Genomic DNA, 135593 nt, shown 5'->3' with positions numbered 1-135593 from the left:
CCCACTCAGGCTTCCTCAGAGTAGCCACCTCTCTCCCCCAGCTCTGTGGTCAGTACACCGCCAGGCCAGGCCAGGCGTGCAGAGGGCCTGCCCAGAGGTGGGCAATGGTGGCTAGACAGGCTCTCCACTGCGCACACTGTGCTGACGCGTGGTTCCCATGGCAACTGGGCAGGGGTGCGGGAGCACTGCCCACACCCTGGGCCCTGTGCTGCTTTAGACAGCTCTCCGAGGACTAAGGCTTGGGACTCCCTAGGCTGCCCGCTCCATTGGGGGAGCCCACTCTTCCTTACCCTTCGTCAGACCCACCTGTTTCCCAAGAGCACTGAACTGGCCCTAAGGAGAACAGAGCTGGGGCACGCAGAGGGCCCAGTAAATCTGCACGGGGTGTCTGAGAGGGGCTGCGCTGGGGGAAGGGCCCCCCAGTACCCTTACTGCTCTTGGAGGAGGATGGAAGCGCTCACAGACCCCACAAGGTGCGAGTAAACTCTCTGGGCCAACCAGGGGCAAGGCAGTGCGGAGGGCCACTGCGCACGCGCACACACGTTCTCGCCTTTGAGCAGTTGGGCAGACATCAGGTGACAAATGTCTTTACTCTCCCTGGATTTTAAAATAAACCAGACTCCTCAGCAACTCTTGCTTCCAGAATCAAAAATAAGTGTCTCTCGGGCCAAAGGTGGGGCTGGAATGCCAGCGGGGGCACTACACACCAGTAGCTTTCACTGGGCGGGAGGTAGCGACCAGTGGAGTTCACTCACAGGTGTGTGCACACACACACCCCTGCCCAGGGAAGACCCCTGAAGCCAGAGACTCTCACTTTGGCCCAGGACCCGTCCTGGGGTCTGGGGGGTGGGGTCCCACCTGGCTCGGGACACCCAGGCTGCCAGCTTACAGCTGCACCTGTCAGGGCAGCTGTCACTGCTGCATCCCAGTATCCCCAGGAGCTGGCTCCAAGGCTATCTTTAGTGCTGCACTCAGACCCTGGCTGGCCCCAGGAACCCTCCCCAGGGGCTCTGCTGGCCCTTCCGGCCTTCCCCTTGTCAGGGCCTTTTGAGCACAGGCCCCACATGTCATCCCCTCCGTGTGACACCGCCGCTTCTGCAGCCCAGTCAGGGTCCGTCCCTCCAGGTGTCAGCCAGACCTGGCCCGTCTGAGAACATTGGAGTCCCTGTGTGACGAGCGGCCAGGCTCAGGCCTCCCACATCAGTCACGTGTCCCCGCCTCTGGGGACCTCTAGGCAGAGCCCCACGGGAGCCCTGGAACCTCCAGGTGGACCACACCTCCCAGGTTGCTCAAGGTGCCTGTTGTCCCAAACTCACGTGGTATCGGCAAACGGTGATGGGCCCTGTGATCACATGTGGCAGCACTTCAGGGCGCCATGCGACTGAGGTGTGTGCCCCTGGGGGCACGACCCCTGCTAGGCAGCACTCACAAGTGCCCCCAGCCCCCCGCCCATGATCACAGCTGCACAGGCTCTCTGCGCCCCCTCCCTGCACACCGAGGGCTGCAGCCGCTGCCTCCCACCCAGGACCAGGGCATCTGGCCCCTGACAGTGTAGTGACTTCTGGCTAACAAGCTCCCGGGCCAGACGCTGCCTATGCGGCCATGGCATGTGGCAGGAAGAGCAGGTCGGTCGCCGGCCACAGCCCAGCCCGTCTGGCCCTCCATGCCCTCCTGTGTGCCGGGCAAGGAGCTCCCGCCCGGCGAGCATGGAGTGAGAAGGATGGCCCCAGCACCAAGGCTGGGGGGCCTGGGACTTCTCTGCATCACGACAGGGAGGCGAGAGCACAGGACATACTTAGGGGACACCTGGGGACTGGCTACCAGGGCCACTTACAGCAACTTTGTGCAAGCCTGAAAAAGATGCCTTCTGGCTCCTGCTGGCCCCCAGGCCTTCATGCCACATGCAGGTGGCCCTAGAGATGTACAGAATCCAGGAGAACAAGGGCTCCTGAGTGGGGGCAGGCGGGAAATACCCAAGAAGCTACAGGCCCAGCTGGGCAGGGCAGGATGGGGCCATCTGAGTCACTGCTGACCATCAAAACTCACTGTGCAGTTGTCCAGTCCCCTGGGTGCCCTGAGCCTGTCCTTGTAGGGAGTGGCAGGCAGAGTCCGAGCTGTCCTGGGGGACCGGGCAGGAGCTTAAGACGGCAACCTGGACGGGGGCGGAGGGCACAGGCCATCCAGTCAGTCAGACCCAGCATGGTGAGTGTGCAGCGGGCAGCCAGCTGAGGTGGGGTGTGTGTGTGCACGTGTGCCTTCACGCGCGAGACTGATGAGTGTGTGCACGTGTCATAGGGGCTAGGGATGGGGGAGACCTAGGCTCCATAGCTGCCCTGGGGACAGGATGAGGCTGGAAGACAGAGGGTCCTGGCCTTCGCCCCACCAGGAAACCCAGGGGAAGCCCCCTGCCTGCTGGCCATCTGCACAGTCCATTTGCTCTTTGGACACACGGAGGCCCAGCTGGCTCCCGACTGGACTGCAGACCCAGCAGGGTGAAGTTCAAGATGGACCATGGGTGCTGTGTGGTAGGGCGTCCTTGGCTCCTTCACCTGCAGCTGCCCTAGCTGGCGACCCAGATCCAAGTGCCACAGTCCACCCATCCTCTATATTGTCTCCCAAAACACCTGGGCGCCCCCAGGGAGACCCCCAGCCGGTCTGGGGGACCCTCAGCCTTGGCATTCTCGCCTCAGGCCAGCAGGAAGACCAAGAAGAAAGAAGGGGGGGCCCTCCGGGCCCAGAGGGCCTCATCCAATGTCTTTTCCAACTTCGAGCAGACCCAGATCCAGGAGTTTAAGGAGGTGAGAGATCTTCCACCCAGAAGCTCCTCCCGGGGGTCCCCTGGGAATCACATGCAGGTGACCCAGAGCCCCCGCAAGTGCCTCACTCCTGAGCCAGTGAGAGGGGCCGCCATCCTCATGCGGCTCAGCCAGGCCATGACACTGGGCTTCTTGCAGGCCTTCACGCTGATGGACCAGAACCGCGACGGCTTCATCGACAAGGAGGACCTGAAGGACACCTACGCCTCCCTGGGTCGGTGCTGGGATGGGGGTGGGGGATGAGGCTCAGCACAGCCATCGCCCTCAGTCCCACCTGCCGCCCCACAGACTGTGGGGGAGGGCGGTCCCGGGGAGAAGCCCCCCTCTGTGTTGGTCAGGGCCAGCAGAGTCCTCACCAGAGTGGGTGGCAGGGCCCAAGCACGGGAGAGGAGGCTGGCCCTGGGCCCAGGGACGGACGCCACCGCCGGGGAGGCCCAGGGACACAGTGTAAGCCCGAGGCAGGTCCTGTCCCCAGCCCACTGCAGCCTGGCTCCCGCCCTCCCCAGCTCCCATCTGGGGACATGCTTGTCTCAGCCTGTGGCTGTTTTGTCCTTGAAGCTGGGGAGGACAGGCTGGTTTCTACCTGGGGGGGGGGTTGGGCCCCCCTCACACCCAGGTAAACAGATCAAAGATCTTCCCTGTCCTCAGCCGTCCACCTCCCCATGGCTCAGGGTTTGGGGTCCTGTGACATACACAACCTGCGCCCCACTGCACCTGGGCCAGGCATTCCCCCATTTGCTCACCTCCCCCCCTCCAGTCCCCGTCTTTGTTCTGGGGTCACATGGAGAATGACGGAGTGGGCAGCTGCTGGTGGGGACGGTGGATGCATCAACAAGGATACAGAGTGGGGAGCCCCTGCCCAGTGACCCCGTGTATACAACAGGCAAAATCAACGTCAAGGACGATGAGCTGGACGCCATGCTCAAGGAGGCCTCGGGGCCCATCAACTTCACCATGTTCCTGAACATGTTCGGGGAGAAGCTGAGCGGTGAGCCCGCAGCCGCTGCCAGCGCAGCGCTTCCCAGCACTTAGAAATCCAGACGTCTCACATGAAAGTCCAGATTTCCAGATCTCTCTTTTTTTTTCAGGCGAGGCAACCCTTGGTTGACCTCATAGATTGCAAGGTCCTTGTCAGCTTACAATACCTTATTTTTTTATTTTATTTTTGAACACCTACAGCACCTGGTCTTCCTAGGTGATCTCCCATCCAAGTACTAAGCAGGCCCAACCCTGCTCAGCTGCCGAGATCAGACGGGATCAGGCATGTTCAGGGGGGCAGGGCCATAGATTCCAGATCTCTTGAAAAGCCCTCAGGCTCACATCTGTGGCCCCCACATCTCACGCACCACCCCCCGGCATGAGAGCTTGGCACTGAGCCCCAGCCCCACCTCCTGTCTGCCTGCTGGTGGTGGCCTCTGTCCCCACTGCCTGAGCGTGCCCAGCTCTGGGGCCCACGAATGGCCCCGGCAGAAACTACAGGCCCCCAGGTGCTCATGGCCTCTGTGCATAGGTACGGACACCGAGGAGACCATCCTAAACGCCTTCAAGATGCTGGACCCCGATGGCAAAGGCAGTGTCAACAAGGACTAGTGAGTGTGGGCACAGGCACCTGCCCCCTCTGCAGGTCTGAGGGACACTAGCCCACCGCCCCCCAGCTTCCCCAAGACCCTGAGTCTCTCAGGGCAGCTAAGGGCAGAGCCCGGCCTGCTCACTCAGACCATCGCTGGGTCAGCAGGCGACCTGGGCCCAGGACTGGGAATGGGCATATGCCAGGCACTTGGCTCTGGTGCCCCTCAGTCTCCGCCCACCCGGGAGGGGACAGGAGAGGCTCCTGGTGCCCAAGACTAAGTGAGCCCACCCTCCGGGAGTCCCTACCCCATGGAGGAGCCTCAGTGTGAACTGGCCTGGGTCACGGGCCGCCAGGGGCCTCCGTCTAGCTGGCCTAGTATGGAGTCCTTCTGCCCAGCAGCCTAATTCAGCTCCTCCCTATTTGTCCTCAGCATCAAGCGGCTGCTGATGTCCCAGGCCGACAAGATGACCGCCGAAGAGGTTTGGCCCCTCGGTCCCCCCACTCCTCCCCCAGGGCCCTCTGCGAAACCCAAGCATGGCCCTCAGGACTCCAGGGCTCCGCGGGGGGTGCGCCCTGGCCCCCCCAGAGGCTGTGTGTAGTATCCGAGTGGCCCAGCCCCAGCCTGCCCCTCACTCTGCAGTGTCCCTTGCCCCTGGCGTCCTCAAGCGCAGAAACAAAACTGAAGCCAGTTGGAGTTCAGTGCCTGTAATTTGCCCTCAGGCTACAGCCCTTGGGGCTGCTTTTGCTCTTCCTGTGGTGCCTGGGCCTGACCCCCAGCAAACCGTGCTCGCAGGTTGACCAGATGCTCCAGTTTGCCACCATCGATGCTGCAGGCAACCTGGACTACAAGGCGCTGAGCTATGTGCTCACCCACGGGGAGGAGAAGGACTGAGGGCCGCCTCCCACGCCCACCTGGGCCGTGGCCACATCAATAAACTTGAACCCGCAATCTGCCTGCGAGTGTCTGCGGGGGAGGGGAAGGGGCTCCCCACACGGTCCTAGCACCCAGGCGGGGGGTGAGCTTGCCCAGTGACCATGGCTGGGAGAGGCTCTGGGGTGGAACCCCCAAGGAAGGCCCTGCACACATCTGTCCACTCCCGACCCAGACATGCTGAGGCCCTCAGGACTCCCTGCCCATCCAGCTCCCCATCAGCCCCTGCCCCTCAAGCCTGGCCAGCCCCACCCCCATATACTGCCCCTGCACCAGCCACTCGTGGTCTGGCCTGGACACCGGACCACCCTGCCTGGTCAGTGGCAGCTTATCCACACAGCAGCCACGGCCACCGGGAGTGCCCTGGGCCATCCTATTGGGTGTGCCAGGCCCCCTGAGGCCCTGTGGCATCTGTGGGACAACAACCGCGGGCACAGCAAGGTGGCCAGAGCCTGCCCCTCCTCACATCCCCGCTCCCTCAGCCTCCGGCCATCGGCAGGGCCCCTGTGCCGCCCCCACAGGAGTGGCTCGAGGAGGTGGCTGCCCCTGAGCTTCCTGCAGCATGGCTGAGGATATGGGGGCCCGCGGGCCTCAGGGACGATCTGCCAGGAGAGGCGCACAGTCTGCCTCTGGGCACTGGTCCTGGATGGAGCGGCCGGCACGGGCCTCGGCCTGCAGGCGCCGGTAGGGGGTGTGGAAGGACAGCACCAGGCAGCAGCTGAAGACGGTGCTCAGGCCAGCCATCAGCAGCATGGGCACTGGGGAGATGCGGCCAGCTCTACCCAAGGCTCGCCCTCGTGGGGCCTGGCATGGCCGTGGAGCCAGCAGAGCCCCAGCTGACCCCCCAAGATGACGCAGGGGGACCTGGAACCGATCTTGTCTCAGACCCCACCCGGCCCTGAGGGCGTGTCTGTAGCTCTGGTCACCTGCAGCTCCCAGAGGCTCCCCTCCCCTCCATCTGTCTCCACCTCCCGGGCCCCTTTCGCTTCCCGATTTCATTTCAATGTTGAGCTCGGGATCCTGCCTGTCGCTCTCTGACCCCAGCCCACCCTGCCCACCGAGGAGACTGACAAGGGCCCAAGGAGGGGAGGCTCCCCAGGCGCCCTAACCCCCTCGCCTGAGCCTCAGGGGCTCAGGGGGCTGGGCACTCACCCTTCCAGTCCAGCGGGTCCTGGCCTTCCCGACAAGTGGAGAAGGACGGCTCCGCACGACGCACAGCCAGGGCGGTCAGCAGCACCATGATGAGAGCGCCCTGGGCCTGCCTGGACAGTGCAGGCTCTCAGCCCCGCCCGGCCACGGCTGGCCATCCAGGGCAGCTGTCAGTCCCAGGCCTCAGTCCCAGGACACTGCGGCTCTGGTCAGCACCGCCCGGAGCGCACATGGCCAGAGCCAGAGGGCGTGGGCCCTGGCCTGGGCAGGTGGGTCACCACTACAGCCTGGGGTGGGCGGGGGCGGGGCTGGACACTCACCCCATCACGAAGACCAGGCCCGCGGCCGCGGCCTCGCCCACCGGGAAGGTGCACTCGACTACCAGCTCCGTGGCAATGGGCGCCACCGAGAAGCCGAAGAACCCGAGCAGCGAGCAGATGGCAGCCAGTGCAATGGTCTGTCCCCGCAGCTGGGACACCTGGGCAGTGAGTGTAGGGGACAGCTGTCAGGCAACCCACAGCCCCGCCCTAGTGCCACCAGGCCCGCTGAGCCCAGGTCCGCCCCAGAGACAGGGCCTGGAGGGCCTGATGTCTCCTCTGCTGGGCTCGGTGCCGAGGCAGCCAGGCCCACCCGTGCAGCGAGGACTTGGCTCTAGGGGACTCACCAGAGCGAAGGCCACACAGACCACAGAGGCCAGACAGAAGCCGACCTTGACGGCTTCCGTGAAACGCTTCGTCCGGTCCACATACAGGCCAAGCACCAGCGCCCCCAGGACCCCAAACACGATGAACAGAGCCCCACAGAGGCCCGCAAATTCCTGCAGAAGAGGCCAGGGTGCGGGGTCATCGGGTGCTGTGCCCCAGGGACCTAGGAGGCGGTGTTGGAGGTACTCTGTCACCAGGGAGCGCACAGCGCAGTCACGAGCACTAAGCCTCAGACAGGACCACTCTGCACCGCTGGCTGTGTGTAGGGGTAGGGGTGGCCTACACCCCCTGGAGCTGCCTCTCCTGTGTCACCAGCTCCGAGAAATCAACAATTGCTAAAGGGAAGGGCCCCTAAGTGCCTCGTGCCCTTGAAGGACACGCCAGGCCCAAACCCCACCCCTGGGCTGATGCCACACAGCAGAGGGCAGAGCCAGGCCTCCTCTGCATTTCCAAATGTCAGAGGATAACCCTTCCCCGGACACTGCAGGGCGGGGCCGTCCTGGGTGCAGCTGGGAAAGACCGTGGAAAGCACCTCACGAAGCCCCGGTGTCCCTTGGGCATGCAGCCACCATGCTGCCTGCAGACCGCGTTTGGCCTGACACTCCTCACACACGGCATCACAACAGCACACATAGCAGGAGGCCCCCCTCCCCAGGTGTGGAAACCCAGGACTTGGGGTGCTTGTGGGCCACTCCACAGCCTGCGGGGTGACAGGATCCCGGGCCTTGTCCTTGCTCGGCCGGGACAGGGCCCACACTCACGTCGGAGTAGCCGTTCACACAGAGGACCTGCTCCAGGAGCGCAGAGAAACTGGAAAAGATGCCGACACCACCCCCGAAGCACACGGCCAGGATGACGTAGGCCTTGTTCCTGGCGAGCTGCGGGAGAAGGCCTGCTCAGCCCAGCAGCTGCGGCAGGGTGCCAGAGGCCGCCCAGCGCCTGGCCTAGCCCTCCCAGCCCAGGTCCCACAAAACCAACCAGCTTCAGCCCGTCCAGGAACGTCTCCGAGGTGGAGCAGGCGGCCCCAGCCGAGGGCGGGGTGGGGGGCACGCTCTCCCAGAGGCACATGCTGGCCAGCAGGCAGGCAAGGCCGGCAGGGATGATGTAGATGCCCATCTGGGGAGAGAGTGTGCATGCGTGTGTGTGCGTGCACATGCAGGCCCTCGCAGACACATGCACACGGACGGGCCCCTCATGCTTGCTCGGGCTTCAGCCGTCACGCTGCCCCCTTTGCTGGCCACCCCCACCCGCCATCCCCAGGGGACGTGGGTGAGCCTGGGTCATGCCAGGTCCGGCTGCTCTGCTTCGTCTGGAACCCCAGCTTTCAAAATATCACCCAAGGATGACTCCACAGTGACGGCCTTTGCCCGACCCTCAGCCATAGCTCCAGACTCACCCGCCCAACTGCCACTGGACGCCCTCTTCCCACCTCCGTGAATGACCCCGATGGGCACCCCTGGCACAGCTGCAAGCCCCCCGTGCCCTACTGCACCACAAGCCCTGCACCTGAGCCTGCCCCCTGCCTACCTGAGCAAGCCCTGGCTCCCTGCTGGACATGCCTGCCGCGCCCAGAACGAATCGCTCCCCCTCGTAGACACCCCCAGGCTTTTCCTCACGCCGACGCCAACCACCCAGCACCCGGGCGGACCCTTCCCTCCACCCTCCCCTTGCTCAGCTGACACAGGGGCCCTGGGCTGCAGCCCCCACCCCTCAATCTTGCTCCCACCTCAGGACCTTCCTCTGCTTGTCCCTCATCACCGTCCACAGCCCTCCCCAGATGCCCTCTTGCTCCGGCCAGCCTCCCATCTCTCCGGGGGCCTCGTCCCACCACGGAAACCGCCTGCCATCCTGGTCCCTAGAACCCAACGCTGAGGAGGTGCCTGGTACTTGCACACTCGGAGAAATCCTGTGTGCACCCATGTGGCCACACTCACACAGATAGGTGTGGACACACTCGTGCATGCTTGAGCATGCACATACCACATGTGTGCATAAACATGCTACATACGTGCACGCACCCTGCACAAACACCAAACACACATGCGCAGGTGTGCCCCACGAATCTCCTCACCATCAAGGCGATGTCGTCCTCCTTCTTCACCAGGGCAGGCGACAGCACATTGGCCGCCAGGACACCCAGGGGGTTTGCTGGATAGATGGACAGACACGCATCAGCTCGGCCATGGCCAGGCCTGCTCCCCGGCCCACAGGTGGAACCCTCCGCCCTCCGGGAGCTGGGATGCCAAGGTGGCTGACCAGAGGAGACCGTCGGCCCCCACCCCCCGCAGCTCACACATGGTGCCGATCATGTTGGCCGTGGCTCGCTGGTGCTCAGGAAACCACAGGGCAGCCAGCTTGGCTGGAGAGAAGATGATCAGGGGCTGGGCCAGGGCACAGAGGCTCTGCCCACCCATGAGGAAGGCAAATGGGTCCTGGATGCCGACGACCATGCAAGGCAGGGCACGGAGCACGCTCCCGGCAAAGTTCAGCCATGCACCCAGGACGGTCTGTGGGACAAGGTCAGGAAGCTGCTGGCCAGCCTGGACGCCCGCCTAGCTCTGCCACCTCCCCTCCCACCGGCCTCATGGCTCTGCCTGGGCACCGCCCCCGGTCTGCGGAGGAGGCAACGCTCGGGAACCCTGCCCTGCCCTGCCCCAGAGCGGGCCCGGTGTGGGGTCTAGCTCACCGCCCAGCGGAGCCCGACGGAGTCCAGAACCCAGATGGCCACCACGCCGGACGGGATGGACACCACGAGGTAGACCAGCGAGAGCCAGTTGATCTGCTCCGTGGAGAGGAGGAAGTGCTGGGCGATCGTGTCGGCCACGGGCGCGAAGCTGAGCCACAGCTGAGGGACACACCTGGCGTCAGCCCAGGACGAGGACTGCGGGCCCGGCCGCCACCTCCGTCCTGGGCTCAGCCGGCTGGTGTGAGAAAGAGAAACTGCCCAGCGGTCCCGCGGTGGCCAGGCCTTCGCCCGACACCCCTGACGGATGCTGCCGGGCCGGGGGCCAGATGCCTGCCTGGCTGTGGACCAGCCTCCTCCTCGCAAGCACGGTCCCGGGGGCCAATGGAGGCCAGCAGCCCGGCCAGGTTGAGCCTCAGAGATGAGGCCCGAGCTGTCGGCACGGGAGACCTCTGTGCCGCGTGCTGGGGGGCGGGTGGCATGAGGTGGCACTGGCAGGGAAGGGGGTCACTGAGCGAGCTGGTGGCCCCGGCTTCTAGCCGCATGGACGGGCCAGGCAGAGGGGCGCGTTTGCAGACACAGCGTCTGTGGTGGACGCCTAGGTGGACACGGGCAAGAGGACAATTGGCCGAGAGCCATGAGGGGACAGTGGGAGTGACATAGAAAAGAGGCGTGATAACTAAATATTAAATCGAGCTGTTTTCAGAGCCTGCTCCACACTGCCCGACACGGGGACCTGGCCGATCGACACACGGCCCGACCACGGGGATGATGGGAGGGCTCCTGCTGAGCATCCTAGCACCTTGTTCCCCGTGGCCACACCTGGCGAGGAAACTGGTTTAAGCTGAATTCCTGTGACACTCGGTCCCTCTCTGTCTCCGGAAGGTGACCGCGACTCCTTCTCTAACGAACTCCCCCCGTCTCTAACTCTGGCGCACAGTCAAGGACCCTCACTGACTCTCGGCGCAGGACCTGAGTCCCCACTTGGGGGGTTCACCCTGTCCTGCATCAGAGGGGTGCTTTGAGGGGCAGAAGAGGGCCCAAAGGCACCGCAAGCCTGTCCACAGACTCAGTGATTGAGTCCCTGGTGGAAACACCTGGACCATGTGCCAGCCCTGCCCCAGGCCAGCCTGACCCCTGCAGGAGACCCCGGTGTATGGGACACAAGACCCCCGAAGCAGGAGCCGTCTCCCAGCTGCAGGCACCATCGCGTGCTGGAACTCAGCTCCCAGACCTCCTCCAGCAAACAGTGTGAGTGGTGGGTCAGTGGGAAGGCTTCCTGGAGGAAGCGAGAAACAACTGGGCCTCGAAGGGCAGGCAGGTGCAGAGGAGGGCCCACCAAGGCTTACTCTGGAGGGAGCCAGGAGGTGGGCCCGGCAGGACCAAACCCAGGGTGTCAGCGGTCAGGATCGCTCCCAGCGTGAAGCGCCCAAGACTGCAGGCCCCTGCTCCAGGCCACGGCCTCCAGTGGAGGTCAGAGACCCAGGCTTCCTGCCTCAGAGTTCCGACCGCAAGCCCTCAGAGGACAGTGAGTTCACCCACAGCCACTGGCTCTTCCCTACTCAGAGGGCAGAGCAGGGCAAGTCTCCCAGACTCAGAATGAGCCCCACGCAGCCCCGCTGCTCCACCAGTGGGTCCGGCAGACAGGCAGCCTGGTGCCTGTTTTCCATACCTGAGTGGAGCCCACCCCTCGCCAGCCTCTCCCTGTCCTTGTTCCTCCCCAGGGCCTGTGGCCAGCAGAGCAGACGCAGGTCTAAACCACGCAAGGCAACGTGGGGGCGACAACTCGCGCCCACTGCATAAGAACCCTCTTTGACCTGCCCCAGCCTCACCACATGAAGCTCTTGCCAGACCGCGGGGCTCTGTCTGGGCCACTCAGGGGCCATCCCAGACCTCACCCCAGACCTGCTCCTCACAGAACCTGGAAGCTCTTGCCACCAGCCGCAGACAGAGTCAGCGAGGGGCTAAGTGGGCTTGGCCAGGGTAAGCGTGACGGTCAGTGCTCACTGTGGTGACCAGGGCAGGGATGGTGGCAATTCTCGCTGGGACTGTTTGCTCCGTGATGACTCGTGTGTAAAGGGGCGTGTGCAGGACAGTGCCTCAGTGTCCAGGGAACTTCTCCAGGCCACTTGGCATGCCCATCCATTCTCGGACTCATCGAGGCGGCTCCAGGGGCTGAGGGAGACCCTGCTCTGCACCCTCAGACCACTGCACCCAAAGCCAGGACTGGGATGTCTGGACACCAGGACCTGGGGGCCGAGCCGCAGCCACGAGTCCCACATAGAATGGGGCTTCTGGAGTCAGGGCTGCCTGCCGCCAAGCAGGGCCGGGCGTCCACACTCGGCCTGTGGGGGGGCAGGGGCGGGGAGGAAAAGGCATGCACGGAATGATGTCCCAGAGGACGTCCCCAGGGCCTGCACTTCCTGACCAGCTGGCCCAACCTGTGGGGCCTGTTGCAGCTTTGCATCACGTGATTACAGAGATTGCAGCCCCGGAGGCTGCCCTGCCAGGCCTGGGCTCTTGAGTCAGCACACAGGCTCTGCAGGCAGAGGAGAAGCACCAGGGAAGAGGCACGTGGTGGCCCGGTGAAGCCCTGTGGCACAGCACTGCAGCCTGACCCCGGAGCAGGTGGCCAGGTGAGGGCCAGGTGTGGGAAGAGTGGCTGTAAGCCCCTGAGGAAGTTCAAAACAGGCCCCCCAAGAACGTGCTGCTCTGGCGTGTGTTATTTTGAGCTGAAGGCAACGGAGACCCTGCAGGCTCACAAGAAACTCCTACTTCCCTCTTAGAGAATTTAAATTGAGGCCTTGCCCCGTAACACGAGTCATCACCGGAAATAACCTCCCGACAAGGTGGGGTGGGCTTCCAGCTACTGGGAAGTCGCTATTCCAGCAGGTTCCCTTAGAGGCCCAGGTGCCCTGCCCCGCCCTAGGCGCAGGGTGCCATCCACATCTCCGTCCCTCGGTCTGACTCTCCTGGGTGTGGGCTGGGTGTGTATATATGTAATTAAATTCGGCTATTTTATCTTGCTAATCTCTCATGTCGACTTGACCATCAGACCAGTGGGAAGAACCAAGAAGGGTCAGAGAAACTCTCCCCTAGACCTCTCAAGTACGTATTGGTGCTTGGCCGAGGGAAGTAGGGGTGGCCCACCTGAGGCTGCGGAGTGGAGCAGGGTCCACTCGCAGAGCCTACCTGCATGTGACAGGCTGGGAAAAGGGCAGAGCAGCGGGCAGCTCCCGGGCAAGTCTGGGGAAGAAGCAGGTTTGGGGGACTGGGCCCACATAACTGGCAGACCAGGCTCTCACTGGCTGACCCCTAATTTCCGGGCTGTGATGATGAACGCGGCTGAGTCCCTGCCAGCAGTGGGGACAGCTCTAGGGCAGGCAGCGGGGGCACTGCGGACCCCAGCTGGGGAGCAAGGAGGGGCGGGGCCGGGCAGGGCAGGGCGGCCCCCTGGAGGGACCGCAGAATAGAATGAGAAACCCAGGCAGGCAAAGGGCGCAGCCCTGCTCGGCCTGCGGGCTGGGGCTGGGGCTGGAGAGGGAGGACGCGGGCACCAGGTTCCTCAGAGGGAGGGGGACCACTGGAGGGCGCTTTCTAAACTGTCCACAGTGACTCCTCCTACCCCGTCCTGTCTCAGGGAAGGGAGCCTTCCAGACCAGCACAGGTCACAGGACCTGGCTCTGCGCGGCGAGGGAACACTAGCCCCGTTTCTCCGCGTGCAGCCTCAGCCAGGAGGAAGGACTCCCAGATCCGAGTCTCCGCACGTGCTGAGGTCGTCGACTCCCCCCTCTCCCCCGCCTTGCGGTCCTACTGTCCCTTCCTGTCCAGCAGACTCGAGCCCCGGAGCAGGCACGCGCCCTGGGCGCACCTGGGCACCGCAGGGGGCGGGTCCGGGACTCGGAGCTGGGTTCCGGCCCGGCCCCGGCACTCCGCTCCACCCGCGGAGCCCCGAACTCGAGGTGCCCGGCCCTTACCGTGGCGTTGGAGCAGCTCAGCAGGCTCAGCACCAGCAGGAAGACCCAGCGGCGCGCGTAGGCGCGGTGGCCCCGCAGCGCGCCCGGGACCGGGGCGCCCGGGCTGTCCCCCGCCGTGCCCTCCATCGACCTGCTGCTCCCCGGCCGCCGGCTTAGGGAGCGGCGCGCGGGCGGGGTCCGCCCTCGGAAGTGCTAAGCTGCCTCAACACGAGGGTCAGAGGTGGAGAGGAGCGAAAACAAGGCCTAGCATCCTGTCCACTTATGTCCACCCCAAGAACGTCACACACGACCTCAGGAGGCAGCAGGGAGGGGAAGTGTCCAGGTGGATTGCTGGGTGGGGAGGAAGCTGGAGAGGAGGCCACCGGCCCGCAGAGTCTAATGACTGTTCTAGATTCGACGGGCAGAGGCGGCGCAGGCACAGGAGGAAGAGGGAGGCCGGGCCAGGCTGTGCCTTGGCCCCGGGAAAGGGCAGTGCCGGGCGCGCGGGGCGGGGCGCGCGGGGCGGGGCGCGGGGTCAGTCCCCGCCCCGAGGGACGGGTTGTTACGGCACCACCAGGTAGGAAAGGGACCCGTTGTGAAGTTAGACCCCACCCCATCGGCGGGAAGGGAAGTGTCTGCCACAAAAACCGGGCCAGCGCAGCCTCGTGTGAGCCAAGCCGCGTCACGGCCTCTGTGCGGCCCCTGCGGTGGACACGCCCACGCGGGTGGCTGCAGGAGAGGGCGCTGCGAAGTCACTGCCCAGCAGAGGGTCCAAATTGCCTGAAAGGACTGTGGAAGAGTCACCTTCGCTACCTCCGAGCCCCAATTCCTGACATCCTCATAAGTCACGGGAACAGACAGGCCGCCAGCCTGGAAGAGGAGGCTGGGGTCAGTTTTCTAAGAGCCTCGAATCCAGAACAGTCATTAGACTCTGCTCGGCAGGAAGCAGGAACCAGCGCGTGTGGCAGAGTCTAATGACTGTTCTAGATTCGAGGGACAGAGGCGGCGCAGGCACAGGAGGAAAAGGGAGGCCAGGCCAGGCTGTGCCTTGGCCCCGGGAAAGGGCAGTGCCCAGCGCTGAGCCTGGGGCCAGGCAGTGGGCAGGCGGCCTCCCCACCCCAGGTGCTGTTTCCAGTTGAGGAAGCAGCTGAGGCAGAGGAAGAGACACAGGTTTCTGCCGGTTTGAGGAGGCGAGACCTGTGGGCTGGGAGGCAGAGAGGAGGGGTGTCAGCTTGTCTCTCTTCCCCAGGCACCTCTGCGGGCCGGTGGCCTCCTCTCCAGCTTCCTCCCCACCCAGCAATCCACCTGGACACTTCCCCTCCCTGCTGCCTCCTGAGGTCGTGTGTGACGTCCTTGGGGTGGACATAAGTGGACAGGATGCTAGGCCTTGTTTTCGCTCCTCTCCACCTCTGACCCTCGTGCTGAGGCAGCTTAGCAAGGTTACAGGATGTGAGGCAACACGCGACAATCGATGGCATGTCTGTCCACCAACAACAGGCACGCAGAAACACAGATGTGCGACCCTGCACATGCGATACCGTCGTGTGGCGCTAAGTACACGCACACCAGTGAGCACAGGTGAAGCTTGCGAGAAGCAGAAACAGGCCCATGGGCTGCGTCAGCGTTGGTGTCGTGGCTGTGAGTCCTCCACATGTGCTTGGCAGGATGTTATCACGGGGCGAATGGGCAAGCCGCACAAGGAATCTATTATTTCTCACAACTGCATTTGAATCTATATCTCAAAATCAGAAGTTTAGTTTTTAAAGCTCACATGATCTGAAAAGCCCATTCACCTGGCAACAATGACCTTTTCCACGCTCACATGCAGGTGTTGAATCCAGGTGTGATACCATCCAGGGAAGTATCACACCAAGCCCGGAACCCACCAGAACCCGCCGGAACCCTGCCAGCCCAGCACGTCTGAAGACGTCTTTGAGAGCTCTCCTAATGAAAGACACCCGCAGCTTGCTTTTCAAAATTACCTCTAGAGACTTGTTTAGGGTCCCATTCGACACACAAAATTATGACGAAATCTGTCTTTCCATTTCTTCATCTCCCCTTTACTTAACCAAACATGTACTCCTACAGGCATCCCAAGCCAACATTAAATAGGGCTTTTCCAGGCTAATGCGTCTTCCCTAAACAGTATCCTGCTCCGAGGGAAGCGCCTGGACCTAAGGCAACACTTGCTTCGCCGTGGATGACGTGAGGGAGGAAGCCTCACCTCATATGGGGAGGTGGTCTCAGCCCCGTACAGTCCCCTGGTTTTTCCTTAGTTTTGATCTGCTCCTCTCAAGCGGATATCAGGAGCCGGGTCTGTCCACACCCGAGTGCCCACACCCGAAGCTGGCACATGTGGTGGCTGAGCACAGAAGCACGTGCGGCGGGTGACCGTTCCGCCTGTGCTCCTCCAGGCACTCCCTCTGCCCTGTCTGCACATTTTCCACTGGGTGCCCCCCCATGTCCTGGCCCAGAGCCTTCGGACCTGGTTCCAGAGGTACACTTGCCCCCGTGTCCACACGCGTGACTGGCGCTGCTGCCACTGCTGCCCTCCAGGCCGCCGAAGGCCCACGCGCCCTGCACAGCCTGGGCAAGGTGCTGAGTCGGCCATCCGAGTCCGGGCTCCCACGCTCCTCAGAAACGGTGCTGTGACTCTGTCCTCACCTGAACAGGGGCAATCAGGGAACCTTCCACTGACAGCCACTGACCACCCGCACTGGGACGTGAGCCCACGTCCATGGCGAGCGATGCTGCTCAAGGAGGCCTCACTCGACTGGCCCCTAGCAGAGAGAAGCCCTTGGGGCCGCCGCTCCTCTGCCCCCCTCTGTCATCATCTGGGGAAGGCCAGCGCCAGGGTCACACATACCCAGAGCTGTGGCCACACATGGCTGGGCCCCAGATTGCTGAGAACTCCAAAGTCCCATCCCATCCCTACTGCTCAGACCTAGTCAGCCTGTTAAAGACGTAGGAAGAGCCGATTGTTCCACGTGTGTGTGTGGTGGGGAGGTGGGCATGGTGTGATGTCGTGTCCAGTCTGTGACAGTGAGGGAGACAGGGAGAGGGTGGCGGAGACCCAGCATTGTGCATGTCCTGCTGTTCTCCTGTTTTGTGTCTGCGTCTGGTACGAGATGGGCACCTCGTGTGTCCAGGGTGTGTCGTGTATGGCCATCTGGCTTTTTGTAGGTGTGGTGTGAGATGGGTCTCTGGCTTCTGTGTATATATATTGGTGAAATGGTCATCTAATTTTTCCCTCTGAATGTGAAAGAATGGGCATCTAATTCTCTGGCGTGTCGCGTGTGGTGTCCACTCTGGCGTGTCGTGTATGAAGGGCGTCCACTTCGTGTGTTTCTGTTGTGAAATGTGTGTGTGTCAAGTCAGAAACTGGGAAGGGTCTGGGAAGGGTCTCGATTTTGCTCTCCTTGCAAACTAGCAGGGGTGCCTACCGCCACCTCCTGCACAGCACACGCAGGGCACACGGGCCCTGGGCCAGAGGCAAAGAGCATGTCACTCGCAGGCACAGTGGCGCCTTGAACTGTTCCCTCCAGCTCCAGTCTCCACGGGCATGCAGATGCCATCTGCACATGCAGAAGAACGACCCTGAAATCAGGACTCTGGGGACCACTTCGTCTTGCCCTACAGGGAGAAACCTTCCCTCTACACTGGGGTTCTTTTCTGGGGAGAGGGCAGGTCCCCCCTTCTCCTGTCTGCCCCGCGATTTCTCACACAAACGCTCTGAACTTGGCTGCCGACGACCTCACTCTGAGGACCTGGACTTGCGGCAACAGAAACACAAGGTATTTACGGAGAACTGCTTCCCGATAGAGTCTATTCTTTAAAAGTATTTTGAGATGGGTGTCTAATGATTTGTGGTCGACTTGGCACGGTGAATCTTTTAGCATGGAGTTCTGAGGTAGAAAGTAAGTATCGTGTGTGACATGTGTTTCTACTTGTGTAAAGTGCGAGGGTATCTAACTTTTTTCCTCCATATAGTTGAAATTACTACTTCATTTTTCTATTGTGTGGCATGAAATTTTGTGTATGATATGAGATAGGTACCAAATTTTTCTGTCATATATTGGAAATGGGTGTCTTTTGTGAGTGTGTACAGTGAGCAGTATCCATTTATGTGTGTGTGCTGTAAGTTGAATATCTAATATTTTGTATATTGCATGAAATAGATATCTCATTGTTTTCATATGTATGGTGGAAGAGGGTATCTAATTTTTCACTTGTGCTTTTGAGATAAATACGTTTTCTGTACGGTGTGAAATATTTATGTATACCTGTGTGTGTATTTATGTTAGTTATCTAATTTTATATTTTACCCATAGGGATAAACGTGTAGTACTTTCATTTTTTATCAGTTCTAAATGTTTTGTAGTTTCTTTGTAATTGCCTTTTTAAAATAACAGCTTTGTTGAGATACAATATTCATATCATACGATTCACCCACTTAATGTGTACAATTCAATAGATTTGAATATATTTACAAACATGTGCAAACTTCTCTATGATCAATTCTGAAATATTGCAGCACCCCCCCCAAAAAAACCTTGTATCCATTGCCCAATCCCAGGTCAAAAAGATTTATGCTTCTGTTTTCTTGAGAATTTAATAGCTGGAGCTTTTATATTTAGGCCTTTGATCCATTTGAGTTAATTTTTGTATATATCGTATGGTAAGAGTCCAATCTCATTCTTCTAAATGTGAACATTCAGTTTTCCCAGCACTATTTGTTGAAAAGGCTTCTTTCTCCATTGAATTGTCTTAGCACCTTTCTTGAAAATCAGTTGATCATAAATATGAGAGTTTATTTCTGGACTTTCAACTCTAATTCATTGATCTATATGTCTGTCCGTATGCCAGTACCACACTATCTTGATTATTGTAGCTTTGTAGTAATTTCTAAAATCGGGAAATGGGAGTCCTCCAACTTTGTTCTTCTTTATCAAGATTGTCTTGGCTATTCTGGGTGCCTTGAATGTCCATATGAATTTTAAGATCAGCATGGCAATTTCTGCAGAGAAACCAACTGGGTTTCAATACGGATTCTGTTTAATTTATTGATCAAATTTGGGAATATTATTAATATCAACAATATTGTCTGCGATCCGTGAATATGGATGTCTTTCCATTTATTTCGGTCTTCTTTAATGTAGTTTTTAGAATCAAAGTATCGCACTCTTTGGTTACAGATATTTGCAAGGTGGCTGGCTCCCTCTGTGTCCCTTCCGTTCCCATCCACCCTACTGTAACTGACTCCGGATTCTCACTGCCTCCCCATGCTTATTCCCCACATGAAACCACGTTTAGATTCCCCTATGTTGTTGTTCCCCCCACACACAGTGTGGGCCCCACCAGGGCAGGATGTCAGGGTCACTGCTTACAGCTCCAGGGCTGCGCTTGCCCAAAGGTGGACACTCGGACGAGTTGTGGGGTCAGCCTTGCTGCCCATTGTCCGCGAGCCCCGAGGCAGGCCCCTGACTAGTGCACGGCGGGCACTTGGTGCTAGCTCCCAGCAAGGACAGCATGTAAGCACGCCGCCTGTGGCAGAGGAAATCCTCGTCCAGGAGCACAGCTCAGCGTGAGCTGCGTGCAGGGTCCGGGGTCCGGGGTCCACAGGCCTCCAGGCGGCTGGCGCAGCGCCCGGCCCCGGGCCCCGCCCCGCCCCTCCTGGCCCCGCCCCTCCCGGCTTTGCCTCCCCCAAGGCCCCGCCTCCAGAAGGCCCATTCTCTGGCCTGGCCTCCTCGACTCCTTGTAGGTCACACGCACCCAACCGGGTCCTTCAGCAGAGCCCGGACTCGACGCTCCTTCTGTCCATGTCCCTTTCTGTCTCCACCCACACTCTCTGACCACATCCCGTCCCAGGCCCCGCCCCTAGAGCCCTCCTCTCTCCAGACGCCCGGGCAGGGGTCCTGGCCGAATGCGCCTGCGCCCTCCGACTACGCCCCGCCCCCAACTACGAGGCCCCGCCCCCGCCCGGCTGCGGGGTGGGAGCCGGGCCGCGCAACGCGCATGCTCCAAGTGCGGCGCCCCCGACTCGGCGCTCGGCTCCGCTCGGGCATTTCCGCCTCTTTGTTTTAAACTCCGGACGGGTTTTTTCTCCTGCTCTTGAGGGGGACCCAGAGGGAGCGGCGCCCCCTCCCCCTTCCGGCGCTGCCCCCGCGTGCGCCCCGCTCGTCCGCAGCCGAGACGGCAGGTCAGTGAGTCCGCCCCCCGCCCGTCCTGGCCCGCGGCGCCCGCTCCTCAGGCCGCGGCCTCGGCGCGTCTCCGGGCCCGGGAGGCTCCGAAGCCCGGCCCGTGCCCCTGCGCCCCTCGTCCCCCAGGGCCGCGGAGCCCCGCCACCGCTCAGTGGGCCCTAGGGAGGCCAGGACCCTGGGACGGACCACAGGGGAGGACCGGACCTCCGAACTGGTCACCGGGGAGGGCCGGACCCAGCAATGGGTCACCGAGGAGGGACCAGGGAGTACCGGATCCCAGGACGAGCCACCGGGCAGGGCCCGACCCCGGCACCCGCCAGCAGGCAGAGACCAGAAAGCGCTGGACCCTGAGACAGGGCACTGAGGAGCGTCCAACGCTAGGAAGGGTCATCGAGTAGGGTCCAAAACTAGTACAGGTCACCAAGGAGGGTTGAGACCCCAAGACTGGTCAGACCCTGAGTCCTGTCACTGGGGCGGGTCAGACCTCAGGACGGGCCAGGACCCTGGGATGGCTCAACTGGGAAGGCTGGACCCTGGGACTGTGCCATGAGACAGGGCACGCTCCATGGCCCAGGCTTCAGGGATGACCAGGACCCCCGTGTAAGTCCCTTCAGAGGGTGGCAGTGTTGGGGCAGGACTGTGAGGGAGGGTAGGCTCTCGGAAGGCCGGGATCCTGGTAAGAGCTGGAACTTGGAGACAGGTCTTCAGGGACACCAGGACTCCTGAAAAAGGGGCAGAGAAGTGCCCAGGCCACAAGAGTGGACTGTGAGGAGTGCTGGGACCCAAGCTAGGCCCCCAAAGTTGGGTATCTGGGGCAGGATCCAGAGGGGCCCAGAATCTCCCCAGCCCACTTCACTGGACCCCTCCCCCACCACTATGAAGGCTTTGGGACACCAGGGATCCTGGTCACCTGGCCCACAGGTGCATCCCCCCTTCCAAGAGGCTCCTGGTTACCCTAACGTGAGCACCAGGGCCAGCCTCACAGACCTTCCTGCCTGCAGCAGATGCCACGAGGCTGGGACCTGGAGGCAGACGTGAAGCAGGGTTGGGGATTCAAGGGGACTCCTCGTCCACACTGGCTCCTAGGCCAGCACTGTGTCTACTCCCAGTCCCGGAAAGCTGTCCCCTACTCTGTTCTCCATTTGGTCCCGTGGTCAGTGTCTGGCACCTTCAACTGCTTCTCCCCATCTGGTGGTGTCACCAAACAAGCCCCATTCTCAAAGTTGTGTAGGTGTACCCTCCATCCTAAGTCTGGAGGTGTTTTCAGTGTCGGAGAGGTTCTAGGTGGGGTGGGGTTCAGGCCGGAAGTGTGGGCCTGGTGCAGGAAAGTTGGAACAGGTGAGGGTGCATGTCAGGTGAGTGACTCAGGCCCCTTCTCCACTCCAGGACAGGAAAACGCTAAAGGACCTTGGGATGAGGCCTTTGCTTCTCTGAAACCTTTACCTCAGACTTGCATCTAGAACTTGCCTGCGTTTTTCTGTAATTCCGAATTGGTTATGAAAATGTGAGGTGTGTCGTGTGCTGCTCCGTGGCTGGGCCGGGTTCCAGGGGTGCCCAGTGAGGTGCTGCTGGAGGAGTACGAGAGGGTGCAGGGCCCCCAGAACGGGCTGCCTGGCTCGAGGTCAGCAAGGCGCGAACGTGCGTGCAGAAACGAGCAAATGAAAGGCAGGAACACTTTTAGAATTGGTGTCAGGCTTGCAAACTTCTCCAGAAGTTGGGCAGTAGGCTGAGGTATAAATCTAAAACTCTGAGCTGTGTGGACTCCCAAGAGAGATACTTGAACTAGTCAGTTCAGTGTTTCATTTCGTGCGGCAACCTCTCGGTTACTTAGGAGAAAGCACCGTAGGATTTCAGTTTAATGTATCGTAGGACCAAATCTTAACCAAATGGAGTCCCCAAGTAGTCGTCCCTTTATGTGCCAAATGTAACCACACTTCTCACTCAGTGCTGCTTCTGACTCTTTTTAAACATGCACTTTACTTTTTTTAAAATGTAATCTGCTTTGTGAAGTTTTGGGAAGGACTTGTAAAACTGGCCATTCAGTTTGGTTAAACTCCTTAGAGTCTAATTTTTGGATTTTTAAAGGCGTGAGCGTGCTGGATAGTTGTATTATATATTGCTGTCCAACAAATCAGCCCAAAATTTAGTGCCTTAAGCATGAGTTGTTACCCCCCAGTTTCTGTGGGTCAGGCGTCTGGGCACGGCTAGTCCAGGTCCTCTGCTCAGGGTCTCACGGGCTGCAGGCAGGCTGCCATGGGGCCTGAGTCTTGTGCGAAGGCTCCACTGCCAGGCCAGCTTCCAGGCTCACACGTGAGGTGTCAGTCCCTTTGCACGCGGGACCCTTCTACGTGGGGCTCTCCACAGGGCAGCTCAGAGGTAGCCAGACGGCCAGTCTTCATGACCTCATCTTGGCAGTGACATTCATCCCTTTTGCCATATTCTGTTTGTTAGAACCAGGCCCAGCCCACACTTGAGGGGGAGCAACTGCATAGGGCGTGTGTACTGGGAGGGGGTGAGGGTCACTGGGGCTGTCTTAATGGCTTCAGTAATGAGGGCCTGTACCTGAAAAGTACCTGTAGGTGGATTAACAGAACTGTGTACAGAGTAGAGGATTAAGTTTGAGGCTGCAGTAGTTCAGTTGTCCTTTTAGTTGTATAGGTACCTCCGATGTCACCACGGTGACTGAAACTATTATGCTACTTGGAGCTTACACGGGAGGGAAGATAAATTGCAAGTAGGAAAGATTTTTAGGAATTAACCTACAGCCCCTGCAAATTAAATCTCAGGAGTAGGTGTCAGTAATGTAGAATTCTTTGATAGCTGCCAATGATTTTGCTCCAGAAATTATACACTGACCTTTGTAAGAAGTTTTTTAAAGGTCTGAGGTCCAGAACTGTTTGGGATATCTGATCCTTGTAAAGAAGTTATGCTCCCAGAACCTGTGTGCCCCCCGTGTGCCTGGGCTCCGATGCCGTGCCTCTTTTTGGCATTCTGGGCCAGAGTCCGTAGCACAGGGCTGTGAAGGGCACCCACTAAAGGAGGTCTCCCTGAAGGACTTGTCCCAGGAGCCCCACCCAAGGGAGGCTTCCCTTCCTGCTGCCTGGCTCTCTCTGGACCCGCCCAGGTTCCGCCCTGCTAGCAGGAGGCAGGGCCCTTTGCTGTGCTTGGGATTACCTGTTAAGGCTTTTGGGTTAGATTAGAAAGCGAGGTTTGTTTTGGTCTGTACTGCTGCTCTTTATTAAATGGCAGGGTTTGTTATTTCACTTGGAACTTTGGTTGATGGCGGAATCGAACTTGAAGTTGAGAATGTACTTTTCTCTTACTATTGAAATATGCTGAGGTTTGAGAATAGTTTCTTATTACCCTTCTGATATCTGCTGTTACTGTTGCGAAAACGGCGCATGATTGGTTGTGCTTCAAATAATGGAACTGTTCTTTAGTCCACAAGCTGAGGCCTTTGAAAGTAACAAGGCTGTGCTTTCTGCTCTGTCAAGTTTCTCCCTGCGGAACTGAATTATATGAAGGACAAAACGACACAGCACTGATGGGGCGCTTAGCACATGCCGAGAGGGCCAAGGGGTGCGCCTTGCTGAGATGCCTTTTCAGACTGTCCATTGAATTAAGCAGAATTTCATTGATGAGAACTACAACACACTAGAAACTATAGTTCTTAAAAACTGTTAGGGCGATTGGTTTTTTGAAGAAAACTTCTAATATAGAGGTGAATTGAGAGAGTGGAGGTTAATTGGATGTTTTTGCAAATATATCAATATTTGTTGGACTTCGCTACATTAACAGTAGATTCCAGATGTTTAGAAAGAAATATGCGAACAATAGAGAGCTGTCAGCCGACCTTGAAGCCCCCTGCTAACCTGGGGTCCTGTGGTGGTCTTGTCAGCTGCTACATCTTCTGATTCTCAGTGGGGCCTGGCTGGAAGACTTACTGAAATCTTCATGGATGCCTTTCCTGGCCCTGTTCTGAAGGCGTTGTGCATGCCGAGGAAGCACGGGCGAGGGCACGGGGTTGGGCATGGAGGGTGGGCGTGGGGCGGGCACGTGGCGGGCAAGGCACAGATGCAGGTACGGCTGGGAAGTGAGGGGAAGAGGAGGGCTAACCTTCCTCTTTTTTTATTTCGCATGATTTCCATATACTTTTTTACCCAAGTTTCATTTGCGGGAGAAAAGAATGGTGGAGAAAAGCTGACAGAATTTTCCAGTGGGCACCCTGACTCCCTCCCCCAGGCCAGTGAGTTTGACCACACTTGCTTCATCTCTTTCCTTCATGCATATTCATTGTCGTCGAATCACCTGAAAGTGTCTGCAGACAGCCAGCCGCAGTCCTTGGGCCACTCAGCACGCAGGTCCTAGGAGTAGCGTGGTCTCCACACAATGGCAGCATCATTGTCACACCTGGGAGTGGGCACTTATTTCACATATTAGCTAAATCCTGTCCATTTTCAAACCTGCCCAGTTGTCTCAAGAATGTCTTCCACTTACCAGACTAAGGCGGGTTCTTGGCGTGACATAGCGGGTCATGCCCCCTTCGTGTCTTTTCATTTTGGGCTCCCCACTTCCCCCCTGGCGTTGGCTTTTCGAGACCCCTCGTCTGCATGTTCTGCTCCTTCACGCACTGCATCGTCTACCTGTGCGTGTTCCCCGGGTATGCCTTTGCCTGAAGGGAGCAAGGGAGAGGCTGGGTCAGGTGCAGGGTTTGGCGGACCGCTTCACAGGAGCTGTTGAGTGTTTCATGTCGTGCCGTTTAGGGACGTGCCATCGAGCTTCGGCATTACTTGGGTCGGTGCTGCTGGCCACACCTCTGGAGCTGCGGGCTCCAGGGCCCTGTGGGCTGGACCGAGTCCCAGGGCGCGCAGACCGTCAGGGAGCCCAGGAGTCATGCCCTTGTCTTGGAGGGTCACCCTGTCTCCTGTACGCGGGCCAGTTGTTGGGTCCTCTGCGCCATTTCTGATGCGGTGGTGTCTGCAGGCCACTTCGTTTTCCCAGGCACACGGTGAGACCCACTCCTGCTGCCTTGGGTGCTTTTAGCGGACCTTATTAAAGAGTCGTGGGTAGGCAGTGTTTGAAATTGTTAATGGAAATATGACTTTTGCTGTCAAGTAAAGTGACTGCCCTTCTCACCATAGAGATGGGAACAGCTAGAGGCAGTTCATTTCCCTGGCCTTCCATTAAAGGCAGCCTGGTGAAGAAAATGGGTAGAAATCAGAAGAGGGGTGTGTTCGTCAGCACAGGTGCTTTAACAAAATGTCAGAGCTGGCTCCTTTAAACAGCAGGCATTCATTTCACACTCATTGGAGGCTGAAGTCCAAGATCAAGACGCGGGTCGGTTTGGTTCCTGGTGAGGACCAGCTTCCTGGCCTGCAGACCACATGGCTGCCTTCTCGCTGTGTGCTCCACCCAGACAAATCTAAACCTAACTGCCTCCCAAAGGCCTGATGTAGAGATGGGAAGTAGTGCTTCAACTCAACACATGAATTTGGGGGGCCAAATTCAGCCTGTACTACTGGGCTCCGGCATCTGGCACTTGTTGACTAGCCTGTCTCTCATCTCCAGGATTAGGAGAGGGGTTGCCTAACAAAAGCGTTGCCAGCGTTGGTGGCCGCGCTGTTTTCTGTGCTTGGGAAACTGACTCTTTCTTAGGCTAGTGGCTGCCATTTTTCTAAATACTATTGTATTCATGTTTTATTGCTACTTAACAAATTGCCACAAACTTGGTAGCTTAAAAGGACGTGCACTCAGTCCCAGTTCCGGGGTCAGAAGGCCAGCACAGTGCGGCTAGCTCCTCCGTTCAGGGTCTCAGAGGCTGAAATGGCCTGTCTGCCGGGCTGTGGCTCTTGTCTGGACTCCAGTCCTCTTCCGAGCGTGGGGACTGCTCTCGGCTCTTAGAAGCTCCTCAGTTCTTTGCCCCTGGGGCTGTGGGCATCTGACATAGCATGTTGCTCTGTCACCAACTAGAAGAAACTCTGCTTTGAAAGACCATGTGATTTGGTTAGGCCACCAGTGACTTGCTCGCCTTGTTAAGGTCTGTTGATTCGGGATCTTAATGAGATCCTCAAAAGCCCCTTTGGAGCAGTAGCTAGGTGCACAAGGGTGGAGGTGTGGTACACCGGGGCCCCGAGTTGTGGGGCCCTCTGCCGTATCCCCATGACTCCAGGCCCCAGGGTCTCGTCCCACTGCAGCATCAGCTTGGTCCAGCTTCTCAGCCCCTTAGTGACCATCTGGTCACTGTGTTCATTGAGGTGCAGCTCCTGGGCACCTGTGAACCTGGAGAGATAGGTCGCCTTTCTAGCTCCTGAGCATAGCAGGACAGGCGGGGGACAGCAGAGGCCAGCAATCCTGATCAAAATGGGGAAGAGGAGGGAGCAAGGAGTCACCGGTCCAATGTGGTTCTGAAACCCATGCTTTTCAGGCTCCAGTGAGCCTGCTGACTGTGCTTCCACGTAAGTCAGCCTTTCTCGTGGAGGCGCATGTCTGCAGGGGCCCCGACCAGCGGGGTCACGAGGTCCAACAGCCCCTTTGGTGGCATGTTTTTCATGCTTCTCTAAAGGTTGAATCCGAGTCGAAAACCAGTGTGATTATTTAAATGCGGTCTGTTACCTGGCTTAGTTCTAATTACGCCTCCCCTTTTCCGTACATCGCCTGACGTTACGGTCTCACGTTCCAAGTTCTCAGGGATGGCATCTGAGCCTCTGCCCTCCTCGTCTCCCCACCCCGCCTCCGTGCTCTGCCTTGATGTGCTTTCTTCAGCACGCTGGCCACTCTTGGCTGATGCGTTTGTCATGTCTCCTCACAGCTGGACCGGGAGCTCCGTGAACACATGTGAGCACGCGTGGCACATGAAAGGTGCCCAGTAGGCATTTCTGAATGAGTGAGCACATTTCCTGAGAGCTCTGAAAGCGCCGTGGCTCCCACTTATACTTAGCTCATAGTTTGAGGGGACACAGAATTCTACGTTGAAGTCATTTTTTCCTCAGAACTTTGAACGGATTGCTTCTTAGACCTGTAGAATTCAGTTGCGCTAACGAGAATTCTGCCTGATGCTGTCTGATTTCCGTCCCGGCGTGGGGACCTCCTTGCAGAACCGTCAGGACCCTTTCTTGCGCCCCTGGCGTGCTGAGCCTGGTTAGACAGGGCCGTTCCCCGCGCTGCTCAGCACCGGGCTTCCATGCCGTGGAGGTTCGCGCCTATGCCTCCGGGTTCCGGAGTGTCGCCTGCAGACAGTGGAGAGAGGTGCGGTGAGCCCGCGTGCTCCCGCCCGGCGTCCACTCCGCGTGGTAAGGTGTTGTCTCAGTCGTGTGCTTTTTCCGACCCCTGTTAGTGGGATGTTGGGTCTTTTCTCATCTTTGGGCACATTCTCTCAACTCTGTCATTCAGCCCGAGCGTTGAAGTCGTACGGTTGCCAGCGCGTGGCTGACGCAGGGCGGGGAGAGGCAGTGACCGAGTGAATTCTGAGTTCCGGGAGACGGCGTGGTGACGCAGTGCGCGCGCGTGCGTGCGAACGTGTGTGCGTCCATGGGCGCGTGCGTGTGTCTATGGGTGTACATGGGTGCGTGCGGACGTGCGCGCGTGCGTATGTGCGTACCTGTGTGCGTGCATGCGTGCGTGCGTCGCTGGGTCGCGGACATTCAAGGACAGGCGTGAGGCAGGCGACGCGGCCCTCCAGCGCGTGCAGGTGTCGGGGCGCGGGCACAGCGGGCGCGGGGTCCAGGACGGCGCCCTGGCGGCCGGCGGGCTCCTGGGTGGGGCGAGGCAGGTGCCCCTGGCCTCCGGCTCTGAGCCTCCGGAGGGTTCCGGGCAGCGGCATGGGGAGCTGGGCGGGTGGGAGGGCACGGTCGCCCCGATTCCTGACGGAGACACCAGCCGCTTGAGCCGCGTCCAAGGCGAGGAAGGAGGAGCGGCGGTGGCTTTCACCCAGACCGAGCCCTGCGGTGCGACCCCCGCGGGACGAGGCGGTGGCCGTCTGGCGGGCTGTGGTGTGACGTGGAGGTGGACAGCACTGCGTCTCACTCACATGGCCGTGCAGATCCTTAGTTGAAGCCGTGAAAATTGGGAGTGAGCTCGGCAGTGGAGCTGGCCGTCGTCAGTCTGGGCCCTGTCGGCGAGTGGGCTCGCTCGTTCACCCAGCGCGTGCCCGGGTCGCACTGCGTGCCCCTCGGGCACCCAGCGACAGCAGAGGGATACTCTGGGTGTGAGGCCAAGCTGGGAGACCCTGAGCAGGGACGGGGAGGTGAGGCCCAGGCACCAAGCCTCCTAGTGCTGCGCTCTGGGTCCCCCGGCAGCGTGCTGAGGGTGGGGTGACCGGAGTAGGGGCTTTGCTGGGGCGTCAGGTCCTAGTGAGGGGGAGGGGGAGGGAGAGGGAGGACTCTCGCTGTTTTTGGAGTCATGAGCCTTCTTTAGGATTTAACCTGAAAGCATTTTTATGTAGTTCGTTATCGTTATTTTTAATAGCTTTCATAGTAACGTGTAGCCGCATGAAAGTAAATTTGAAGTTTTTTTTCTTATTGCCATCTTGACCTGACTTCAGTGTCCCAGCCAGGAGCATTCATGACACAGTCCTGTTATTTCGATGAGGTAGTGACTAGTGCTTGCTGTTTGGCCTGTGCAGAGCCTGGCGGCCGTTGTGCTTCCAGGCAGGCTTCATGGATGGACCTTTGGGCCGGCCTCGTATCTTTTGGGTCCCACTGTGTGCCAGGCGCCACTATAGGTGATAGGGTTCCACTGGTGGGCAGGACAGGACAGAGTGGCCAGCAGGCGTGGGAGCAGGTTAGCAGGTGCTGTGGTCCCGGAGGCTGTACGGTCAGGCAGGCCGCAGAGCAAAAGCCCCGGTGACTAGCTGGAGAAAAGCAGGCTCTTCCTGCTCACTGCCATGTGCGAGCTGCCGTGGGTGCCGCCCACAGAGGTCGCCCAGCCTTGCTCTTCGAGTCGCCGGGGGGAGAGAAGCCAAGCAGAACCCGCAGGCAGCGGCCCCTTTCAGCACCCCCCAGGGAGGGTTGACTCCGGACCCTGGACGTGCACAGTCATCACAGACTGGTTTGCGAAAGGCCTTTGGGCCTGGGGTGCAGTCCAGCAGCTTGGTGGTTTCTGTGTGGGAATCGGTAGCACTAGGTGTGCCAGAGTACCTGGGAGAAGGCAGGGATACCTCTAGCTGACGTGACAGTGTCTACTTCAGGGAGGGATCTCTGCCAGACACGATGTCCAGCGACGAGGATGCAGTCTGGCCCCTATTAGGGGGGTGGGCGGGCAGGGCACAGCACATGAAGATGGTGATGGGGGGGTGGACAGGAGAGCGACCAGCTTCAGACCTGGGGTTTGGGCGGCCTGTCCAGGAGGCTCAGGGTCTCTGATGGCTGCCCAGGAGCCATCCCATTGCCCTGAAGATAGAAGGCAGGGTGACAGGAATAGCACGCACACAGCTGAGAGGCAGGCGAGGCTGGAGCTGATGGGGGTGGGCCCTGGTGTGGAGGCGGCTCTTCAGGAGTCACTGTCCGCCACTCTCAAGGGTCGCACTGAGGAAGGACATGTCTGATTTGCTTTCCTCGATGTTGCTCGGATGTTCCATTGGGAGTGAATTAGTGGTGAGAGAGGGTGCGGGGAGGCCTGTCCTGGGCCGATTTGCTCTTCAGAGAGGAGCCATGACATTGTCTGGGGCATGGCCGTGGGCACAGAATTCTGGCCAACAGCACGTGGTGTTATGGGGAAGAAGGGATAGAGTTGGGGCAAGGATGGTGGCGGAGGAGAGAGGGAGGGGAGAATGACCCCTGGGGGCAGCGGGAGCTGGGATGAGGCGGGGGTCGGTGAGCAGGTTGATAGTCTCATAAGCTGTCATACAACCACATGTGACCACCGTGGTGGGAATTGACTGCAGAGCATCTGTCAGTACAAAGACATGTCTGCAAATGTTCATAGCCTTATTCTTGACAGCCCCAAAGGAAAGAACCCGGATGTCCGTCTCCTGGTGAGTGGGCAGTACAGTTACAGTGGACGCCACTCAGAATAAAAAGAATGAGGTGTCCACACGTGACAACGTGGGCAAATCCCAAAACAGCAACACTGAGTGACGGGAGCCAGGTGGGGCGAGCACATGCCATGTGACCCCATCCACACAGTGTCCAGGGCACTTCCTGCTGGTGCCAGGGCAGATTGGGTCCTCATCTCACTCATGGTGGTCATTTCCTGGGTTAATACCAATGCTTACTAAGCGGTCCCCTTTAAATATGTGCATTTATTATTTGCCACATATCCCCCAGTAAGGCTGTTTCATAAAGGTTATCGAGGTACTATGAACGATTTTGCACCAGTAAATTTAATGAACTATTTTCTAGGAAAGTGCAACTTTGCAAAACTAATTTGAAAATAAGTAGAAAAGTTGGTGAACAAAAGAAAGATAACTGCTAAGTGTGGGTTTGCTTTCCACTGTGGGCTCCCCAGGCAATGGTTGAGCAGGACTTAGGCTGCTGGGGGGCTGTCCCCAAGGAGGGCACTTCTAGAAGGGGCCTGCTGGTCACAGAGGTGGCCTGTGTACTGCGTCTCTGAGTAAGGACGTAACACAGACAGCAGTGGCCATGATCTCAGACCCCGAACTGCGGAGCCAGTTGTGTCTGCTGACGTGGAAGAGCCAATGTCGCCCAGTAGTGGTAGCAAGCGTGTGGTGGTGCATCGTGCAGACTGAGGACCGCGTGTTAGTAAGAATGCAGTCTGGAGGCGTATGTCAAAGTCCTTAGCGTACACCCAGGGGACACGGCACCACACTATGAACAGGACTAGCTTTGGTGGGGTTTGTTTCTCGGATCACCTTTTACTTTCCAAACCGTGTTGAACATGCGTGTTCTTTTCTGCTGCAGGACAGACCCAGAGTGAACGTAGAGGACAGTGGTGGATGGGGTGGGCCCTTCGGGGTGGAGGGCTGCCCCCCAAGCAGTGTGTGGCAGTCGGAAGGTAGGGGAGTCCCAGACAGCAGAGGGCCTGCATCGAGGAGGGTGAGGAGGCTGGTGTGGGTGGTCCAAGGGGAGTGGACACGGGCAGGGCCTCTTCACGCAGGCACAAATGCCTGAGGCCCGGTTGTGCCCAAAAGATGTGATGGAGCGTCACTTGTGCCCTTGGGAAGACTCCAACCGCACAGATTGCTGTCAGGGCCTGTGTCTGTGAGCTGCTCTGTCCCCTCCAGGAGTCAGATCTGGGGGCTCAGCAGGGGCAGGGGAGACAAGTGGCCTTGGGGATCAGTGATGTTGATAACATCCTCCTCACTAGGGTCTTGTCAAGGGCAGTTTTTTGGAGTAGGGGGATGGAAGGTGGGAGGGAGGAGGGTGAAAGAGTTATGAGGGTCCTGTGAAGGAGCTGCTGGTGCTCCCTCTGCACTCAGAAGAGGGACGTGTGGAAGGTTCTAGAACGCGAAGGGCTTGCTGGAAGGGTCAGAGCCCTCAGGAAGCAGGAGGATGTTCGGGCAGACCAGAGGTGGGGGTGTGAAAGCTGGTGCTGTGTGAGTGCAGGGCTCACGGGGGAGCGGATGGCTGGGCAAGACAGAAGGCCACCGAGCAGTGTCAGTGTAGGGGGGCCCTCCAAGGAGACCGCTGCATCACTCTCTATGGCCATGGCAAAGCAAAGGGTCAGGCGTGGGCTGGTTAGGGCGGGCTCCATAGAAGGTCCCCAGGGCCACGACTTGGGCTAGCCAGCTGACGGCTGGGCTTCGGTCACCCAGAGCATCCAAGTGCAGTGCCAGGAGTGGAGGGGCGAGGACAGGGACTCGGTCGGCGTGGGGCTTGCCACATAGCATCCGGGGGTGCAAGTGGTGTCAGGCCTGTTACAGTCATGGCAAGGGGACGTGGCAGCATAAGCAAAGGCATATGGGGCAAGGCTGGAAGCCGGATGCAGCTTCTGGAGCCCTCTGAATTCACAGCCGTGGCTGCTGGCACGTGATGCTGTCATCTGGACAGCTGTGAGAGGCCCAGCGCCCAGCACATGCCACGGGGGCAGCTTGCCACAGAACCACACTGCACATTGTTTGCGCACGTCGGCACGGCGAGCCACGTCTAGCGTTCAGGAAGGTTTTCAGTCCACGTGTCGACAAAGTTAGTTTTTATTTATATGTATACATAGCTATGTGGAGTGAAAAATATCCTGGGCTGTTTGGTGACCAACATGCAGCATGCTGGTCTGTGGCATTTAACCCCTTCAGTCAGCTTTGGTCAGTGGTGTTGGGACAGACATGGGTCTGACACAGCAGTGTTTTCATTGTGGACACCAGGCAACCACCTGAAACCCTCTCTACTTCAGGCCCCATCGCATGTCTTCGTAGTTTATTTTAATGAGAACAGCATCTTGTCCAGTTCAGTTCGATCATCTTTCTGCCTCAGGCTGCAAAAGATGTAGGACTGAGTGAGGCATTTTATCAAGACGGACCAAGTTCTGTTTGTGATCTTTGTTTTCCCATTTAAAAATTTAATTTAAAGTAATTTAAAGCAAATTAGGAAATTGTGATAAATTAAGAGTTAGTGAGAGGGTGTCGAACTCAAGTTGGAGAAAGACACCCTCCACCCCCGCAAAGGCCTAGTGGAGGGCAGGACCCGCTCTGTCCTCTCACTTTGGTGGCACTGGCTGTTTGCATGTGGGCTCCTGTGGATAAAGCTGCCTGGAACATCAGGCATGGACATTTGCGTTAGGGTCTGTTAAATAGAGACTTTCCACTGGGGTAAAGACATTTCTTTCAATTCTTAATCTGTTATGCTATGTTGTTAAAAAGCAAGAATGGATAATGAATTTTATAAAATTATTTCTCTGCTTTTGCAGGAAGACTTTATTGTTTTTGTCCTTTTATCTTTTGTCACAAATTGTATGTATTTCCTATATTAACTCCTTGTTCTCCAGGGATAAATCTAGTTTGAAAAGCACAGTCCTATTTCATACATGCTAGGAGTGCTTGCGATTTCCCTCCTAGTTCGGGTCTGGTGTGTGTGTGTGTTACGTGAGCCTCGTAAGGCGAGTTGGAAGACGCTGTGTTTCTGCTCTGAGAAACTCGGATTCCTCCTGGGACGGTCGGGGAAGCCGCCCTTGGGACGCAAGGCCCATGTTCGCTGGGACGACTCGGTCAGCTCCCTTCACGGTTACAGAACTTTCCAGGTTTTCTGTTTCTACTTTCTCAGTTCTGATGAGTTATTTTTCTAGGAATTTATCAATTTCATGTAAATTTCCACCTTATCGCTCACCTGTCCCCATCTCAGTCAGATGCCCATGGGCCACCCTGTCCCTCGCCCTGCTCTTGCAGTGTTTGCCCCGTCGACGTGCATGCCTTACCTGTTTACTGCATTTGGTGTTTACTGCCTGCGTCCTCCATTAGCGTGCAGGCCCTCGGCACCTGTCCCAGGGCAGGAGTGGGTGACTGGCTCAGTAGGGGAGGCCCCTCAGTCCCTCCATCCATCCATCCTTCTCTCTCTCTCTCTCTCTTTTTTTTCTTTTTTCTTTTCTTTTTCTTTTTATTTTTCTTTTTTTTTTTACAAAAGTTAATTGAGCTTTAAAGATGAGTTAATAAAGAGCAGAAATGACATAGACTGGATGTAGATGGACACCGCTTGTTCGTTGGGCTCATGGTTCCTAAGCTGTATTGAGCTGCTGCTGCTAACCCACAGGCGCTTCACATGGCATTGGGGACCCCGACTTCAGTGCTGGTCCTGCCAAGGCCTCATGCTGCCCGACTCGCCACCGCCTTCTGCTGCCTCCACTCACTCTCTCCCCTCACCTGCACTCACCCCTCTCCTGTGTTCACCTGGCTCCTACCCAGTGAGCCCCCGAGGCCTCAGGGGCCCCCTCCCTTGTCCCGACGTAAACAGTGTGCTTGTTGGTGGGTCTGCTGACCATTCCCCGTGAACTCCACGTCCCCCGCTAGAACGCACAACCCAACTAGGAGCCTGTGTGGAGGGGCGAGTGGCCCAGGACAGCACTCTGCACAGAAGTTAACTGTCCCCCGCCCCTCCCTGAGGCCCCCACCCCGCGCCAGCTCACCCTAAAACGCATCACCACCCCTTCCTGCCTTCTCGGGCCCTCTCCATGCCTCACCTCTGACCCCACCCGCCCCTGGGCTCGGTGACACCAGGCTGCTGCAGAGGCCCGCCTGCGTCTCCCTGGTCCGTCCTGGCTCTTCACTGCCGTGTATTCTTGTTTTTCTTTTGGTTGTTTTAAGCAGGTAAACGAACAGCCGTGTCGACCGAGCGAGGCCACAGCTGCTGGTGTGGGAACACAGGCCCCGGGCAGCACACTGGGTGGCGCCCCGTCTTGTGCCTGCACAGGCTTCAGAATGTAGTGGAGGGTCCCAGGCTGCCATGTAAGGTGAGTGCAGCGCAAAGTCTGATTTTTATTTTCTTCCGGTGCATGCGAATTGGTCGAAGTTGCCGTGTAGCCACAGGAGCACTCAGCTCCTTGCAGCTCCTTTCGGATGTGATTTCTGCGAGCTCCATGGTAGATTACAGCACAATTATGTATATAAATTCACATTTTCTCTTAATTAATAGTTTTGATTGTTCTGCCGTTGGCTTCATGGGACTCACCTAAAAATTCTAGTAAGAACTTAATTACGGGACTCTGTGTCACACGTCAGTGACATGAAATGACAGGTGCCATTTCTGTGCTAGAAAATGGAAAAAGAGCAGGGGACAAAAGGAAGGCGCAGACGTGAAGGCCCGGAGCATAGTGCGAAGCGGCTGGCCGGGAGCAATAGGACCGGAGCGGGAGCCTGAGCGCCCCATGCGGGGGCGGAAGGAGGGGACCGAAGGCATCTAGAGGTGAGAGTGGCCCTCCAGTCCCGCCTGCCGGGGGCTGGGCCGCCAGGGGGGTCGGCCCTTAGTAAAGGGCCAGGATTTGATGTCACCGAGACAGGTGGTGCGGAGGGTGCCTCGGCCTGGCTGGCAGAGCAGTTCATGGAGGGCACAGGCCTGGCAGCTTCACATCACCTTCCCCGCTCTGGTCCAGTGTCCAGTGCTGTGACCGTGGGCCTTTGCATGTCCTGAACGCAGCTCCTCGTGTGCCTGAGGACAGGAGGGTGGCCGACGGGGGCGCCCAGCGCGCATGTCCCAGCGTGGCCAGAGCAGCAGCCCGGTCCAGGGGAGCAGGCCGGTCTCGTCTCCAGACGGTGGTCAGTGGCCAGAAGGCCTGTTTTCCAGGCCGATCCGGGCTGGCCCTCAGCTGGGCACTGCGTTCAGGCACCTGTCCATCTTCCCTGGCCTTTTGGGACTGGGACTGGGACTGTTACAGAGGCTTGTTGGTGTTTCCCGGAAGTGCCCGCTCAGCAGGAGTCCCGTCATGGGTGCTGTGTCATCAAGAGTCATGCCTGTCATCCCTCTGGTCCCTGAATGGGTATCACCCGGTCACTCAGCAGGTGGCGTCTTGTGGGCCCCCTCCACCCTGCGCCCCACTGTGCCTCACGGGCTGCTTTGAGGCCATGAGCCGTCCTGCCCACGACACTTTCTGAGGGAACCATCCCTGCAGTCATTGTCACGGGGTGACTTTTCACTGCCTTCCACATTTGTCAGCTCACATGCCACAAGGAAGCATGTCCCTTGCCTATTTCTTCATCTGTTCCAGTGTGGGCTCACGGACTTCTGTGTGACTCTGTAGATGATAATCTGATTGGTTTTGTTTGCCTGGTGATAGTTGCTGCTTATCTTGATGGTCCATCTGGGCCCAGTGTGTGACATACTGTGCCCATTGTGGGCCAGGGGAGCGCTTGAGCTGGTGTCGGGTCCCCTATGCTTTTGAGCCCATTCTCAGGTCAGCCACGTGTCTAAGCCCCCTGGTTCTTCAGTGGGCTCGGGCTGCAAGGAGCCCTTCCAGGAGAGCCGGGAACGTAGGTGTGAGTCCACACTCACCAGTATGCACACTTGTCTGTGCACCATCTCCATACACACTTACCGTGAACCTCGGTTCCGCAAAGGAAATGCAGACTCTGCTCCCGTTAAGGAGAGGTGGACCCTGATCCCGGCGAAGGGGACCCAGGTGCAGAAGCTGATACCTGCAGAGGGCCCAGAGGCCTCGTCTTGCCAGTGTGATTGAGGAGTTTGTTTCCGGCTCCGTGTGCGGTGGCAGTTTGGTATTTGGTGGGAGAACGTCGTGGCTGAGTGTCACTGTTTGGTAAGAACATTTGCATGGCGCTGAGCATGTCCTCGTGTTTCCGATGGCAGATGTGTGAACTGAAGACCCCAGCACAGTCCTCAGCAGGGCCAGTGAGTGGACACCGCTCCTTGGCCTTGGGGGCACTCACAGGAGAATGTCTCCATGGGCACCGGCCCGCTTTCTGCTTGGCTTGGGCATGTTCTTGGGGTTTGTCCTCGCAGGCGTGCTCTGCCCTCCTTTCTCGTTCCCTGTGGCCGGGCTGCTCTTTCTTCCTTGAGCCACTTCCCAGGAGGTCAGAGGTACCTGGCTGGGGCTTTGCCAGGGCTTGGGGGAGACAACGTGCAAGTCCTCATAGGCTCACAGCTCGCATGGCTTTGCCACGCAAGGCCGTGTCCTGTGGAGTTTCAGTAGCAGGACCAGTCAGCATACGGGAGCTGCTATTGGAATATTCCACTGAGTTCCACGTTATATCTACCGAAACACGGCTAGGAGCAGCAGGTCCTGTCCTGCAGACGCGCCTGGGTGCTGGGGCGGCCACAGGTTCTTTTCCTGTGGGGACAAGGAAGGGGGTGGAGGAGAGATCGGGGCGAGCACCCAGAAGTGTCTTGCACATTGTCCTTTCTCCGAAAATCTTCGGGTGTTCGTGCTGGTTTAGAGGCACACAGTGTTAGAGGGAATTTAGTCTGGCGACTTGCCGACACATTAGTTCATTCTAATGGCCGGTTGGCTCTCGTGGGATTGCATGTGGGCGACGATCAGCTCTAGATTGCCCGTGCCCTCTGGGTCCTGGCCTGGCCCCCACGCCATGCTGCCCGGTGATGGGCCCAGCACATTCTCCTGGGACTTCGTCCAAATGGAAATGTCCGGAGTCCTCTGGGCTGTTTGCTTTCTTTCTCTTTTTTAAAAAGCGTTGATCGGTGTCTTCGGCCGGCAGTCTGAGCCACATGCACTGCGGCCACTGGGCAGAGCTGGCTCTGCTCGCACAGCCGTGTAACCCGCTGCTCTCGGTGACGTCAGTGACTTTTCAGGCCCTTGATGCTGATGGCCGCAGTGTCTGTCCTGGTGTCCCCATGGGGAACTCTGGGTTTGCTTGCTGTGGAAGCAACCCTTCGGCGGGTGCTCACAGAGCCCTGCTTTGTGTGAGGCATTTACGTCGCACAGATGTCCTGCTGCTGTGGCAAATCACAAGTCAGGCGGCCACTGCACACGAGTGTGCTGGCGGTTCTAAAGGTTAGGAGTCCAGAACGGGTCTCCTGGGGTCAAGTCCACGTGTCGCAGGGCTGACTCCCTCCAGAGCCTCCAGGGAGAACCTGTTCTAGTCTTTTCCAGCTTCTGGGGTGCCTGCATCCTTGGTTTGTGGCCCTGCCATCATGCCGGCAGCGCGGCGTGTCCCCATCTCTCTGAGTGACCCTCTGGCCTCCTCCTTAGAAGGACCCTATGATGACCATCCCCCGTCTCAAGGGCCTTTTGTCACGTGAGGTAGCATGCAGGTTTTGGGTAGGACAAGGACACCTTTGGGGCTGTTTTTCCTCCTGGAACAACACTGTGTTAGGCTCAGGAGGTGTGGTGGCAGCCCTGCGCTCATGCGGCCTGCGGTCCGGCAGGAGAGACGTTAAGGCTGCGGCAGCTCCGGAAAGGGACCGCGGGACAGACAGCTCCAGTCCCGAGGCAGAAACTGCGTGCCAGCACTTCGGTGCACAGGCGTTTGGACTTGCTGTGTTGTATGCTTCACCAGTGTCCTGTGGATAAGTGACAGGGGTAACAGAGGGCCTCAGGTGCTCCCAGTGCTGCCCAGGGGGGCAGAGCTTCTGTGCGCCCCCAGTCTGGCCAAGGGCTGCTGCGCCCGGGCGGCGGGCTGGCTGGAGCCTGGCACAGGGAGCGGGGGCTAAAGGTCAGGAGTCCAGAACGGGTCTCCTGGGGTCAAGGAGACTGCACCCGCCGGTCCGCAGCCCGCTGTTTGCCGTTTCACACGGTCCCTGTGAACACGTCTGGGTGTCACGGTGAACTGGCCGTGGAACCTGCTTGCGTTCACTTTGGGCACGCCTGGCGGTGGCTCCTCTGACAGCCGCTTCCCAACCTTGGCCCTGTCAGAGTGCCACCTGGTGGGTCTCACGTCTCGAGACCGTTCCGCTTCTTCACGTGGAAGGACATTGAGCTTGCCCAGCGCTGCCCTCACTGGTGTCCCTCAGGCAACCTCACATGGGACAGGGGCCGCACCCCAGTCAGGGCTTCAGGCCACCGACCCCGGCCTCTGCCCGCCACATCCCAGAAGCCCTTGCTTGTGCCGCCTGCTGGCTGGCCTCTGCTGAGCCCTGGGCAAGAGGAGGTCGGGGGCTTGGGACAGAGCGGGTCGGTGCTGGGCGACATGGGGCAGCGGCCGAGCGTCTGCAGGGTGCTCCTTGCCGCCGACCGGCCGATTACTGCCCCGGGGTGTTTGGCGGCACAGTCCCGGTCCCCCAGGAGGTCAGCGAGGTTGTCACATCGTCACCGTGTCTCACAGATGGGAAGTTTTTGCGGCCTGGGCCCTCTGCATGCTGAGTCTCCTTCCGGAGGGACCTGCTGTAACTTGACTGGCGTTGGGCCTGCGCCTTTGGTGAAATGTACCGGAGTATTGCAGATGGTAATTAACGTGCATTTTTCTCTTGCAGAAGCCAAAGATGTTGACCAGAAAGATTAAACTCTGGGACATAAACGCCCACATCACCTGCCGCCTGTGCAGCGGGTACCTCATTGACGCGACCACGGTGACCGAGTGTCTGCATACGTGTATGTGCGGGATGTTCTAGAACGTGGCCTTCAGCAGTTACTAGCCGTGTGTTCTTTGATACTTCAGCTCTTTTTGACCAAAAGCTTTTACGCTCAGGCACAAAGCAGTACACAGAAGCAGAAATAAAACGGAAAATAGAGCAGAAAAAATATTTCATGTTAAAAATTCTGTGGGTCATTTTAACAGAGATACCATGTAAGGAAGCTAAATACAGGAAAAATCCAGTTTTTTCCATAGAACAGCTAAACTAGTAACTGTGGTATGACATGATGTTTCTAGTGGGCAGAAATGCTTATTTTTAAAATTTCCAGATGAATTTTTTCAACTTCTTAAACAAGAGTCTGGTGACTGACACTCACACGCAGCTGATAAGCCCATGTTCGATTTTCGGTGGCTTTTTAGCTGGCGCTGAACTGGAGTTTCCTTTATTAAGTTCCGTCTCACCTGGGACGCGGGTAGCATGGTTTACCTGGGAACTGGGGAATCCAGCGGTCGAAAAGCACTTTCCAGAGGCAGGACCTTTAAAATGGAATGAATGCCTGTAGCACAGTGACTTGATTCTGTGTTTTTCACTTAAGGAAATATTTGCCAATTTTGGTAGAATTTTTATTTTAAAGTTCATTGTATTTTTAGATATCAGTGGGCATAATTTGTTATTTTCACTGAGTTTTTTCCAGTGTTGATTTACAAAGGAAATCTTGGGATCTTCTAGGCTGACAAACATTTTAGCTGCTGGCCCGTGTGGCGAGAATGCGTGGACTGACTGCGCGCTCTGCCGCTGTCTCAGCCCGGGCCGCGGGGCCGCCTCCCCCTCACTGTCCGCTCTTCTCTCTGGGCCCCCAGTGCACCGAGTGGGGCAGTGGGGCGAGCAGCGCGCAGTCCACACTGTTGGGCGCTCTTCACAGCGCCTCAGGATGCGGTGCCCGCCGTGGCCCTAGGCGGGCTGAGCCGCGGCCGTCGGCATCTTGATTCTGAGCTGGCTTTCTGATGCCGCTGTGCTTTGCACACAGTCTGCCGGAGCTGCCTGGTCAAGTACCTGGAGGAGAACAACACCTGCCCTACGTGCAGGATCGTCATCCACCAGAGCCACCCGCTGCAGTACATCGGGTAAGTGGGCCGCCCGGCAGCCCTGTGCGTCAGTGACCGCACAGCGGGGCAGCAGGCAGGGCTGCCGGGGCCCTGAGTGTCGCTCGGGAAGCATCGTGTGAGACGCCTCGGGCCGGCTGGGAAGTACTAGCTCTGTGCCCAGTTGGCTGCAGTTCACACTGAAGTGCAGTGGCCTTCGGATCGCCCCTCTGCCGGCCCGCCGCCTCCGTGCGTCTTGAGGAGACGGGACCCTAAGGAGTCAGCGTCGCTTCCAAGGAGGCAGGAGGTGCTTGCTTGTGGCCCTTGGGCCAAGGTTTAAACGCCTTCTGGGTTTGGGGGCCCCCAGGGCCCCATGAGAGCGGCCTGGTGGGACTGACACGGGTTTCGACGGGAGAGGCTCACCCCACAGCCGGGCGGCGTGGCGCGTGTGCAGGCTCAGCTGAAGCCCCCAACAGAAGCTCCGGCAGGCCAGCGCGCTCTGCGTGGCCACCACCGACCCACAGCGCGGCCGGAGCCTGCCCATTTTCCAGCCTCCTACCGGGGACTGGCGTGCCGCCCTGTGCCTTGCCCTGGCCCAGCGTGTTCCCAAGGTCGCTGTTAGTGGAGTGGTGGCCCCACCACTGACAGCGCTCTGTGAGGGGTGTCCTCGCGGGGTGTCACTGCGGCCCCAGGCACTGTCACGGCACTGTCATGGGCGTCTACCCTGGCCGTTCCCACGCGCTCTGGGGCACCTGGGTGCTGCGTCGCTGCCCTGCGGGGCACTGCAGGTATCGCACTTTGCCATGTGGTGGTTCTGGGGGGCCACCTTGGCCCTTCTCCCGGGTCGTGGGTGAGCACGGGTGTCTTCCTGTGTTTCCCAGCTGCGTGAGGTGGCTGTTCACCTCTGCGTCAGTGTCCTATTGGGTTCTCTGTTCTGGGCGTCTGCTTTGCAGAAGCGCTGTACGTGTCCTGGGACCCAATTATCAGCAACATGCGTGCACACGTGTCCTGCCTTGGGGTGTGGCTTTTCAGAGCTAGGGGTCTTCCTCTCCTGACGGAACTGAGGGCAGGTGGCGGTAGGGGCTTCGTGCAGGCAGCGAGCCGTGGACACTTGCTGCTGCGTTTGGAGTGCAGGGCCCGGCTCTCCATGGCGGGGGTTGCCAGAGACCCAGCCTCGTGCGCCGACCACTAAGAGGGTCTGCGGCTCGGGTTAGGGGCAGCCTTGCCTCTTCTTTGTGCAGTGACCGTGTGGTGACCAGGGCCAGGGGTGGCGTGGTGGGCTCAGGCCGAAGCCCGCCTGGGGCTCTCGCTGGGACCCCGCTCTTCACTCCCCGCGTCCGCGCTCGGCCTCAAGCAGTGCTGCCCGGTTTCTCTGAGTGTCCCGATGCTCACGAGGCCTTACTGCCTGCCCTACTTCTGCCACCCCCAGAGCACGAGGCGGCCCAAGGAAGGGCCTCCAGCTGCAGGCTGGGCAAGGGCCCTGCGGCGTCCGGTGGAGCACGCCCAAGCTCGCGTGTCCGGGCCTCACCTTCCAGGCCAGGGCTGTCGTCCTGCTGGAGGCCACACGTGAGTGGGGGTGGGCGGGGGTGGTAGACTGGTGGCATGGAGCAGAAACGCGGACGGTGCAGAGAGAAGGCATCATGTTGGGGGCTGCAGCACCGAGAGCCTGCCTGTGCCCCGCTGTTCTGTCTGCACCTGCCTTCCCTGAGGTCCCCTGTCCCCCGCACTCTGGGCAAGGCCGGTCACATGGGACCCAGCTGTCAAACTCTGGCAGCAGTTCAGCCCGATATCCCCTCTTTGGGGTCCAGACGAGGTTGGGGTTGAGCGTCAAAACCAGCCAATCGCTGCCATGGACGTAGTGAGGGTATCATGGGCGTTACCCTGACGTACACGGTCATGGTCCGGAAAGTCTGGGAACCTGCTTTTGTCTGGCGCCACAGGCTGAGCTGTCCCTGGGACTTTCAAGGCTGCTGTCCACCAGAACGTAAAAAGTCCAGCTGGCCGCCAGAAGGATCTCACTGTGTTGTTGTTTGAAATTTCGTAAGTGGCTAGAACATAAATGATGCGTTAATTCAGGTCACGTGAAACTTTTGCTCCCAAACACATTTTTTAAGTGCAAATTAGAAGTAAAATTCAACCAGAATTCCAAATTTGTGATTGTGAAGTTGGTGGAAAATGTGCAAGAATGACAGATCGACGTTTCTGGCTGACCCTGCCCGTTCTGTTCTTTTTGCCAGTCATGACAGAACCATGCAGGACATTGTTTACAAGCTGGTCCCAGGCCTCCAAGAAGGTAAGTGTCAGATGTCGCTCGAGTCGTGGTCTGCAGCGTGGCCTCGGCGCCTCTCCCTGGGTGGCCCTGGTCTCTTCTTTGAGAGAATCACTGTCTCTTGTCCTTGCTCTGAACTCACTGGATTTCATTTGCTGGTCTCATCCGTTGTCTGGCACTCCTCTATTTCGTCATTCAGGGAGCACTGGTCACGTGTGTCGTGCGTGCCGGCCCATGTGTGGGGCGGTGGGAGCACAGCCGGGAACGGGTGCCTGTGAAGTTTACCTGTATTTAAAAAGAAATGTCTTTTTAAATACCTTTATTTAAAAAGAAATAGCACACACATCCTGAAAGCCTTTCCTTCTAAAACTTTGTAGTTCTGGACACTGCCGCTGCCTCTCGGGGGCGGGGGGTGAGAACGAGGCGCCGGCTCAGTTCCGGCCAGTGTGCGTGGTGGGAATTGGCGTGGGCTGTGTTCACCTTGTTGCATTGCAGAAGGCCAATGCTGCGTGCCGCTGACGCACGTGGCTCTCAGTGCTGCGCTCAGGGCTCGAACGCCCGCTCGTTGGAGCCCCTGACCGTGTGTGGAGCCCACTGCCGTGGCCAGCGGTGCTCCCTGAGCGGAGAGCACAGACGTGGCCATCTTTCTCTAGGCGCTTAGTCCTGGGAAAGGCAAAGGGCGCATTAGAGGAAAATACACCCTGAAGAACCACTGTGGTATGTTTTACACGTGCAAAAGTCTCCAGGGTCAGAGCCACATAAAAAAACCCAAATTCGTTCAGAGCTGCAGCCGCTCAAGACTCAGAGTCTGTCATTCTCTCATCAGCCACAGCTTTTCAGCTCTGTGATCACGTCTGCGATTTCCTTCATGTTATGTTCGGGAACAGGATTTTAGTATAATTCATTGCCTACTTAAGATTAAAGATTATGTGTTAATTTTTAATAGCGGAAATGAGAAAACAGAGAGAATTCTACCACAAATTAGGCATGGAAGTGCCTGGAGACATCAAGGGGGAGACTTGTTCTGCAAAGCAACACTTGGACCCCCATCGGAACGGTGAGTGAGCCAAGACGTGGGGGTCACTTTATCAGGCCTTTTCTTAAAGAGCCCCCTCCCTTCAGGCACTTTACAGTTTACATAACAAGAGCTTGGAAGTGGGTGTGTGGGAAGAAGGACCTTGTGATCCGGTTGTCTCCCTCACTTCCGGTGCAGGTGGGAGCGTGAGACAGGGCTGACAGAGGCGGGGTGTAGACAGGGCCCATGTGGTGCTGGAGGGGAGGCATGGGAGTCCCCAGAGGTCCCTGGAGCGGGGTGCACAGTGGGGTGTCGTGGGGCATGGCTCCCTAAGACCGTTCATTTCGGTTTTGCTGGCCAAGTAGCCTTTTGCCCTTGACGCATGGTTAGCAGTGCTTTACAGTCTGCATGTGTCACAGCAAACTGTTCCAGTGCGTGGTGCCACGGCGTTTCTGTGGTGGACCACGACCTCCCGAACAGCGTAGACGGCCCTGTGCATCTCGCAGTCTGAGGAGGCAGAGGCTCTGTGGCATCACAGGGCCCCTGGTAGGCGGTTAGGGACGTGTTTGGGACCCCGAGTTCCTGTCCCAGTCATCCCCCGAGATGGAGGCTTAAGCTCCACAGTGCGTGGGAGCTGCCCGGTGGCACGGGGGACTGAGGGGGCCGGAGCTCCTGTGTGCCTTTTACCCATCCCGTCACCTTCGTCCTGTGAGCCTCAACTCACACCGCAGACCATGTGGCGAGCCCCACTTCCAGGGGGCTCCCTGACTGAGGACACTGAGTCTCAGCAGACACTGTCAGCCACCTCCTCTGACTCTTACGTGTGTGCTTCATGGTGCACACTTCCTATAGGGACTTTTCACAGCTCTTCAAGTGTACCGTAGGGTCAGAAGTAACGGTGTAGTGTTTCGGATCCCATAATACCACGTCTTCCGTTCTTGCTACAAGGTGAAACCAAAGCGGATGACAGTTCGAACAAAGAGGCAGCAGAAGAGAAGCAGGAGGACGACAACGATTACCACAGAAGTGACGAGCAGGTCGGTGACCGCAGCGTGTGTCCCAAAACTGTGACCAAGCGGAAACGCACTAGATATTTCTACTTGGGGTGCGTTCCTGCTTAGCAGAGGGACAGGCAGGAGGGAAAGGGAGTCTGCACACTGGCGTGTCCTGCCAGCGCCTGCCTTCGTTTGTTTAATTGCCAAAGTAACATGTACTCGCTGCAAAACATAAATACACAGAAATCAAGGTTCACTCTCCGTACACTCAGGGCCTCTTCAGTCTCCAGGTCGCCGCTGAGTAATTCGGTGCCAGGTGTTTTTGGTGTACGTGCAAATGTTACGTAAAATGGAGTTCAGTAGTGTAGTAAATGACAATTTCAAATGTAATGCTGAGGGATCCATTCACGCTGTGCACTGCATTATTAGACTAAAAAGAACTGCATGGTCACAGAGATGCTGTAAGAGAATTTGACAGAGTCCCACATCTGTGTCTGCCATACTTTTTAATACAGCATCTTACCTTGAAAACCGTGACTCACAGTCACCATACTTTGTGATGAGACAGAACCGTTCTTATTAATACCAGAAATGAGGAAATGTCCCTTATTAGCTGTCACTTAGCATGACTTGGAGGTCCATCATACAACAGCGGACAAAAGACACGAGACGTGTGAGGCAAACGCGGCATGTCCTTGGACCGTTGTCTGACATGTGGTATGTGACGGTCACCGGGGACTGTGAGGTGAACTGCTTCCCACTGGGGAGAGAGGCTGAACATCTGACAGTATGTGTGGCTGTGGCGCTGTATTCAGTGGCCTGATGAGAAGTGCGTGAGGACTAAACGAAGACTCTAAACCTTAGGGAGGATGCAAGAGGGAAGTTGGGATGACTGGGTGCAGAGGGTAACGTCAAGATACTGGTGCTCCCCAAATTAATCTCGGGTTGCGGTTTTAACCATTTATTATCAAATTTAAGCAGCTGCTTCTGAAGCTCACCTGGGAGAGGAAAGGCTCAAGAATAACCACAGAGTCTACGGCCACGCCACCCTGAACGTGCCCGATCCCATCTGATCTCGGAAGCTAAGCAGGGTCGGGCCTGGTCAGTACTCGGATGGGAGACCACCTAGGAAGACCAGGTGCTGCAGGCGTAAAAAATAAAAAATAAAGGAATATAAGCTGCCACGGTCCTTGTAATCTGTGAGGTCAACCAAGGGTTGCTTCGCTTGAAAGAAAATAAATAACCACAAAGACAAGGGGTGTCGGCCACACTAGAATGTGAGTGTGATATGCATACACATACTTGGTCACATATGCACGTGCTACACAGTCTGATCTGTGTCTGTATACTTAATACGTGAAACATGCAGTTGCAGACATGTATGCATGTATTTCTTAAAGACGATTAAAATCGTGTGGTTTGGGTACAAGAACAGAATAACAGAATCTTAATTTTCCAGTCGATATACTTCTGTTGGATTAAAAAGATGACTGTGAGCACTGCGGCAGCACACACACGTCCTTGGACGTGCAGGCTGTGGTCCTCTGTGCTTGGGGTCAGTGGAGGAGGAACGCAGTAGCAGGTGAAGGGCCCCCTCTGGCCCATGGCCCGCTCGCGTCTTGGCTCGTAATTGGCTGGGTGGCAGCATCACCTGTTGGTGGCCACAGGGCTCCACACCTGCTGCCTGCTCCCTCCATGGTGGCCGTGTCCCCGCAGCCCTGGGAGGCCTTGCTGCAAGCCCTGTCACACCTGTCCCCAGCCCCTCACACCTGCGGGTCCCTGACTCCATCTCCCTTGCAGACGGCCACCTGCCTCTGTCCCCCAGACCCTCGGGCCAGGAGGGGTGGATGCTTGGGGTGAGTTTCCTGGGCGGGCAGGCGGGACAGGTGCAGCTGCTCTGTGTGACGGACGGGCTGTGTCCCTGTGCAAAGCTAAGCGAGGGGCACGGAGCACTGCCCTGGTGGCTCGGTCCCCACGCCGCCTGGAGGAGCGCGTACTCGTGCACCAGCGGCACCACCTCCGCCTCGCCTGTCTCGGGGAACCGTGTGTTGGTGCCTGTGTGCCCCGCGGGGGGGCTCTGACCTCTGACCTCAGGCGGATCTGGGTTCCTGTCCCGCCCCCACTGTCGGGCTCTCGGTGTCTGTTGGCATCGTCCGTGATAAACTGCATGGACGTTTTTCTGTTGGTAAACCATCCTTACACTCGTTCCCAGGATAAACCGAATTTGACCGCGGATTTTAAAATGTATTTATGGTTCGCTAGTGTTTGTGTAGGATTGTGTATATATGTTCAAACTGGAATTAGCTGTATTTTTTTTTTCTCTATGTGTATCTTTGTAGTTGTGGTTTTGAGGTTATACAAGTTTCATAGCTGGTGATAGTCCCTCTTCCGTTTTTAATTCCCTAGGGACGTTTGTATAAGATTGAGATTGTCAGTTTTATTGACCTGAGTTGACTATTCATATAGTTTCCAACTATACTACTTGGTTCTAAGTATCTTAAATTTTTCATTACGATTTCTTTTTCAACCCGCGGGTTATATTTAAAAGTATGTGTTGAAAATTCTAACCATCAGCTACAGTAATCAAGACACTGTTATAGGTCTTAGGTAGACTGTAAGTCAATAGAATGGATTCTAGAGTCCGGAAAGAAACTCTCAGGTTTATGGTCATTTGGTTTTCAGCAAATGTGCCCAGGCTCTGGCCTGGGGAGAAGATGGTGTTTTTAACAAGTGATGCCGGCACAGTTAGAGAGCCACAAGCAAAAAGATTAATTTATGCCCTTGCCGTATTCAGAATAGAAGAGCTGAAACTTTCGGACTTTCACAAGGAAACGGGAGAAAGCTTCAGCACCTCGGGTTAGGCCTAGAGTTCTCAGCTGCGACGGGAAGAACACAGCTCGTAAAAGTGACGAATTGACTTCAGATTAGAAACCGCCGCTCGGCGAAGACACCATTAAGGCGATAAAAAGATAGGCCACAGACTGGGGAAAGGATTTGCAAATCATATTTCTGATAAAGGACTTGGATCTAGAATGTATAACTCTCGTAACTCGGTAAGGAGATAGTCCAATTAAGAAATGAGCAAAAGGTGTCGGACGTTTCACCAAAGCAGACATACAGACGGTTCGCGAGCACCTGCGATGTCTAGCACCATTCGTCAGCAGGCGAACGTGAATGAGAACCCTGACGAGGTGCCACGTACCCCCACTGGGGTGGCTGTTAGCACAGAGACTGCCAACAGCGAGTGCTGGCGGGACGTGGAGGAACGGGAGCCTCCTGCATGGCAGGTGGAGCGTGAGATGGCGCAGCCGCTGTGGACAGCAGTCCGGCGGCTTCTTAAACCAGCTAAACGCAGATGAGCTGTCCGACCCGGCAGTCCCGCCCCTAGGTGTGTGTGGAAGCACACCCCCCAAAGATTCGTCCATGAGTGTTCACAGCGACGTGTGTAGTGGCTGGCCTGGGCACAACACACATATCCACAGGCTGACCACAGTAGGCGGAATGCAGTCCCCCTTGCAGAGGGGGACCGGCCAGTCATGAGAGGATGGGCCGCTGACACGTGCCACCATGCAGGTGAATCTCAAAGCATTTCACAAGTGAAAGAAGCCAGGGGCAAGAGACCACATGCTGTAGATCCCACTTATCTAAAATGTCCAGGAAACGGTCTGCCTGAAGAGACAGCAGAGTACCGGCTGCCTGGGGAGGGCGTGGGCGCAGGGGCCGATGGCACACGGGGCCGAGTCCTGACGAGCTGATGGAAATGCGCTAACACTGGATTATGGTAGTGTGTGTACAACTGTGAATTTAAAAATTATTGAATCATATATATAAATACATGTAAGTTAGACCTCAGTGAAGCTGTTAAAAGTTAAAAACGTGCTTTTCAGTTAGTGTATACGTTCACATAGACCAAAGACTAACGTTATATAAAAGACTTAAATTTAGTAGTTTCACTAGTAGTTTCACTGTCCATCGCCGTCACTGTCCCCAGTGTTCCCCCATGTAGATCACCACTCCATGACACTTCTGTGTTTCCGCAAACCTGAACATAACGTATGTGTTTTCTCATTCCCCGTGCTCCTTCCGTACATAAAAGGCATGCGTGGCTGTGCCCCCTACTCATGGTCACATAGCCACGGTGTCTGTACCGGGGCACAGGCCTCCCTGTCCCTTTGCCAGGTCAGGGACCTGTGCCTCATTTACTCTGCCAGCAGCTCAGTGGGCACGAGGGCCTTTCCGGCCAGTGCCGCGGGCAAACTGGCATGCGTGGAGCCTCCGCCTTGGGCCCAGGCCTGTGGGCCCCGTGGGCGGGGGCTCCCTGCTCCCTTCTGTCCGGCTGTGTCGGTCACTAGGTACCTTCACGTCCGGAAACAGCTCGCTTCTTTAGGGAGCGTTTTCTTACTCAGCTTGTTTTCTTAAAGTCTGCTTTCTCTGACACTGACATGGCTATGTCCACTTTCTTTTGGTTAACATTTGCCTGCTACTTCAATTTTTTTTTATTATTACTATTATTTTTTACGCCTACAGCACCTGGTCTTCCTAGGTGGTCTCCCATCCAAGTACTAACCAGGCCCGACCCTGCTCAGCTTCCGAGGTCAGACATCGGGCTTGTTCAGGGTGGCGTGGCCGTAGACCATGGACCGTGGCTCCACTGGGGCGCGAACCCAGGGCCTTCTGCGTGTCAAGCAGACGTGCTCACCGCTACACTACGGAACCACATCTGTACTTCAGTTTTTAAAATATCTTTCTTAACTGTGACACTTTTTACAGCATGAAGCTATTTTTTTTTTTAAATCAGGAAATTTCTTTAAAAATATTTTAGATTTACCATGATTACTGGTAAGTTTGGTTTCTTCCCTGCTTTAGTTTTTTCTGTTTATTTCTTATGCCCCTCCCCCTTCTCATTTTCTGTTGAACCAGAGTAAGTTCTTTAATCTTTTTTTGCCTCTAGTTGGCAAGATATATGTCTTATTTTTATTCTTTTAGTGGGCACTGAGTTCTGAAATGAATATTTACATTTTTAAAAGTCTGAAGTTAATGTGAGTTTGCCTCCTACATGGCAGGAGGGTGCTCACTCTGCCTGGGTGCCCCCCGCCTTGCGAGTCTGCCACCCACCCCTCCTCTTCCCAAACCCCAGGCCGGTCAGAGCCCTCGGCCGGCTCAGCTTCCCCCGTCGTCTGCCCTGCCGGGTCGGGCTCGCTCTTCCGGGACTGCAGCTGCTCTGGGTCACTCCTGTCGATGCCCGGGAGGGAGGCCCTCGTTTCTGTGCTCGGTGGCCTCGCCTGAGAGCTGCCACATCTTTCCGTGGCCTCCCCTCTGTGTTCTGAGGTGTCGCCATTGTCTGTATAGGTGTCGGTTTTGTTTTATTTATTTTGTTTAGGATTCTTCCGCTTCCTGAATCTGAGGGTCGCTGTCTTTCATCATTTCGGGGAGCCCCTCTGGCATTATCCATGGGCTACCTTTCCCTCCCTCCGTCCTCTTCCCCTGGACCCCTGTGTGCGTGCTAGGCCTCCGATCTGTCAGCTCTCACCTTCTCCGCGCTGTTGTCTTAACGAATGTCCGCGTCTCCATACTTCTTTGGGGTGATTTACTCAAGTCGACCTGTCTTTAGCTGAGACTGGCCCGTGGTCCAGCCAGCCATTGAGCTTTTAGCTTAAGTGAATGTGTTTCATTCCTGTGAGTTACAGTCACGTTCTTCTTTATTTATGGTGCGTTGTTTTTAATTCATTCTTTTGTCTCCTGAGTAGTTTTAGACGAGCACATTCTAGTTCATCCCTTTGTTAATTCTTCCGTCTGGATGTGGGGTGCGGCTGTTGCTGGAGGACCATGCTCATGAGCGAGGTGTCCGAGGTGGGGCTTTCTCAGTGTCCTGTGTGGCCTGGGGTCGTTGCTGCTTGCAAGGGTCCCTTTTGCATCTACCAGGCACCCTAGGACCCTAGAATCACTTTTACTTAGTTTGTCATTTTGCGGTCTCTTGTCACTTACAGCGTACTGTAATCCCACTGAGCTGTTGATCGTCCAAAAGGTGGCCACGAGCTTGCAGACTCGGCGCCTTTCCCTCCTCCCAGAACGCTCCCCTCTTCTGGTCAGTCTGCTGCCCGAGGCCGAGCGCAGGGCCACTTCCCTTACCAGACAGCCCAGTGCGCTGGAGCAGGAGCAGGCGCCGGCCCAGCCCGGGGACGGATGCAGGGCTCGCAGGATGGGCTCCGGTCCTGGTCGGTGCGCTCAGAGACCTGCCCAGTGCCTGCAAGGAGCCCGTCCTGACATTTACTAAAGTCCCCTGTTCACGAGGCAGAATCGAGAGTGTCGGATTGTGTTGCACAAAGTGGCAAACGACAGATTTTATGACAATGTGTGTAAAACTGTTTTTGAAAATTCTTCCTCTGCAGTGTCGAGGTCACAGATTTCTGATTTCAGAAGGCCAGCACTCTTAGGTTGGCGGCGGCCACAGGTGCGTGCGGTGGCCTCGAGGGCGGGGCCGCGCGGCACGTGGCCCAGCTGTGTGTCCTTTGTCCTGCAGGTGAGCATCTGCCTGGAGTGCAACAGCAGCAAGCTGCGCGGCCTCAAGCGCAAGTGGATCCGCTGCTCGGCCCAGGCCACCGTCCTGCACCTGAAGAAGTTCATCGCCAAGAAGCTGAACCTGTCCTCTTTCAACGAGGTAGCGCGCCCTGGGGCCTGCGCGCCGTGGCCGGCCCGGGGAGCCGTGCTTCCGAGTTCTTTGGGCTCCGCAACTTTGGAGACTTTAAATCAGGAAAAGCCCTCAGTGTGTTTGGCCCCCAGGTAGCGTAGTGGGGAACAGCAGTGAGGACGGCGGGGGCCCAGGCCGTGGGCGTGGGGAAGCCACTGCTGCTGGCGGGCGCCGGGAGGGTGCGTGACTCCGTGTGCGCGTTTGCAACACAGACGTCTCTTCTCCAATTTCACAAATGGACGAATGGGGCCTGGGCGAGGGTGAGCAGGTAGGCAGACGAGATACTTCTAAGTCGTGATAGACGCTGAGAATGAAACAAACCTGGTGGCCTAGTGGGCACAGAGGCATGGGGGGCGGGGCAGACACCGTGGCTTGAGACTCACTGGGGAGCTTCCTGAGGTGGTGACGTTGGCTAAGACGTAAGTCGTTGCTGGGAGCCAGCTGTGCGTGCACGAATGTGAGGACGGGCCGGGACTCGTGGTTTGAGGTACAGCTTTACAGTAGTGCTCAGGCTGAGAGGAGAATGGTTGCTGGAGCACAGAAGTGGAAGTCAGGCCAGCGGGGGCGGCATCTGGGGCCAGAGTCCCAGGAGACACGGCCTAGGATGGCACAGTGAGAGTGAGAAGTGGACGGACTTGCCATAGATTTTAGAGTAGTGGATTTAATGGTGGCCCCAGAAAAGGTATGTCACATCCTAACCCCAAACCTGCAAACGTGACCTTTTTTAAGAAAAAGGATCTTTTGAGATACAGTTAAGGATCTTGAGATGAAGAAATCCTGGATTATCTGGTGGACCCAATGACAAGTGTCCTTACAAGAGTGAGGTAGACAGAAATTTGAGACACACAGACGGTGACGTGAGGACAGAGACAGAGCCTGGAGGGAGGCGGCCACCAGCCCAGGGATGCCTGGAGCCACCGGAAGCTGGAAGAGACAGGAAAGACCCTCTCCTGAGCCTCCAGAGCGAGCTCTGCCTGCCAGCACCTAGATTTTGGACTTCCGGCTTCCACATCTGCGAGAAAGTAAATTCCTGTTATTTCAAGCCACCAAGTCGTGGTGCTTTGTCAGCTGCTGCAGGAAACCAAATAGATGTTGGTACCAGCATGTGGAGCCCTACCGCACCGAACACTGGAAATGTGGAAGTGGCTTTGGACTTGGGTAACAGGTAGAGCCTGGAAGAATTTTGAGAAATGCACTTTCTAAAAGCCCCGTTGGCCTTGAAGAGACTGTGAGTAGAAGTATCGTCATTAAGGGTGATTCTGGTGGTCACCGGGAGGGAGTTCGGAGCTCGGTAGAGAAAGCTTGTCGCCTGCGGGTACATGTCACCACGTCACGTAGAATGTTGGTGGAAGGAAGTAGGGTATTTCAGACACCTCTCGTGAGAGCTCAGAGGGAAAGGGGCATAGCATTGGGGACAGGAAGAAAAGTGGCCTTGCCACACAGTGGTGGAGACGTGGCCGGACTTGGGAAGCAGCCTGGAGGTGGCGAGCGTGGGTGTGAGCGGAGGTTCCCCTGCGGCGTCGGCGGCGTGGTCCGGTTTCTTCTGCTTCCCTGAATGGGGAGAGGAGTGAGCTGGGCTCGGGAAGGACTGCCAAGCAGGAAGAGGCTGCCCTGGACGGCCCTGGGGACTCAAAGCCTGTCCAGGTTGTGAGAGACGATTCTACCGGGATGTCACTGTGGGGGGCGGGGGTGCTGGAGACAAAGCCAAGGGTGTGGCTGGACAGCCCTTTGCTGAAGAGATGAGCTATGTGACTCAGGGTGGCTCCAACCTCTAGGGGTGGGGAGGCGTCACCCGGGAGGTCCCTGCAGCGTCTCTGTGCCTAGTGACCTGGGTCTGTGACATACGTGGGGGACCCACAGAGTTTTTGAGAGTGCTGTATCAGCAGAGACTACACCAGCCTGAACTGAAGGGGACAGACAAGAAGAAATGGGAACAGGCTGTCACGCTTCCAAAACTCTACGTGCAGCGTCTGGGCTGATGGAGCCACTTGGCCACAACCATGACCTACTCTTCAAGTAAAGGGAAGAATGACCTAAGGGCAGAGCCTTGGTCCGGAGGGTGAAGAGGAGGCTGAGGCGTCACAGGGCGGAGGGCAGGACCTCAGCTCACAGTGGCATGTTCTCGTGAAGCCTCATGGGATTTTCCCTGCCGGGTTTCAGACTTGCTTGAGTCCAGTGACCTATATGCTTCTTGCTGCGTCTCCCTTGTGGAGCGGGAGCCCCACGCTGCGTCCGGCCCTGGCATCCTGGGAGCACATGCTGTCTGTCCTGGTTCCACGGGGACACAGCCAGGGCGTCATTAGTCTATGAGTTAGAAGATGAGACCTGGGATTTTTCAGCCGATGGCACCTAGGTGAGATTTTAGAATTTGGAGTCGATGCTGGAATCAGTTGAGGCTCTTGGGGAGATTGGGACGGGGCAGATGTATTTTGCATGTGGGATGGATATGGGTTTTGGGGGGGCCACAAAGCAGACTGTCATAGGTCGAATGATGAGCCCACCAAAAGATATGTCTATTTCCTAACCCTTAGAACATGTTGTTATGACTTTATTTGAAAAAAGGCCTTTGGAGGTATGTTAAGGATCTCGAGAAAAAGAGATCGCCTTGGATTATCCCAGTGGGCCCTACACCCAGTGACGGGGGGGTCGTATAAGAGAAGGACAGGCACAAATGTTCTGAGTAGATTTTAAAAGGGAGATGTCATCCAGAGTGTATCCTCTGGCCACAGTGGATGAGATTAGAAATCAATAACGAAAGAAATCTTGGAAAATTCAGAGTTGTGGAAATTAAACAACACACTTCCAAAGGATCAAAGAGAAACTGGAAAATACTTAGAGACGTTCGAAGAGGAAAACACGGCAGCCAAGCCTTACGTGCTGAGTGAAAGCAGTGCCGGGCGGTGGAGGGTTTATAGCTGTAAACAAACTAAAAACGAGAAAGACGTCAAGTCAACACCCTACCTTTACTACTTAGGAAGCTAGAAAAAGAACAAACTAAACCGCAGTTAGCGGAGGGAAGGAAGCGACGAAGGGCAGGGCAGAGACGCGCAGAAGAGGAGAGGAACGCGGAGCTCCTCCCCGTGGGGCAGCGGGACCGTCCCGGATAGAACGGACCAGGGAGGCGGCTGGCGGTTCCTGACGTCCGCAACGAAGGTGGGGACGTTGCTGCCGCGTCCACAGAAGCAGCGAGGGTTATGAGAGCTGCGAACGAGCGCTCTCCAGCAAGCGGGGTGACCTGAGGGAAGGGACGGAAACCAGAAGCACAGAACCCGCCAAGACTGAATCACAGAGAAACAGGAAATCTGAGCCGCCCTGACGAGGAAGGAGATTGAGTCGGCCGTCGGAAGTCTCCCAGCACAGAAAAGCCGCGGACCCGACGGCCTCGCTGGTAAATTCTGCCGAACTTTCAAGAACTAATTCCGATCCTTCTGCAACGTCTCCAGAAAGTCGAAGAGTACAGAACACCCGGAACACGTTCTGGGAGACCAGCATCACCCAGATGCCAAAGCCAGACGGAGACACTACAAAAAAAGACAGCCGCAGACCAGTGTCCCGTGTGAACACAGGTGCAGAATCCTCAGCAAAACGCCAGCCGACAGTTCAGCAGCATGTGAAAGGGCTGCGTCCCTCGGCCAGGCAGGGCTTGTCTCCTGGAGTGCAGGGGTGGCGCAGCCGCACACACCAGCCCTGTTTCCGTGGACACTACCCGGTTCCCACGGAACGTGCCGGAGAGCCGGGACAGCAGCCTGACCCCCAGGAGTCAGGCCGGAGCAGCCGCCAGCTCACGAACAAAGGAGCAAACAAGGCCTTTTAACAACAACCCTAAACCGTTCCCCAAACTCGGACCCTCCAGCTCCGGGTGGGGGCCAGCGAGCTCAAGCAGCTGCATGGGCATCAGCACTGATTGCCACAGCCACTGGGGTCTGCCCTGCTCCGGGTGAGCTCCCCCTAGCATCCACCTGAAGGAAGTCAGTGAGCTGTCCGTCACCGAAAGGATGTGCTTGGGAGAAGTCCTCACAGACTTGAGGGCACAGAGCCCCTTTGTGAGACACACGATGGCAGGTGGTGACGTCCACACCACGATGGCAGGCCGTGACAGCGACTCTGACGTAGACTGCGGACTTTAGGTGATGATGGCGTGTCGAGTGCAGGCCAGCGACTGAGGCAGCCGTGCCGTCTCGGGGGTGCTGTGCGTGTGGGGCAGGGATGTGGGGGGTTCTCTGTACCATCTGCTCAGTTTGCCGGGAACCCGAAACTGCTCTAAAAATAGTTCTTAAAAAGAAAAAGAAGGAAAAAGACTGGGGAGCCCATTAGTTTTTCCCCTGAGGAGAGAGGGACAAGCTTGGCCAAGGGGTGGACGAAGGCTGCGAAACAGGGCACTCTGGGTGAGGGTAGCCGGGAGCTCAGCCCCAGGGCTGTCATGGCTGGTGTAGATGGAGACCCCCAGGGGGAGGGTATAGACGGAGGCCCCCCAGGTGCCCTTGGGTTGATGGAGAGGCGCCTTCCTAGTGCTCCCTCCCACCTGCTACCCCAGAAATGAGGGCACACGGCCTGCAGTCGATGGCGCCTGTGCCCAGACCAGTCCGGCTGGCATAGACCAGGGCCACGCACACCGAGTGCCTGTCGACCCTGCTGACCAAAGCCTCCTTCTTCCGCCAGCTGGACATTTTATGCAACGAGGAAATCCTGGGCAAGGACCACACACTCAAATTTGTGGTTGTCACGAGATGGAGATTCAAGGTGAGGCGCGTCACTTCGTTCCAGGGCGTTTGACATGGCGCCCGGAAGCTGCTACGAGCAGCGTGTTTTTATCTGGTGGTTCTGAAGCGATGATGCGGTCAAGGGGTTGTTCGAAACGCAGTTGCTTTGAAAGCATCAACCCCAGAGTTGCCAGGCCCTCCTGGTCGCGGTGACCTCGTCCTGCTGCCAGTGGAGGGCGCCCTGCAGCCTTGGCTGCCTCTTTGTGAAGCACGGATGGGTAGCACCTGTCCTGGGGCCGGCCAGCCGGGGAGGGGAGAGACATCCAGGGCCGACCCTGGCCAGGCCCAGGGGAGGGGCGCAGGGTCTGTGGAGGAGTGGGTGCCCCTGGTCACCGGGGCCCTGGGAAGGAGCTCTGGGCCTTGTCCCTGACTGCACGCAGCGGCCAGCGCAGCGTGCCCTCGTCGTGGCCCGTTGTTGACGGCTCGGTCCCCGTGGCCTGTCTTGCAGAAGGCGCCGCTGCTGCTGCACTACAGACCCAAGATGGACTTGCTGTGAGCGGGCGGCAGGCTCGCGGCCCTCGCGCCCCGGCGCCCAGTGAGTGCGGGGCTGGCGCAACCACGACCACCGCGCTCCAGGACGTCGCCTCGGGGTGTCCTGTGGACCAGATTTCCGAATAGAGAATATTTATAACTTTTATATGCGAGAACTCACACTCAACAAGACACTACCAGCACCAGGTGACAAGATGCCGAGATACTTCAGTCCTTCAGCCAGACCAGAGTGATGCGTGCAGTGGTGGCGGGTCCCATCCTGACACACGGGACCTTCGCTTGCTTCCAGGTCCTCAAAATCTTGGTCGTTTCGGTTTAGTTTATGAATTAGGTTTCGTGATAAGCCTCGAGAACACTTGTACGTTTATTGAATCCTAAGTTATTGAAAAAATATCTTTTCATGGTGAATGACGATATTTATGTTGCCTTTAGCTACCTGAAGACTTAGAAGATATATAAAAATTTAATTTGAAAGCGTACCAAAAGAGGTTGCCATTGATGTTACGCGTTAACCATGCTGTCCATTTCCCCATCGTGCAGCCCACGAGCCGACAGCCTCCGGCCCCTGGAGCTGCTGCGTGACGTCGGCGCCCGTGGGCCGGGGCGTCTGAGCGGCTCAACGCTGGTTTGCAGAGCGTTCTTGTTCTTCTAAATTCCTCTGGTGATCAAACAGGGCACCGATGATTCAGTGCTGCCACTTAACACCCTGCTCGTCCAACCCTGTTTTCACGCAGAGTGGCGTCTGGGCGCCTCTCCTGAGAAGGCACCTCCATCGGGGAGGGGCCAGTGCCGACGCTGGGTCCCCGTGACCCCCCGGGACGCCGGCCACCAGCCCTCCCCTCTGCTGGCCCTTGCACACCACGTGGCCGTGCCTCCTGGAGGACAGTTTTCAGGCCGAGCACCCCGGGGGCTGCTCTGTGCCCCAGTGGCTTACTTAGTTCTGTAGTGACCGAACACACCAGTCGCAGGCAGCACACACTTTGTCAAACCCTTTCTCCTCCCAAATGTCAATATTTTTGTGGAATTAGAGAATAAATTCTTTGCCAGCACACAAATATTTGTTCCTTTAAGATAGTACCTTGGAATGTATAAAGCAAGAACGAGGTCAAGGACCCATTTTCCAGAGGGTCAGAGCGTCGTCACCTCCATCTGCACGTCCCACTGACCTTGCGTTCCTCCCGCCGTCACCTTGCGGGCTGCTGCCCGTCAGCTGCCTGGCCCGTGGGGTCCTGGGGCCACGAGCCCCCACCCCCCGCCTCCGAGGGTGGCCCGAGGGCTGGGTTTTCCATGAAATATTTCACTTCAGTGACAAGAATTTTTTCTTGCATTTGCTTCAGAAGTTATGGTTGGGCTCACGGACCTTCACTCTTGTTTTCTCTGCTTCCTGTCTCGTGTACATAAACATGAGAAGCAGCTGACAGTGAGACCTGACCTCAGTGATGAGAAACGTTCAGATGCTTCCACCCAAGCGATGTTATGTAAGGCCTTTTAAAACACAGAAGCCGGTTGTTAGGAGCTGGCCAGCCGCCTCCTCACCTCAGCCCCCACCCGCGGTTCCACCAGGACCGTCCAGTTTCCTCAGCCGTCCATCCCCTTTGTCTCCGTGGGACACGAGGCTCAGCGAGCGGCCGTGTGTGAGTAAATAGTACCTGTCTACCTCAAAGTACACATCGCCGCTGGAGCTCTAGACCGCGAGTCGCCACGCTGCGCCTGGGCATGGCGCCGGGGTCTTGGCCTTGTCCTGTGTGGTGAAGTGACGGGGTGAGCGGCGAAGCACCCGAATCCAGACGAAATCGGTCCAGGATCAGAGTCAGCTGGCTGCGGCTATAAGAACCCCGTGTATTTGTAACTTTGTAGCTATCTTTGAAATCACTTGAATTTGCTATGGTGCTAAGTCGATACATCTGAACAGAGATGGAGGTAAGTCGGGGCCAGCGTCCCCATCACGGCTGGCTGCTGACCTCGCGTGTGTGGCCCACCTTTGTAATCGTGGAACCTGACAGAACCTCAGCCGCAGAAGTAGCTATTTTTCTAAGTTTCCTCGTGCAGAACGCACCACGGGACGGGCCCTCTTCTGACCGCGCCCCGCCGCAGAGGCTCACGGCGCTGGGCCCTCAGTGATGTCGAAAGGCTGAATTTCGCGGGTTTCAGCATGAAAGTCAGGCTCGGTGAGTGACGGGATCCCATTAGGTTTTCTCCTACCGGAGGGAGTTACTGTGAAGTCGCCCTCACAGGTGCTTGTGCAGCGGGACCGTCACCCAGCACTCAGTCCCACCGACATGGTTTCCATGAAAATAGAAAATTCAGATAGAATATATAATATTGAATTTAAGGTTTTGGGGGGTTAAGAAAAGAAAACCTAACTTTATAAAATTATTTATTCTATTTTAAGCCTCTATCATATTTTCCCATCCAGTGTTTGGTTTCCGTGGTCCAGCTTTATTTACAGGCATATAAAATGAAATTGTAAGATGTTTTGCAAGCTTCTTTTTACTTTGAGTCATTTTAATTTGTATGTCATTGTTTTGTGGGGATGAAGAGCTTTGTTTATGCTTTTGTGCAATAGGTTCCAACACGCGTTCATTAGACACACGTTTAAACGGTAGCGTAGCGTCTTTTCCGCAGAATTGAAAAGGAGAGTAAGTGGAGTCTCAGAGTCCGTACAGTCGGCATCTGGCTTGTTTTCATCGTCAGAGAGGCTTACAGTGCGTGTGCCTGGGCAGGAACGCGCGGCAGCAGCATTCAGAAGTAAGCGGCCCGGCCACGTGGCTGCTGTGGGTCTTGTGGCCTTGAACGCCGTGTGCCACGCCCCTGGACATCCCCCGCTTCCCCGCACCGACCACAGATGTGACGGTGCCGCCTCCCTGAGCTCCGAGCCCGCCAGGGCATGCGGCCTCCTCTCCACCCCTTTAGAACCCGTTTAGTTTTCCCTCAAAGCGCACAGGTGTTTTCCAGGGATCTGAAGTGTGTCGTTGGATTGAATGTTCTAGGAATGAGCCAGCCGGTTTCTGCCTTGTGTGTGAATCTCTGATGTGCTCTCAAAAACATCGAAAACAACTTCAGTGCAGGTAGCTAAGCCACAAAATGTAGTTTCTCCGTGTCCTCAGGAAATCACGCACACTCCGCCACGTCACCTGTGACCTTAGCCTGACAAACCCGTGCGCGTCTCTGCTGTGGCATCTAAGTGAACTGAGTGCGTCGAGATCGGTGGATGAGAGAATGTCGTTGAGACCGCACTGCTGTCTTTACAGAGGCTCCCTGCCAGGCGGGACGCGGCTACTGCCCGCCCGGGCGCTCCCCACCTGTCTGGAAGCACGCCCGAAGTGTGGCGTCCCCGATGGTGTGTGCAGCACAGTGTCAGTGTCCCTTCCAACATCTCGATGGGGTTCGTGGGGTTCAGGGCAAGAGCTCACCTCTGAGCCTGGCTGTCGGGCGTGGAGATGACAATGCAGAATCATATTTTTGACTGTTTAATTTGAAAGTTTACATTTTTTATGCTTTGTGTTGGTGTGTAATTTTTGTACTATTGGTGGCTAGTTTTTGTCTACAATCTTTTTCGAAATATTGCTTAAGTGCTTTGATTTTATGACCGTGAAGCTTGTATTCAGTGTTTTGCCAATTAATATTATATGCTTGTAATAAAAGCAAAAGAAAAACTTGACTAAATTTACTTCGGGCTGGAAATCTGTTACCTGAAACATCCGCAAGAGCATAAGGTAGATGGTGTCAGGGTGACAGCGAGACGACATCACTGTCACCCTGACTGCTGGTTCTGACCGCTTCCACGCCACGCTCGCTGTCCCTGCCTCCTGCAGCCCTGACCCTCACAGCTCCCTCCGTGACCACCGTCCACCGGGAGTGGTCACCTCAGTGACTCTCACGTTGGCTGCGGAGCTTCATTTAACTGGGTCTGGTGTTTGGTCCCCGGGGTTCGGTGGGCACCATGCGTGAGGTCCCAGTGGGCGGTGCGGTCCCATGTCTGCCTAGGGTTCTGCAGAAGGACAGGGTGGCGAGAGATGCACAGACACAGGTGCACATAAAGGGACTCACCCAGTGGAGGGCTGCACAGCATCGTGGGGGCGAAGACCAGGGAGACTGGGGGGCTGTGCCATCCGAGGGCAGGGGAGTCGGCATCCCACCCAGGCCAGAGGCTCTGTTAGTTCTGTCTGGGCCTCGTGGGGGCCACGACGCCTGCTTCTGGGAGCACTGCACAGATGCCCCAGAGAGCTCTCAAGCCCAGGGACTGTCGGCGTCAACACGCAGACTACCCGCCACAGACCATTGACACGGCCAACACCTGCGCTCAAAACCTGGACGTTTAAAGCTTAAGTCGTGTACAGCAATCTCGAAAATCCAAGAGGACCGAGAGCTGGGAAAAGGGAGATGACCAAACCGAGGCCAGTACCGTTAAAGGTGAGTTCAGTCTTCAACTGACTTCACAGCTTTCACTCAGTTTTGATGTCATGTACTCGTCTCAGACGTTGGAATGTTGGCTGGAGCCGCAGGTAAACGTTCGTGTCACGCAGGTGCTGGAGTGGAATGCAAGGGATGTCTTCCCAGGTAGTGGCCCCTTGCTGGCCACCGGTGGGCAGATGGCAGGGAGCTCGGGGCAGACCAGGGGCCGTGGGGATCCGGCCAACACCCCGAACAGGCAACTGGGGGAGAAAGCGCAGGCAGTCCCGTGTGCTTGAAAACGTGCACCTCCCATTAAACCGAAAAGTGCCACTGCAGAAAGCCGTCCGTGGCTGCGTCCCTGAGGGGTGACACGCGCACAACAGGAGCAGCGTTGGTACCTTGGCGCATGCTGCAGCCAGAGACCTCCACGCCGAGAGCGGGGGTCTCCCTGTGACCTCTGTTCTTAGGGACAAAATGGCCGCCAGTGAGCATGACAAACCCAGACCCATGGCGGGTGGAGGCCGCCGGCTCCGCGTCCAGCTGCGTCACGATGCGCAGTGATGGCAGCTGTGCGCTCGCGCAGGCTCCGCTCACCGCCTCGCTGCCGTTTCCAGGCAGCGAAACTCTCCCCCAACGCCACGGCTTAACTGCCTCGGGCTTTGAATCCCACATAGACAGATCGGTTGGTCATTGCGTGTATTCCTGTGACCTGCGTGTATTAGGGTTCTGTGAAAACAAAGTTGCTTGTTTAAGAACGTTTTTAGCCAAAAGCCTTTTGAGAGGTGAAAGGGTCTGCCTGGCCTTCGTGGGAAGTGGCCCAGCTGTGACGTGCTGGGACTAAGATTGCTCTCCCACTGGTGGGCGGTGGCTTCACTAAGACCTCGGGGAGCATGACTGCCATGCACTGCGAGTCCTGGATGGGGCTTCTGGTGACTGAAGTCGACCCCAGGCTCCAGAGGGACGAGGGCACAGGTCCCTGGGACCCACGCTTTTCTTTCTAGCTCTGCGTGGTGCCATGGCTATGCAGTCACACTGGAGGGCGCTCATCCCCACACCCCAGCACCGCTGTACCAGCTGGAGGAACACAGCGTGTGTCCCCCTCCTGGAGACGTGGCTGAAAGGCTCCCTGGTCTCTGGTCACCCACCTCCCTCCACAGAGGCACCCTCGGTGGCACCGTTAGCGCCCGCAGGGGGCCCGGTTCCTCCCCACCGTGGGCCGCAAGGTGGCACAGCAGGGCCAGGACAGTGGGGCGCTTGCCCTATGACCTTCCGTGGCGGTGGCCTCTCGGCACCACAATGTGGCTTCTTTGTGTCCAAGCTTTCTCCAGGGTGTTCCAGGAGCTTCCTCACCCTCTTCACAGAGTTCTTGCGTACCTCTCGCCTGGTTTATATCCCATGCTGTCCCCTCGGGAGGTGGGGGCTGGCCCATGTGTGCACTGGTTGGTTACCTGGTGGTGGTGCCAAACCTGTTCCGAGGTCCTAGCTGGGTCCTCCTGGATGTCCACAGAGGTCACCGTGTCCCAGCAGACACCGCGTCTGCCTGGCACGTACCCGCTTTGAGTCCTGGAGCTTCTGCTCCCTCTTGGGCCCTCAGAAGCATTAGCTAAGGGTGACAGCAAGCATGCAGCGTCCGGCTCTAATGGACCATGTAGCAACGATTGCAGAGTCTCTGGCAGGTGCCTTTAACAAGCTGGAGACATTTCCTCTCGTGACAGCTTACAAAACATTTTAATCAGGAGTATCTTTTTTATTTTTTAAATTAAAAATTTTTAATTAACCTTTTTGTTATAACATATATAGATTCACGTAACCATGATCAGGACACAGAATGGCTCCATCGCCCCCCAGAACTCCTCATGCCAGCCCTTTGCTGCCACCCGTACCCCCGTAATCCTCAAGAGCGTCATAGAAGTGGAGCTGTACCTGCGTGACCTTCCGAGGCTGGCCTCCGCCCCCGGCTGCCGCCCGCCCGGCACATCCTCAGTGCTGGTACCTGGTGTGTCTGCCGCTTCGCCGGTGGAAGGTGTTCGCATGTTCAGTTCTCATGGCTGTGAATAGAGCCGCTTCGCGTGTGGACGTGACCCCAAAGGTGATGGTGTTAGGAGGCCGGAGGCGATTTGGTCACGAATAGGATTACTGTCCTTCTGAAGGAGACCCCAGAGCTCCCTCGCCTCTGCCACGTGAGGCCGCGGCCAGAAGATGTGTCTGTGAACCAGGAAGGGGCGGCACCGGCCGTGGGTCGGTCCTGGACGTCCAGCCTCGAGGCTGTGAGAAATGAGTCAGTTTAGGCCCCAGTCTGTGGCGTTTTACGAAAGCAGCCTGAACGGACCAGGACAGACTAACACGAAGGGAGCTGAGAACATTTTGCTTATTCTTCATGTGTTGCTGCTATGACCACTTTGAAAACAGCGTGGCAGTTTCTTCTAAAGTTAGGCGGACACCTGCCCACGACTCAGCAACGCCCCCAAAGGCATTTAACTAGAGAAATGGAGCAGGCGTCCATAAAACTGCTGGTTCTCTCCGTTTAGCTCACGCTGGGGCCGCCCCATCCACCACTGGGCTCCAGCCTAGACAGGGCGGTCTTACCCTTCCCGGAGTTTCTGAGCCCGGTTTGCTTTTTCTCCTGTCGCAGGTAGGAGAGCTGCTGGGCTTCTGCTGCTCCCCTGCTCACCTGGCGGCCTGAGAGGGCAGGGGCCCGTCAGGCAAAGGGCGCTGGGCCCGCCCCGCCAGGCGTCAGCCTCTCTTCCCTCTCCCCGACACGCCCCCCTCAGCAGCTCCCACTCTGCCTGTCAGAAGGCAGGAACGCGGGGTGCTCACAGGGCGGCCAGGCACATCACTCTGTCGTGGCTTTAGGCCCCGCAGGGTGAGCTGGGAGGGGCCGACCCCGCACTCCCCTCTCTCTGTGTCTTCCCTTAGCTACTGGTTGTCATGTTGATTGAACTGGATTATGCCTTTTCCAGTTGAATTTTTAAAGTAAATTTTATTTTTAGAAGAGTTTCAGACTTACAGAAATATTGTGAAGGTAGTGCCGGGTGTTCCCCTATACGCTGCACCCAATTTCCCCAGTCATTAGTGTCTCCCATTAGAATGGTGCACCCCTACAGTGAACAAGCCAACACTCACACATTTTTATTAAAGTCCATTCTCTGTTCCTGTTTTTACCTGATGTCCTTTATCTGTCCCAGGGTCCCACATGACATTTAATTGTCACATCTCCTTAGGTACCTTTTGACTGACAGTTTCTCAGACATTCCTGGTTTTTGATGACCTTAACTGTTTTAAGGGGTACTGACAGTTATGTTATCGGATGTGCCTCAGTTGCGGTTATTCTGTTTCTCTTGTGGTTAGATGGGGTCGTGGGTTTCGGGGGGGCGGGGAGAGCACAGAGGCCAAGTGCCCTTCTCCATATGACCCATCAGTGACCTTGACCTCCTGGAGGTCAAGTTTCTGCACCGGTTGGTCAGGTTTCTGCACCAGGTCCTCTCCCACCCTTTCCACTGGGCTCTGGAAGTCACAGAGTGCTGCCACACTGCGTGGGGTTTAGCGCCATCTCCTGGTGGGCACAGTGGCTGCAAAATTATTTGGAATCCTGCATGGGAGATTTGTCTTCTCCCTATTCATTCATTCATTCATTCATCTCTATCGGTGTAGACTCATGGAAATTTATTCTATACTTGGGTTATAAGCCACGTGACTTTATTTTGCTGTCAGATTGTTTCAGCTTTGGCCAGTGGGAGTTTGGCCACTTGGCACTGAGTCCCTTTGTGTTATTTAGCATTTCCTGGCTTCCAGGCTCATCTTGTATATTTCCTGCCTGAGCCATCAGTGAATTTCTCCCGGTTGGTGAATTTTGATTATTTAACCTTATTTCTGTTCGTTGTAAGAGGAATTAACTGTAGGAGCAGAATCTGCACGGAGTGTCAATTGTCCATCTTAGCCTGAAGTTCCAGCCTGGCTCAGTCCCTGTTCTTTGGCCCCGTCCTGGGCAGGTAAGGGAAGGGGCCAGGAGGTGTGATGGGCTGTGCCCCCTCCTTCTCGCCGTGCGGCCAGGCCTTGGTGGACTCGTGTGGACAGAGGCTGACTTCTGGCTGACAGACTCTGGAATCTAGGACTCCTGGGAGAGAGTCAGGCTTTGAGTGCCTGGACACAGGGCACAGGCCTCACCGTGGGCGAGCCCTACGGCTGCATGGGATGCCCACACCAAAGGCCGGTTAATAACATTAACATCTGCTTTTCCAAACAGCCGTCTTTGCACAGGACACTCTGGAGAGCAGGGGGCAGAGGAGTGGCAGAGCTGTGTCCCCTGGTCTCCTCGCCGTCCACCGGGTCCCCCATTCCTGGGTCTCCTCCTCCCACAGCCAGGAACTTCTGTCAGGCCCTGGCCCTGGCCCACCCCAGCCAGGCCGGGCCCTCTCTACTGCCTGTCTTCCTTTGCCCGCTGCATAGCATCAGTCTCAATGGAATCCCTCAAGGGTGCACGAAATTGTGTTATTTTGTAGAAATCAACCAGGCCTCATCTTCTGGCGCTGAGAGAAATCGCCCCCAGCACCACTGGGGCCGAAGGCCGGGGCCCAGGCCTGAGTGGTGTCATGGGGACCTGCAGCAGGGAGGCCCCACTAGGCCCCGCGCTCGGGATCCACTGTGCGAAACGCGCGGGACTCTGGCTTTCGGCTGAGCCCACCCACCCTGAGCCCAAGCTGCAGAGAAGCCCTCCAGCCCCTTCCTCAGCTCCTGGGGTCCTGCAGGAACCAGTGAGGCTGTCCTCAGATGAGCACGGACCTCTCGCACGCCTCCCGCCCCGCTTTGGCGTCTCCCCACTTTCTATTGGCCAGGATTCAGCCACGTGACCATCTTGGAGCCAATAGCGGTGGCTTACCCTGCAGGCGCTGATTGGCGCAGGCGCTGATTGGCTCAGGCCGTGGGGTGGGGCGGGGCCCGGAAGGATTATACCCCTAAGGCCACGCCCCTACGGCTCATCTCAACGCCCATTTGGAGTGGCACTGGTCTGCCGTCCCGCGCTAAGGCCCTTCCTTCCTCGAAGCCGTGCCACCGTGTGGCCAACGCTAACCAGGCATCACAGCCCCCAGACCGAGCCCGACTCCGTGGGGCCTGCCCTTCACCTACAACGTGACCCCTCCTTTCCGACCTTCCAGGAACCGCTGAGACAGCAGTGGAGCTCTTTCCAACGTGGACAGGTGGCGCAGACCCAGGGTTCACTGACCCCGCTGGCTGCGATTGTGGACAGCAGGAATCGTCTAGCTGCGGATTAGCAGAACTAGACAAATGGTCCTTAATTGCCAGACCTTTAAAATTTCTTTCCAGCCTTGACGGTTAAGTGGCTCGTGACTCAAGAGGAGACAGGAAATGGAAGCAGAGCCTGCCTGGGGCTGGCCGTGCTCAGGCACCAAAGAGGTCAGCAGAGCTGGGCTGCGGGGGACCAGCCTGCCTAGTGGAGCCTGTCTCTGGAGGGTGCCCAGCACCAAGGTGTGCTCTGCTTTGTCAAAACAGTAAAACGTCCAGAGGAAGTGTGGCCCAAAGCAAGCAACCAGGCCAAGGCCACAGTCGGCCGGGGCTATGGGCACTGCTCCGAGCACCCAGGGCAGCTCCTGCCTCAGGGCCCTGGCACGGCTGTCACTCTGCCTGGAAGGCCCTCCCACCAGAGGCCCACGGGGGCGGGGGGGCCCTCCTCCCTCCCTCAGGGTGTCTCTGCACCGCTCAGAGGTGAAATGGCAGCTTCACCATCCTTCCTGCCCCCCTTATCCTGCTGGATACCGTCCGCAGGAGAAAGCACTGCTGGGCTTCAGTATTTATCATCTGTCTCCTCCCGCTGGAAACAGCAGCTCCAGGAGGAAGAGGTGTCATCCTCAGCGCCTGGAGCTGGGCTCTGCCCCTGGTCGGGCTCAGTAAACACCAGGTGAACTAATGCTTTCCTTGGGGCCTTGGAGACCAGCACCCAAAGCAAAGCGTCTGGCCAGGGTGAAGGGAAAGCACACTGGGTCACCTGGAACATCTGGGTAACTGCTCAAGCCCCAGACGGTCCTGCTGGGCTGTGTGGGGGCGCGGTAGGGGGCCGGATGGTGAGTGCCTTTGTAAGGCAGCCCGCAGAGCCCAAAGCCACCAAGCTGGCGATGAAGGCTTCCGTGTGAGTTTTGGATCTAGGGAAGGTGAACAGCTGCTCTGTCCTCAGCAAGCGGAAGGCGCACCGAGCAGCACTGCAGTACTGGAGGCCAGAGCCACCCCCACCCAGGCAGCAGGAGCGGGAAGGAGACCCCCCACTTGTGCTCAATGAGCACGTTAAAAGCTGAGGCAGAGGCAGAGGGGCTGTGGGGGGCTCCGTAGCAGCCTTCAGGACACAGCTTGATGGGGAGGGAGACAGGCAGCAAGGGCGGGGCGAGTGTGGCCTTGCTCCTTGCTTGCTGGACAGGCTTTGCCCCGTGCTCCCTGTGCATCCCCAGCCAGCAGAGGGAGGAACATCACAGGTGACCCAGGCTTGCCACCTCTCTAGAGAAAGGCACCTTGGGGTGGGCTTCGGGCACGGGGAGGGCATGGGCAGGGTCCGCTAGGGAGACAGCAGGGCCGTCCTCTGTGCTGAGTTAGGGTCCCATGGCCAAGCAGGTCCCATGAGCACTTGTGAGTCTGGCTTCAGCTCAGATGGGAGGGGGCGCCTGAGGCTGGTCTGCATTCTATGTGGAGATTACTCTGGCCAGGGGCCCTTAGGGAGAAAAGGTCAGAGGGGTGAATCTGGCAGGAATGGGAAGGGGGGGAGCGAGGGCTGGGCCGCAGGACCTGGAGGATGTGGATCCTCGGTCTGACTCGGCGTCGCCTTCCAGGGGAACCGGGGCTCTGGAGAGAAGGGCCACACGGTGTGAAATCACTGTGTTCTTTATTGGCTGTGATTCCATCCGGAGAGAACACACGCGACGCCCCCGACATGCAGGAGGAGGCGCAGGCGCAAGGACAACGGACAGGCGGCATCCGCCGTCTACGTTAAGCTCGGCTTCTCCGGGCGCCCCATGCGCTGGGAACGGGATGCGGGGTTTCTACGAGACAACGCCCTGTCTGCTCAGAGTTGGCTTTTTAAGTGTGAAAACAGGCATTTTTAAAAGACGTGGAACCGGGAGGAGTCAGGGCGCAGGACGCGGGGCGCACAGAGGCGGCGCGGGGCGAGCGCGCGCGTCTTTGACGGGCGGCCGCGGTTAGTATTGCAGTCTAATTGTATGGCTTCTCTAAACAGCGATGTAGGGCCACGCCCCGGGCCGCGACAGGAGGACATGGTGAATTTCTGATGTGGACAGACGGCCCGGGACGAGGCGCCGGGCTTTCGGTCAAGATAAACTCCCCCAATACGTTAGACCTCATTTACCTGAGATTCAACACATTGTGATGCAAATTAAACAAGGATGATGGGAACGGAGGGCTGCGGGAGGCCCAGCGCTTCTACCTAACCCGCGTCGGCCACGTGCGCCCGGCGGCCCCGGCCGAGGGACCCAGGGACACACGCCTCCAGCCGCGCACTCAGTCCTGCGGCCCTGGGTCTCCCGCACAGCTCTGTTGGGGGGCGGGGGCGGGAGTTGGCCGGTGAGAGCAGGGCCCTCCCCCGTACAGGACGAGGTGCCAACCAGGGAGAGGAGTGGGCGGGCCGGGCTGCGCTGGACCCAGACTCAGGGCAGCGTGAGTTACAGCGGCTGCGAGGGACGGCGTGCGCCACACTCGGGGGAGTGCGAATTTCCCCCTGGTCGTATTGCTTTGTCTCCCTTAGCTTAGACAAGGGCCGCGGCATTCACGAGAAGCAGAGCCTTCCAGGGGAGCGGGCCGAGACGGGGGAGCGAAGCACAGAGACCGCGGGCAGTGAACGTGGCGGGCTCAGATGGAGAGGCGGGCAGCCAGCGGACGGGACGACGCAGAGAGCCAGCGGACGGGACGACGCAGACCCAGCGACCAGGTGTCAGTGCGGGAGGAGGGGCGCGGAGGGGGCAGGCTGATCCAGAGGACGGGGAGGGGCTTCCCACCCTGGCCCCTGCGGCTCGCCCCTCCAGCCCCCTCCCTGCCTGCACAATCGCCGCCTCCTCTTACTATGGCTGTGCTCCTGAGTGTGGGCCTGGACAGCGCGCACCAACACATGGACCGCGCACCGAGGGGTGGTCGAGGGGCTGGCCCTTTCGGTGGCCCCGGCTCAGGCGCCCCTGCGTGGCGGGGTAGGGGGGAAGGGCGGGGACAGTGAAGGGCGTCCCAGGCTGAGCGGGGGTCCAAACCGCCCGCAGCCAGAGGAGCACGTGGGCTGGTCCCTGGGGGTTGGGCGCCCCTCCCGCGGTGGTGGTGGCGATGGCAGTGCGGGAGGGGGGAGGGACGGAGGCTCCGAGGCGCGAGGGGCGGGGGCGGATGGACGGAGGACTATGGCTTATAGTGGCGCTGGGGGCTGCACTCTGCTCCCGACATCCCTTCGGGGCCTCGGCGGAGGGCACGGACGGGGTGTGGGCGAGGGGCGGCGGGACGGGGTCCAGGCTCCGCGGCTGTGCGGTGCCGCGGCCTTATTTCTTGAACATGTCCTGCAGTGGCCCGGGCAGGTACTTGATGACCGTGTCCAGGATGCTCTCGTCCTCCTCCTCCGGCTCGTCGCCGCAGCCCGGCGGGATGGCCTTCTTGGGCCGCGTCAGGCTGCCCTCCGAATTGGCCTCCATGGCGGCCTGGGCCTCCGCTTCGCGCTCCTCCTTCTTCTTGATGCCGTACTGTGGAGACAAGGCAGGGTCAGGAGCCTGGGGGGCTGGACCCCCGCTACACGGCGAGATCGGTCCAGGGGCCTCGAGGGGCGGCGCCTGCGGCTGGCGGAGGTGTGTGAGGGAGTCCCTGGCCCTACCAAGGGCCACAGGACCCGCGGGCGTTTGCCTGGAGGGGCAGGCAGGGCGCATCTCCCTGAAGGAGTGCCAACGCCGCGGCCCCTCTCCGGGGAAGCGGCGCTGTCCTCAGCAGGCCTGGGGGGCAGCCGGTGGTGGTGAGAGCCCGTTGCTCCACTGCTGAATGACCCCACACAGCCCCGATCCTTGGTCGGAGACAGGTGGTCGCTCCCTCATGCCTGGCCAAGTCTCCCCCGATGCGGTCACGAACGTAGCCCCTGCAGTGTCACTCTGCACACTCCGTGGGCAGCTGGTGGAGCAGCAGTTCCCGTGGTCCCTTCTGGATGGATGTCCTGGACACCCCTAGGTGTGCCCTCAGCCGACACTACTAGACACCTTGGAGACCCCTACTTCTGATTTCTTGTGTGTCTCTGCCCCCCCACCCTTACCCAAGTCTCCCCTTTGTACTGGGTTGGTGTTTCCCCAAAGTCTCTGTCACTTGGAACCTTAAGAATGTGACCTTATTTGCAAATAAGGTCTTTGCAGATGTAGTTAAGGTCAGGATAGAAATGAGACCACTCTGGGCCCTAAATCCAGTGAGTGTCCTTGTGAGAGAGAAAAGGACAGAGGAGAAGACCCTACGGAAACGGAGAAAGGCCGGAAGTCACATCCCATAAACCCAGGACGGCGGGGACCGCTGGAAGCCCCAGGGAGGCAAGGAAGGGTTCTCTGCCATTTCAGAGGGAGCGCGGCCCTGCCATCGCCCTGATTTTGGCCTTCAGGCCCTCAGAACTGAGAAAGCATTTCTAGGCCATGCATACACGCCCCCCTGGACCCATCAGCACCCTGACTCGCCCCGCCAGCGGGCACTGATGCAGGTGAGCCTACGGTCACTGAGGCCACGAGACCAGAGAGAGATTTGCCTTAGAGCTGTGAGAACCGGGCAGGGCCAAGCTGGCCCTATGGGTTTGGGGATGCATCCTGGGATCAAGCTCAGGACCCACCCAGGCTGCCGGAGGTCACATGTTAGGGAGTACATGGGACAGAAGCAGTCATAAGAGGAAGGGGGGGCACTAGGCTTCATGAGGGATCAGTAGTGCCTGATTCTGTGAGTTCTTGAGGGGGGCTGAGGGGCACACAAAGGCAGGACTGCTGGCCATGGCTTTGGGGAGGGGGTGTTTCTGCTCAGGGGGAGAACCCCGCACTGCTCATCTCTCCTCAGCCCCTCTGGTTAGTGGCGGGGGGTGGGGAGGCTGGCTCTCCACAAAGGCCTTACCCCTGCTTCCAGACTGGGGGCTGTGTGTGTGACCAGAGCGCAATCTGGGTCTCCTGGGGTGCCTGCAGGCCACTGAGGAGGGGCATGAGGGTTGTCTATGTGTCCTCGGCCTGAAGCTCCTCTGTGTCCTGGACAACAGGCAGAAGCGCGTGGGCGGGCCTTGATGAGGGGTGGGGAGGCCTTGATGAGGGGTGGGGAGGCCTTCCCCCCAGAATGTCCCGGGCAGCAGGACACTGCCCATAGGGCCCTCCATACTGAGCACTGACACAGGTCAGCTGAGGGCACAGAGGGTGGGCAAGCAGGACAGACATCAGGCAGCCCCTGGGACCAGTGCCAGGAGCAGCGGCCCTTTCCCTGAGAACCCCGCCTCCAGAGCAGTCACCCCAGGGCACAGAGGGGAGGGAGGGTGTGTGGCTGGGAGTCCTGGGGTGCGGAGCGTGGGCTGGGCGAGATGCCACCAGAAACAAGGTTAGACCAGGGAGCACTTCCGTCCAGCCAGGGGCAGGGAGCCCCCAGCCTTCTCCCAAGGGACAGCTGTGCACACTGTGGGGACATGCACGGGCCGGACCCAGGAGACTGCTGCCCAAAGCCAGCGTTCACTCACAGCAAAGGTGCGTGTGCTCAGGGGAACACGCGAGTGACAGCAGGACACCCGTGTAACGAGGGAACACTGGGCGTCGGCTTGGCCAGAGATGCGAGCCTGGGGGTTTGGGAGGGTCCCTGTCTGCAAGCAGTGTTGGGGCCCTCTGCTCTGGGGTCCAGGAAGGAGACCCAGCCCAATTGCTCCACTGAAGCTCACAGGCTTTCTGAGGCCAAGGCCACTCTGGGCTGACCTGAGGCTCGTGGTCACTTGGCGGGGGCAGGGCTCCTGAGCTGGAGCCCACCGGAGCCTGCCCCGCTGTGCTCATTCAAAGCCAGGCTGAGGCTTCCAGGCTCCAGAGACAAACGCCCAGCCACACCCGGTCCAGGAGTCCATCGACAGCTGTTCATCAGAGACATTGCCCACCCGGGTCCCCAGCCATCCTCCTCCACCGCTGAGACGCACCCTGTGGCTGCGAAGAAGGCAACGTGGCGCCCACTAGCGGTGAGAATCTGTAACATGAGCAAACGACTAATAATCGGCAACCACGCCTACACCTGTTACTGCCCGCACGCACCTCAGACCAAGCCTGGAGTGATCGCAGGGGCTGTGGGGCCCGGGGTGCGGGGTGGGGGAGGGCTGGGACCCGCCAGCCTGGTGCAGGGAGGAGAGTGGCTCTGACTCGATGCTGCAGAACTGGACACTGGAAACCCAAACCTCGCGGTGCACATACCCATCTGAAGGTGCAAAGCAGGAAGTACTTCTGCAAACCGAGCGGCGGGGCGCAAATGCCGCGCAGGTGGCGATCTCCCCTCCTACCAGGGCTCGCGCGCGGATGGGGACGGGGCCCCGCCCACCAACCCCTGAAGAGAGAGTCGCGCTTGCCCGCTTCCGCTCCGCTCGTATGAGGTCGCCAGGGGACCTGGACGCCCCGAGCACGCGTGACCCCGGCCGCGTCCCTAGGCCCCCATCTGATGGGGCACTGGGCCCGGCAGCTCAGTACCCACTTTTCTGAGCAGCCCCACTAGGTCTGGGGGAGTACTCCGCACCCGGGGCTGGAGGAGGACTCTGTGGAGGACGCTATGGACTCGGGCAATGGGCGGACCCGGCGGGAGCAGGGCCCGCAGTGCTAGGAACGCAGTGGGTCAGGACCCGCGGGAGGTGCCGGCGCTGAGCTCCCCACACCTGCCACCAGGGGGCGCCCCGCCCTCTCCTCCCACTGCGGGGCAGGGCAGGGCGAGGCGGGCGCCGCTCTGCCGAGCTGAAGGCTCTTCGCGGGGGTGGACCGAATTCTGGAGGCTGGAGCGGTGAGGCCGGGAAGACCAGGGCTCCAGCCCGGCGAACACTCCAAACACGTCAGACCCCCCCGCCGCCTGAGCTGCCTCTGACCCAGGAGCGGGGGAGGACCCTTGAGTTTTCTTTGTCTCTGTCTGTCTCTGTCTCTCTCCCCTCTGACCAGCTCCACTGCCCCGGCCCCTCCTCCCCACCAACACAGAGCCCCCGGCCACAGCCTAGGTGGGGTCTGCCTGACGGTGCACGGTTCCCGGTTCTGCTCCAGACAGCCCCAAAGCCCCGAGTACACATTGCTGGCCAGCAAAACAACTTCGGGAGGGGTCGAGAGCTGGTGTCACAACATAATCGACCTGAACTTTCTGCAGGTGCTCAGGAGAGACGTCCAGTGACCCACAGTGGAACATCAGGTGTCTGTGGGGGCCCCTGTGGGCTCAGACCTGCAAGCGCCCCGCCTGTGCTGCCGCCTTTGGGACGTCGCGTTCTGCATCAGGCAGGATACAGCTGGCCTTTCTCTGGGTACACTGAGGCAGAACCCCAGGCACCATGGGGATCCAGTGGGGGAGTCTCACCGCATCTCACGCAGCCCCCCGCCGCAGGCTTCATCCGCAGCATCTGGGACGCCCTCGGAACCCAGGGCTGGGGGCATCAGGTTGCGAGGCGGTAGGACCCAAGCAAGGCAGGGCCTCCCCGCAAACCAAATCTCCCATCAGGCACCTGGACCCAGTGACTCCAGCAAGTGCCCTCCACGGGGGAGGCCCAGCCTGGCGCGTACCCCAGGGTCGCCCCCTACCCATGAGGAGAAGACCGCCTGCTGTCAGGAACAGGAAGGACTCCACCGAGGACACTCTAATCCCGAGACGGCCTGTGCGGCAGATGTGGACACCTGGGGTGCAGCGACCTCCCGAAGGGACCATCTCTGTGCAGTGGTGCCGGACAGAGGGAAGGGGCGGAAAGAGGTTCCACGCGGCTCCTGCTGGGAGCCTCCCTCGGTCCAGGGCCAGCTGGGTCCCCGGCCCCCCGCACCCAAGCTGGGAACCGCGGTCCGCGGTGACATCCCGGGAGTCGGGGCTGTCGCCCAGGCCCGCCCCGGCCCGCCCGGCCGTCCGCACCTTGTCGCGGATGCCCTGCCGCATGGCCTCGCGCTCCGCCTCCATCTTGGCGTACTTGGCCTTGCGCTCCTCCTCCTCCTGGCGCAGCGCCTCCTGGCGCTCCTCCTCTTTCTTGGCCGCGTCAGGGTCCTTCTCCTCGTCTCCCCCGAGCATCTTCCCCATGTCTTTGGTGGCCCCTGGGAACAGAAAAGCCAGTGAGTTCGGGCAGCCCGCACTGCGGGTGGGCACTGCCCAGACGGAAGACAGTGCCGGCGGCGATCCCGCACTGCCATCGGTTCTGGCCTTTTCTGCCCACAGAGAAAAACGTGGCCTTCGTGTGTGTCGCGCTGTGGGGGCGTGTGCGCGTGCACGTCTCTGTGCTCTGGGAGGCGGCTGGTGTGTGGTTCTCTGGGTCCCGTATCCGGCACAGGCTCAGCCTCCGGAAGGTGGTGGCAGGACTGGCCAGACACGTGGCCTAATGGGCTGGGGAGCCGGCGCGGAAGGCGTCGGCGAGGCGTTGGCGAGGCGCCTGGCGCGCAGGAGCTGGCGGTGGCCCCTGGCCTGCAGCTGCGGGGCTGCATGTGGCAGCACCAAGGCCCTAATTTTTCTGCTGCGCCAGCCGCCACTTTTCTCATGAGCTCCTGATTCACAGGGGACAACAAACACCTCCCCAGACGCCCCCTGTGACTCGGCCCACAGGACAGAGCGTGTAATTACAGCCTCGGAGTGAGCGCCGCAGGCTCGCAGGGAGCAGAGCGGCCAGAGGCCAGCGCTGCAGCTCTGCCCACCTCAGCCTGGGGCCCGTGTGCACACGCACACCTATGCACGCCCGCAGGAGCCAGCCAGCCCACCCTACTGCCCTGCATGCTCCTTGGGACCAACCCTTCCCCGGGGGCTCCCTATGCCTGCCATCCTCCTCCCACCACCCCGGGCAGGAACCAGTGTCCGCTGCGCCCAGTCCCGCTGATGCCCTTCAGGCTCTGAAGGTCTTGCCCCTCCCCCTGTGTCTTCATGACCTCTCCAAGCACTGCCCCGGCCAGTGGGGCCCATGCCTCAGGAGTAAGCGGGAGCGGGTCAGGCACAAGAATCTCGGCACCAGCCTGTGTGGGTAGCTGCCGACCGCACTGCCCTCCGTCGTCTCCGGAAGGGCCCATCCCCACCCTGGCTTTGAGGGTCTGTCCTACGCCCCCTGCCCTCTGAGTTCAGCAGCTCCATGATCCAGTTCTCCATTTCCATGTCCTTGGTGCTCTTGGTACTATGGAGCCACTCTGATACTGTACAGGTCTGTGCAACGCCGAACCTGGAGAGGTCCCCTTTCCTGCAAGTATGTGTCCCAAACTCTGCCTTACTCAGAATGACCCCCTGTTTGGACAGAGGGAGTGGTGTGGAAGGCCACCAGCTGTTGGTGGGAGAACAACCTTTTGGCTGAGCTCTGGGGTGAAAACTAGGTGCCCATCAGGCTGGGCCATGCCTATACCACGTGGGCCTTCCTGCCTGCCGGAAACCACTGTGGGTCTTGGGGTGTAGGGAGGTCCAGGCCAACTCACCACCGCTGTCACCGTGGGCACAGGGAGTCCACCTGTACCAGGTACTTGGCCAATGGCACAGATCCAGACAAAATGAGAGCCTCAGGGTCAGTTTTCAGCCACATATGCAAAATTTTGCCAAGGAGATTCTGGGCCAATAACCCAAGGGAAACTGGGTCGTAGCGTCGCTCTACACTCTCCTATCTGCTCCCCAGACGACTAGGCCAGGACTAGGCCGGAACCTATCGGCCTCCTGCGGCTCCTGCCCTCTCCCGCAGGTGTGGGCAGCAGCTCCAGCCGCCACAGTCCAGGCAGCGCCTGCTGGCCAGGCCGCCCACAGTGTCAGCTTTTCTCACCACTAGATCAAGCTATTTCACACTAAAGTGAGAATGACCAATAGCTCTTCCTCCTTCTGGCAATTGCAGGTATCTAGAGTGGAGGTGGTTGATCCATCTCATCCATATCTCCCCTGAGGCAGAAAGGCCTGGGGGAAGGGCTGGAGGGGCCGTTCAGCTGGGGCTGGGTCCCCGAACCTGCTCCGCTAATGCATTACATGGGCTATAGGTCAAAACAGGCACTTACTGAGCATGGACTATGGGCTGAGCTCTGCTCAGCCTTGTGCCACCCTTGGGTGCTTGCCCAGAGCCTCCTGGCTCTGAGTTTCAGGGCCCCCAGCCCCACAACTGCGCTCTGGGCTGGTCCACTCGGCAAGGGGGGTCAGGGAAGGCCAAGGGAGGGACTAGCCCAGTGGACGGGCAGAGGGGCAGCTCTTGAGGGGGGGGTGACTTCTCCCAGTCCAGGGCTAGGAGGTAAATTCACACGTGGGCGCTGTCCGCCCCTGTCCGAGGCGACCTCGCTCTCCGGGCTTCCACAGCTCCCGCTACGCATGGACGCGCCCCAGGCCCCGCCTGCCCAGGGGTGAGGTTAGCAGGCGGCACCTGCTTTAGACGCTACAGGTGGCTTGTTCCCGGGGCACCAAAGCCCCACGTGCCTTTGCTCTCCTGGCCCAGTAGTGGGGGCGGGGTGGGGAGAGGCCAGCTGCCAGCCAGGCGGGGCTAAGCGGCAGCGCCTGGAGGTCTCCGTCCTGCCCGCCACCCTTCACCCCGACCCCCACTCCTCCGCGCATGCGCACAAAGCACGCCCCCCTCTGGCAGAGAGGTGCTGCGCACCGCCTGTTTACAGATAAGGAAACTGAGGCACCGAGCCCTCCACCTGGTGCTCGAAGCCGGAAGGGACCTCCAACTGCAGGAGTGAGTGAGACCGGCTGGGGTCCCCCGGAGTCCCGCGCTGGCCTCACCACACTGGGGCAGAGGCGGGGTGTCGTGGAGCCCACCCACCTCTATCCTCGCTCTCCTCTGAGCCTCAGCCTCCCGGTGACAAGTGGGGAGCGGAGCCTCAGGGCAGCTGGGGGCAAATGGGGCTGGCGCTGCCCCCGCCCCATAGGCAGATAAACCTCTGGGGGCGCAATCGCAGGACTAGGTGGGGGCGCCTTTCCCCCCGGAGAGGGGCCGTACTCGTGGGGGCCGGTACGCAGAAGTCACTGGGAGCTGGAGAGCCACTCAGCAGTGTCCGCGGAGCACGCTGGCAGGAGCGTCGGGTCTGGGGGCCGCCACCCCACCCAGGGCCGCATCCCTCACTGTCCCTGCCAATATTGCAGCACCCCAACTCTGCCGGAGGCTGGACGCTGAGAATATTGCAGGCGCAGGGAGGACAGGTCAGGGGCTCAGCTGTACCCCCAGCTCTGTCCCACTCCCTCCCACCAGTGTCTCCCCAGACAGAGTCCTCTGGGAACCGGCCACTCACAGTCACCCCCAAACCACGAAACTCCATGTTCACTACTTCATCCATAACTGATGTGATGTATATTTAAATAATACATACGTTAAATTTGATTTTTAAAACTTCGTTTTGAAATAATCTTTGATTTATGCAAGAGACACACAGGCTGTGGGCAGGGCTCCTGCAGACTCGACCAGCTTCCCGTAGTGTTAGCCACTGGCCCCTGGGGAAACGGAGCCGGTGATGCTGCGGCCACCGCTGACCCCCTGCAGACCTCACTGGGGCCAGAAAAAACTGACGTCGTTTTCTGTTCCAGGGTCTGGTCCCAGATACCACGTTGTACTTAGGTTAAAGTCAATATTTAAAAAGAAACATTTTTTTATTTGAACTAAAACTATGGGAAAAACTATAAAACATAATGAAAAACTAAAAAATGCCTAAATAAATAAAGACACGTGTCATGTCTGTGGACTGGGAGACTGTAATGTGAAGATGTCCCTTCTCCCCAAACCGAGTTGTAAATGAATGTAATTACAGTCAAACTCCCGAGTTAAAAAGGAAATTCTGAAATCCGACAGGCTAAGAGTTGCGTACAGAAAGGCGAGGCACTCGGGGAGCCCGGCGCGGGGCATGCAGTCGATGACAGTCACGACGGCGTGTGGCCTCAGGCGGGCACGGTGCTAATCGGGAGGGTCGCTTCACAGTGTAAATGTCTGACCGCTATGCTGTGCTCCCGAAACTAATGCAAAATACTGTTGCATGTCAACTCTAATTGAAAAATAAAAATTAAAAAAGAAAAGGCCCCTATCCTTCGGGACACGCACGAAGGAGCAACGAGGACGCCCGGTGTGGCTGTCATGTGGTTCAGGGGAGGGGACAGAAAAAGGGGTCAGCGTGGAGAGCTCGCCTGCAGCCCCATGAGCAGACCCGGGCCTCGGACAGGGATCGGGGACAGGGGTGGGGCTTGGAGCCCCGGAGAGAGAAACAGGGTTCCAGAGGTGGGGCCGGGATGACCACGTGCCTTGTGGGGAAGCGTGAAACCGGACCCCTAGGTAACTCCACAAATTCTTGATATTATAGAGCTGAAAATGGGCCCAAGATAAAAATGGGCAAAGAAAAAACAGCCCTCGTCACCCTCTATCCCGCTCCCTGGCTCTGCGTGTACCGCAGTCTGCGCGGGCGCCGTTGGCTTGCTTGCCTTTATTGTCAGTCTCCACTGACGGGAAATAAGCTGATGAGAACAGGGGTGCTGACCAGCTCAAGGTATAGACGGTGCCTGGTATATAGCAGATGCTCAACAAATATTAGGCAAATAGTGAATTTAAAACATTTAAGAGATATGCATCATGCGGTCAGCCACAAATAAAAACTTAACGAACCCTAGAGCCAACACCATGTAGTCCATGGTGAATCACTGAGCGCTTTTCTCTTAGCCCAGCAGAGACACAGGGTGCGCCCTCTCACGGCCCCATCCATGGGGGACCTAGCCAGTGCACTAAGGCCGAACGAGAAATAAAAGGTATGGCGATCAATTAGGAAATGAAACTGTCCTTATTAACAAGCGACATGATCGTCTGTGCAGAGAATCTGAAGGAACCCACAAAACCATGACTACAACCAATAAGTGAATTTATTAGCAAGGTCTCAAGACATGAGATTAATAAACAACAAAAAAGAGATTTTTATATACCAGCAGCAAACAATCGGAATATAAAATTGAGAAACAATTCCCTTAACAACACTGACGAAAACATAAAATATGTGTAAGTGTATTTTGAGTAGATGTGTGAGCCCGCCTCGCCTGAAACTACGGAATTCTTGAGGGAAACTGCAGACGGAAACGGACGGAGAGGCTTGCTGGGTTCACAGACTCGCTGCTGTGATATCGGCTTTCTCAGGCTCGATCTACAAATTCAGTGTCATCCCGGTCAGAGCGCGAGGGGGCTTTCCGAACAAATCTGCCAGCTGATTCTGGCGGCAATGGCAAAGGATCTGGAACAGACGGAACAGCTCTGCGGAACAGCTCTGCGGGCACGCGCAGCTCGACTGCAAGACTGACTGCGACCAGGACCGTGTGGGACGGACAAAAGAGTCCTTGGGACAGAACGGAGTCCAGAAACTGATCCGCCCTTAAATGGTCGATTGATTTTTTTTTAACAGGGCTGCAAAGATAAGTCACGGAGGGAAGGGTGGTGTTTTCACAGACGGCACTGAGACAGTTAGACGCCCCAGCGAGTAAACGAGCGTCTTCTTGCCACACACCCTATACCAAGCTTAATCACAGACGTAACTGTAAAAGCTAAAATTATGAAACTTCTAGAAGAAAGCATTTGAGGAGAAACTCTGTGACCACAGCTTAGGCAAAGATTTCTTACGGAGGTGACAGAAAGCATAAGCTTTATAAGAAAAAAAAATTGTAAATTGGACTTCAACATTAAAAATTATCGTTCTTCAAAAGACACTGTGAAAAAAAAAAAATGAAAAGCTAAGCCTCAGACGGAGAGAATATATTTACAAGCCAGGTATCTGACAAGGTCTTATATCTGGAAGACAGAGAACCCTGATAACTCGGTCACCAGAAAACAAACAACCTGACTTTAAAAACAGACGCAAGATCCAAACAGACCTTTCACCAAACAAGTGCCTGGAAAGATGAACCCGGGCACCGCGAACAGAGCACAGTCAGTCGGGAGCGCTACGAACCTGCTCAGGGAGAGACACCACCACGTCCGAGGAGAAGACGGAGCGCACCGGGTGCCTGGAAGACGCAGAGGAGCTGGACCCTCGTCCACTGCCGCTGGGGCTGCACACGGCACAGCCAAACGGTCTGGCAGTTTCTTACAAAGTAATCATACGCCGACCACACACCCCAGCGACCCCACGCCTAGGCATTTGCCCTTGGGAGATGGGGACGCGGGCTCACACACCGACGGGCACATGAACGCACATCACAGCTTTATTTATAATAGCCTCGAACGAGAACCATCTCAAATGCCTGTCAGCAGGCGACCAGACACAGACAAGCTGGCCCGTGCGTGGCAGGAGACTACGCAGTGGACAGGAGTGGACTGCGGACAGGGGAGAGCGTCTCTACGCACAGGGAAAAGCCAGACGTCAACTAAAGTCACAGATACTAGCGTAGACTAGTCCACAGAGACAGCAAACGGATGGCCTTGGCCCGGGCGGAGGGAGGACAGACTGCGAAGGGGCCCTGGGGACGATCATGGTGACGGTCAAAACTCCTGGAAATGCACCCTTCGAAATGGGCAGCCTCGTCAAATTGGCCCAACACATGAAAAACCAGAGCTATATGGGCCATATTCCGGATCGCAGCCTAATCGAACTACAGACAAATACTAAAAAAATTATGAGCAGACCCATAACTGCAGAAGTTCAAGTTTTAGAAGTATGTACCTAATTAGCACTTAAATTGAAGGGGAAATAAAAATTGAAACTGTAAAAACTCTAGAAAGCAATGAAAAATAAGCACGGTATATGAAAACTTAGGGTCCATGGATAAAGCTGTTTTTAGAGGAGAAACTAACTATAGCCTTAAATTTTCAAGGAAAAAACCATAAAGTACAGAAACTTCGTTATTATCTTTACAATTTTTAAAGGTAACAAATAACCCAAAATAAGGCAGGAAGAGAGAATTAATAAAGATAAAAGCTCTAACTGAAGTAGAAAACAGAGAAAGGGTAAATAAATGGGCTGACATGACACCGAAGTCCAGAGATGGCGCACGGGGCGGCCGCTTTCGGCTCTGTTTTGGAGATTCCACTGAATTTCATGAGGAAATCAGACAGCGAGTATTATATTGTGAAAGAAGCCACCAAATTGTCTCTCCTCCCCGCCCTCTTAAGATCATATCCCTAAAAACCTCGACAACCTAGTGAAGGCGGCCGCAGCCAAACGTGGAAAGGCAAGCGGCGGCTGCGGAGTTTACAGATAAGTAAAAATTCAGCAGTCTCGCCCCGCACTGCCCATGACAAGCCGGACATACGGGCGTGACCGACGCTTCATTCGCAATGGTTATAAAAATAGAAAACACTTAGGAGTAAGTCTGACGAAGAACCCTATGCGACTACCCGCAGGCAGAGCCCTCGGCCGCGGCGGGGGCGGGGGCGGGGCGGGCACGCGGGCTCTCGAGGGCCCAGCGCCCCACGCATGCGCGACACCAGTACCAGTGTGACGGGGCCCATCTGGGCTGCGCTTCCACTCTAAACCCCGCTGCCTCCTTTTTCTTTTGGGGGGTCTGGTTAGACTAAAGTCCGTGTGGCAGAAGGAGCGCCCCAGGAGCCGCGCCACAGGCGCTTACGCAGCCGGCTGTTTCCGCGGTGGCCCTGGCAATGACTGGTGATGAGGTGACTGACATCTTGGGCACACAGCCACTCGGCCACGATGCACCCGCGCTAGGGACGTCTAGGCAGTTGTGACTGCCAGAGGCCGCCATGCGCCCTGAGAGCCGGGGGCAGAAGTGGGCACGTCACAGATGCCATTTGGGGAAAGCAAGGGTAGAAAGACCCGTGTGTGACTCTGCCCACAGTTCCAGGGTGAGCGAAGGCAGAGGGGTGGCGGTCACAGACCAGGCCACACCAGACCTACGGCCTGAAATCAGCGCGCGTCCTTTGCAGACGAGCAGCGACATGTCCGCGGCAGCACAATGAGACAGCCTCGTACCCATTAGGGTGGCCGTTATAAAAAAGCAGAAACTCAAAAGAAAACCAGAAACGACACGCGTTGGCGAGACTTGGGGGGGCGCCTCGTGCTCCTCGGCGGGCGTGTAGAGCGCTGCGGCCGCTGAGGGAGCAGCGCGCGGGCTCCTCAAATAATTAATCACGGAACTGTCGCGCACCCAGACAGTGACCTCAGGCGCCCTCCGCAGACAGCTGCGAGGGGGCCCTGGGAGGGAGGGAGAGTGGGCGCCCCGCGGTCGCGGCAGCGGGGGCCACGGCAACTGGAGTCCACCACCGGACGACGGTAAAGGACATGAGGTCCGGCCATGGCAGGAGGTGACTCGGCCTCAGAGAGGAAGGCCACTCTGACACACGCCCCGCCCCTGAGGACGTCAGGGGAGTGAAAGGGGCCAGACACACAGGACAGCGCGGTGCCATCCGCTCCCGCGGACTCCGGAGCACAAATCCGAGCAGCAGGCGGCGGGGCGGGGCTGGGGGTGAGCGCTGAAGGCAGGCGGCGTCTGGGGACATGAGAAAGCCCTGGGCCGCGCGGGCGCCGGCCACACAGCAGGGTGCGTGCACTAACCTGCACAACGAAGAGCTCAGGGGCCCGGCCGCAGACACAGCCGCAGCGAGACACAGCCCAGGCCCCTGTGCATGCACAATCTCTCCAGGGACAAATGAATGAGGAAATGTGACCCAAACCACAATATCCGGGAACCGGAGTTACGAGGCCTCGATCTGGCCAAACCCGAGGGGCTGCCAGTGCTACAGGGTCCCTGGAACACTGAGGTCCCCACGTCGGTGGGCACGTGTGCGGGGCACGCCTGCCCCTCACGGCTCCAACGAAAGAAGGAAGGACGCGGAGGGAGGCCCGCGCTGAGGGTGGAGACTCCCGGGCCAGGGAGAGAAGGTGTCAGGGGGCCGGGCGGGAGGGCGGGAGGAGCCACTTGACACTGTGCACCCTGACACCTGTGCAAACTCCAAAGGGGAGGCTTTCTGAACGACGTCATCGAACACTGAGGACTGTGTCTGAGAATTCACAGGCGGATTCTTTCAAGCATTCAAGAGCCAGATAGTTCGAATGATATTTCGACTGTTCCAGAAGGGAGGGAAAAGGGAATTCTACTCACTGTGTTTGCGAAACCAGGATAAGAATGACGCCAAAAATCAGGAGTGGGGGCGGCAGCCCCTGAACCAGAGACAGGAGTGCAGTTTTTTCCTGCAGAGTCTGCACAGGCAGGTGACGATGGCTCACACCGGGAATTGTCCATTCTCCTGGCTGTAACCATGGAGCAGGCAGCCAGGGGTGCCCAAGGGACCTGACCACCACTCCTTCCTCTTTCTGCAAGGCTCCTTCTCCTCCAGAGGGAGGTAGCCTGCCCGGCCTGTCCCTGTGCTGCCTCAGACAGCCGCAGCTGGTGGCTGTGCAGTCACAGAAGCACGTGGAGGTGGGGAGGTGGTGAGCACGCGGCAAACGGAGGCTCCGTGAGGGAAGGATGTGGTCTAGCGCCCGGTTCCCCGGCGCCAGCCGCTGATGTGACCGCGGGGGCCTGGGGTGGGGGTCCGTCCGCAGTCCGTGACAGAAAACTGACCAAATGTCGGAGGTGACCGCAGTGAGCACATCGCCGGAGAGCACGGAGGACACGTGCCGGGAAGGACTCACCTCTAGGGTGACCTCAGAAACAAGACACTTTGGCTCCACCTCACCGTGGGCAGATTGGGCAGAGAGGCGATGGCCGTCCTCAAACGCTGCGCTTACATCCCGGGGCGAGTCCGTCTTGGTCTGTCCCTGAAACCCACGTCCAAAGGGTCCTTGTGGACATGGAGCCACGTGAGACCCCGGTCACCTTGGGGGGCTGACTGTCCCCCCAGCCATCACTATGACTGCGCTGCCCCCCAAGTGGGTCTGGTCAGTGAACAGCACCGAGGCCCTGGCGGAGTCGTGTAAAACTAAGCCGGGTCTGCAGGCGGTCCTCCTCGGGGATGGTCTTGAGCGAAGCCATGAGTGGCTGACGATGAATTTCAGGCAATGCGGTGCCTCGATTTCCGCCTCGCTCTTTAGACTTCATGATTTCAATTTCCCGCCGGTAGCATTCACTCTTTTAACGATAGGGGAATGCACTTGCACGTTAAAGCATGCATTTGTCTCACGGTCTCTTACAGAACTGAAGGCAAAGGTCAAAACATGTTTTATGTATTAAGGAAATGGGCCGCAGCGCCAACGCTCTGGCTCGGACGCGGGTGGGTGCAGCTAGGACACGCACACGCACAGAACCCTGGAAAGGCCTGGCTGGGGCTCAGAAGGCACAGCGCAGCCGTGACTGCGACAACTGGAGCTTAAGTAATGTTTCCGAAGGGCACGTAGGTCCCCAAACACCACGATTGTAAAAAGAAATTCAGTCCGTATGCCGAGATAAAACAAGTGAACAGCAAGGAAACATTAAAAGGCAAAAGCTCCGATGACAGGCTGGACGAGGTGTGTTCCCTGTGACGGTAAATGTCCTCGCTAAAGCAAAGTCCTGTCACAAGACGGCCCCGCGGGCCCTGGCCATCGCGCTGGAGGAACAGACGAGCTTCCCAGGGGAGGTGAAGCCGCCGCCGCCCTGGGCCAGCCCCGCGCCGCCGCCGGCCAAGGTCAGACGCACGCGGGAGGAGTTGGTTAAGTTCTCGCTGGCGCGGCAGGGCCCGCCGCATCCCGAGTGTCGCCCCGAGGCCCTGGGCGCGGGGCCCCGTGCCGGAAGCGCGGAGGGGCTCGCGGGGGTCGCCGCCCGCGCCGCACGCACCCCCCTGACGCTTCGCGGTGCTCGTCTTCCTTTCCTGCCCACTTGGCGGTGCCGAAACCCGCCCCCCGCCCGCAGAGCACCTCCTCCCTCCCCGCCTCTCCTCCGGCGGCTGTGCAGACCCGTGTCAGGGCCTGGGAATCTTCCTCCCGCGGAGAACAAAGCGCCCCCCGCCCGCCGCGGGGCTGCGCGGTGGCCTTGGCGCCCGGCCGGGCCGGTCGCGCCTGCGGAGCCGGCGCCAGGCGCAGCACGTCTGGTCTTGGCTTTCCGGAGAGGACAAACGGAGACGGAGGCGAGATGAAAACGCCAATTAATGAGCCCAAGCGGCGCCGACCTCGGCGACAGATGGCGCGCCGCCGGCGTCCGGGCCGGTCGTGAGCCGCGCGCGCGCGTCCATGCAGCCGCCCGGCCCCGAGGCCACCTGAGCCGGAGCAGGGCCGCGCGCTGCCCTGCCCGGCCTGGGCACCGGCCCAAGCCCCTCCGCCAAGGCCCTGCGACGCGGCTGGGGCGGCGACGTCACGGGTCCTCGCAGGGACCCCTACGCTGTCTCACGGAACCGGGGTGCACAGCAGGATCTCAGAAGGGCCCCCTCCCCGGCCGCTCTGCCCTGGGTTGGTTCAGAGGCCGAGGCCTCTGGAACTCGCCGCGCTGGGTTCTGCCTGTAGTTGGCGCTCATTTTAAACTCCTGAAACTGTCCTTGATTCCCTGGTCCGTTTCCTGTCCCAGCGCTAAGCTCAGGATGTCCCCGGGCTCCCGAGCAGCCTCCGGTGTCAGCACAAGCTCCTCGTGACGACAGATGCTTCAACTGCAGCCACGAGGGCAGAAACTCAGGGCCGGCGTCAGCCGCAGTGTCCACGTCCGTTTATCCCCACGCAGGGCTGAGGCCGGAGATCCCGGGGTGCAGCTCAGTCCCCGGGGGCCTCCCTCCCCTGAGGGACGGGCAGTTTCCCTAAAGTGTCCCCTCCCTCCCAGAGCCAGGGGTCAGCAGCGCCTCTCGCCCCACCTGGCCTTCGCGGGCCTTCCCAGCGGGTGTGGTTACTTCACCACCCATATTTGCCAGCTGCCTGCAGAGGAGGCGCCCTGCCCTCTGGGGGCTCAGAGCCTGGGGTCTTGCATTTGACAATCAAGACTCCCCAGGTTGGTGGGAGCCAGGCACTCTCAGCCACGTGCCCAGTACCCACCCCCCACCTTGTTTAAAGGGCGATGTACCCCCCGCCCTCTCCAGACCCTTCTTGCCTGTGACACGTAAATGGAAACCGTCAGCGAGATTTCACAGACACGTTTGCTAAACAGATGAAGGGCTTGTCCCTTAGCCCCTCCCTGTCCCCTGCCCTGACCTGGGATGTGATGCTGGAGCAGCGGCAGCCATTTTGCTGCTGTGAGGGGCAGGCTGAGCACGGAAGCCCCACTGGGATGACAGTGGCACCCTGATGGTACTGCCGAGCAGCTCAGCCACCTCCTGACACCTCACACGCAAGAGAAACACATCTCGATTGGGGCCGCTGTGTCTGCTGCTCCCTCCGCAGCCCCCCTCCCAGCCCTGGGCCCCACTACCCTCCCGGACGCCAGGGGACTGGTCTCACCCGGCCAGCGCGCCAGCGGGCTGCTCCAGGCCCACGGGCACCCCCGATGAGCAGATAGGGCGGGTGTCAGTGGGGACAGCCCTCCTTCAGGACCCGGGTTTGAGACAGGACGGGGATGCCTGGCTTCACCCTGCTGTGGAGCTCCAGCAGTGGACATTGGGGACGAGGACAGGACCAGCTGGGGTCTCAGGCTACCCACATACCCTTGACCTGAGGTCCTAGGAGGCGAGGTGAGAACGGGCCGGGGGAGGAGCATGTCTGACCTGCAAAGGCCTCAGGGGCCTAGAGCAGGGTCGAGTGGCTGCAGACACACACAGGCCTCCGCTGTAGTCATGGAGCCAGCAGCGGGGGGGAGGAGGGGGGGTTCAGGCTGCTTAATGGAAGCAGGTGCCAGGCCAGGAAAGGTCCCCAATGCACCCCTAGGGGCTGGCCCTGAGGGGCTCTTGGCTCACAGAGGGGCACCCCCACCCTAGCCCCACTAACCTGTGGGAGCCCTCCCTTCTCTCAGACCTGTGCTGGCCTGGACACATCTGGGGACCCTGGGGGATGTACCCGTGAAGTGCTTCTCCTCTGTCCATGGAGTGCTTGGGACAGTGGCCTGGCCTCCTCCCACACGCCCAGCTGGGCACTGTCCCAGCTCAGACATACAGGCCTAGGCCAGCGGCTGCTGGTCCCCGTCCTCTCTGAGACAGACCAGCCTCCCTGCTCCCAGGACAGGCCCAGGCCAACTCCCCACAGAACCCCATCCACGCTGACCAGGCCACCAAGAGCCTGGAGTGTGGGGACAGGGTTGTCCTTGGCATGGGTGGTGAGCAGTGGGGGGAGAAAGGGGCTCGGGGAGAAGACGCCCTCCTGGGCTTGAGGTCCTGCGATGTTCTCCCTCGAACCTTCCGCTGCTGTCCACGCCCGCCAGACCCCGCAGCCCCCGGCGCCTGCACGCGCTATGGCTCAGGCTCGTGTGCCATCCTTGGAGCCCACTCAGAAGCCCCCGCACAGCTGCCGAGGACCTGAGCGTGTTTCTGCACACGGAATGTGTCACCCCGAGGCGGAACAACAGGACAGCCAGCCGTGGACCAGGTCGGCGGGGCCAGAATAGCTGGGCTGCGCCCGATTTAGCCGGATGAGTCTGCAGCAGCCACGCTGACCTGACAAAGGCCCACGTGCCCAGGTGCAAATATAGCTACCGGGCCTGTGCTGCGGCCCGGCCTCGGGCAGCAGCACATTCCCCAGGTTATCCACTTGGCCTGAGACCCTGTGGTCTGGGCAGCTGTGGCCCAAGCAAGCGCCTGGCCGTTTTGAGGGTACACGCCCCAGGCCCCAGGCCCCAGCGAGAACTGCCACCAGACTCTGCCCCAGAGTTCCTCTCTCTTGGGACCCAGACCAGCTCCCACAAACCTGCGGTGTCTGGGCAGCTCCTGCCATCTCAGGGAGAGGGGTCCTGCCAGCCACCTGTCCCTTCCTCTGTGGTCCTCTGCTGCCCACCTGCTTTTAGAGAAGCAGCTCGGTGCCAGGAGTCTGAGAGAAGTCACCAGTCAGTGCTGCTGGCCTTGTGGTACCGACATCTGGGCCCCACTGCTCACCACCCATGCCAAGGACAACCCTGTCCCCACACTGCAGACTGCACCCTCCATCCTCCCTCACTGCGTAGGGCAGGCCCTTGTCACCAAGGTGACTCCTGGTCACCTCCTCCCCTCCCCCTCCCTGGTGCAGCAGTTGCCCCCAGGGGTCTGTGTCCTGCTCCGAGGGGACTTCGTGGTCCCCAGAGAGGCAGGCTCAGCATCCACCTAGAGAAGCCACTGGAGGCGAGGGCCCTTGGCAGTGGCGGAGCCGGAACCAGCTGGCCCGATGGGGCTGGGCTGCGGGGACTGGCAGGGTCAAGTACCCTGTGAGGTCATGGGCTGGCCTGGGGCCTGGGGTTTCACAGCCACCTGGTCTGCACCAGAGCCCTTCTGAGTGGGGTCCCCTGAGCTTTGGGCTAGGCCCGTCTGTGTGCCTCATCTCATCTGGGCCCGGCGTGGCCATGGGGCCGGTGCCTGGTGCCTGGGGTGTACGGAGGAGTAGAGGCTGCTGGCGGAGCAGTGAACAGATCACTGGGGAGCGAGAGGCCTCAGTGCCATGGAAAAGCCGGGTCAACCCCTCCTGGCAAGTGGTCAGAGCTTGAGGGCCCGGGAGGGTGCAGGGACCCCATGGACCAAAGGCAGGCGCCTCGTCGGGGCCTGGCCGATCCAGGATCGGCTGCTCCTGGTCCAGGGCGGACAAAGCTCAGTAGTGTGCACTCCACCTGTCCGTCTGTCCGACGCAGGATGTCTAGTCCTGCAGCTGCTGTCCCCAAGGGGCATCACCTCACAGTCTCTGTCCCCCGCAGAGACCTCATCTGAGACACAGGGTCAGGGCAGATGAGAAGGCGCTGGGAAGTGCATCCTTGGTAGAGGACTTGCTCCCGCAGCCCACCCAGATGGCCGCCAGTTAATGGGGCCGCATTCGGTCCGTGCCCAGCACAGCAGAGCGAGGCCTGCCCGGGGCTCCCGCCAGGCCCGCCACCCCCTCCATTCTGCTGAGTCTGCTCTGGGTGTGCGTGTGCGAGTGTCTCTGCACTTCCAGCCCTGAGTCTGTCCCTGTCCCTGTGCCTGTCCCTGACTGTCTTTCTCTGTTCCTGTCTCTGCATGTGTCTCTCTTTCTGGCCCAGGTACTCTGCTCTCACACCTCTTGCCCCTGTTTCTCGGGTCCGGAGCCTCGCGAGCCCAGCCTCTGGGCCCCAGGCCTGTCTGCCCCAGATGCCTTCCCCGCCCTGCTCCGAAGGCCTCAGTTCCTCCTCCCACACCTCGTCACGGGGCCCGGGGCAGTTGTTTCTGTCCGAATCTTGGTCTGTTTCTGGGCTGTACCCTCTCTCCAGCTCCATCCTCGGCACATTTCTCCAGCCAGTTTCCTCTCTCTGAGGCTCTGGTCTGTCTCTGTCCTTCTGTCCGTCTCCCTGTCACCCATGCCCATTCGAGCGCCCGGGATGGGACAGGAACAGAAAGCAGGCAGGCGTTGCTGGAGCTCGGGGGCGGCCCCTGCCCCGCCAGAACTGGGACAGTGAGTAGGGGGAAGCAACACGCAGTCAGGGGCACCGGTGGGCCGCGCCCTTGCGGCTCCGCCATCCTTTAGGAGCCCGCCATGCCACTGCTGCTGCAGGAGAAACTTGGGCTGACACGGAACAAAGGGAGTGCAGGCTGGCAATTACCCAGCTAATTTCAGCCGTGTAGACAGCCAAATCAGATATTTCGGTTTTCTTACAAGCCCACCTCAGGGCCTGAATTAGCTGCCTAATTAATTATCTGTAACAGCCTGGGGCTGGCTGGGTGGAGCATGGACCCCTCCCGGTGCCAGAATGTTGCTTGGCCCTGAATCACGTCCCGGTGATGTAATCATTATAATTAGACCCAACCTGCAGCCTTGACCACAGCATCTCAGGGAGTGTGGCCCCAGGCCAGGCCTAAATGTTTTCTCATTTAATTGGTGTTGAGCAGAACGTGGCCCTTCTCCAGGAGACAGCCCACATGGGGGTCCTATCTTGGGTGCAGAGGCACTGGCCGCTCCACCCTGCCCCTCATCCTGGCAGAATGGCTTCCGCAGCCTCCACCCTCCAGCCGAAGCTTCCTGCTCCTCCTGACCTCACAGCAGCACCAAGAGGCGGCCTTGTCATGCAGCACCTACTAAGGCCAGGCTGTGAATGGCACCAGGTCAGTGTGGCCATGGAGGTCATGGCGAGCGGCAGTCAGGTGCTGGTTCCCATCACAGGAGCTGGGGGCCGGGCTGGCCAGAGTGCCCTGCCAGGACGCACTGTGCCAGTGCGGACCTAGACCCAGTCCCGCCCCCCTCCTGGGCCAGGGTCTCTGGCTACGCCGATGGTCTCGAGCCAAGTGGGCACTTCTACTAGGAGTCAGCAGGGTTAGAAGGGGGCCCCTCCCCCAAAACTCAAGAGGCCACACTGCCTCCACAGAGGGGCCGGGGCTCACAGCAGTCCTGGGCCACATCTCTTGTCCCTGTGCTCAGCCAGCCCCGGCCTCCTGTGTACCCTGTTCCCGCTGCTGAGGCTACCTACGGGGTCCACTAGCCCTGCCAGCAGGATTGGCCCTTGGTACCCCTGAAACACACCCTGGGGTGTCCCCCGAGGCTGAGGGGGGCACTGCCGCCTCACTGACCACAGCACTCCAGCACACCCCACCCCCAGCCCGCCCCACTCTGCCCGGAGACCAGGGTGACCCGCGTGCCGCCGAGTGCGGGGGCTGGCGCAGTGATGTGGCTCCCCTCCTACCTCCCAGAGCCTGTTTCATCACAAACTCCATGACCGTGGCCTTCACGCCTCAGCAGTTCCTCTCCGTCCGAACTGTCTCGTGCACGTGCGGCCGAGCCTCTGCCTGGGAGAGAGCAGGCGGTCACCACCCGGCCTCCCTCCTCGCCCTGCCCGCTGCCCGGAGCGGCATCCTGAGGGCGTCACTTGCTGGGCCATGGCACTGGGAGGGGCTCCTGTGGGGGGGCTTCACCCCGCAGCACACCCCGCCCTGGGCAGGCAGATCCCAAGACCCCAGCTGGATCTGCTAAGGGGTCTCACCCTACCCCACCCAGCTTCTGGCTGTGACTGCAGGGATGGGGGGCACTCACGACGTGGGGGTGCACAGCTCACAGGAATCAGCCTGTGAGAAGCAGGGGCAGGCCCAGGGGGCGTTTGAAGGTGACTGGCTCTGCTGCTTCCCTGCTGGGCCCTGGGCCCTGGGCCACGGAGGGCAGGGTCCACCTAAGACACAGGGTGGGGGACCCTGAATGGGTGCCCCTTCAGGGAAGTCCCTGTAGCTGCTGGAGGAGGAGTGTGGGGAGACCAGGCTCTGTCCAGGGACATTCAGGGTCCACTGCCATCCGTCCACCGCAGAGATTAGGGTAGGAGAACTAGCAGGGAGCCCGGTCTTGAGGGACAAATGTAAATGGGGGGGCAGATAGAGCCCCCACCTGCATCTGCATGGGTGGGGCGCTCCTGGGTCCCGCACAGCGGGAACTCGGGAGGTGCTTCCTGTAAAATCAGCTGCAGCCCCCCGCCCCCCGCCCCGGGCAGTGGGGTCTCTCCTGGCAGGGAGACCCAGGGCCCTGAAGATCCACTGTTTTTCCCTCTCCTTCCTCTTAAGGAGATCCGCGCAGGTGCGGGCTGGGGAGAGGTGGCGGCGGGAGTGCCCCCTCCCGCAAAGCGCTGGCGCACAGGGGCGCCTTTGCCGCAAAGCGGATTCTCTTCCAAACTTCTCCCCTGGCTCCTGGGGGAGAGGGAACCGCAGGGCCCGCCGCAGAGAAGTCGGGGTGCTGCTAGAGCTCCCCCAGGGCCCCGGGCCGGGCTCCCGCCGTCGCCGCACCCCTGGCTTTGCGGGCGGGCGATTTGCCCGGCTCTGCTGAGCGGCCCTCGAGGCGGGGGGGAGCGCGCCAAGAGAGAGAAAGGAGACGGAGGACGAGGGCGGGCAAGGGGGGACGCGGCAGGCCGGGGACTCGGCCCGGGAGCCGGGCAGAGGGAGGGCGCGGGCCGGGAGCGCAGAGGCCGCTTCAGCACCGCGGCAGCGGACAGCGCCCGCCGGGCCGAGCGCGCGCCCGGCCGGCCGGGGAGGGGAGGCCGGCGGCGAGGGGGCTGCGCGCCGGGCGCCGCTTACCTTCCCCGGGCCGGGGCGCTGGCGGGCGGGCGCGCGGCGGGCGGTCAGCGGCGGAGCGCGCTCGGGCCGGCCGGGTCCATGAGGCGCCCCGGGAACTGCGGCGGCGGCTGAAGGGCACGGCGAGGAGGGCGCATCACATGGAGGCTCCCCGCCCCCCGCCCGCGTCCGAGCGTGACGAGGAGGGCGGGGCCGCGGCGGCTCGGCGGGCGCCTGCGGGGGGCGGGGACAGAGCGGCGGAGCCGCGCCCCTGTCTCCCACGCAGAACCCTGCGTCCGCGCGGATTCAGGGGGGGGTCCCCGATCCGAGCTCTCGGAGCCAGCGCGCGACCCCCGCCCGCCCAGCAACTCAGAATCGCATAGTCCCCACCATCCGAGCTCCTCGCCGTGGACCTGGGCAGGGGCCACCCTCACGCCGCGGGGAGGCCTCGCGAGCGTGTGCGGGACCGCGACCCCCGCGGTAAAAGTCCTTTCTCGTCGGGCCCGAGCGGGGAGGGCCCGTGGTTGGGGGTCGCGGGTCCCCTTCCCGTTCTGCTTTGCCCGGGCTAGCACGGGAAGGGGTTCCCCGACCGGCCAAGTGATCCTAAGCGCACCCACGACTCCGACCCCGCCGCCTTCGGGCCTCTGCGCCCCGCTGTGCGGGAGAGGGGAGACCCCGACTCCCGAAAACTCGCCCGACCCCTGGCGGAGAGACCCCGGCAGACCGGCCCCGACCTATTTCTCAGTGTTTGGTCGCAGAGAGATGCCCTGCCGCTCGCACGGTTGGCGGCCCGCGGCGGGGAGGGGGCGTGAAGGTCACTGCAGACCCGCCGCTCCGCCCCCGCTGTCCCCGCAGCTCCGCCCCCCGCCGCGCCGCCTCCTCCCTGGGGCCTGCGGGATTGCCTCTGCAGCAGAAGCTGCACTGCGGGGACAAGTGGGGTCGCTGCAAGGTTGGCGGCTCGGCCTCCCGCTCGCGGCCCCCCCATGGGTCCGGTGACCCGGCCCTGCGGTCCCTGCTCGCGGCTTGGCAGTATCAGGGGCTCCCAGAGCCGCCCAGGGCTAGCTGCCTGGTCGGTGGGTGCCCACACCCCTGGTGGCCAGGGCATTAACTTGTTACAGGTTTGGCTGGGCTGAGTCATCAGGCTCCTGGGACCTGGAGTGGAAGGGGTGGATCCTGGGGCTGCCCGTGCCCCTGACCCCACTCCTGGGGGACCACTCCCCATGCTCGTCTCCCCACCTCCACTCACCCCTTCTGGAAGCTCAGCCTGAGCTCCTATCTGCCTGTGTCCCCAGCTCCTATCCCTCACTGACCATCTCCAGGCCAAACTGTGGCCAGCAGTAGCCCGGCAGGGCCCTCAGCAGGCAAGGAATGGGGATGGGAACGGGTGGAGGATCCCGCCACTGCTCCCTGGGATTGGGGGCCCCAGAGGCCTTGGGGGAGACTCAGATCCAGGACACATAGCTGCAGGGTCCCAGGGTCCCAGGGCCATGGAATTGGCCTCAGCACTGTCCACTCCTCCTGTCACCCGGATCTGGGCCAAAAGGAGCAGGGGCCTGGGGACAGGACACAGGACTCACGCCAGGGCCGCGGGAGCCGCTGTGTTGCCGCCCTGACCGGCCTCCAGGAACGTGAGGAGCTAGTTTGTTTCACTTCACGAGGTGAGTCAAAGCCTCGGGCCTGGTGCGGGTCTGGGGACAGGAGCTCTGTGGAGTGGCCACCGTCTCCGCGTGTCTGAGGGTCTTGCTCAGATGTGGGCAGCCCGGCCCTCTGGCACCCTCAGAACCTGGAAGTGGAGGCGGAGGAGGGGGGCGGTCCAGGGACGTGAGAAATCACTTCCCCCCACAAGCGCCCCAGGCGGCCTGGGGTGACCCACAGCTGACATCCTGGTGACAACACCACGGAGGACCCCAGAGGCGACCCTGGCTGACTCCAGGGCAGGCCCCACGACCAATGGCCCCAGCTGCCCTCGCAAGCTACCGACAGGGAGATGTCATTCCATTGACCTTACAGCAGCCAGGCTGGGCAGGCACAACCTGCATGAGGTCAGGCAAGTGAGGCCCCTGCCCCTGCCCCCGACCTGCCCTGGCCCCAGTGCTGGAGTCCACGTCCCCACCGAGCCCAGAACCCAGACCCGGCTGAGCTGTGCACACATCCCTGAGCCAGGGGCCAACGAGGCAATGGATGAACTTGGACACGGAGGACAGTGGCCCTCTGCTGGCACACGGGTGCCGCGGGGCCGTCCGCGTCTGTCTCCGTCTGTGTCTCCCTCCTTCCCTCCCTCTCTCCCTATGGGGTCGCCACTCACGCCAGCTGTGGGGTCGCTGCGTCCATCATTACTGTTACACTCCACACACAGCAGCCCCTCAGTCCTTTGCCCAGGCCCTGAGCTATACGGGTGGGTGGCCTGACCAGGACTCAGACCCACCCAGGGGCAAATAGACAAAGCTGGTGACAATCTGGGGTCAGTGACTGGTACTCCGGGGGCATGACAAGGACTGACGGGCAGTGCCAGCTCTGGGCAGGAGGTGAGGACATGAAGTGCCCAGTGGTGGGTCTGCTCTGTGTCCGGCTCCCATCTGGATGCTGGGCCACACCCCGGTAGGACTCAGGGCCCAGCAGGTGTGCTGGTGAGCAGTCCCCAGACCTGCAGTGAGCGGGAGACCTGTGGGGACCGGCGGGAGACATCATAGGGCTGAGAACGACTGAGCCCAGGGCTGCACGGTCAGCAGGCAGCAGGCCCAGGACAGTGGGGAGGTAGGAAGGGACATGGCCAGGGAGCTGGAGGAGGGGTGTCTCACCAAGGGGCCAGCATTTGTGTCTTGCCTGCTGTTCAAATCATCCCCCTCCAGCAACCGGCCAGGGACCCCTGACCCATGGCAGGGTTGTGCCGAAGGAGTCACGGTGGTGCTGGGAGTGAGGCCTCTGCTGTCCCGTCTCCTCTGGACCCCCACCTGCTCTCTGGAGGCCCCTGCTGAGCACCCCTCTGCTCCTTCTGGGGAGGCCTGGCTGACGCCTGCTGCCCGTCCGTTCCCTGGTGCTCCCGTGACCCATGCCCCACCCCTGACCAGGGCCCTGGGAGGGCTTTACGGGAGTTGTTCTCCAGTCCCCGGGTGGGTGCTGGCGAGGGGCAGCAAGCCCCATGGGAGGGCTCACCCAGACTCTGCAGACGCAGCCTTCATAATGCAGCAGAATTCAGCCCCCAGCACCTGCCCTGTTTCCTGCGGGACCGTACGCCATTTAAAAGGTAAAAATGTAAAAAGCAAAGATGGGGACCCTCGTGGCTTGTCGGAGTCAGGGCTGGATCCCTATGGGCTCCCAGTGCCCCGGCCCCTCCCCCTCCGTGGGCTCCTGGCAGTGAAGCTGGAGGTGCCCAGCCTATTCCCAGACCCCTGCAGTGCCCGGTCACAGTCACCTGTGGAAGCACTCTCTGCCCCGCTGTCCATTTCCACAGAGGCCCCTAGGCTACTTCTCAGTGCCAGTGGCCGAATGGGAACCCCACGGCCCCTTTGCCAAGGTCCAGGTCAGAGCACAGTGATGGCTGCCCCCTCACACCCCTGCTCAGACCCCACTGGGAGACATCCTCCTCCCCCACCCCACCCCCAGCCCCCACACCCCTGGCCTTCCCGCTGTGCCCCTATCAGTCTCTTGCCATGGCCCGGCCCGTCACACAGCGCAGGGCGTGGGTCTCCCAGAGGCAGAGTGCCGGGGCCCAGGGCCTGGAGCAGGGCTCAGCCGCTGGGGGGCCTGACTGGCTTTAATGATGGGGCAGGAGTCACAATGCACCTGGGGGTGCATCTCCCAGAACATTCCACTGACTTGGGGTACAGACTCAGACCCAAGGCCTGGACAGTCCTGGGGGGCTCTGGCATGAAGAGCACGCCAGCCCAGGCCACCTGGGCCCTGGCCCTGCAGGGAATGAGCTTGACGCCATATGGGGCTCAGCCGGGTGCCCCAGCTTGATTGTGGGGTGTATGGCCAACTGCTCTGTGGGACCTGCCACAGAGCAAAGCCCCCACATCACTCCAGTGCCCCACGCAACCTGAGGAGGTCTCACCCTGGACCCCCAAGGCAGAGCCTGGGCCAAGGCCTGGAGCGGCAATGTTTGACCGGCCTCAGGACGAGCAGGCAGGGCAGGTGGTGCTCGGCCATGCTGGTCCCTGCCCCTGAGAGAGGCATCGTGGTCACAGGGGCCTGTGTGGGGGGTGGGGTGGGCGCCCAGTGGCATCACTGAGCAGATGGGTACTCACTCCGCCCACGGGCACCTGTGGGAGCCCAGCCAGGATCCTGCCACTGGCTGAGGCCACACGGCCCGGGGAGGGGCCCTCTCAGCAAGAGTCTTGGAGGTTTCTCAGACCTGAGCTGCACAGGGCCCAGCCAGGGAGCTGTGGGAATGACAGCGGGTGCCACAGGAATGAGGACAGTGTCGGGATGCTCGAGGCACAGGACGTGTGGCTGGACCAGCAAAAACTCACTCGTATAGGGTCCTTTTTCCTGACACCGGACCTAACACCTGGCTAAGGCCCAAGGGTGCGTGGGAGCTGGTGGGGACGGAAGCCAGGGAGGTGGGTCTGGGGGGATGTGCGTGTGGGGACCAAGGACACCGGTCACCCAGCCCTCTGGGCACACATGCAGGGGACTCCCCTGCCGGCAGGGGGCAGCCAGAGGCGCCTGGGGAACAAATGGGCAGGCGGCACGGGAGGCCTGTCCTACACCAGGTCCCTCAGGAGCAAGAACCTAGTGCTGGGCGGAATCACTTCCCCGAGGCCATGGTGATTCGCCAGAGACCAGAATCAACTGTCCCCTTAGAGCTGGGGCTGGGGCCGGGCACTGCATGCAGTTCGGCCAGCCTGCACCCTGCATGGTCAGTCCCTGGGCCTGTGGACTTCACTGGAGTGGGCACGCCTGGTCCTTGGAGCAGCTGTCACACAGGGCCCATGGACTGCAGGGTGGGAGCCACTGGGCCAGACCAGGAGGAAATGTGACGGTCACTGCCCAGGGCAGCACATCAGCCCTGGTGGGGCCCCGCCCACGGAGGTCCACACCAGTAACTCCACGAGGCATCTCTGCACCTAGCCAGTGGCTCATCGTTTACACGGGAGGAGCTTAACTCACCTCCCGCCCCGCTCCGCCCCACCCCGCCCCAGACAATCACCCAAAGGCGGCACCGGCACCGCAGCAGCAGGGGGCTCTGAGCCTCGGCTCAGCTTCCACGGTCCCGGCTCTGGAGGCGAGACCTTCACTCGAGGACGTCGGTGCCAGGTCCCCACAGGCCCGACGCAGCACAGGAGGCTCCTGATCAAGGTGGACGACAGCTCGACATCCCACTGCAGACGGTGGCAGTGGGAGCCGCCCGCCTCCTGGCCACTCGCCCCCCGGGACGCGCCTGGGATCAGCCCGAGCTCCACTGGCGTCACGTCCGAGTCAGTGACCCGCTCTCTGGGCGAAAGTGAGGGTCCCCCAAGGCGTGCACTGCTGGCCCGGACTGAGGGTGGGGGACAAAGTTGCGACACCCTCAGGCAGCTAGGGCTGCCACTGCCTGCCTTCCTGCTGCAGGTGACCACCCAGCCCGGGCCGTCTTGGGGGCCAGAGAAGTCTCAGGCCAGCAGTGACAAGATGCCCAATTCTGCAGTGCGCGGGGTTCCCGTGCTGTGCCTTTGAGGCCAGACGATGGCAGGACAGCGCAGAGGTGGCAACCCAGCAGGAACACGGGCGTCGTCAGAAAATAGTTTAATTCTGTACAGGCAGCAACCAGGCTGGTTACACGTGGGGGACGGACGCTGACGGGTGGGGTCGGGAGAGGACAGTGGGGCAGCACATGCTCCCCCGAGGAGATGGCCACAGACAAAATAAATCACAGACTGTGACGATTGTGGGAGGAGCGTGAATCAACACTTTCCTTTGAGAAAAAGAAACAAAAAGAAAAAACCAAGAGGCTTCGGAATGCTTTCTGGTCTCGCGGCCGGACGGGGTCTGCCCGGTCCACCCGGTCTGCCGCGGGCTGGGCGCAGCACGGCGTCGCCGAGTCGGCCGGGCCCACGGCCTCCGGGGTGGCTCTCGCGGTGGAGCCCAGCAGCTTCCGGCTTCGCGAGCCGCGTGCACAGCCACGACGGCCGGGCTCAGAAGAGGGGCCGGGCACCCTGTGTCTCGAACTCGGCCCAGGCGTCACTCAGCTCCATGAAGATCATCCGCGCCTGCTGCTCGTACGGCTGCCCGGCGGCCTGAGGGACCAGCGGTGAGGGCAGCCTGGTGCCTGCACCCGTCCCCGTCCCCCGTGCGCCCCGCCCCCCCGTGCGCCCCACCTGGCGCTCACCTTGTCCGGGTGGACGACCAACACGGCCCGGCGATACTGCTTCTTCACCTGCCCGGGCGTCACCAGGTCGGCCATGCCCACGGGAGTCCAGCGGCTCTCGCCGTCCCACAGCACGGTGTGCAACGTGGACAGCAGAGCACGGATGTTCCTCTCCTTGCCCTCAGTCCACTCCAGGAGCTGCGGGACATCCGGGTGCTGCAGACCAGTGTCCCGGCCGCAGCCCCACCCTGGCCTGCAGCCAGCGGCGGTCATGCAGAGGCTGGCCTGCTGACCCTATCGTGTGCTGACCCTGCCCAGCAGCAAGACAAGGCCAGGCTCCGGGGTGGCCTGTCAGGTGATGCCCAAGGCCATGGCGCCCAATGTGGCCTGCAGACCCACGTCATCACCAACCCTACAATGAGGATACCCCTAGCACTCGCTGACGCTGTGGCATAGCAGGGGCCGGGGAACGGGCACGGCAGGCCTCCCGTGACCCCGCTGATCCGAGCCGCTGAGCCACCTCACATCCAGATAGGTGTCCTGAGGAAGAAGACTAAAGCCCCCGCCTTCGGCCAGCCAGTGACGGCCAGCGTGGAGAAGGCAGTCGGGCGGCCTGCACCCTTCCCGCACACTCACCGAAGGCCAGCTCGGCCTCACGGGAGACGCTGCACACTCTTCCAGCGTGAGGCTAGGGGCCCAGGGCGGCTACTGCCTACTCAGGGTGCAGGCCGGACGCACCCAGGGTCCCTGGAGGCTCCCTGTAGCCCCTTGGCGAACCCCAAGACCCTACGGAGGCCGCATAGGTGTGCTGTCCGCTCAGACAGCCTGGGGGTGCACAGGTGGCCCGGGTAGCCCCGCCCGCCCCAGCGGCCACTGCGCACCTTCAGCTTGAGAGGGTCCACGTCCCGCGCCTGGTCCCGCCTCCGCATCTCGGCGATGGTCCTTGGGCCCCTCCTGTCGGCCTTGGAGGAGAAGCCCTGCGTGGGCAGCAGGTCTTCAAAGTCACTCTCTGACACCCGTGGCTTTTGAGCTGGAGAAGAACGGAAACTCTGCTGAGGGACACTCGGCCCACCTGGGACGCGGGCGCCATGTGACACCTCAAAGGAGAGGCAGCTGGGGGTCGCCACTTCCTTAGCACGGGCAGCACACTGCTGGCCTGCGGCTGTCACAACCGCACCTCCATGTGACAGAGCTCCTGCCCAGCGCTCCCGAGCACGGGCCGTCTGTCACCTCCTGGGGGCTGCAAGGGATGTGCCATTCCCGTGACGAGCACCGCAGCCGGAGACCGAGACGGACGCCATGGACGCCGATCCGAACCACTCCCTCCGCCCACGGGGGTCCTCCGATCCGAACCACTCCCTCCGCCCACGGGGGTCCTCCGATCCGAACCACTTCCTCCGCCCACGGGGGTCCTCCGATCCGAACCACTTCCTCCGCCCACGGTGGGGGGGTCCTCTGAGCGGAAGGGCTCTGGGCCCCCCTGAGCTCTCCCGGGGGGGGGCAGCGCTGGGCCGGAGGAGTCCAGGTTTCCCCGGGGGCCGCGTGTGGAGGGGACTCACCAAAGCTCGGGGCACGGATGCCCCTCTCCTCTCGGCCGCCGATCACACTGAAGTTTGCGGCGTAGTTAGGCCTTGGCTGTGTGCAGGCTTTGGGGGGCGGCTTGGCCTGGGAGGGCCGTGAGGCACCCCAGTGGGGGGAGACGACTTGTCTGCCAGGAGCCACTGGCCTTGGGTAGGGGGGTGGCTTTGGGACCAAAGCCCCCAGGAACAAATCCAGCAGGCGAGCCTGGGGAGACAGTCACAGCAGGCGAACGTTAGCAACGGGCCAGCCGCCGGACGGGTGGCCCTGGAGGTGGCCCCCGAGCTGGGCTGTCTGCAGGGGTGGGGGACGGCGGGGATGGTGGCGGACGGGCAGGCACACGCTTCCCCCGGCTCTCAAAATGCAGGGCTGGTTCTTTCGCTTCTCATTTTCAAACAGACCCACAGGAGGCTGCGGAACCAGCCAGGGTCCTCGGTGTCGGCTCGCGCTGCACTAGCCGACGAAGGCGCTGTGAGCACGTGCGTGAGGTCCTACGTGTCCCCTCTGGACGAACGCGCCCCTGTCCGCATGTGCGCGCCCGCAGGAAACCGGCTCCCCGTTCCCCCGAGGGGCCGCAGCATCTCACAAGCCCACTGGCCGCATGAGGCCCAGGTGCTGCATGCCCTCGTCCGCACCTGCCGTTGGCACCACTGTTTAACCGTCCCGAGGAGTGACGTCACGTCGAGGTTTCCTGGCGGCACCTTTCCAGGTGCTCACTTGGCCATCCGCACGGGCCCTGTGCGGGAGCGTCCCGTCACCACTCGCCCGTCCCCTCAGTCGGCGGCTTTCTGTTCTCACTGTGCGGCAGGCCCATGAACACCTTCATCATGACATTGCTCCAGAGCCTAACTTGTCGACCCCCGTCACCCATGGGACAGCTGGTCTCCTCACCCACCACTCCACCTGGAGTCACAGAACCGCCCGATGACGCTCGGTGAGGCCTGACCGCACCCCCACGTCCCGGATCGAGTTCTCCGTCAAATCACGTCCCGGCTGGTCCGTGCGGGTGGGCTGGGCTGCCAGGCCGCTGGTGGTGCTTGCTCCAGCGCACGCCCCGCGCACGTGTCCTCAGTCACCCCTAAGGCTCCTTTTCCTTGGCGGCCGCCAAGGCGCTGTCTCAGCTGGCGTCCCTGTGCGTGGCGTGGCGCTAGTGGACAGCACACTGGCGCTCATCTGCTGGCCTCGCATCTGCGCCGAGGTGGGACTCGCTCCTGATAGGGTCTCGGAGCTTCCCGGTGTGCCACAGGGACGAGCACGTCGCCTGCAGCAGGTACTGGCTCCTGCCCCCCCGCAGTGCGGGCGACGCTCCTGCGGCCGTGGCTGCCTGCCTGGGACTCGGGGGCGCGGGTGTTCCCGCCTCGACCGGCCCTCGGGGGATGTGGTCTTCACTGCTGCGCAAGCTGGGCGGGGGGGCCGTGCGTGCCCGTCACCAGGGCGGGAGTGCTGGCCCGTCGCTGGGCCCCGTCCAGAGCCTTTTCTGTCGACACGACCGCGTGACTTTCACTGGCCAAGGGGAGCGGAGGGCTCTGTCACCTGCTTCTGGAAGGCGGCGCCAGCCTCGCACGGCTGCGGGGAGCCCTGCTCGACCGTGCATGGGACTGCCTGACATCTGATGGGTTCTGCTCGCCCACGCTGCCGTGGACGCCACGTCCACGTCCACTGGGGACAGTGCCCGATTCCTCTGCTCGTCCCGTCTGTCCGGCCCGGTGTCGGGGTGACTCCAGCTTCGCGAGAGCAGCTGGAAACGCGCCCTCCTCCTGCACGGGCGGTTTTCCACGGCGAATCTGTCCTCTGTGTGATTGCAGAATGCTTCGGCGACCTGCCCCTCGGCGGGCGAGGGGGCGGGGTGGCCGATTTTGAAGACTGTCCCCCTCGTGCTCGTCATCGCCTTCGTGGGTGATGCTGTCGCTTTCCTGTCGGACCCGCTTAAAGCCTGAGGTGACGTCGCAACACCGTTCCTGTCTCAGGAGCTCCGCCCACGTCACTGGTGTCTCCAAAGCAGCGGCTCGTCGCTGACCGTCACCGTTCCACGTGTCTCCCCGTCCGGGCTCTCAGCACGTCCTCCCTCCCTCTGCTCGGGCTGTCGGGCCTGATGGCACACAGCGCCACACGGCGCTGGCCACACCCCAGGTCTCACCGGTTCAGATATTCCCGTCATTCAAGGTGCTACCTCCCCCGAGACTTCCCAGATCACCCATGTCACTCTGAGGAGTGCTGCTCAGTCCGTAAGCGGCTGACCGCCGTTTCTGACTTCTGGTTTGAGTCTTCATGGTCAGCGGGGTGACAGTTCACGTGGCTCCGATCCCTCCAAACGTGCCTCTGCTTAGCGCCCAGGACACAAGCTTTCCTGGTGAGGGTCCCACACGTGTGTGAGGGGACGTGCTCCTTGCATGGTGACGAGTCCTGTGTGTGCCACGTGCTCCTCAGCTGCAGTGCAGGCGGCTCCTCTCATGCTTGCAGCCAGCTACTGTGTCGTACGATGAGGTCTCCAAATGTATGTCTTTCTCCTCTCAGTCCTGTCATCTTATTTGAGATTCTGCGTCCCCAGGGCTGACGGAGGCTCTCGGGCCACAGTGCAGACCTGAGGGCGGGCTCTGTCCTGAGAAGCCCTGCCCACCAGACCTGGAGCCGACAGCCCAGGCAGCGCCCGGGAGGCTCCAGGCAGCCCTGCCTCACGCTCAGACGGCCTGCGGCAGAGGCTGTGCAGGGGCAGAACGCCAAGCACAAACCCAACTCCCAGGAACCCTCCGAGACACACTGCCCCCCAAAATGCCAGGAAACCACTATTCGGAAAGGGCTCCTCAAAGAACAAGCCCTCGGGACCCAGCAGGTGGTGGCAGGAGCCCTTGCAGCTGGAGATTAGGGAGGAGGCTGCCCGGGGGACCCCGCTGCACCACCCAGGGGCATGCAGAGGGCGAGATGGTGTCAGGCAGGCAGCAGGCAGCGCCGAGGGCTTGCTGGGCGCCATGTTCCCGCGGTAGACGCCACCCAAGGGCCAGATGCTGACTGCCCCGAGCAACAAGCATTCTGAGGAGACGTGGTATCAACCAGGAATGTGACATGCTACCCAGCCACCAAGGACGAGGCCCTGACTCACGGCCTCTGAAGGACTCGCACCCCACATGTTTCTGAAAGAGCTGGAGGGGCCCCCAGAGCCAGTGTCCCTAGGGCACTGGATCAGTTCCAAGGAAGTCAAGGCTAAGATGCTGGGCCCCCCGCTCAGTCCCGGCTCCCCAGACAGCCCCACGCACACCGCGATGCAACCAGGACCAGGAGCAGGCCCGGTGCCGGTCTGCAATGGTGCCAGCTGGGTTAGGAGCCCCTGCTGTCACTGTGGCCGGGGTCTCAGCGGCGGAGGTGAGGGCCTGTCTAAGGCACCTGAGTCTGGCGAGGGAGCAGGGACAGAGGTCAGACAACCGAACACTCCCACAAGCATCCCGGCACTCTGTGTGACCCACTACATCCTGCACCTTACCTTGGAGGCTGGTACTGAGGTCGCCGAGGTCTGCAAACGGGTCCAGGCTCTGAGGCTTGGTCTGGCTGGCTGGGGGGCCGGCAGGGGCCGGTTGGCCTCCGGGAGAGAAGAAGGGGCCTGCAGAAGGGCGAGGGTGTGAGGCAGAGAGCTGCTGCCCTGCCCTGTGCTCCCAGGGGCCCAGCCCGGCCCGCGTTGGCACAGGAGCGTCTGCGCCAGCTCCAGCAGCCATGCGCCGCCCCCCTGCCCCGCAAGGCCAGCCCGGCAGTGTGCGGGAGCCCAGGCGGGTCACTCGGACATGGTGGAGGCCCCCCCGGAGCCCAGGCGCAGACACGCTCTACAGTGTTTTATCGCAGCCAGTTTGCGTCTTGTGGGAACAAAACATGGAACATCTGAGTGAGTTACTGTACAGCCGCCTGATAGTGAGTTACGACACGGCGCCTATGCACACAGACAGACCACTCATAAATTAACAGGCACAGGATGAACCTCCTATGCAAAACGACGGTCAAAGAACACAAAATAGTTCTCAAAAGAAAATGCAAACAACTCAAAATGTACAAGACAATCAACCTCATTTATGACAAAGAAATGCAAATTAAAATAACTGACAGCCTGTCAAACAGGCAAAACATCTCCAGAGTCATCGTCCAACTTTGGTGAGAAACTAAGCCTCAGAACTGCCCCCGGCAGATAAACTAATAAAAGGCACTTGGAGGGGCATTTGGAGGTGTCCACAGAGTGAAGCACAGCACAGCTCCGTGTCCCCATGGCCAGGGTGTTGCCCTGAAAAGCTGACCACAGCACAGACCCCAAGGACAGTCCGCAGTCTCCCAGGGGTCCTTCAGGGGGCACAGTACCCACAGGACACGGGAAAACAGTAAGCAGTGCCAGGGTGAAAACACTGGCAGGAAGGGGCGCGTGTGGCATGGGATGGCGTCACGCGCACACGCATGGGAGACGAGGAAGGGACGGGCACGGAGACGCGGAGCTGCGCTGCCCTCAGGGTGCTGCAGACCCACACCTGTGTGCGCTTGGGGCGGCCTGAGCAGGGTGCAGGCACCAGGTCCCGCTGCGGCTCCCACCCTTCGCCCTTTCTGGGGGGTCCAGGGCTACATGGCAGTGAAGCGGAGAAAGGCACCAGGCCCGGCGGGCACTTTGCAGGGGAACTGGCCTCCAGGGCCCGCGTCCTACCTTCTGCAGCTGGTGTGGGAGCTGCCGCCTCGGCCCACGCATCCCACCCTCCCAGCAGGTCTGGGTGGCTGGCCGAGGCTGTCACCTTGCTGAGCTCTGCTGGTACGTCCCCTGGAAGAAAGTAGTGTGCGGTCTGTCCCCTGGGGGCCCTGTGGGGACCTGTCAACCACAAGCTCCACCTAAACTACGGACAGCTGCAGACAGCTCGCTGGTGCAGCTGGCCAGAGGCAGTGCCGGCCGAGCGGGCCCCGGGCGAGGCTGTGCTCACGGGCCTGTGGGGCCGCCACGGCCCATGGGAGACTGCGCTGAGCAAGGGGCTCCACCAGCTCCTGCCAGCCTCCCTCTTCCTCCTGGGCCGAGGACACGTCATGTCCAAGTGGACATGCTCCCCGGGCAATGCTGCACGTTACTCATCTAACAGGTCCTCAAAGTCCTCCCCTGCTCCCCGCCGCTGGTTGGTGACACGCTCGCCTGTGGCTGCACGCCAGCACCCCCACAACCTGCCTTCTACGCCCCCAGAGAAGAGGACTTGGGGTGGACGCCAGCCCATTACATCTTCCTGGGGACGGAGGACCGGCAGCCATGCTGGGTCAGCCCAGGGCTGCAGCGGTGACCACTCACCCAGCTGCAGAAAGTCGGCGCTGCAGGCCGGGGGCGGGGCGCTGTGGGCGGAGGGGAAGGAAGCGGGTGGGGCAGGAGGGTCCGCGTTGAGAAATTCGCAGAAGAGGTCCGGCTGGGGCTGGGCTGGGGCGTCCAGGTCGGAGGTCAGCAGGAGAGAGTCAAATGGGTCGGCGGTTGAGACACCTAAGAAGCAGGTGGAGATAAGGTGCTGACTAGTGTGGTGATGACGCCTGAGCCCAGCATCAGCCGCCACTGTGCGCACAATGAGACACGCCTGGATGGCACTGTGACGACAGGCACACCCTCAGCCCCGACTTCCCACGGACACAGCGGCCCCAGGAGGGAAGGATTGGCAGGTCCTAGGACACGAGTGCGGTGGGGGGGGTGGGGCACGAGGGGCGGGGTACCACCACACAGCGTCGCTCTCACGAGCCCCTCCCAGAAGGTGCTGGCTCGCGGCCCCATGGAGAAGCCCCACAGAGGGGGCAGCAGAGCACACGTACTGGCAGGCATGGGGCCGGGTCCGTCGCGAGGCATGCTCCGCGTGCCTGGGGGAGGGGCTGGGCTTGTGAAGAGCAGGGGCTCCTCGCCACCGAGGAGGTCGCCTGGGGAGGCCTCTGGAGCAGCCTCAGGGGTCCCCAAGAGGGAGCTGAGCAGGTCGGCATTGCTGGGGGGGCCCCCGGAGGCCGATGCAGGGGGCGCCGGGCCTGCGTCCGAGTGCAGCCCCAGCAGGTCGACGCCGTCCCCCGGCACCGCGGGCTCCTGTGGTGAGGCCGGCGTGTTCGTGTCAAACACCAAGGCGCGCTCTGGCACCCTTGCTGCTGGGCCTGGCGTGTCCTCGTCAGCCGTGTCCCTGCTCTCAGCCGAGAACGTTGCTGCGTCCTCGTCAGACGGCTCACTGTCACCTCCGTCCTCAGCCGGGGCTGATGGCATCTCCTTGACAAAGTTACTTTCTAGGTCCGTCTCTGAGTCTTTGTCCTCTGAAAAGAAATGGCACACTGAGGCGGCTGGACGGCAGGGGACACAGTCAGGGCCGGGGCACGGGGCCCGCGTCCCCACAGCCGCCGGCGCCTACCGTGCCAGTCCAGTGTGTGAAGGAAGTGGTTGGTGTCCGTGCTGCTGCCGGTCTGCGGGGACTCTGGCTCCGTGGGCTCTGTGTCGGGAGACCCTATCTCGGCGTCGTACTGAGCGGTGGAGCCCGGCTGCCGGGGGAGCTCCGGCTTCCCTGCCAGGGTGACGGGGTGTCAGGCCCGGCCGCCTGACCGGGGCGACACCCGCTGCAGCCCAGGCCACAGAGAGCCTGCACTGACAGCACCGGGGACCGGCCTGCGTGCAGAGCTGAGTGTGCTCAGAGCTGCCCCGGGCCATGCGTGCACATGCACTGCACACACACGTGCACACCGGTACATACCACCAGCACACACACAGCACAGGTACAGCATACATGTGCACACACACAGCACACCCATGCACACGCACACACGCCAATGCACACAGCACACATACGTGCACACCAGTGTGCACACAGTGCGACACGTGTACGCACACGTGCTCACACACGCGGTTTTCAAGGATACTTAGCTGTCGTCACATAGGAAACGTAAAAACTGCAAACCCAGAACGAGGAGAGCTGATGTGGCCGCAGAGGGAAGGACAGCCCCGTGGCCGGCACCCTCTCCTGCGACTTGTGTGTGTCTGAACAGGATGACCGAACTGACCGAGGGGTCAAGAAACACACGCCTGCAGCGCTGGTGGTCTCGTGGCCCCGCCGGGCCAGAGTGAAGCCTCAACCTCCAGGTCACGTCTGAAGTGGGCGCGCGTCCAGCAAGCCAGGCCCCGCCGGCCCCCGCCCGGCCCCTCGCAGGCCCCGCCTGCCTGTGACACGCATGGGCCGAAGAGACCAGCAGGTGTGTGTCTGGCCCGAGCGCCTGGCCCCACGCTCGGCGTGACCCCAGCGGCCACCAGTGTGTTCAGAAAACAAGGGTCTCACCAAATTTCGACAGGATGTCCTGCTGCTCGTCCCGGCTGGAAAACAGTATTTTGGGGTTCAACCCCCGCATGCTCGTGCTCTCCCAGGGTGGAGCCTCCCGGCCGGGCCTGTCTCTGGGCTCCACCTCCACTTCCAGGTTCACTTGGAACAAATCCGGGTACTTCTCCTGAATGTCACATGCGTCCAGGTCATACCTGCAGTGGAGGCCACGTGCCAGTCAGGAAGGGCTGTGACACACTTCACAGGTCACCCCGCGTCGACCAGAAAAGAGCACAGAGCAGCGCCGAGTGCTGTCCAGGCGCAGGATGGCCTCTGCGCCTCACTCTGGTCTGTGTGCGCTGGGCGCACGCACCGCGGGGCCCGCCCTGGGAGCTCAGCGTGTCTCCATGAAGATGCTGTCCCAATGACCCCCGAGACCGAGGGCCGGCAACAGGAGACCAGACGCCAGCAGGCGCGGGCAGTGCGCTTGCTGAGGGCCAGAGGGCAGCACCCGCCTGCCCCTGCCGGGCTGGGGACGGGGACGAGGCAAGCTCCTGGAAGGCCGGTCCCCGAGTGCTCCCCGTGGCAGTGCCCAAGGTGACCTGCAGTGGCGACCTCGGCTGCCACTTCACTGGACTGTCCTGACTCAATGGCCCTATGCCCCTCCGGGGATCCCAGTGGGCCACACATCCCGAGGCCACCCCCAGTGACTCACACGCTGCGTTGACAGGCCCAGCCCCCCCGATAGGCTGCAGGCCGCCGTGTCCCCCGCACCCTGCGCCACCCACACCTGCGAGCTCGTCTCGTGTGCATCGAAACCGTGGAGCGACGAGGGAGACATGAAGACGCGGCGGGTCCTGAGACCCGGGTGTTGACGGGGGCCCCCACTGCCCTCTGCCACGCCCATGGGGCGCCCGTGGCCCAGACCGACCACGCCCGCCAGGGTGACAGCCGTCAGGCGAGGTGGCAAAGCCACAGCAGACTCTGACTCTCACTTCTCTGGACTCGACCAAATAAACTTGGTGAGCACGCGCGGCCCCACTGGGTGACGTCCCGCGGTTTCGACCCTCCCATTCCTGCAAAGACACAGCCGCCTGTGCAGGCAGGGACAACGCGGCAGAGAGCAGCCGCTGTGCACACGCCCGCCTCTCCTCCTAGGCTGTGGTGTCCCCGCCTGCTCCCTCCCGGCCCAGAGGCCACCACGGCCACCTCCCTTGTAGGCCGGGCACCAGCGGGACGACACAGGTGGCCCCTCAAACAGTCAGGAGCAGCTGAAGCAGGGACGGCAAGCCGGGAGCCCAGAGACGGTGGCGCTGGCACAGCAGGAGTTCAGCGGCTGGCAAGGACCAGGGAAGGCCCGACGCCCGCCCACAGGAGGGGAGGCCAGGCAGCACAGGCGGAGGGGGCGCGGCGGGGTCCCCGCAGAGGAGCACATGACCTCTGCGGGCTCAGCTCCGGGCACTGCGCAGGTCACCACCCATCCCACCTCCCCTGCCTGCCGGCCCCCAGAGACTGCCCCGGGATGGCCCGCCCGCTCACCTGGCAGGCCGGTGAGGGCACAATGGGGTTTGTGAGCAGGTACGGGAGCAGCCCCCACGGGCCCTGGGTCTCAGAGGGTGCAGGGCCCAGTGCTGATCTGTGTTCCAGACTGCAGCCTGGCCCACAGACACGCCCGGGGGACTCACCTTCAGTCACAGGACGCCCCACGGGGGGCAGACCCACCTGGGTTCACCTGACAGCCCATCCCACTCACGTCATCCCAGATCCCTCTCGCTGTCCCGTTCCCAGACCCTCTCTGCACAAGGGACCCCGCACGTGGACAGCACGTTCCCACACCGGCAGGGCCACCCGGCAGCCCCCTCCTTGACCGACCCACTGCTGGAGGCGTCACTCGCAGGGTGGCGACAAACCCGAAGGCACTTTAGCATGTTCCCGAACTGTGTGACCAGTATGTTAAGAAAACAGTCCCTTCTCAACCCAGGAAGGTCCCTGTGCCTCTCCAAGCCACGTCCCCGGGCAGCCGGTGCTCGGCTGTCCACGGCCCATGTGAGGCCTGAGCTGATAGGGTCCAGCAGCCTGTAAGCTGCTCTGCACGGGGCTGGCTTGAGCAGTGCCGCCGCCATGTGTGGGCCAGCTCATCACCACCCGGCGGCCACACTGGGCTGTGAGGAACCGAGCTGCCAGGCGCAGCACGGTGACCACAGTCACAATCCTGTGCTACACGGTTCAAGCGTGTGTCGGAACCTCCGACGTTCCCGTCACAAGGAGAGATCGGCCTGCATGGTGACTGAACTTGCGGGCTCACGTCAACGTGCACGTACATCGAGTCATGGCGCTGTGCGCCAGGAGCTCGTGTGCCAGTCACACAACGAAAGGCAGCGGAAGGCCGCACTCGGGGACACAGTGCCAGCGTCTCCCGACTCCACCCCATGCCGGCGACCTGCTCGGCGGCTCTGTCTCGGCCCCTCTAGTCAGGGTGCACATGGTCTGACCTGCGCCTCCCCTGTGCTCACGACCACTGGGGTCTCGCTGGTGAAGTGACCCCACTACTAATCGGCTGCCTCGTCACTCCTGAGACGCTGGACGTGCGTCGCGTCTGAACACCGTCTCGTCGGCCCGGAAACACCTGTGACTGACGTCCACTCTGAAGGACACTGCACTGGAGACAGAACTCCAGGTCGGCCACTTTCGTCTTTAAGCTCTTTCAAAGGCATCCCCAGGGACGCCTGGCTCCCGCCGGCTCATGGCAGGGCAGCCGTCGGTCTCGCTACCTGGAGGCCGGGGGCTCGGAACTCCGGCTCAGGTTTTCAGCAACCGCACCGTGACGCGCTTGGCAGGGGGTCTGTCCGCCCACGAAGGTCCCTCCTTGTGAAGACGGCTTGGAGACTACAGTTTGATGGCAGTCATCAGTTTAAGAAAACATTCCCCAGTAAACATTCTCAAACGTCGTTTCTGTTTTCTTCCCCTGAGACTCCAGTAAGAGCGTGCAGACCTGATCACAGACCCCGATACCTCTCACGGCCTTTTCTCTACCTCCATTAGTTTCCCTCAGCCTGAAGGGATCTGCTTTGAACTCGTGAATTCTACATTCCGGGGGGTCTACTCTGCTATGAACGCACGGGCCGAGCTCTTCACCTGAGGCCCGGGGCCCACGCCCGCCGCCTCTCGTGCAGTGCGGAGCCCAGTGGAAGCCCCATCTCCCCCCGCCCCAGACACAGCGTTCAGTTGTCGGGAGCCCCTGTCTGCTGAGTCCACTTCTGCCTCCTGGTCTCCGGTGACAAATGGTTTTACGTACGCCCGCTGAGGCTAAAAACCACTGAAGCTCGGGGTTATTTCCATTCAAACGAAAGAAACGACCCGGGAACGCTGAAGTTCCGACACCTGCTGTCTCTGTAGCGTCTTCCCACACTGGCGTGTTACAATTTTTTTTAAGCACCAACATGAGAAAGACAATAGACGAGGAAATAAAAAACACTCGGAAGAGCAATCTTGTCTGCAGAGGGTGCAGGCTGGGGACCTGTGGGCAGCCGACTCTGAGCCCCCCACTGGAACACACCTGAGTCTGGGTGTCCCCCGCGAGCGTGAGCAAGTGCATGTGAGACCGAGCAGAAGGAGCAGCCGGCAGGTGCGAAGACCTCGCACGCGGAAACCGTCCTGCCGAGCTCAGGCCGCACTGGGCCAGCGGCCGAGCCCCAGCACCTCCGTCTGAAAGGCCAGCGGACCGCGCCCGCCGTGCGCCGAGGGCCAGGTGCGCACCGTGAGGCCAACAGCTGCCGTCCTCACAGGTCGGCATGACCGGAGCGCGCGGTGAACCAGGAGTGCCGGGCGGGACCGCTGCTCCTCAGCTGCAGCCACCTCTGCCTCTAATGCCCGACCACGCCCCCCCAGGCACCTCCCAGCCCCACCCAGCAGAGCACGGCGACGCCACAGGTGCCGACCAGAGGTGCCAGGCAGCGAGCGCCCTGTCTACTGCCACCTCGCACATGTGAGCAGAGGGCCTCTAACGAGGCGAGGCATAGGCGGCCGCAGCGAGGGGTCCTGAAGCGAATGAGGCTCTGTGGGCAGACCCGGGGTGGAAGCCCAGCCTAGCCGCATGCGGACACCCGCCACCGTCAACAGCATTGTGCACGTCAGCACGCGGCATGCTCCGCCCGCCCGGACCCCCATGGTGCGACACCAACACACTTGGCAAACTTCACAGTGGCAGCGTTCCGAGGCACAAATCCCGTGTGGAACTGGACCTGGAACATCTTCATGGATGCCATCTGCAGAGAGAGCAAACGGGTGACACCCAGAGCCCCGCGTCACACTGAGAAACAGTCACCAAACTCTGAGAGCCTCGGACACACGGCAGTGGGATGGCAGCTCTCCAACAAGAGGCCTCTCAGGGTCGGGGTGGAGAGCTCCCAGACCCCCCACGCAGACAGCCATCCCGTGATGGGGAAACCTCGGGGTTTGCACAGGAGGCGGGGACAAGGTGGGGACAAGGTATGCAGCCACGGGACCCCCGCAAGAGGCCCAGCCCACGAGCTGCTCACCTTGGCCTGCAGCCTGCCGCCCAGGGTGGACCGCGCGTGGTATATCACGATCAGCACGTCCCCTTGGACAGTTGTGCCCAGGGGAATGACCGCTCTGCCATCCTCGATTTTAAAATCCCTTGAGAACAGAATGAGAGCTGAGAGATTGTCTCAAAGAGCAAGCCTCGAGCTCACCAACGCCGAAATCCACGTGTTCTGATCTTGCTGGTTTTGCTACCGAACTATCTCGGAGATGTGGGGGGGTGGGGGCAGGCAAGAAATGACCTCTCAGAAGCCGCCCCTCAGCCTGACATCACGGGACCTCCCACCTGCCATCTGGGAACAGCCTGCGAAGCTGCTTGCTGCTCATGGGCCGGACCCGAGGTGGACGCCTCCAGTGACATTCCCCTCCGGCCTTCCAGAGTACGGACAACACTAACATGGCGAGCCTGGGGGAAGGCTGGCCCTACGTCTGAACTCACCTCATCCTGTCGTACTCCTGGGATGTGGTGGCCACACGCTCGTCCCCCACGTAGACCTCGCAGAAGGGCCTGCAGCCGCTTCTCTGCTTGTTGAACAGCGGCACGGGCGTCATGACGATGGCCCGCACCAGGATTGGCTTGCTGTGGGGCGTGATGGGCTCCTCCGCCACCATGTCACACATGTACTCGATGTACCTGCAGGAGCAGGAGGCACGGCCTATCACACACATACTTCGTGCAGCCCACACACCTCACACGCGTGCTCTCTGCACACACCACGGTGCAGGCGTGCTTTGTGCCCCCGTCGGCACACACAATCTTTTCTCGACCAAATAAGTTTTAACGCTGTCGACTGCCCATGAGGCAACGTCCTAACTCCACGTCCCGAGTCTGACACCAGCGTTTCCGCTCAGTTAGAAATGTCTTCGTGCTTCCCTTCCGACTCCCTCCTTGACTCGGGCTGTTTGAAAGGAGGCTGTGTGCGAACTCAGAAAACACTCAGGGATCTTTCCAGCCCTTTCTGTTACTGACCTCTGGTTTCGCTCCACCTCAGCCTGTGGACATGTTCTGTATGGTTTCTGCTTTTAGTTTGTGGCCCTGTAACGGCCCAGAACACGACCTTGCTCACTGTACACCGTGCGCCTGAAAGGAAGGCATCCCCCTCTCTGCTGCAGGTCGGGAGTGCTGCGGGGGGCTTCCTGGGCGTTTCTGACCCTGCTGGGTGTTCTCTGTCTGAGGTTTGCTGCTGTCCCTGACTTGGGGAGATCTCGGCGACTTTCTTCACTTTTCCGTGAGGCGGCCCAGCAGGGGGGCGCCTCTCACAGGTCCCTCCTCACGCCTGGCCTCCCCATGTGACTCCCTCGCCATTCCCCGCCTGTTCCGTGAGCATCTCCAGCTCTTGCAGGGGAGTCTAGGTCTTGAGTGCTCTGACCACGCTCATCCCACGGGGAGGCACCCTTGGGCCCCAGCTCTGTCTGCACCTGCTCTGTGACTACCCGGTGGAGACTCAAGACAGCCAACTCCAACCCCCCAGCCTCGCGGCTCCACACGCCCGCTAACTCCACCCACTGGGCTCCCTGCTGGCGATGTCTGCCACTCCCCAGGAGTGCCGGCCACTCCGCAGATCCTGGGCCGGATGCTCTGAAGAGTCACAAGCCTAATGCTGGTCCCGCTACTCGCTAAGCAGTTAGGGTGGGAAGGGGCTCCACACACCTGCACGGCTCCCAGGAGGCAGCCTGGGGTATGGGTGGGGACCCAGGGCCTCACGCAGCACAGCTAACAACCCTCTTCTTGGCTCTGCCCCCAGATGGGAGCGGCTGCTCCACAGACACGACTCGGGGACCCAAATGGATTCGGAATACGGGAGAAAAAATGGTTTCTAGGCTGACGTGTTTAAAGGGTCAGTGGTCCGTCATTTTGCTTGGTGGCCCAGGCCCTGCTCTTCAGTCTTTCTACATGAGTGACAGGAGACACAGCTGTGTGGCTGGCTCCCTGGGTGGCCGAGGGACATGACACTGCACCGCACCTGGTCCCCAGGCAGCGAGGTGGCCTCGCAAGCAGGAAGGGCATTTATCCTCCCTACCCCACTGTCCACAAGCTGTGCCACCATCCGAGGAAGGAGGAATGGCCTGTGAGGACCCCTTGTTGGCCACAGGCGTGAGGCGGCGGGGCCGGAATGGGAGCTGATTCAGACCCGAGCATCAAAATGGCCACCCCCACTGCGGCGAGTGTGTCCAGCGGGAAGTGACATGAGAAGCCACCTGGTCGGAAGGGTGTGACCTCGGGGAAGGAGCAGCAGCCTTGAGAACCCACTTCCTTCAAGTTGTCAGGTGACGCAGAGCAGCACAAAACTGCCAGTATCTCACAGAAGCCTGGAACAACACGGCCTCGCGGCAAAGACGGCGACGTCACTGTTACGTGGCATCGCAGTGGACAGATGTCACCCGACTGAAGACAACACCGAGCCCACAGCGGGGCTCCTGGGAGTAGCACGCACAGAGATGGCGTCAGCGGCACTGCCTGTTGCCCAGTGAGTGGCCACGCCCGGCTCCCAGGCCTCACAGTCACACCTGCCGCAGCGCCGGTGCCAGGACCTGGACGGAGGTGCTCCCCAATGGGCTCGGGGCCCCACAGCACTGACTCTGGCCCGCCCCGACCAGTCGGCCCAGGTCCTCACCAGCACAGCAGGCTGCGGGACGGGGCCACAGTCGCCAGGCCGGCTCCACACAGCAGCCCACACCCTACGAAACCAGGCCCATCGCTCAAGGTGCACGCCTCACCCAACGTCCCCCGGGCGGCAGGCACGGTACCTTTTGTGAGACGGCCAAATGCCCGGCGGGCAGCGCTTCATGCTGAACATGTAGACCGCGGCCTCCGCAGTGCTGAAGAGCCGGCAGAAGCACAGGAAGGAGCAGACGGCCACCGCCGACGCGGCTCTCCCGTCCTAGAACAGACGGCACGGGGCAATCCACACGCTGCACATGGGGACCGCAGGCTTCCTGATCGCCCGCCTCCCTTGGGGACAGTAGGGCCCTGCCTCTGTGCGACACATTCTGGAACTTATGGCAATGCACCCAGTGACGTACCAACCCAGTCCAAAACGCACAAGACGGCCAGCTTCTCCAGCTGGACACTGCTCACACTCACTGTCCACCTGGGCCTCACGCTCACCCCGACTGAACCCTCATTGTCACTGCTGGGGTGGCTTTGGTCACAGCACGGTGGTGCTAACCTTCATGCGTGTGTTTGGTGGGTGCCACTGTGACGCCCACACGCCTGAGCCCTGCTGTGCAGCTGGGGACTGGAGAGAGGCTGGTGCTCAGCCCCAGCAAGCGGGGCAAAGCCGCGTCCTGCAAGGCGGACTGGCCCCAGTGCCGCCCCCGAGACTCCCACCGGGAGACAGAAGAATGCCGTGTGGGGGTCCCGCGTTCCAAAGAGAGAAGCTGCTGCCACCCGTGTGGGTGGTCTTCCCTGTGGGGACCCAGGGGTGCCCAGAGAGTGCAGTGTTCGCACTGCCTGACGAGGGCGGATCCCACAAGGCCAGGCGCCAGCCCTGCTGGGACACGTAGGCCCGGGGCTGCTGGCTGCAGATGCCAGGGTGGGCCCTGCGCCGGCCCCCGGTCCTCAGGAGGCCAGCGCTGCAGCCTGCAGCTGGCACGCGGGCACCACGGGCCCCCTAGCAACACCATCACCACGGGATGCACAGCCCGTTTCTGTCCTCGTCCCCTCGGCTGGCCGGGAGCCTCCCCCTTTGCGCTCCCTGCTCCACAGCGTGCCCGGGCGCAGGGCGGGACCGCGGGCCTGGCACTCACCGCGCAGTGCACCACGCACACATTCCTCGGGTCCCGCCGCAGCCACGCGTGCATACTCCTGCAGAGGCTGTACAGGCGGTGGAGGTCCGGCGCCCGCCGCGCTGCCCAGCCACACTCGGAGACCTGCGGGGCAGGGCTGGGCTCGGCGGGGACTCCGCACACATGCGTCCCCCACCCTGCCCACAGGCTCCCGCCCCTGTGCCAAGGACGCGTGCCAGGCAGCCGCAGCTTTGGTGACGAGTGCTTGGAGCCGGCCCGCTCGAGGCTCGGGGCCAGCTGTGACAGCGTCTGCGTCCCGAAGGTTCCTTTACCAGGAGAACCGCGGGGCCCCAGGCCCTCTGACAGGCGAGCAGCGGGGAGGCAACACTCAGCCGACCTGACTCGACCCACCTGATTTCCTAGAGACCCACCCGCCACGCACTGCCCGCGGACCCGAGCCCCCGAGGCCCCGTCCGAACCCCGGGGCAGGTTGGGAGCCCGTCTCCAGCTGTGCCAAGGCGAGGACCGGTCCCTAAGGGAGCCGTCCTGCGGGGGGCGAGGCCAGCCACTCACCCGGTTGTGGAACCTGGAAGGCCGGTACGTCCTTGGGGACAGGTTGTAGACTGCATAGTGTCCTGGGTGCTTGGCGTCCAGAAACAGCCGCACGTCTTCTATGTGGTTTTTAATGGCCGACTCCACACCTTCTGCCGGGAACGACATCACTGAAAGAGACAGCCCGCATCAGCCGCCTGCGGGGACCTGTGTGGGGCGAGGGCAGGCTGCGCAGCCACGGGCTGGGTGGTTGGCCATGCGCAGGCCCTGCTTCTAGCACCCCTGCGCGGGTGGCTGATCAGGCGGCGGGAGCTGAGGGGGGTGAGCGCAGAACCCCCCCGGCCTGCCAGCCGTTCGCGAGGAAGGCCACCTGCGGCCCCAGCAGTGATGCTGGACAGCAGGGTCTGCCAGAGGCCTGGGGAACCACAGAGGCTGTGTGTCTGGGTCTGGTGGTTTCGATTTTTGCCTGGAGACCCAAGTTTCAAATTTACATGACCTTGCATCATCCCTCTCATGACCTCAGAGTTCCAGAAAGTTCCAGAGAAGGGGAGAAACTGGGTTGATACTGGCACTGTCTACCACAGGGCCTGGAGGTGCACTGGACACAGGGACAGATGTCCCAGGCCACACCTCGGGCAAGTGTGTGGCTGCCCACGAGGCACACTCCCCTTCCCCACTGGCCACACCCTTACGCCCCACCTGACGCCACAGCAAGGGCTATGCCCACGGCCAGCACCCCAGGCCCCAGCTCCGCACGGGGAAGACGCGGAAGCGCACTGACCAAAGCTGGCTGACATACCTGCAATTCTGGATGTGATGTAGGATATGTCCAAATCCCCCTTCGCATAACTGGAATTAAAAAGCACTCAGTCATTATGGGAAATTTCCACGGCTCAGTAGCAAGATCTTAAATGACAGTGAGTCCTGGAGAGGCCGTGGAAGGGGTGCTGTCAGCATCGGGCTGCAGCTCCTGGGGAACACGAGGGGTGTGTGTGTGTGTGTGTGTGTGTGTGTGAGTGTGCATGTATACTCACGTGCACACGTACGTGGCTCGCATGCTGTGAGTGTAGCATCTGTGCACGTCGGTGTGTGTGCACATCTGCGTGAGTCCGTGTGTAAAGCTGACGTCCACACGGTGATGAGAAATTAGATCCGCGTGGACCCAGTGGAAGGGTTTTAACTTAGCGCTCTTCCCCTTCAAAGACGCGTGGCAGTGGGAGCTGGCTTTGAAGACGGACAGTAACAAAAACGTACGATAGAGATTTCTGACCCGGCACACCGCGTCTGACCATCACGAACAATCTACGAGGCACACAGAAAGGCAAGAAACGGTTTGAACAGACAGAGCCAGCAACGGAATCGGATGTGGCAGGGATGCTGGAGCCACCAGGGCAGGACCGTGGAGCGACTGCAGCTGACGTGCTGATGGCGGGAGCCACGTGTGCGGAAAGGCGGGCGAGCCGAGAAAAGACACCTGCGACGGGCTTGGCGGACGGCACGCGCGACGGATCCCCGAGCTGCAGGCGCGCCAGCGGGACCTCGGGAAACCGAGAAGCAGAGGGAACCGGCGGAAAACCCAGACGGGGCAGCCAAGGGCTCTGGGACAACTGCAGAAGCCACAACCACGTAACGGGGACGCCAGAGGGTCAGGGACGGCGGACGGGAGAAGTACTTAGGACACTCATGAATGAGAATGTTCCCAAACCACAGACCCAGGGACCCGAGAACACCTGGCAGGACGAAAACCGGGAATGCTGCGCCTGGGCACCTCGCCAACGATCCGCAGAAAATCAAAGATAAAGACCAGACCCCGAGAGAAGCCGGGGGGAAGAACCACACCCACGGAGGCACGACGGGTCCCACCGACTTCCCGGAAGCCGGGCAAGGCCGGAGAGGACGGGCTTAATGTTTAAAGTGTTAAGAAAACCACCAACGCAGGATTCTGTGCCCTGTGAAATTACTCTCCAAAAGTGAAAGAAAAAGAAAGACTTTCTCAGACAGACAAAACCTGAAGAAATTTGCTGCCAGCATACCTGCCTTGCAAGAACCGTTAAAAGCTCTTTAGAGAGGAAAAAAATGATTCAAGTCAGAAACTCCGACCCACGTGAAAAAACAAAAGAGCGTCAGGGAAGGAAGAAGCGAAGGCAAAATATAACTTGTACTTCTTGTTCCTAATCGACCAAACAGATGAGTTTGTTCAAAACAGTAATGGCAACGACACGTCCTGCACGCGTGTGCTCGTGTGCAGAGGACACGGACGACGGCTGCGATGCAGGGGCCGAGGCAGGGCTGCCATGGTGACCCTACGGCACCCCCACCAGCAGAGCGGCTGTGTGAAAGTGGACTCACGTCAGCTCTAAGCGCACACTGCAGACCACGGGGCGACACAGACACGGGGAGAGACAAGCGTAACTGAGGTGCAGAGGGTGGAGGAAACAGCATCACAGGAAATGATCGCTCACAACCAGAGAGGCAGAAGCGTGGCAGACAGACAGGGAGGGTGCCGGGGCGGCGACAGAGAACAGTCACAAACACGTGACAGACATGGCAGGTGTGGCCGGGACAGGCGGCGATCCCCGTGGGGGCCGGCAGTCTGGGGCACGTCCGGGGACGGAGGCCAAGCGGGCACCTTCCACAGGCTACTCAGTCGTCCTGTTACCTGCCTCGTGCATGTTCCACTTTCCTACGAACATTCATAATTCACTACACGTGACAGATGCTATTCCTCTGTGACTCGTACAGTTAGAACGTGTTTGCTCCCAATCAGGGTTGTATCTTTTTGTTATTTTAAACCGATGTGAGGTTTTTTTGAAGACCAGAGAGCTTCTTAGTTAGATTTATTGATCATTTCCTCCGCGGCTTGTTTAGGAATCTCCCCCGCAGGGACATGACGTACAGCGCGGGGAATGTGATCCACAGCACTGCAACTACGCACATGGTGCCAGGTGGGCACCAGACGCACTGTCCACCATGCCATACACCTGAACTAACGCCAACGACGCTGAACGTCAGCTGCAACTGAAAATTAAAACTTAAAAAGAAATTTTCCTCACTCTAGAGTTATGAAAATGTTACTCTCTACTTACCAATTTTTCCTTTAAAAGGCTTTTTCCACAATTAGATCTTTTCCCTCATCGGAACCGATGTATTTGGCTGTTATTCTTTCTTTCCCCACAGGTGCTAACGGTCTCAGCACCGTGCACTGACTGGCCCCTCGTGTCGTCTGTGACTGGCCACACACGTGGGCGTCACTCGTCGGTCCCACCTCTTCACGCACAACACTGATGCCTGGAAACTGACACGCTTATTACAGGGTTCGCCTCCTATTAGGCTCGTTTCTGAAAACGCTACTGGCGATTCTGGGAAACATGAACTTTAAGATCAAAATTCGTGGAAACAACGTTGGGATTTTTATCTGTATCATCACGAATCTGCAGATTAAAGAGTAATGCCACATTTGCAACATTCGTCCTCTCAAACACAAATACGGGCTCTCTCTCCACCGCTTCGGTCTGACCCCATGGCCTTCTCCGAGTGCAGCTGGGCAGGACGGCATGGGGGCCTCCCACACAACGCGGCCTGAGCAGGGGCACCCTGTGCAGGCTGTGCTGCCCCTTCCCCCCAGGGGCCGCCAGCAGGCACCCGGGAGGGCAGGAAAGGGGCACGGGCTTGGGGACATCTCTCTGCTGGAGCCCACAGTCAGCGCCATGGAGACCAACTGTCCCCAGTTCGGTCCTAAAATGGACAGACTCCAACATCCTAGGTAACCAGGCAGGCGACCTGACAAGCGTGTTCTAGAATTCACCTGAAGAAACAGTTGCGCGGAAGGGCCGACGCCTCAGGGAGGAAGCGGGGAAGAGGGAGGCATGCACCGTCGGCAGACAGCACGGCGCGCCGAGGGCCGCAGGCACCGAGGTGTAAGCGGGCGCAGAGGACGGACGAGGGGCTCGGAGTCAGACCGGGCGGCCTCGGCTGGCTGACAGGAGAGGGGTCACTCTTGTTGGGGGACAGCAGGCAGGAATCAATGAAAAATCCCCAAAGTAAGGTCCACGTAGATTAAAGACCCTCACGTACAAAAAAAAATTAAAAACACACTTAACCGCTCTGAAACGTATTCTAAACACGTGCAACCATTTAAAACGGGGCACGAAGAAACCTACCGAACGAGAAAACAAAAGACGCAGAGGAAGTTACGGGTAAACTCACGCTTCAAGCGAAACACCATAGCACGAAACCAAAAGAAAAAGACGACTCACAAAGAGAAATTTTTTTGCCACGTTTATTTTCTTCACAAAATAAATCTCTACCTAGAACACGTAAAAGTCAATTAGAAAAGCAAAGCCCAATATGAAAAGAGAAAGAGGCGAGCACAGGACACACACAGGACACGCGTGTGGCCAGCAGTGCACAGCCATGGCCACAGCCACAGGCCACGGACGCCTCTGACCTGGGCGCCTGGTGCTGAAGAGGCGGCGCGGACCGGGCCACGCAGCCCTCGTGTACCCCCGAGGAGGCACGCCCAAGCATGTGGGGTGCAGGGGGCAGAGTGATCACCGAGTGCACGTGCCAGATGTTCAGACATGCAGAGCTGGGAACTTGGCACCCGGCGGGAGGCTGTGTGAGGCCACATGTGTTGGCTCCAGGACACGTGCAAGGGGCGTGGGCAGCTGGGAGCTGCACCTCTAGCCCACAAGAAAGACACACAGACCACAGAGAGAAGGCCCAGGCCCGGCTCCCAGGACACGGACCAGCTGCAGGCAGCTGAGGGCACGCACAGGGGACCTCCTCCGAGGTCAGGCCCCCAGGACCGCTGGGCCCGCACACCACCCGATGAGGGCTCTGCCTGCAGCAGAGTGGGCTGCCCAGGGACCCTACAGCGTCCCTGTCAACCGCCCCAAGGCCCTGACCTGAGCCTCCTGTGGCAGAGCCTTGGGTTGCTGGAGGCCCTTGCTCGTCACACAGGACGCCAGCTGCAGGGTGCCTGGGCCCACGAGGAGAGCAGTACATCTGCCTTCCACACCTCAGCTGCCTGGCCCTCACAGTCACACGCACGGAGGTCAACGGCCGCTGGTCACGTGTGACCCCATGGAGAAAAGGGCTGGCAACAACGTCTCCTGCCAGTGTGCTGCCCAAGACTCCGCTCTGGTTCGTGTGTTTGATAAACAAAGGACCGGTTTGTCCCAGGCAGTCTCCCTGCTAACTCCTGAGCCTGCCAGCATCTCAGACGCTTCTGTCCATTCCGGCCAGTATGCTTCTGAGCCTCCAAAGGCCCCAGCTCAGACTATGGGCACTCCAAGTCAGGCTCTCACTGTGAAGCACCCCTGCCGTCGGGGATGACCCAGTGCCCAGCCCGCTCATCCTGACTTCCAAGGAAGGAGGAGCAGTTCTGGGCCACAATCCAGGGGCCACGGCCGCCACCACAACCCACCTTCTCAGTGGGGAGAGCCAAAGAACGGGCTCACCCCATCTCTTCTGCAGTGGGTACGCAGCGTGGGTCCTGGGCAGGAGGCGGTCACAAACAGGACTGACCGCTCAGGCATGGGGAAGCCTCTGGCGGGCGTCGGGTTTCAGGAGAGCTCGCACCACGACCAGGACGGGCAGAGTGGCCAAGCCCAGGCTGCCCATTCGGATTGGGGCTCCTGCCAAGACTGGCTTTCCCTCCAAGTCTGGTGCGTGCCAGGCAGGGCACCTGTGACCAGGCGTCGTGCACGAGCCGTGTGACCACAGGAAGAGGACTCAATATGGGGTGCAGCCGTGGATCCAGACTCACCGTGCAATTACTCAATCCAAGGGGTACCATCCCCGCCCCACAGGTGGCCGTTTACCTAAACCGCACTCCTGGAACCACAGAAGTGAACCCACAGTCTCACACCCGCCTCTCCTGCTGGCCCCGCTGGGGGCTTCCAGCATCTCGCGCCATGAGCAGCGCACACACCCTGCTCCCCGCCCCGTCCAGCCGAGCCCCAGTCTTTCTCTGCACCATCACGAAGCTGGTGCTGAGGCCCAGGGCGTCGTCAGGAAGGCAGCCCTGTCCCAACCTGCACGTCTCTCTGCAAGTGAGGCCAAGTCACTGTGCTGTGCCCAGGAGCCGCCCGTTCTCGCCGTCGGGCAGCAGCACAAAGGCCTCCGACCTTGGAATCCGGCCGAGCCCCTGCAGCATCACTCACTGGGAGGAAGGCGGCGAGAAGGGCAGGGGACGGCCCGCAGGGCCAGGGTGATAGCCGGCCACTGCAGCACATGCAGAGCGCTCCACGCCGTGGTGCCGTCACACAAGGTCACCTGCCTTTGGCACAGCGGTGAACAGCACGGGGAAGACAGGTCAGCACTGAGTGGTCACTGCCCCGTCCCATGCCCCCCTCACCCAGAATCCAGCCTCAGCCCTGGCCACCCGTCCCTACGGCCAGGACTCCAAAGGGCCCACACTAGGACAGGCAAACGCCAGTTTGCTAACCCGAATCTGGGTGTTGCCAAGGGTCACAGACGCACACGGATGCCGGGACTGAGAAACGCCCGGCCTCGGTGGAAACCGAATTGCCTCTGCTCCAGATCACATCAGTTACCCAGTGCACGAGACCACGGCTGTGCCCACCACGTGCTGGTGAGCACATGCCCTCACGCCCTGTACGTGCACACGCTCACACCTGCTCACGCACTCACCGTGCTCACAGCCCATACAAGCGCTCTCCCACACGTGCACTCACAACTGCCCCCACACACCAGTGCTCACACTCCGCACACGTTCACCTGCCCACATGCAGTTCTCGCACTACCCTCACATGTGTACACGTTCACACCGGTGCTCACACACCCCTCACATGTGCACTCCCACACACCCCCACGCCCACACCCGCTCACCAGTGCTCACCCCTCACAAGTGCGTGCCCACACGTGAATGCTCACATTTGTGCTCACATACCATTCACGAGGGCCCATGCACTCCTGACCACTGCGTGCCAGCGTTCACACCTTTCGCACTTGCACACCATGCATGCAAATGCTCCACACACGCACATACACACAGGCTCATGCTCACACACAAGCACGCACGCCTTCGTCTATGCTGGCGACACAGCTGAAAGCACGGAACCGTCACAGCACAAAAGGACACACGAAACGAGACCCAGAGGTTTCCACGACTGTCCAAAGAAACACAGTCGTCACAATCGAGGGACCAACGTTCTGACCCTGGGACGGAGAACCTGCGACATGTCCAACATCGCTGTAGCTCAGTTCCCACGAACAGCTGCCCGAAACAGCTAGGATGGAGTGACGGCCTCACGGTGAGGCTGACGCCTCTGCGCTGGCCCCACTGAAGGCCAGGGCCAGTGCCTGAGCCCCACGCACGTGCACCGGCCCGCGTCCACGCACCCCGACGCTTCGCGCTGAGGCGGCCTGGGCCTGACCGCGCCTGCCTACTCCACACCGCAGAAGCACCAGTGCGAGCGTGAGGCGTTGCAGCAGCGATGGGCGGCTAGGGGCTGCTGTCATAGACGCCAGCACGCCTCTGCCTCCCGCCGAGTCCCCCCACGGTGGGGGCGGGACCTTGGCGGCAGGGGCCCATCCGGCAGGGCGGAGGCAGCAGGGTCTGCGGCCTGACGCCCATGAGGTGGCTGTGTCAGCTCTGCAGGGCGCACACGCCCCGCGGGTGGGAAATCCACACGCTTCAGAAAAACCGTGAGCCGTCGCCAAGACTGCCCACACCCTCGACCCACCTGGCGACGGACTGGATGACCTTGGAGGACGTGTCCTTGATGTTTGTGAGCAGGCGCCCGGTGCCCCCACGCAGGATGTCCAGGAGCCCGCCGTAGGGCTGGTCGTACTCAGCGAGCGCCAGGCCTGCAAGGAGAGATGAGCCTCAGGTCGCAGGCCAGGCGGGGTCCCAGAGGCGGGAGTAGCCATGAAACCCAGAACCTGCGACAAGCACACTTCCCGTCAACCCCGGCCATCTGCCTTCCCCATGCCAGCCTCAGGGGCACGCAGCACCCTGTTCCCATCTCTGGGACGTGTAAGCAGCTCACCTCCTGACCCACCACTGCACACGCGCACACTGAGGGACCCAGGGGTGAGACAGCCCAACGCCTGAGGTGAGGGGACACAGGTGGACACAGGGCCCAGGAGCGGGGTTGAGCAAGTGGCCCCAGCCGGGCTAAGGTGGTATGGCCGGGCCTGGGGTATGCGCCATCTACAGAGGTGGGGGCACTAGAACAGAGCCTGGCCAGCAGGACGCAGTTCCAAGGGGCATCGATAGGATGTGAACAGGGTGACAGCAAATGAAGGCGGGTGCCCGAAGCTCCAGGAACCTGGGTGTGGCCCTTACAGGCGGCTCTAAAAAGAGGGAGGTGTGATCCATCACTGTGTCTGTGCCTGGGGGGTCTGTGGGCTCTGCCACCGCCTCAGTGACCATCACAGCGACACCAGCCACCGACGGCTGGGTCGCAGCTGAGACGGGGCCAAACACTCTTGGGCTGCTGAGCAGCTGCTGCAGTGTGGCAGGGACCAGCCCGGCCCCAGCACTCACACAGGCGGCATGAGCACGTGTGTGGGGTGGCCCTGCCTGGGCACCTCGAGAACCCAGCTGCCTCCACACAACAGGCATCCACGGAGGCATCCAGGGCCAGTGGGGGTGCTGAAGCCACACTGCGTGGACACAAGATGCCCAGGACATGTGGCCGACTGGTGGCCAGGATGACCCCTCCCCGGGAAACAAAGCAGTCAAAGAGGTCCCGGGACGTGGCCTCCACACACCAGGGCGGGAGATGGCGGACAGGACGGGAGTGTGGCAGAGAACACCCCGGCACAGCCACGGGGCCCGAGCTGAGGGCAGCTCCAGGGACAAGGCTCTGCCGTGCCAGCGCTGGGCACCCAGATCCAGCCTGCCACACGCGGGTCGAGTTGGGCACAGGCCGGTCACCGAGCACGCCGCGAGTCCTCAGGAGGACCTGTTGGCCACCGCTGCCCCTGCCAGGACCGCCTGCCTGCGCCTTCCCCACCAGCAGACCAGGACCTCTGCGGCCTGGCACTCGCCATGACCATGCAACTGCCCTGCACGCCAGCCCTCACGGTCACCATCTGGGACCCTGTGAGGCGGCCTCATCTGAGTGGGCCAGGATCACACACGTCGGCTAGGCCTCCAAGGGGCCGGAGGCTGGGCTGGCCACATCGGGGACAGTGGTGCCTGTGTGGCCACTGCAACAGTCCTACGTGCTGGGTGCAGGGCTCGGCCCTCCCAGGCGTCACAGGCAGCTTCGGGAAACCAGTGCCATCCTGACGACAAGGTGGCTGGCATTCTCTCTCCGCTAGTCCCTCATCCTAAGCCATGGCCGAGCGTGCGGCCCCTGCTGAGGTCTGGGAGCTCAGGCAGCTGTGACCTGGAGGGTCCTGGGCCCTCAGAGCCGGTCGCCTCTCACTGCCAGGCCGAGAGCCCCAGGGGCAGGCCTGGGTGCCCGGCACAGCGGGGCGCGGCGATCCCCAGACGCATGGCAGGGTACTCACTCACGCTGTGGGTGCAGGCAGGGTACTCACTCATGCTGTGGCCGCTGCTCGCGGGGCCGCCAGGAGGGAGGGGCCCCCGGGCCGGGGCGGCGTTCCCACAGCCGCCATTCTGCTCCAGGAGCTGCGAGGTTCAGAGCACATGGTCAGCGGGCGGGCACGCCGCCGGCCGCACGGGGTGGACCACGGCCCCAGCCCGCCAGGCGGGGGCGAGCCACGACTTGTCGTCAAACCCGAGGGCAGAACTCGCGCGGCTGTAAACGGGCCCCATGGACCAAGGGCAGCCACTCAGGCCAGGAGTGTGCACTCACAGGGATCACTCGGCAAGCACCCTGAAATGGAGGCAGTGGCTGCGAGCCCACCCACGCCCGCTGCGCACTGGACGCTGCCGCGCCTCGTGGGGACAGCTGCTTCACTGCCCGGGGCAGAAACCTGACTTCAGAGGGGTCTGATGTCTGCCCCACTATCCTGGGTTCGAGAAGCGCTGAGTGCTCGGGAGTCGCTCTGCTGTGGCCACGTCTGCCCGGCGGCCCGAGTCTGTCCAGTGGCAGCCCTGCCACCCCGCAGAGCGCCCAGCAGCATACGTGGAAGTGACGTGAAAATGATGCCGCCCGCCCTCAGCCAGCCCGGGAAGCACCCGCGGGCGTGTCACACACCAGCCCGTCACTTCCGCGTCCTGCCTGGGCCCCAACACGGGGATGGACACTGAGTGCCACCTGACGTGGGATGGCGCTGCGTGGTCAACGGGGCCCCGCACCCAATTTATTCCCTTGACCCCGGGACCCCAGAGCAGCATACTTCTCATCGGGGGGCCCGCCCTCAGGGGCACTCGATCCCCACGGGTGGCATGGGTGCACTTCCCTGCACAACAGACGGGAGCTCCCTCCAGAGCTATCACCCCTAAAGCAGACCGGGGGTCTCAAGACCACACACTTGCGAGTGACACCTGGAGACCTTACCTCGGTGATGGGCGACTTGGGGTTCACATTCCTGGCGGCTGCGATCTCCTGCAGCTGGTTCACCAGCTCTGTGATGGACAGACGCTCCTCTGGGTTGACCTTCAGCGTGGCGCCTGCAGCAGAGGCAGCGCGTGCTCAGGGCCCAGTGTCCCACCGCCCTGCACTTGCAGAGAACCCCGCTTCCCTCACGTCACTGATTTTAAAAGCGAGGAACGTATGACACAGAAAGTGACGACGAGTGGAGTGACACGATCGAACCGGCCCTGCAGAGCACCGTGAACTCGCAGAGGGCGAGCGACCAGAGCGGGGAGGCTGCCCCGGGCGGCCGCCTGGGGTGACGGGGTGTGGGGGGCGCGTCCTCCACGGGCCCTGCACACAAGACTCACGGATGAGGCCGTGGAACACGGAGTACTGGGTGTCGTCGGGAGGGATCGAGTACTTCCCGTTGACGATGCGAAGTTTTGCCCCATCTTCGAACGGGTGCTGCCGGAAGCACAGCAGGTACAAGATGCAGCCCAGGGCCTGCGGGGGCGAGGTGAGAGGCGCGGATGGAGGAAAGGGTGTGGCCCTGCGCTCGGATCTCTGAGGAGACAGTCAGGGCCCAGTCTCTGCCTGTCTGTGACTGAGCTGACGCCTGGGCTGCTTCGCGCCGAGCTCAGAGTCTGGAACGTGAGCTTCGAGGTGCAAGGCCACAGGGTGGTCGTCTAGGGTTGAGGCATCACTGTCCCTGCTCTTAAGGAGGCGACAAGACACCGGTGCTCAATGGCGGGGGGGTGGGGGCAGCAGACACCAGCAGAAGCACTGCTGAGCATGACACCCACCCCGGCGACACCAGACCTCACTCTGGCCATCACCAGGCTAGCATAAAGCCCTGAGGCCATCCGGCATGCCCAGGGTATGGCCGCGCAAGCCACGGCTCCGTGAATGTCCCAGCCGCTCTGCAGAGCTCTGACCCAGAGGGCAGGTGTCCGTGTCAGGGGAGCTCAGTGGCAGGCCTACGGGGAGCAGACCTGTGCCGACCACCCCACACTCACACCCCATTTCTACTCAGGCCTTCTCCGGCGACAACAGCTAGCGGCAGCGCAGCGGCCTCACCCAGATGTCCTGCTTCTCGCCGATGGGGAAGTGTGAGTACAGGTCCACGGCTTCCGGCGTCCGGTACGTGGGCGTCGTGTTCCTGGTGATCTGAAGGAGACACACACGTCAGAGGAACGTTACCTGCACGGGTGTTTTCACTGTGAACCGACGCCCACGCCGCCGGACACTCGCTTCCAGCTCTCTGTATGTCAGAAACGTCGCAGGCTGCCAGCCCCACCCCCACCACCGCCCATCTCCAGAGCTGCTCGTCCCCCACCCGTCTCGCATGGCGCCCGGCGTTGGCTCCTCCACCAGGCCAATGCGCTCGTGATGACCCCTGTGCTGTGTTCACCTAGCAGGAGGCCTGTCCACAGTGGCCCAAAGCCAGTTTTGAAAGGCGGGCCGCTCGTATGTACGAAAGGAAGCGGTTTATTCTACAAGCTTCAGTAACAGGAGGAAGGACAGAACCCGAGACCCAAACACACAGGGCGGGACGTGTGACAGGTGGGAGCTGGCAGGCCTCCAGCACGCGGCAAACACACTAGCACGAACCCCAAGGCCGCAGGCTCCTGTGGGAACTGTCGACAGAGCCATGACTGCGGCAGGACAGGGAGAATGGGGCCTCGTGCAGAGTGGGACCAACCGCTCTCCACTCGAAGCCCAGCTCTGAGAGGGTCGGCCACGGCCGGGCACACACGTGCGCGACACTCAGCGCCAACCAAGGACGCAGACGGATCCTGCACCCCCAGAAATGAGCCACCCCTGCGCTCCACTGGGGCAGACGGGCCCAGAGCACGGGGAGGCGAGGCAAGGTGGGTGGCCCCCAGTGGAGTGCAGAGGCGTCGGCACAGGAAGCCATCGTGCCGCAGGCGCACGACCCTGCACTGCGCATGAACGTAACCCTCCCGTAACCCTTGAGCGCTGTGTAGCTGGAGGCCGGCACTGACCCCTCCGTCCAGAGCGGCACTCCCAGGTGGCGCCCCGCAGGCACAGGCCCAGCACCGCGGGGACACGCGCAGGCTGCCCTGTGCGGTGCCGTGTGCCACGCGGTGGGCTGTGCAGGACACCGAACTGGCCACGCGAGCCACCCATCTCACCTCCTCCTCCACCAGGGCACGCTGCTGGGCACTCCAGCTGTAGTCGGGGCAGTGCGAGATGGTGGTGGCACTGCCGAAGTCACACAGCTTCACGGTCCCCTGGCTGCTCAGCAGCAAGTTCTCCACCTGCAGGGTCGGAAGGTGCCAGTGAGCTCGGGGCGTAGACAGCCCCCCAGGGAAGGCTCAGAGCAGTCAGCAAGAGGCCTTCCTCCAGCAAAGCGGGGAATGCGATGTCTCAACCCTCCTGATCAAAATCAGTACATGTACCTGTAAAAACAGATAATTTAGTAAAATAAAAAAAAATTTTAAATCAACCACAAATCAAAGATAAGTCCAACAAATAACGTGAGATATACGACAAAGCCTTTAGAAAAGGTGGTTAGATGGTGGAAAAAATGACATCCCTATTAAAAGCCATCGAATACACCAAAAAGCCAGAAAAATCTGTAACAGAAGACATACAAAAGACTCCTAACCAGAACACTGTAAATAATTGAGATAAAATTTTAAAATCCAAAGTAAACAGAACCAGACCACGCTCCCAACACCAACGGCAGGACCCTGCCCTGGTCACCAGCAGGTCCGCAACCCAGGCCGGGAAGCCATGTCCAGCCCCGCCCTCTGCAGGGCCGAAGGCTGAGAACGGCTTCCACGGACGGCAGTGCTTGAAAACCAACAGGAGCCCAAGGATTCCCAGGGCGGGCCCCGGGCAGCCCACACGCTCACTGCCCAATGGGGCTGAAACATCTGAGGTCTGGCCCTTCCCGGACAAAGCGTGTGGGCGCCTGCTCTGGGGGAGTCAAGGCAATCCCAATCACAGTCCCTAAAGTTTGGGGGCAGAACCTGTCAAAACTTATTCAAAACTCTACATGGAGACACAAAGAGCCAAAAAGAGCCAGCGGTCCTAGAGCAGCAGGTGCGAGCTGCCGTGAAGCTCCGGCGAGGGACGGCCACACGGCCGAGGTGCCAGGAGAGACAGCCACGATGAACAGGAGGCCCTGGCCCTAAGCACGGGGCGAACCGCAGGGCTTCAGGACGCCACGCCTGGGGGGGCCGAGAGCTCCGTCAAGACATGGAACACGACGTGACTGTGATGGCGGCCGGCAGGTGCCCTCAGCACACTAGCCACTGTGTGGGCCACGAACACCAACATGGGGCTTCTGGGGAGGGGACAGAGAGCGGCAACTCAGAGAGCGAAAAACGGGCTGATGCTTCCGCAGGTGCTTCCCAGAGGAGTCCAAGCAGCACTATGCACGAAAGGTGGCCGACGCCCTCCGCAGCAAGGAAACGACACCGAAACCCCACGACTGGCCCACACTAGGGCCAGCGGAGCGCAGGCACGGGAACCGCCCGCCACACGAGGGTGCAGACACCCTCCGCCGTCCTAGCGGCCCTGACATCAGGTGCAGAGGGGCGCCAAGGAGCAGGGCGCCCACGGCGCAGTCTGCTAATTGCGGGGCGCCACACAGATGGCCGAACCTTAACCCACAGCGCTGAGCAGACGCCTGACACGGGAAGTGCATGCTGGGGCCACACACAGCAGCCGTGGACAGGCCCCGGGGACGCGCGACGGAGCCCTGGCCACCAAGGTCCCCGGCGCACGGGGCGGGGGAGGTGAGGGGGCAGGCCCAGGCCGGCTGCCCACCTGCGCACGGAGTGCGGTCCCCTGCTGCTCACTCCTCAGGACACTGCACGGGCACAAGCCCACGCCCAAGTCGGAGCAGTCTCGATGGCCCGAGGGCGCCCGGCCCCCGGGGGTGCGGCGGTGGCCGGAGGCAGGGAAGGGCATCCGCGCTCGGGGCCACTCGGTCCCGGCAGCCTCTCGCCACAGCCCTTGCAGCTCTGCAGGCACAGGTCCCGGGCCGGGGCCCTAGCCCCACAGGTGTCCACAGTCGGGCACCTGCCAACTAGTCACCATAACCAGCCTCTGGGTTCAGGTGACAAAAGACAAAGGCCCAGGTCGTCAGAGGCTTGAACTGAATGACACCGCAGCCTCACAGACAGGGCGCCAGGGCCACTGGGCACGCGAGGTGGACCCTGCCAAGCAGGGGCGGGGACTGGACTGGGGCGGTACCTTGAGGTCTCTGTGGATGATGGGCGGCTTCTGTCTGTGCATGTGCTGCACGGCTCTGCACACCTGGTAGAAAATCTTCAGGATGGTGTCGCACGAGAGTGGCCCTTTAGATTCATTTTTCTTTAAAAACTCTACCAGCTGCCCTAAAAGAGGATTAAACGCACATCACCATGGGACCACAGATGCTGACCGGCCGCAGGGAGGGACCCGCCAGCCGGGCCGGAACTGCGCAGCCTGTGAGGCAGAGGCGGTTGGGACACCGCAGCACGGCACCTGCCACGGCTACTGAGCCGCACAGACGGCCGGCGTGGTCCCCGCAGACCGCTGGCCCCTCGGAGCCGCTGAGCCGGCAGCTACCGAGAAAACCAGCAACGCCCACCTTCCACACCTGTCTCTCATGAAACCACCGCTCCGTTTCCCTAAGTGACACACAGCGATCCCACCTGTCAGCGGGAGCCTCGATGAGCGCTCACTGCACTGGACGCAGATGCACGTGGGACGAGCCTGTGGTGACAGCACGGGCGCCCCGTGCACCAGGGGCGCCAGGCTCCGCCAGGACCGGGCTGGCTCTCTGCGGGGACACCGCATCCAGGGCTACGGGACCAGCCTCCACAGGCTGCCCACACTCCGCTGGCACCCCAGCCCACTCCTCCCGCAGCCCCGTCCCCACAGCCTCTTCCCGGAGGGGCCCGCCTTCTGCTCAGACCACACTGCCTCCTCCTGGCCCAGGCCCTCGGCCCCCTCAGCTACTCAATGCAGAACCCAGGCAGTCACCGGCCCTGCAGCCCCACAGTGGGGCCCTGCCTACTGTCCCGCCCTCTGCCACGCTGCCATGCGCACCGGCTCCTGTCCCACCTCGGGACCTTGCCCGGGCTGCCCGCTGCCCGCTCCCCTTGCGTTTCCGGCCTCTAACATCACCTTCCAGGGACCGTCTCCGCTCAGACTGTCAACCGTGCACCCCCTCTCCTGGGCCGCGTCTCCTGGACATTCAGAACCACCCAGCCCTGCCTCCGGGAGTAGGCTGGGGTCTTTGTGGGCTGTCTGGTGAGTCACTGCACCCTGTGCGGCAGCGTCTACACTGCAGAGGGGTGAGGCGTGGGCGCCAGCGTGGACCTCCTACACGTCCATGGTGTCCGGGCTCTTTAAGGACCGCGTCGCCCTACAGCCTTCAACACCGAGGGCAGCTGCGGCCCGGGGCCTGCACGCTCCTCCACCAGCCACCTGCTCTGGCGTCTGCATCCCACATGGACAGCCCAACCCCCCATCTCGGCTCTGGCTCCCCAATCTGCCCACGCTCTGGGCCTGAGCACCAGCCTGCTGCTCTCACCCCGCAGCCCAGCCCACTGTCCCCTGTCCCGGCCACACCCGCCTCACAGGCTTTCCGCAACCCTCCTGAGGGACTGGGGGACACACTGACAGCCAAGTGGCAGAGGGAGGGCAAATGAGCCGGTGCATGGAGGAACGATCACAGCGTCAGTGCTCGCTGGTCTCTGCTGATCTATGAAAATTGGCGGGGGGGACTCTTTGAAAACAACTCCGTAGGAGCAGAGGGGCTGGAGAGGGCACCGCGGGGCGAGAGGTGGGGCAAGGCCTGTGGGCTACCAGGAAGGGGCAGGGAGGCTCCCACGGGCAGGCACCCACATCACGCCCCTCTCGAAGACCTGCCTACACCGGTCCCCGCCCTGTGCCAGGCAACCCTTGCACCCGCCCGCAAGCGCCCCAAGCATTCGGCCCCCAGCCTCGTACGCAGCACCCAGACTGGTGGTCCGGGCATGTGCTCCTCGAGGGTGCCCTGTCACCAAAGCCACACTACCCCACGCACGGGAGCGCAGTGAGCAGCCAACACCAGGCTCCACCACTGGCCCTCCTTCAGGACGTGACCTCACTTGAGAAACGGATCATGCAGGTCCTGCTGAACCCCAAGACTGAAGCAGTGCAGACATGTCTGAGCCCCAGACACAGTGGCTGGGCTACGAGCACAGAGGCTACCAGAGCACACAGGGAGCCACGCATCCCTGGCAGGGCGCACGGGGAGCCACCCGTCACCGGCAGGCCACGGTAGCGTCACCTGTGCTGCCCAAGGTGCAGAGAGCAGGGCCTCAGAATGCCGCAGCGCCCTGGCCCAAGAGCCCAGCAATGCTGTCCGCAGGGCCACCGGCTCCCACGCGGACACGCAGCACGCCGGGGCGCTCACCTCTGCAGAGCTCCGTCAGCAGCAGGAACTCCGCCTGCCCGGTGTCCGACTCCTCCTTCCCTATGGACGCCGCGGAACAGAACTGGACGATGTTGGGGTGCCCAGAAAGCTTTTTCTGCAGGTGTCTCGTTAAAGGAGAATGCCACACCCGCACACTTAGAGACACCGCACACGTGACATCAAGACACGAGTCGTGAGCGGATCGAAGGGCCTGACCACTGAGCAGAGATGGGGGAGGGCGGGTGAGGCCACCACAGGGCAGGACCCGGCGGGAAGGGTGCAGAGGGAGGTGCAGGTGCGGACGAGCATGCTGGCCACACCTGACCACAGGCCAGAGGGGCAGCCGGCGGGGTGCGGCGGGCGTGTGTGAGCAGCCGTCAGCAACGGCGGGTGCCCCTACACTCGGTGAGGCAAGCATCCAGGGCTGAGGCGGCCAGTGGGCTCACCATGGGCAGAGGGGACCGAGAACAGGTCTGGCAGCAAAGGGCAAGACCCTCGCTTGGAGAGAACGGGTGCCGGAGTGGAGGGCGACCAAGGAGCCCCCAAGTCCACCATCTGTACACGGGCCCACAGCCCAAGCGCTCTGGCGGCCGGAGTGGCTGGTCAGGAGAAGCGATGCTGAGGCCCAAGAAGGGGCCCTGGCGATGGCCAGGGGCACAGCGCTTGGCTGGGCACCATGGGCCACAGCAGCCCATCCCCTGGGCACAGAGACCTCCGGGGCAGGACCCATGTGTCCACTCCCAAAGCCACTAATACTGGGGAGTGAAAGACGTGGAAAAAGCTTCTGTTTACTAGAAACAGCTTACAGACAAGTCCCGGAAAAGCCAAAGCCAATGTGAGCGCGTCGGGAGCACAGCTCGGTGCCCGCCTCCCCGGGGAGGCGCTGAGAAGGATACCATGAAACACACTTCCTGAATGATGGCTCTGTTCTTCTCCTCCTCATTGGACAGCAGTCTCTGCAGCAGGAGAGAGCGGAGACAGGGTCAGCAGCTGCGTGTCTTCCTGCCCCGCGTGCAGGAGAGCGACGCCACCCCATCCTAACCCCGACCGCTGCAAACCCCGAGAAAAGCCGAAGGCCGTGGAAATGGTCCTTGATGATGCAAGGACACCAGAGAAACTAAACACAGGAGCCTTTGCTCCAAGCGGGCCGAAGACGACGAGAGAAAAGGAGAGAAGACGCCGCGGAAACGAGGCCCAGCCCGGGCCCCCAGCCCCGACGGAGCGGCTGGCCGCTGAGCGAACACGGGGCCGGCCGCGCCGCTGACAAGACGCCCCTCCCGCTGTCCTGCCGTGACTCACACACGGGTGCACTGTGGGCCGCAGTTTACCAGAGCAGCTTTTGAAGTCCTGCTATTTGTGGGACCCTCGCTGCAGTTTTGGCACTGTGAGGTCACTGTCCCCCCAGGTGGCCGGCTGAGCCCTCATCCCAAAGTTGAGACCACGCCCTTAAAGTCCACTAACACTGCTGATGGCTTCTCGCCACCAGAAGAAACAAATAAGACACATAGATAGACTGGAAAAAAGAAACCAACGAAATGATGGGGAGAGACCCTTCAAAACGGCCACTTTGAGATTTCCTCTAAAAAAACCCAAAACCCACATAAAATGGCATCACCCTTTCTTACCTTTAATGCATACTCTCTGCCACTTCCCAGATCTTGAGCTTCATATACAAATGCAAACCCTCCTGAAAATTAGAAAAACACACATATCAGTTCAGTGCTATGATTTTTATTCAACGTTAAACTTTTAAAATATCTTTACTAAGCAAAATACAAACCGGACCTGTGGGTAGCAATTTGTTTTCTGCAAAAATAACAGCTCCATTTTGTATAATACTAGTTTTTCATTATCCTGCTTCCGAGGCAGGAAGGAAAAACATAGGAACAGAGATCAATGACAGAAAAAGCGGAGAAAATCAACAAAGCCAAGGCCAGTTCTCCGACAACAGGTAAACAAGGTTGATAAATTCCAGACAGACTGATCAGAGAGAGCATGAGACCGATCGAGGCCAAATTACCAACATTTAACAGCACCGCCTGAATGCGTGACAAAAAAGGACATTAAAAGTATAGACTGACATCACACGTGAACACGGACAAGAGAACCCTTAAATTCTTAATTCTAAATCAATTAAAATGTTAGCACATCAAACCCAACAACACATAAAAAATGACGCATCGTGACTAAGGAAAGTTGATTTTGCATTTGAAAATCAATATGATTCTATTGTTTTGGGGTTTAATTTGAGCTTTTTCTAGCTTCCTGTAGCGGAAAATTGCATCTTGAAATGAAGAACTCCCAGGAAGCTAGGAAGAGAAGGAAACTCGCTCAGTCTGATGCAGGACACCTGTGAAAGGCCAACGGCAGCACCACATTTAGTGGTGGGTGGCCCCGGGCTTTGCCCCCGGATCAGGAACAAGGCAGGATACGTGTTCTCAGCCAGGCAAGAAAAAGACAGCGAAGGTGTCCTGCCTGGAAAGATCGGAAAGAGGTAACAGCATTTTCTTTGCAGACAATGACATAGGCAATTGTGGCATTTCTCCCCAAAGGCCACCACAACTAGTAAATGAGCTGTGGAAGCTGCGGGGTGTCAGGGCAACGTGCTCCCGCACACCTGGGTCAGGCAGAGAGTTTCAGATGCGGTAGAAGCAGCGCTGGGGTCTGACACACACTGTGAGAAGGATGAAAAGACAAGCCGCTAACTGGACTTTGCAAATCGCTCTCCCGATAAAGGACTTCCACAGAAATACGAGGAGCCCAAACCCAGCAGCGACAAAAACGTTAGTGGGCCAATACCTACAAGACACATGAAACGCAGACGAGTGCCAAGCGAGCACACGAAGACACGTTTGATGCCACCGCCCACAGGGAACCACACGCGAGCCGCCGACTCTGCTGCACCCCTAACCAGCCCGTCTGCGCTTCAAGCCTGACCACAGCAAACGCCGGCCAGGGTGCGGCTACGGGACGCTCACGCGCGGCTCGTGGGGACTAAAACGCGAAACCACTGCGGAGGACAACTGGTCCGTCTGCGTCATGCTGCTGGTATTTACCCAGAAACAATGAAGGCGACCCGCACACAGAGACTCGTACGCAAATGCTCGTCCAGCTTCA

At 60.2% G+C, this 135593-nt stretch overlaps 5 protein-coding genes, 2 long non-coding RNA genes, 1 other non-coding gene and 2 pseudogenes across 21 annotated transcripts in view; 4 read left to right on the top strand and 6 right to left on the bottom strand.

Moving 5' to 3' along the window:
• MYL5 (myosin light chain 5) overlaps nucleotides 1-5339 on the top strand; it is a 6148-nt gene extending 809 nt beyond the window's left edge. Inside the window, exons 2-8 of one of the 4 annotated variants that reach the window (XM_039838387.1) lie at nucleotides 1526-1776; nucleotides 2691-2798; nucleotides 2955-3030; nucleotides 3700-3804; nucleotides 4327-4405; nucleotides 4817-4865; nucleotides 5180-5316. In XM_039838387.1, the coding sequence (XP_039694321.1) occupies nucleotides 1603-1776; nucleotides 2691-2798; nucleotides 2955-3030; nucleotides 3700-3804; nucleotides 4327-4405; nucleotides 4817-4865; nucleotides 5180-5278 (690 nt within the window). In that variant the 5' untranslated portion in view covers nucleotides 1526-1602 and the 3' untranslated portion in view covers nucleotides 5279-5316. Of the gene's footprint in view, nucleotides 1-1525; nucleotides 2203-2690; nucleotides 2799-2954; nucleotides 3031-3699; nucleotides 3805-4326; nucleotides 4406-4816; nucleotides 4866-5179 lie in introns of those variants that run through there. The other 3 variants (XM_039838388.1, XM_039838386.1, XM_039838389.1) reach the window with 3 other exon arrangements.
• On the bottom strand, nucleotides 3987-4105 carry LOC120583052 (uncharacterized; annotated as a pseudogene).
• On the bottom strand, nucleotides 5076-14294 carry SLC49A3 (solute carrier family 49 member 3). 2 transcript variants are annotated; one of them, XM_039838373.1, is made up of 10 exons: nucleotides 13831-14294; nucleotides 9857-10015; nucleotides 9464-9677; nucleotides 9242-9318; nucleotides 8149-8286; nucleotides 7932-8048; nucleotides 7131-7283; nucleotides 6787-6944; nucleotides 6470-6579; nucleotides 5076-6075 (listed from the first exon to the last, which is right to left on the bottom strand). In XM_039838373.1, exons 1-10 carry the CDS (start codon nucleotides 13954-13956, stop codon nucleotides 5909-5911), a joined length of 1419 nt encoding a protein of 472 aa, XP_039694307.1. In that variant the 5' UTR covers nucleotides 13957-14294; the 3' UTR covers nucleotides 5076-5908. The 2 variants fall into 2 exon arrangements, 1 of the variants encoding a protein (XP_039694307.1); XR_005647686.1 differs by having other exon boundaries at nucleotides 5939-6075; nucleotides 6470-6575.
• Nucleotides 12089-18927, top strand: LOC120582945 (uncharacterized). The gene is made up of 2 exons (XR_005647687.1): nucleotides 12089-13628; nucleotides 15059-18927. It is a non-coding gene; the product is annotated as an uncharacterized LOC120582945 (long non-coding RNA).
• On the bottom strand, nucleotides 18271-19761 carry LOC120582947 (uncharacterized). Its single transcript, XR_005647690.1, has 2 exons — nucleotides 19582-19761; nucleotides 18271-18826 (listed from the first exon to the last, which is right to left on the bottom strand). It is a non-coding gene; the product is annotated as an uncharacterized LOC120582947 (long non-coding RNA).
• Nucleotides 19762-19820: 59 nt separating this feature from the next.
• On the top strand, nucleotides 19821-59840 carry PCGF3 (polycomb group ring finger 3). 10 transcript variants are annotated; one of them, XM_039838381.1, is made up of 12 exons: nucleotides 19821-20008; nucleotides 34198-34340; nucleotides 34643-34792; nucleotides 38768-38841; nucleotides 39897-39993; nucleotides 41892-41991; nucleotides 42189-42244; nucleotides 43167-43277; nucleotides 44184-44272; nucleotides 50751-51010; nucleotides 55578-55658; nucleotides 56127-59840. In XM_039838381.1, exons 7-12 carry the CDS (start codon nucleotides 42202-42204, stop codon nucleotides 56215-56217), a joined length of 675 nt encoding a protein of 224 aa, XP_039694315.1. In that variant the 5' UTR covers nucleotides 19821-20008; nucleotides 34198-34340; nucleotides 34643-34792; nucleotides 38768-38841; nucleotides 39897-39993; nucleotides 41892-41991; nucleotides 42189-42201; the 3' UTR covers nucleotides 56218-59840. The 10 variants fall into 10 exon arrangements, with proteins under 10 accessions (XP_039694315.1, XP_039694314.1, XP_039694310.1 ...); XM_039838380.1 differs by lacking the exon at nucleotides 41892-41991 and having other exon boundaries at nucleotides 19823-20008; XM_039838376.1 differs by lacking the exon at nucleotides 41892-41991 and having other exon boundaries at nucleotides 19823-20008; nucleotides 38768-38885.
• On the top strand, nucleotides 45262-45380 carry LOC120582969 (5S ribosomal RNA). Its single transcript, XR_005647693.1, has one exon. It is a non-coding gene; the product is annotated as a 5S ribosomal RNA (ribosomal RNA).
• LOC120582964 (uncharacterized) lies at nucleotides 48749-48864 on the bottom strand (annotated as a pseudogene).
• Nucleotides 59841-68980: 9140 nt separating the features above from the next.
• On the bottom strand, nucleotides 68981-90746 carry CPLX1 (complexin 1). The gene is made up of 3 exons (XM_039838370.1): nucleotides 90278-90746; nucleotides 73655-73830; nucleotides 68981-69291 (listed from the first exon to the last, which is right to left on the bottom strand). The coding sequence occupies exons 1-3, from the start codon at nucleotides 90306-90308 to the stop codon at nucleotides 69094-69096; spliced, it is 405 nt and encodes a 134-aa protein (XP_039694304.1). The 5' UTR covers nucleotides 90309-90746; the 3' UTR covers nucleotides 68981-69093.
• A 6588-nt stretch (nucleotides 90747-97334) lies between these two features.
• On the bottom strand, nucleotides 97335-134246 carry GAK (cyclin G associated kinase). Its single transcript, XM_039838369.1, is given in 28 exon segments — nucleotides 97335-97840; nucleotides 97933-98109; nucleotides 98793-98941; nucleotides 99471-99609; nucleotides 99611-99696; nucleotides 102965-103081; nucleotides 104156-104266; nucleotides 104777-104959; nucleotides 105280-105756; nucleotides 105852-106001; nucleotides 106767-106960; nucleotides 110931-111010; nucleotides 111284-111401; nucleotides 111745-111939; nucleotides 114054-114187; nucleotides 115056-115178; nucleotides 115608-115756; nucleotides 116386-116435; nucleotides 123299-123422; nucleotides 125109-125199; nucleotides 126035-126147; nucleotides 126421-126556; nucleotides 127130-127219; nucleotides 128209-128334; nucleotides 130283-130425; nucleotides 132477-132591; nucleotides 133373-133432; nucleotides 134102-134246. Coding segments are annotated over 27 exon segments (3675 nt in total). The 5' UTR covers nucleotides 133376-133432; nucleotides 134102-134246; the 3' UTR covers nucleotides 97335-97738.
• Between the last annotated feature and the right edge of the window lie 1347 nt (nucleotides 134247-135593).

This window comes from Pteropus medius, unplaced genomic scaffold, assembly GCF_902729225.1.
Source record: "Pteropus medius unplaced genomic scaffold, Ma_sr-lr_union100, whole genome shotgun sequence".
Lineage (NCBI taxonomy): Eukaryota > Metazoa > Chordata > Mammalia > Chiroptera > Pteropodidae > Pteropus > Pteropus medius.
The sequence above is the reverse complement of the archived record's forward strand: the minus strand, read 5'-3'. Positions and strand labels throughout refer to the sequence as shown.

Bases quoted from the DNA above. Each gene is read 5' to 3' on its own strand.
- PCGF3 (XM_039838378.1), top strand. From the start codon at position 38,777: ATGTTGACCAGAAAGATTAAACTCTGGGACATAAACGCCCACATCACC. The intron at 38,886-39,896 runs GTATGTGCGGGA...CTTTGCACACAG, and splicing joins GACCGAGTGTCTGCATACGT to TCTGCCGGAGCTGCCTGGTC. The intron at 51,011-55,577 runs GTAGCGTAGTGG...TTCTTCCGCCAG, and splicing joins TCAGTGTGTTTGGCCCCCAG to CTGGACATTTTATGCAACGA.
- SLC49A3 (XM_039838373.1), bottom strand. From the start codon at position 13,956: ATGGAGGGCACGGCGGGGGACAGCCCGGGCGCCCCGGTCCCGGGCGCG. The intron at 9,319-9,463 runs GTGAGCTGCGGG...CCATCTATCCAG, and splicing joins CAACATGATCGGCACCATGT to CAAACCCCCTGGGTGTCCTG. The intron at 8,049-8,148 runs GTTGGTTTTGTG...CTTCTCCCGCAG, and splicing joins TCCTGGACGGGCTGAAGCTG to CTCGCCAGGAACAAGGCCTA.
- CPLX1 (XM_039838370.1), bottom strand. From the start codon at position 90,308: ATGGAGTTTGTGATGAAACAGGCTCTGGGAG. The intron at 73,831-90,277 runs GTAGGAGGGGAG...TTCTGTTCCCAG, and splicing joins GATGAAACAGGCTCTGGGAG to GGGCCACCAAAGACATGGGG. The intron at 69,292-73,654 runs GTGCGGACGGCC...TTGTCTCCACAG, and splicing joins GGCAGGGCATCCGCGACAAG to TACGGCATCAAGAAGAAGGA.